Source organism: Pagrus pagrus, assembly GCF_965226575.1.
Source record: "Pagrus pagrus genome assembly, chromosome: 18".
NCBI lineage: Eukaryota > Metazoa > Chordata > Actinopteri > Spariformes > Sparidae > Pagrus > Pagrus pagrus.
In genome coordinates, this window is record NC_140202.1 from 27173267 (window position 1) to 27308460 (window position 135194).

Here is a 135194-nt window from a genome sequence, read left to right on the forward strand (position 1 = left end):
TCAATACTCAAGTGGTCCAAAATGAACATTGTTGTCAACTGTCTTGTCTTCCTATTCTCCTGTTTGTTGCTCAGAATTGCCTAAATTTGCCAAAAATAGCCCGGACCCGACCCATTGCTGCGCAGCAGCTATAATTAAAATAAGAAACTTCTCCTCACCTATCCTGTGTAACTTTACTTGGGGTTTCCAGCAGATATCCAGCATGACGCGCTGCCGGTCGATCTCTTCCTCGTACTGGACGATAGTTGTTTTAAAAACTCGGAATATTTCTTCAGCAGCAGCAGTTAGTCGCTCGTTGACAAACTCTCTCAAAGTCTCAACTGAATTCATTGTTCTTTAATTACTAATTCAATAACGAGCTGCGCTGTGACTCAGTACCGTCTTCCACTTCGTTCATCACACACAGGCAGCTAATGCTACTAGCTGCTGCTATTTACTTCTGCTGGGTGTCACGCTGTTAAGCTCCGACAGGGGAAGTGCGGAGGCTTTTAGTTCCGCTTCAGACTCGACACGTTTTATTCAGAACCTGTTTAAAACATATCTGACTACACTTTTAAACCTGAATAAATCATTTGGACAAAAATGTTGCCCAGTTGCGAAGCAAACTCCAAAATACTTTTATACATTTATTTATATTAATTTAATTAATTATATTTAACACCACTTTTATACTGTTTTTACACAGTGTGTTTACACTATGTCTGTTGTACTCCTTGTATTAAGGTGTAGATCTACTCTGCTTAATTCCACAAAGAAATGTGCCACTCTTTTCTAAACTGCTACTTTCAACTAACAGCTTATTTTTCGGTTACTTACATGGAAGCTACTGGAAAAACTACAAGTATTTAACATATAAATGTTTGTAGAAAATAATGACAGGAGGAGCGATAATAAGTGGGACAAATAGGACCGATTAGCTCGACTTTTTAATCATCATTTTCACAAATATGGGCAAATCAGCATGAAGATATTGACACATAAACATAGTGACATTTTCTCAAGGGGAAACTGTACACATTCAGCTTTCAGCTCATCATTTCTCCTGTGTATATTGAGCCTCTGAGGATTTTTTCATGTATATAATTTCAAGTTAAAGTTCTGCAATTGTGCATGAAACACTTGAACTGAATCACTTCCAACATGTTTTGCAAATACAAAGCTACTCGCCTGTACATGTCCTCAAATGTCTCTTCAAAGCAGACTGATCAGAGAAACTTTTCCTCCGGTTCTTGTGAAATTATGGCTTCTCACCTATGTGGGTTCTCATGTGGACTGTTAAGTTTGCACTTTGACTGAAAGCTTTTCCACATGTTTTGCAAGTATACGGCTTCTCACCAGTGTGGATTCTCATGTGACCTTTTAATTTACTGTTTTGCTTGAAAGTCTTTCCACATGTTTTGCAAGGGTACGGCTTCTCACCTGTGTGGGTTCTCATGTGGTCTGTTATGGACGTACTTCGGGTGAAAGTCTTCCCACATACTTGGCAAGAATAAGGCTTCTCACCAGTGTGGATTCTCATGTGGACTGTTAAGGACGTACTTTTGCTGAAAGCTTTCCCACATGTTTGGCAAGAATAAGGCTTCTCACCTGTGTGGGTTCTTAGGTGTGTATTCAATAGGGACTTGAACTTAAAAGCCTTTCCACATGTGTCACATATGAAAGACTTTTTACCTGGGTGAGTGTGATGGTGAATGTCTGATGAGGTAGAGTTTTTTGAATCATCACTGTGACTTTTGCTTCCGTGATGTCTTTTCTTTTGTTTTGGCTCTCCATCTCCAGCTGATCCTGAATCTCCATGTTTTCCTCCTTTCTGATCTTGGCTCTCAGCTACATGAGAGTTGTTAAAGAGGAGCTGGTGGTCACTTTTTGGTTCTGCTTCACTGTGGTCACTTTCCTCATAAGTTGGGGTCAACATGACGGTATCCGTCTCAACCTTCAGTACAAGCTGCTCTCCCTCCCGACTGGTGCAGAGTTCCTCCTGTTCCTCTTTAATCTCTGGAGGCTCTGGGTCCTCTTGGTCCAGACTGGAGTTCCTCTCCTGGTTACAGACCTGCTGGTCAGCGAGAACCTCCTCCCCCTTACAGACATGTTGCTGTGGGAGCTCTGGAGGGACAGAGAACAAAAGGCAGAGATTATTTAATCAACCAATCAACCTTTATTTGTAGTAACTTGTATTATGTAAACCTGAGCACATTTCAATTCATCCTCAAATATGCATGTTCTTCTTCAGGAACAGCAACTGAACAGCATGCTCAGAGGTGAGTGCACTTCTCTGAGTGGTGATTAGCACCGGGATGAGTCTCCTGCATCCCTCTTGTTTGTAGTATGTAGGAATGTGTTTCCCACTCGTTGTCAATAAAATGTACAGTCCTTGCTTCACGTAGGACTCTGTGGCCCGTGAAGTCCATCCATCGCAGGTGAGCACAATTCTCTCTGCAGACTGGAGCGATCCTCCACCTTTCCTCTCGTCTCATCATAAAGAGCTGGAATAGCTTTTTCTGTGAAATATTTTCTGCTCTGTATTTCATACCTTGGTTCCAGTGTTTGTACCATCTGACAAAAAACATCATTTTCCTTGTTATTAATATTCTGAATGTAAAATCTATATTTTTCCCAATAGTTTCAACTGACCAACTGACTCAAAATCAATGCCGACATGTCTTCATAATAGGTTCAATGAGACACACCTCTTTCTGTTGAGTTTTAGTGCTCCTCGTAGTTTTCTGAACGTTTTGTGTGTAAAATCAGCATTTTTTGAGTGGAGTTTCGCTGCGGTCTCCTATAGAACGGAGCCCAGCCGTGCAGCGGGCACTCAGAACCTCCGGAGTCCCGGAGTGGAATCAACCAAACGAGGGAAACACTCGTATGTTCGCTCCATGTGGTGAAACGTGGCTGCGATGCATATCTCCCCCTCTATGGCCACTCCAGGGCTCTGAACATTAGTGTTATTAAAATAAGAAACTTCTCCTCACCTATCCTGTGTAACTTTACTTGGGGTTTCCAGCAGATATCCAGCATGACGCGCTGCCGGTCGATCTCTTCCTCGTACTGGACGATAGTTGTTTTAAAAACTCGGAATATTTCTTCAGCAGCAGCAGTTAGTCGCTCGTTGACAAACTCTCTCAAAGTCTCAACTGAGCTCATTGTTCTTTAATTACTAATTCAATAACGAGCTGCGCTGTGACTCAGTACCGTCTTCCACTTCGTTCATTACACACAGGCAGCTAATGCTACTAGCTGCTGCTGTTTACTTCTGCTGGGTGTCACGCTGTTAAGCTCCGACAGGGGAAGTGCGGAGGCTTTTAGTTCCGCTTCAGACTCAACACGTTTTATTCAGAACTTGTTTAAAACATATCTGACTACACTTTTAAACCTGAATAAATAATTTGGACAAAATACTTTCATAACTTTATTTATATTATTTTAATTAACTTTATTTAACACCACTTTTATACTGTTATTACACACTGTGTTTACACTATGTCTGTTGTACTCCTTGTATTAAGGTGTAGATCTACTCTGCTTAATTCCACAATGAAACGTGCCACTCTTTTCTAAACTGCTACTTTCAACTAACAGCTTACTTTTTGGTTACTTACATGGAAGCTACTGGAAAAACTACAAGTATTTAACATATAAATGTTTATAGAAAAGCATGACACAAGGAGCGATAATAGGTGGGACACGAGACCGATTAGCTTGACTTTTTAATCATCATTTTCACAAATATGGGAAAGTCAGCATAAAGATATTGACACATATATTGTGACAACTTCTCAAGTGGAAATTGTACACATTCAGCTTTCAGCTCATCATTTCTCCTGTGTATACTGAACCTCTGAGGATTTTTCAAGTATATAATTTCAAATTACAGTTCTGCAATTATGCATGAAACACTAGAACTGAATCACCTCCAACATATTTCGCAAATACAAAGCTACTCGCCTGTACGTGTCCTCAAATGTCTCTTCAAAGCAGACTGATCAGAGAAACTTTTCCCCCAGGTCTTGCAAAATTATGGATTCTCACCTGTGTGGATTCTCATGTGGACTGTTAAGTGAGAACTTCGCTTGAAAGCTTTCCCACATGTTGTGCAAGAATACGGTTTCTCACCTGTGTGGGTACTCATGTGGACTTTTAAGTGAGCACATTGGCTGAAAGCTTTTCCACATGTTTTGCAAGAATAAGGCTTCTCACCTGTGTGGATTCTCATGTGCCGATTCAATTCAACACAAGTCATGAAAGCTTTCCCACATGTTTTGCAAGAATACGGTTTCTCACCTGTGTGGGTTCTCATGTGGACTGTTAAGTGAGCACTTCGGTTGAAAGCTTTCCCACATGTTTTGCAAGAATACGGTTTCTCACCTGTGTGGATTCTCATGTGGCCTGTTAAGTAAGCATTTCGAGTGAAAGCTTTCCCACATGTTTGGCAAGAATAAGGCTTCTCACCTGTGTGGGTTCTTAGGTGTGCATTCAATAGGGACTTAAACTTAAAAGCCTTTCCACATGTGTCACATTTGAAAGACTTTTTACCTGGGTGAGTGTTGTGGTGAATGTCTGATGAGGTAGAGTTTTTTGCATTATCACTGTGTCTTTTGCTTCCGTGATGTCTTTTCTTTTGTTTTGGCTCTCCATCTCCAGCTGATCCTGAATCTCCATGTTTTCCTCCTTTCTGATCTTGGCTCTCAGCTACATGAGAGTTGTTAGAGAGGAGCTGGTGGTCACTTTTTGGTTCTGCTTCACTGTGGTCAATTTCCTCATGAGTTGGAGTCAACATGACGGTATCCGTCTCAACCTTCAGTACAAGCTGCTCTCCCTCCCAACTGGTGCAGAGTCCCTCCTGTTCCTCTTTAATCTCTGGAGGCTCTGGGTCCTCTTGGTCCAGACTGGAGTTCCTCTCCTGGTTACAGACCTGCTGGTCAGCGAGAGCCTCCTCCTCCTTACAGACATGTTGCTGTGGGAGCTCTGGAGGGACAGAGAACAAAAGGCAGAGATTATTTAATCAACCAATCAACCTTTATTTGTAGTAACTTGTATTATGTAAACCTGAGCATATTTCAATTCATCCTCAAATATGCATGTTCTTCTTCAGGAACAGCAACTGAACAGCATGCTCAGAGGTGAGTGCACTTCTCTGAGTGGTGATTAGCACCGGTATGAGTCTCCTGCATCCCTCTTGTTTGTAGCATGTAGGAGTGTGTTTCCCACTCTTTATCAATAAAATGGGCAGTCCTTGGTTCACGTAGGACTCTGTGGCCGCGAAGGGTTACGGTCTTTTCAATCGTCTCATCATAAAGAGCTGGAACATTTATGTTTACATTTACATTGGGGGCATTTAGCAGACACTTTTGTCCAAAGCGACTTACAATGAGAACATTTGTCTCAAGAAAGAAACCACAACATATCACTGTTGATAAAGTAAAAAAGACAGAAATTTTCTGCTCTGTATTACATACCTTGGTTCCAGTGTTTGTAGAATTTGGCAAAAAACAATATTTAACTTGTTAGTAATGTTTTGAATGTCAAATCTATATTTTTCCCTAGTAGTCTCCAGATCATCTGACCCACTGACTCAAAGTCAATGCCGACATGTCTTCATAATAGGTTTATTGAGACACACCTCTTTCTGTTGAGTTTTAGTGCTCCTCATAGTTTTCTGAACGTTTTGTGTGTAAAATCAGCATTTTTTGAGTGGAGTTTCGCGAGTGACGCCGAGATCGAAAAGTGGCCAAAGTTATGTCGATTGCTGCTCAGCGGCTTATACCGATGCCTAGAGCCTTATGCCGTTCCTCGGAGAGGTGTGCCGCTGTTAAGCCGCTGATATTCCACTGACACATGGCGGTGTGTGTCGCTACAGACTGTTGTGCTTCTGAGAGACTGTTGGATCGGTACCGCCCCCTGATGGATATGCAAATATAATGCCACTGGGCTGGTTTTACGACAAGTGCTGCCGTAAATGTATACATTGTTGTAGTCTTTTTTGACAATGCTAACTTAACACATTGCCGCAAATAAAGGAACGTAGGCTATGTGTTTCTTTTGGATATTATGTTGGTGGGATGTAGGCATATAGACAGTAATTACACGTGGGATTCTTGCGATATGATAGCAAAGTAATATGTCTAAATTTGGGTCTATAAACTACTTAAAGCTAATGAAAGCGATAGCCTTAGCTAACATGGCTACTGTTAGCCCAGCCACTGTAGCCAGTCTGACTAACTGATAGCAGAAACTTTGAGCCAACCAACTATAGTTAAAACATATCTCAATGCATAGTGAACATGATACATAATATGCCACAATGGTTAATGTTCGACGAAGTAGATTTTATACGAAGTAATGTATTCTTGTGTTCTCCTAGTAAAGCAAACCTGTCAGTTAGTATTGTTTAGTTGGCTCAAAGTTTCTGCTATCGATTAGTCAGACTGGCTTCGGTGGCTGGGCTAACACAGTAGCCATGTTAGCTAAGGCTATCTCTTTCATTAGCTTTAAGTAGTTTATAGGCCCAAATTTAGACATATTACTTTGCTATCATATCGCAAGAATTGTTGAGATTTAATAGTTTTTCACCTTTTTAGTCATATGCTACTTTACATGTTCACTTAATAATGTCCCCATATAGAGCTGTACTTATCCTGTTGATTGATGAGGTTGACAGAAGCATTGACCCCATGTTATGAAGGGTTAAGACATTGGAGAAACAAGCCAGGATAAGAGAGAGAACACAGCTGCCTTTATCTCTGTAAAATGTTGCCTGCTCATGCATATGACCTTGTGGTGAGCGTTATCTGTCTGTGGAATGATAGCAAAGTGAAACTTAGAAGAACTCAAGAGTAGTGCAGAAGCAGTGCAGGATGAGACAGGAAGAGACCAGGAAGAGGGAGGTTCTTTCCACAGGGCGATGTCTTCACGGATTGGAGAAATCGTGTTGCCAAGAGGCTGGGACCAGCCTGTGCACCAACGAAAGGAGAGTCAAGTCCAAACCACGACCTCCTCACCTTTTTTGACCAATGACAAATTATAACACTTCAACAGCAAAAATATAACTGTGATTGTAATGCGAATATCTGCATCCTTTTTCTGGGCGACGGGTTACAGGGTAACAGCAATCCGCTGACTGTGATTTGTTTAACAAAACATTTGTCCATGATCACGCTTGCTTAATGATACAATTCTAAATAAACAGTTAACAGGAACTCATTACTGTCTCTATGCCTACATCCCACCAACATAATATCCAAAAGACACACATAGCCTACGTTCCTTTATTTACGGCGATGTGTTAAGTAAGCATTGTCAAAAAAGACTACAACAATGTATACATTTCCCATCCAACAGTCTCTCAGAAGCAAACAGTCTGTAGCGACACACACCGTCATGTGTCGGTGGAATATCAGCGGCTTAACAGCGGCACACCACTCCGAGGAACGGCATAAGAGTCTGGGGATCGGTAAAAGCCGCTGAGCAGCAATCGACATAACTTTGGCCACTTTTCGATCTCGGCGCTACTGAGTTTCGCTGCGGTCTCCTATAGAACGGAGCCCAGCCGTGCAGCGGGCACTCAGAACCTCCGGAGTCCCGGAGTGGAATGAACCAAACGAGGGAAACACTCGTATGTTCGCTCCATGTGGTGAAACGTGGCTGCGATGCATATCTCCCCTCTATGGCCACTCCAGGGCTCTGAACATTAGTGTTATTAGGGTCCGGGCAGCTAAGCTGCCAGGAACCTATTGTATTCCTAGGAATTCTTTCTTTCTTGCTTTCTTTCTTTCTTTCTTTCTTCTTCTTCCGAGGAAGTCATACTTCCCATGGGCGAAAACTCACCAAACTTTACAGAAATGTCCGGCCCCATGCCAGATTTACTTAATTCCAAGGACATGTCAATATTCCTCCTGGGGGGGGCACAATAAGCGTTTAAATTTAAAAACTTTAAAAATACCTACAAAATCAACAGTACATGCTACAGTTTTGAAACTTTCACCAAACTGTAGCCCCAATACTGCTGAAACTTTAGTCCACTTAAACTCATTACAAATTACGAAGTCCATCACTCAGTTTTTTTCAAAACCTGTAAAACTTATAAAACCTATCTCCTCCCACAATTTTTGCCCAATTGTCACCAAACTTGCTAGAGAGCATCTTCAGACCGTCCTCCACAAAACTTGTTTCTCGGATTTTTGATTTATCAAAAATTAAGCCTACAGTGCATCAAAATGTTTGACTGTAAACAGTACTGTAAACATATACTATCAAATTCTTGCTAAATACATTTTCAATCTTCCTGAAAAAAATTGAGAATATTTTGCAGTCATGGTTGATGGAGTTTGGCAAATATCAGAATTTTATCTCAAAAACTGAATTTTTGAGAACATTTTGAATTCTGCTCTCATGGGAACAGCTGGAGTCAATGGAAGAGTGGCATTTTTAAACATCAAATTTTCTCTTATGAAGCAAAACACTTCAAGTTAAAAACAAATCACCAACATTTCCATGCTGTCAAGATGCAATTTATGTATTATCAGATTTTTGTTCAGGTAACAGAACTTCTGACATTTTGACCATTTTTGAAATCTGCCTTGACAACAGCTGCCCGGACAGTGACTCCCTGAGTCGACAAATGAAGCTACACAGCAGGCCCCACTTCCAGCCAATTAGCTCAGTGAGTTCGGAGCTGCTGCTTGGTGTCAGGGGTTGTGGGTTCAAGACCCAGCAAGGATGATGATGATGACAGATCGAAATGTCAGATGTTCTCAACATAAAACACAAGCCCATTGTCCTGACGGTGGCATCACAGCAAGCCTTTAAATTAAATAAAAACAAATAGCTTGGACTGGACCATGGACGAAAGCTCACCAAATTTTGCACAAAGGTCCAGTCTCATGCCAGATTACCTCAGCTGTAAACCCAAGCCAATAGTCCTGATGGTGGTGCTACAGCAAGCGTCTAAAGTTCAAACCTTTGAAAATTCATAACAAATCAACCATACTTGCTACAGCTTCAGAACTTTCATCAAACTGTAGCCTCAATGTTGAAGAAACTTTTGTACATTTAAACCTATTAAAAATTATGAAGTACATCACTCAGTTTTTTTTCAAAAACTGTAAAACTTCTTAAACCTATTTCCTCTCTCCTCCTTTGATTTATCAAAAATTGACCCTCAAAAACGGAATTTTTCACAGCATTTAAAATTTTTCCTTCATGGGAACAACTGGAGTCAATGCAATAATGACATAGCTAAACACCAGTTATTCACTTATGGAGCAAATCAATCATTTTTACCAACATCTCCATGCTGCAATATGTGTATTTTCAGATTTTTGTCTTGATAACTGAATTTTTTACAGTGGTTTCAGAGCGATAGATGACAGTCTTTGGTTCCAGAAGTTGTGGGTTCAATACTCAAGTGGTCCAAAATGAACATTGTTGTCAACTGTCTTGTCTTCCTATTCTCCTGTTTGTTGCTCAGAATTGCCTAAATTTGCCAAAAATAGCCCGGACCCGACCCATTGCTGCGCAGCAGCTATAATTAAAATAAGAAACTTCTCCTCACCTATCCTGTGTAACTTTACTTGGGGTTTCCAGCAGATATCCAGCATGACGCGCTGCCGGTCGATCTCTTCCTCGTACTGGACGATAGTTGTTTTAAAAACTCGGAATATTTCTTCAGCAGCAGCAGTTAGTCGCTCGTTGACAAACTCTCTCAAAGTCTCAACTGAACTCATTGTTCTTTAATTACTAATTCAATAACGAGCTGCGCTGTGACTCAGTACCGTCTTCCACCTCGTTCATCACACACAGGCAGCTAATGCTACTAGCTGCTGCTGTTTACTTCTGCTGGGTGTCACGCTGTTAAGCTCCGACAGGGGAAGTGCGGAGGCTTTTAGTTCCGCTTCAGACTCAACACGTTTTATTCAGAACCTGTTTAAAACATATCTGACTACACTTTTAAACCTGAATAAATCATTTGGACAAAAATGTTGCCCAGTTGCGAAGCAAACTCCAAAATACTTTTATACATTTATTTATATTAATTTAATTAATTATATTTAACACCACTTTTATACTGTTTTTACACAGTGTGTTTACACTTTGTTGTACTCCTTGTATTAAGGTGTAGATCTACTCTGCTTAATTCCACAAAGAAATGTGCCACTCTTTTCTAAACTGCTACTTTCAACTAACAGCTTATTTTTCGGTTACTTACATGGAAGCTACTGGAAAAACTACAAGTATTTAACATATAAATGTTTGTAGAAAATAATGACAGGAGGAGCGATAATAAGTGGGACAAATAGGACCGATTAGCTCGACTTTTTAATCATCATTTTCACAAATATGGGCAAATCAGCATGAAGATATTGACACATAAACATAGTGACATTTTCTCAAGGGGAAACTGTACACATTCAGCTTTCAGCTCATCATTTCTCCTGTGTATATTGAGCCTCTGAGGATTTTTTCATGTATATAATTTCAAGTTAAAGTTCTGCAATTGTGCATGAAACACTTGAACTGAATCACTTCCAACATGTTTTGCAAATACAAAGCTACTCGCCTGTACATGTCCTCAAATGTCTCTTCAAAGCAGACTGATCAGAGAAACTTTTCCTCCGGTTCTTGTGAAATTATGGCTTCTCACCTATGTGGGTTCTCATGTGGACTGTTAAGTTTGCACTTTGACTGAAAGCTTTTCCACATGTTTTGCAAGAATACGGTTTCTCACCTGTGTGGGTTCTCATGTGGACTGGTAAGGATGCACTTTGACTGAAAGCTTTTCCACATGTTTTGCAAGAATACGGTTTCTCACCTGTGTGGGTTCTCATGTGGACTGGTAAGGATGCACTTTGGCTGAAAGCTTTCCCACATGTTTTGCAAGAATAAGGCTTCTCACCAGTGTGGATTCTCATGTGACCTTTTAATTCACTGTTTTGCTTGAAAGTCTTTCCACATGTTTTGCAAGGGTACGGCTTCTCACCTGTGTGGGTTCTCATGTGGTCTGTTATGGACGTACTTCGGGTGAAAGTCTTCCCACATACTTGGCAAGAATAAGGCTTCTCACCAGTGTGGGTTCTCAAGTGGACTGTTATGGACGTACTTCGGGTGAAAGTCTTCCCACATACTTGGCAAGAATAAGGCTTCTCACCAGTGTGGATTCTCATGTGGACTGTTAAGGACGTACTTTTGCTGAAAGCTTTCCCACATGTTTGGCAAGAATAAGGCTTCTCACCTGTGTGGGTTCTTAGGTGTGTATTCAATAGGGACTTGAACTTAAAAGCCTTTCCACATGTGTCACATTTGAAAGACTTTTTACCTGGGTGAGTGTGATGGTGAATGTCTGATGAGGTAGAGTTTTTTGCATTATCACTGTGACTTTTGCTTCTGTGATGTCTTTTCTTTTGTTTTGGCTCTCCATCTCCAGCTGATCCTGAATCTCCATGTTTTCCTCCTTTCTGATCTTGGCTCTCAGCTACATGAGAGTTGTTAGAGAGGAGCTGGTGGTCACTTTTTGGTTCTGCTTCACTGTGGTCACTTTCCTCATGAGTTGGAGTCAACATGACGGTATCTGTCTCAACCTTCAGTACAAGCAGCTCTCCCTCCCGACGGGTGCAGAGTTCCTCCTGTTCCTCTTTAATCTCTGGAGGCTCTGGGTCCTCTTGGTCCAGACTGGAGTTCCTCTCCTGGTTACAGACCTGCTGGTCAGCGAGAACCTCCTCCTCCTTACAGACATGTTGCTGTGGGAGCTCTGGAGGGACAGAGAACAAAAGGCAGAGATTATTTAATAAACAAATCAACCTTTATTTGTAGTAACTTGTATCATGTAAACCTGAGCACATTTCAATTCATCCTCAAATATGCATGTTCTTCTTCAGGAACAGCAACTGAACAGCATGCTCAGAGGTAAGTGCACTTCTCTGAGTGGTGATTAGCACCGGTATGAGTCTCCTGCATCCCTCTTGTTTGTAGCATGTAGGAGTGTGTTTCCCACTCGTTATCAATAAAATGTACAGTCCTTGCTTCACGTAGGACTCTGTGGCCCGTGAAGTCCATCCATCGCAGGTGAGCACAATTCTCTCTGCAGACTGGAGCGATCCTCCACCTTTCCTCTCGTCTCATCATAAAGAGCTGGAATAGCTTTTTCTGTGAAATATTTTCTGCTCTGTATTTCATACCTTGGTTCCAGTGTATATACTAATTGACAAAAAACATAATTTTCCTCAATATGAATGTTTTGAATATAAAATCTACATTTTCCCAATAGTTTCCAGCTCATCTGACCCACTGACGCAATATCAATGCCGACATGTCTTCATAATAGGTTCAATGAGACACACCTCTTTCTGTTGAGTTTAAGTGCTCCTCCTAGTTTTCTGAACGTTTTGTGTGTAAAATCAGCATTTTTTGAGTGGAGTTTCGCTGCGGTCTCCTATAGAACGGAGCCCAGCCGTGCAGCGGGCACTCAGAACCTCCGGAGTCCCGGAGTGGAATCAACCAAACGAGGGAAACACTCGTATGTTCGCTCCATGTGGTGAAACGTGGCTGCGATGCATATCTCCCCCTCTATGGCCACTCCAGGGCTCTGAACATTAGTGTTATTAAAATAAGAAACTTCTCCTCACCTATCCTGTGTAACTTTACTTGGGGTTTCCAGCAGATATCCAGCATGACGCGCTGCCGGTCGATCTCTTCCTCGTACTGGACGATAGTTGTTTTAAAAACTCGGAATATTTCTTCAGCAGCAGCAGTTAGTCGCTCGTTGACAAACTCTCTCAAAGTCTCAACTGAACTCATTGTTCTTTAATTACTAATTCAATAACGAGCTGCGCTGTGACTCAGTACCGTCTTCCACTTCGTTCATTACACACAGGCAGCTAATGCTACTAGCTGCTGCTGTTTACTTCTGCTGGGTGTCACGCTGTTAAGCTCCGACAGGGGAAGTGCGGAGGCTTTTAGTTCCGCTTCAGACTCAACACGTTTTATTCAGAACTTGTTTAAAACATATCTGACTACACTTTTAAACGTCAATAAGTAATTGGGACAAAAAATGTCGTACAGTTGTGAAGCAAACTCCTTTCATTTTCCATTTCTTACATTTATTTGTATTAATTTAATTAACTATATTTTACACCACTTTTATACTGTTTTTACACACTGTGTTTACACTGTGTTTGTTGTACTCCTTGTATTGAGGTGTAGATCTACTCTGCTTAATTCCAAAAAGAAATGTGCCACTCTTTTCTAAACTGCTACTTTAAACTAACAGCTTACTTTTTGGTTACTTACATGGAAGCTACTGGAAAAACTACAAGTATTTAACATATAAATGTTTGGAGAAAAGAGTGACACGAGGAGCGATAATAAGTGGGACACATGACACCGATTAACTCGACTTTTTAATCATTATTTTCACAAATATGGGCAAATCAGCATGAAGATATTGACACAAACATATTGTGACATCGTCTCAAAGGGAAATTGTACACATTCAGCTTTCAACTCATCATTTCTCCTGTGTATATTGAGCCTCTGAGGATTTTTCAACTATGCATGAAACACTAGAACTGAATCACCTGCGCGAGGCTAACCATGTACCCACCCATGCCAACATTGGTCAAGACAACCTCCTCACTGGGCATACGGTTTGAAGTCCCTTTGCAGCTGGTATCCTGGACTTCCCCTGCACATCTCATCTACAGCGCTGCCACTTCGCGGCCTTGAACGCTCCTCCACTGTGCTGCAGCCGTGAGACGTTTTTTTAACTCTCAGTCTCCTCCTTGATGTGTTCCCCTGCCCTACTGACTGCATTTCTTTTAAAGATAATAATAAAAGTGTGGTATATATTTAGTTACATGATTTCACTCTTACATTTGTGGTTATATTTCACTCCAAGTTAACACAATTCAGTAGTTTAATCATCAATTCGATCAATGGTTGCATGTTCAATCAACTAGTGCAGAGAAATACATGTTTTAACCATTCATTTATGATTCATTTACATTTTGATTAGATTCTTTAACATCTCAGTACTTGTTACCAGTTGTCATTAACCACTAACTACTTACTTATGGTTATATGGTTATATTACACTACACTTCGCCACATGATATGCAAGTATATGGCTTCGCACCAGTGTGAGTTCTCCTTTGACATGTTATGGCACTGCTGTCCTTGAAAGTCTTCCCACATGTTTTGCAAGAATATGGTGTCTCACCTGTGTGGGTTCTCATGTGAACTGTTAAGTGAGCACGAACCCCGAAATCCATCCCACAAATTTCACAGGTAAAAGGCTTCTCACCTGTGTGGGTTCTCATGTGGACTGTTAAGTTTGCACTTTGGCTGAAAGCTTTTCCACATGTTTCGCAAGTATACGGCTTCTCACCAGTGTGGCTTCTAATGTGTACTGTTAAGGCTGAATTTAGTCTGAAAGCTTTTCCACATGTTTCGCAAGTATACGGTCTCTCACCTGTGTGGGTTCTCATGTGGACTCTTAAGTGAGTACTTCGGCTGAAAGCTTTTCCACATACTTGGCAAGAATGAGGCTTCTCACCTGTGTGGGTTTTTAGGTGTGCATTCAATAGGGGCTTAATCTTAAAAGCCTTTCCACATGTGTCACATATGAAAGACTTTTTACCTGGGTGAGTGTGATGGTGAATGTCTGATGAGGTAGAGTTTTTTGCATTATCACTGTGACTTTTGCTTCCGTGATGTCTTTTCTTTTGTTTTGGCTCTCCATCTCCAGCTGATCCTGAATCTCCATGTTTTCCTCCTTTCTGATCTTGGCTCTCAGCTACATGAGAGTTGTTAGAGAGGAGCTGGTGGTCACTTTTTGGTTCTGCTTCACTGTGGTCACTTTCCTCATGAGTTGGAGTCAACATGACGGTATCCGTCTCAACCTTCAGTACAAGCTGCTCTCCCTCCCGACTGGTGCAGAGTTGCTCCTGTTCCTCTTTAATCTCTGGAGGCTCTGGGTCCTCTTGGTCCAGACTGGAGTTCCTCTCCTGGTTACAGACCTGCTGGTCAGCGAGAACCTCCTCCTCCTTACAGACATGTTGCTGTGGGAGCTCTGGAGGGACAGAGAACAAAAGGCAGAGATTATTTAATCAACCAATCAACCTTTATTTGTAGTAACTTGTATTATGTAAACCTGAGCACATTTCAATTCATCCTCAAATATGCATGTTCTTCAGGAACAGCAACTGAACAGCATGCTCAGAGGTGAGTGCACTTCTCTGAGTGGTGATTAGCACCGGGATGAGTCTCCTGCATCCCTCTTGTTTGTCTTATGTAGGAGTGTGTTTCCCGCTCGTTATCAATAAAATGTACAGTCCTTGCTTCACGTAGGACTCTGTGGCCCGTGAAGTCCATCCATCGCAGGTGAGCACAATTCTCTCTGCAGACTGGAGCGATCCTCCACCTTTCCTCTTGTCTATTCATAAAGAGCTGGAATATCATCTTCTGTGAAATATATTCTGCTCTGTATTTTATACCTTGGTTCCAGTGTTTGTAGCATTTGGCAAAAAAACATCATTTTCCTTGTTATTAATATTTTGAATGTAAAATCTAAATTTCTCCGAATAGTTTCCAGCTCATCTGACCCACTGACTCAAAATCAATGCCGACATGTCTTCATAATAGGTTTAATGAGACACACCTCTTTCTGTTGAGTTTAAGTGCTCCTCGTAGTTTTCTGAACGTTTTGTGTGTAAAATCAGCATTTTTTGAGTGGAGTTTCGCTGCGGTCTCCTATAGAACGGAGCCCAGCCGTGCAGCGGGCACTCAGAACCTCCGGAGTCCCGGAGTGGAATGAACCAAACGAGGGAAACACTCGTATGTTCGCTCCATGTAGTGAAACGTGGCTGCGATGCATATCTCCCCCTCTATGGCCACTCCAGGGCTCTGAACATTAGCGTTATTAAAATAAGAAACTTCTCCTCACCTATCCTGTGTAACTTTACTTGGGGTTTCCAGCAGATATCCAGCATGACGCGCTGCCGGTCGATCTCTTCCTCGTACTGGACGATAGTTGTTTTAAAAACTCGGAATATTTCTTCAGCAGCAGCAGTTAGTCGCTCGTTGACAAACTCTCTCAAAGTCTCAACTGAACTCATTGTTCTTTAATTACTAATTCAATAACGAGCTGCGCTGTGACTCAGTACCGTCTTCCACTTCGTTCATCACACACAGGCAGCTAATGCTACTAGCTGCTGCTGTTTACTTCTGCTGGGTGTCACGCTGTTAAGCTCCGACAGGGGAAGTGCGGAGGCTTTTAGTTCCGCTTCAGACTCAACACGTTTTATTCAGAACTTGTTTAAAACATATCTGACTACACTTTTAAACGTCAATAAGTAATTTAAAGGTTTTGCAAGTATACGGCTTTTCACCTGTGTGGGTTCTTAGGTGTATATTCAATTAGGACTTAAACTTAAAAGCCTTTCCACATGTGTCACATTTGAAAGACTGTTTACCTGGGTGAGTGTTATGGTGAATGTCTGATGAGGTAGAGTTTTTTGCATTATCACTGTGACTTTTGCTTCCGTGATGTCTTTTCTGTTGTTTTGGCTCTCCATCTCCAGCTGATCCTGAATCCCCATGTTTTCCTCCTTTCTGATCTTGGCTCTCAGCTACATGAGAGTTGTTAGAGAGGAGCTGGTGGTCACTTTTTGGTTCTGCTTCACTGTGGTCACTTTCCTCATGAGTTGGAGTCAACATGACGGTATCTGTCTCAACCTTCAGTACAAGCAGCTCTCCCTCCCGACTGGTGCAGAGTTCCTCCTGTTCCTCTTTAATCTCTGGAGGCTCTGGGTCCTCTTGGTCCAGACTGGAGTTCCTCTCCTGGTTACAGACCTGCTGGTCAGCGAGAACCTCCTCCTCCTTACTGACATGTTGCTGTGGGAGATCTGGAGGGACAGAGAACAAAAGGCAGAGATTATTTAATCAACCAATCAACCTTTATTTGTAGTAATTTGTATTATGTAAACCTGAGTACATTTCAATTCATCCTCAAATATGCATGTTCTTCTTCAGGAACAGCAACTGAACAGCATGCTCAGAGGTGAGTGCACTTCTCTGAGTGGTGATTAGCACCGGTATGAGTCTCCTGCATCCCTCTTGTTTGTAGCATGTAGGAGTGTGTTTTTCGCTGGTTATCAATAAAATGTACAGTCCTTGCTTCACGTAGGACTCTGTGGCCGTGAAGTCCATCCATCGCAGGTGAGCACAATTCTCTCTGCAGACTGGAGCGATCCTCCACCTTTCCTCTTGTCTCATCATAAAGAGCTGGAATATCTTCTTCTGTGAAATATATTCTGCTCTGTATTTTATGACTTGGTTCCAGTGTTTGTAGCATTTGGCAAAAAACATCATTTTCCTTGTTATTAATATTTTGAATGTAAAATCTATATTTTTCCCAATAGTTTCAACTGACCAACTGACTCAAAATCAATGCCGACATGTCTTCATAATAGGTTCAATGAGACACACCTCTTTCTGTTGAGTTTTAGTGCTCCTCGTAGTTTTCTGAACATTTTGTGTGTAAAATCAGCATTTTTTGAGTGGAGTTTCGCTGCGGTCTCCTATAGAACGGAGCCCAGCCGTGCAGCGGGCACTCAGAACCTCCGGAGTCCCGGAGTGGAATGAACCAAACGAGGGAAACACTCGTATGTTCGCTCCATGTAGTGAAACGTGGCTGCGATGCATATCTCCCCTCTATGGCCACTCCAGGGCTCTGAACATTAGTGTTATTAAAATAAGAAACTTCTCCTCACCTATCCTGTGTAACTTTACTTGGGGTTTCCAGCAGATATCCAGCATGACGCGCTGCCGGTCGATCTCTTCCTCGTACTGGACGATAGTTGTTTTAAAAACTCGGAATATTTCTTCAGCAGCAGCAGTTAGTCGCTCGTTGACAAACTCTCTCAAAGTCTCAACTGAACTCATTGTTCTTTAATTACTAATTCAATAACGAGCTGCGCTGTGACTCAGTACCGTCTTCCACTTCGTTCATCACACACAGGCAGCTAATGCTACTAGCTGCTGCTGTTTACTTCTGCTGGGTGTCACGCTGTTAAGCTCCGACAGGGGAAGTGCGGAGGCTTTTAGTTCCGCTTCAGACTCAACACATTTTCATTCAGAACCTGTTTAAAACATATCTGACTACACTTTTAAACCTGAATAAATCATTTGGACAAAATACTTTCATAACTTTATTTATATTAATTTAATTCACTTTATTTAACATAACTTTTATACTGTTATTACACAGTGTGTTTACACTATGTTTCAGAGGTGGGAATTGTGGAGTCGTCGAGTCATCTCCATGCCATGTATTTGGTCTGTTCATGCACTAAACCAGCTGAGTCCAATCAGCACAGCTCTTCAGCCAGGAAGGTGAGCTAATTAGTGAATGCACCTGGTTCAGTGACTGAGCAGAACAAATACATGGCATGGAGATGACTTGATGACTCCACAATCCCCACCTCTGCTATGTTTGTTGTACTCCTTGTATTAAGGTGTAGATCTACTCTGCTTAATTCCACAAAGAAACGTGCCACTCTTTTCTAAACTGCTACTTTGAACTAACAGCTTACTTTTTGGTTACTTGCATGGAAGCTACTGGGTACGGAAGCGTATTTACGGAAGCGTATTGCATTCACTTGAGTAATTTTTTTTTTTGGTTTGTTTTTCGGGGTAATTATTTCTGTTCTTCGGAGTAATTTTTTTTTGGTCTGTTTTTCGGAGTAATTTTTTTTTTGGTCTGTTTTTCGGGGTAATTTTTTTTTGGTCTGTTTTTCGGAGTAATTTTTTTTTTCTGTTTTTCAGAGTAATTTTTTTCTGAGTTTAGAGAGCATTTGAAACAATAGACGCATTCATTCCTTTATTGAAAGCTCGATAATGGAGACAAACATGACCGACTTGTTTAATTGAATCAAGTTTTACTTTGATCTGGGTTTAAGACACTGGGCGATAGTCCTGTCTTTAAGTCATATAGATGGTATTACCATTAGTTTGTCAACTTTACGCAGGCACCTGAGGACGGCGACAGGTCGCCACTCCGAAGGTTCACTTTCATGTTTCGGAATGCCGGCCCTTTTTTGAAAAAAGATCGCCACTCCGAACCTGAAACCCTAACCTTAACCGTAACCCGGTCGGAATGGGGCTTTGCGGTTGTTCAGAAGGAAAGCCCATTCAGATCTGCAGTAATGTGTCTCCAGAATCAGTTGGACAGATATGGCAGTTTGGAGGTTCTCGCGGGAGTTCGAAGTATCGCGATAATTCAGAAAAAAAATTACTCCGAAAAACAGAAAAAAATTACCACGAAAAACAGAAAATAAATTACTCTGAAAAACAGGAAAAATAATTAGTCAGAAAAACAGAAAAAAGAAACAAACCAAAAAAAAATTACTCAGAAAAACAGACCAAAAAAAAATTACTCAGAAAAACAGACCAAAAAAAAAAAAATTACTCAGAAAAACAGACCAAAAAATAAATTACTCAAGTGAATGCAATACGCTTCCGTACGTATTGCATTCACTTGAGTAATTTATTTTTTGGTCTGTTTTTCTGAGTAATTTTTTTTTTGGTCTGTTTTTCTGAGTAATTTTTTTTTGGTTTGTTTCTTTTTTCTGTTTTTCTGACTAATTATTTTTCCTGTTTTTCAGAGTAATTTATTTTCTGTTTTGCGTGGTAATTTTTTTCTGTTTTTCGTGGTAATTTTTTCCCCTGAATTATCGCGATACTTCGAACTCCCGCGAGAACCTCCAAACTGCCATATCTGTCCAACTGATCTGGAGTAATTACTATGTACTATGTATATGTCTATACATTTCTAGCAGATCTGAATGGGTTTTCCTTCTGAACAACCGCAAAAGTCCTCATTCAGGGGGGGCGACCCCAATTCCGACGGACCGCCATTCCGACCAGGTTATGGTTAAGGTTAGGGTTTCAGGTTCGGAATGGCGATCTTTTTTCAAAAAAGGGCCGGCATTCCGAAACATGAAAGTGAACGTTCGGAATGGCGACTTGTCACCATCCTCAGGTGCCTGCATAAAGTTGACAAACTAATGGTAATACCATCTATATGATTTAAAGACAGGACAATCTCCCAGTGTCTAAAACCCAGACCAAAGTAAAACTTGATTCAATTAAACAAGTCGGTCATGTTTGTCTCCATTATCGAGCTTTCAATAAAGGAATGAATGCGTCTATTGCTTCAAATGCTCTCTAAACTCAGAAAAAAATTACTCTGAAAAACAGAAAAAAAATTACTCCGAAAAACAGACCAAAAAAAAAATTACTCTGAAAAACAGACCAAAAAAAAATTACTCAAGTGAATGCAATACGCTTCCGTAACTGGGAAAACTACAAGTATTTAACATATAAATGTTTGTAGAAAAGCATGACACGAGGAGCGATAATAGGTGGGACACATGAGACAGATTAGCTTGACTTTTTAATCATCATTTTCACAAATATGGGAAAGTCAGCATAAAGATATTGACACATATATTGTGACATCTTCTCAAGTGGAAATTGTACACATTCAGCTTTCAGCTCATCATTTCTCTTGTGTATACTGAACCTCTGAGGATTTTTCAGGTATATAATTTCAAATTACAGTTCTGCAATTATGCATGAAACACTAGAACTGAATCACCTCCAACATATTTCGCAAATACAAAGCTACTCGCCTGTACGTGTCCTCAAATGTCTCTTCAAAGCAGACTGATCAGAGAAACTTTTCCCCCAGGTCTTGCAAAATGATGGCTTCTCACCTGTGTGGATTCTCATGTGACATTTTAAGTTACTGTTTTGCCTGAAAGTCTTCCCACATGTTTGGCAAGTATACGGCATCTCACCGTTGTGGGTTCTCATGTGGACTTTTAAGTGAGCACATTGGCTGAAAGCTTCCCCACATGTTTTGCAAGTATACGGCTTCTCACCAGTGTGAGTTCTCATGTGACGGGTTAAGTGAGCACGAAGCCCAAAAGCCTTCCCACAAATTTCACAGGTAAAAGGCTTCTCACCTGTGTGGATTCTCATGTGGACTGTTAAGTGAAAACTTCGCTTGAAAGCGTTCCCACAAGTTTTGCAAGTATACGGCGTCTCACCAGTGTGGTTTGTCATGTGCTGTCTCAATTCACCATGACTCTTGAAAGTCTTCCCACATGTTTTGCAAGGATACGGTTTCTCACCTGTGTGGATTCGCATGTGGACTGTTAAGTGAGAACTTCGGTTGAAAGCTTTCCCACATGTTTTGCAAGAATACGGTTTCTCACCTGTGTGGGTTCTCATGTGGACTGTTAAGTCAGCATTTTGAGTGAAAGCTTTCCCACATGTTTTGCAAGAATGAGGATTCTCACCTGTGTGGGTTCTCATGTGGACTGTTAAGTGAGAACTTCGGTTGAAAGCTTTCCCACATGTTTTGCAAGAATACGGTTTCTCACCAGTGTGGGTTCTCATGTGGACTGTTAAGTCAGCATTTTGAGTGAAAGCTTTCCCACATGTTTTGCAAGAATAAGGCTTCTCACCTGTGTGGGTTCTTAGGTGTGCATTCAATAGGGACTTGAACTTAAAAGCCTTTTCACATGTGTCACATTTTAAAGACTGTTTACCTGGGTGAGTGTGATGGTGAATGTCTGATGAGGTAGAGTTTTTTGCATTATCACTGTGACTTTTGCTTCTGTGATGTCTTTTCTGTTGTTTTGGCTCTCCATCTCCAGCTGATCCTGAATCTCCATGTTTTCCTCCTTTCTGATCTTGGCTCTCAGCTACATGAGAGTTGTTAGAGAGGAGCTGGTGGTCACTTTTTGGTTCTGCTTCACTGTGGTCAATTTCCTCATATGTTGGAGTCAACATGACGGTATCCGTCTCAACCTTCAGTACAAGCTGCTCTCCCTCCCGACTGGTGCAGAGTTCCTCCTGTTCCTCTTTAATCTCTGGAGGCTCTGGGTCCTCTTGGTCCAGACTGGAGTTCCTCTTCTGGTTACAGACCTGCTGGTCAGCGAGAACCTCCTCCCCCTTACAGACATGTTGCTGTGGGAGCTCTGGAGGGACAGAGAACAAAAGGCAGAGATTATTTAATAAACAAATCAACCTTTATTTGTAGTAACTTGTATCATGTAAACCTGAGCACATTTCAATTCATCCTCAAATATGCATGTTCTTCTTCAGGAACAGCAACTGAACAGCATGCTCAGAGGTAAGTGCACTTCTCTGAGTGGTGATTAGCACCGGTATGAGTCTCCTGCATCCCTCTTGTTTGTAGCATGTAGGAGTGTGTTTCCCACTCGTTATCAATAAAATGTACAGTCCTTGCTTCACGTAGGACTCTGTGGCCCGTGAAGTCCATCCATCGCAGGTGAGCACAATTCTCTCTGCAGACTGGAGCGATCCTCCACCTTTCCTCTCGTCTCATCATAAAGAGCTGGAATAGCTTTTTCTGTGAAATACTTTCTGCTCTGTATTTCATACCTTGGTTCCAGTGTATATACTAATTGACAAAAAACATAATTTTCCTCAATATGAATGTTTTGAATATAAAATCTACATTTTCCCAATAGTTTCCAGCTCATCTGACCCACTGACGCAATATCAATGCCGACATGTCTTCATAATAGGTTCAATGAGACACACCTCTTTCTGTTGAGTTTTAGTGCTCCTCACATTTTTCTGAACGTTTTGTGTGTAAAATCAGCATTTTTTGAGTGGAGTTTCGCTGCGGTCTCCTATAGAACGGAGCCCAGCCGTGCAGCGGGCACTCAGAACCTCCGGAGTCCCGGAGTGAAATGAACTAAACGAGGGAAACACTCGTATGTTCGCTCCATGTAGTGAAACGTGGCTGCGATGCATATCTCCCCTCTATGGCCACTCCAGGGCTCTGAACATTAGTGTTATTAAAATAAGAAACTTCTCCTCACCTATCCTGTGTAACTTTACTTGGGGTTTCCAGCAGATATCCAGCATGACGCGCTGCCGGTCGATCTCTTCCTCGTACTGGACGATAGTTGTTTTAAAAACTCGGAATATTTCTTCAGCAGCAGCAGTTAGTCGCTCGTTGACAAACTCTCTCAAAGTCTCAACTGAACTCATTGTTCTTTAATTACTAATTCAATAACGAGCTGCGCTGTGACTCAGTACCGTCTTCCACTTCGTTCATTACACACAGGCAGCTAATGCTACTAGCTGCTGCTGTTTACTTCTGCTGGGTGTCACGCTGTTAAGCTCCGACAGGGGAAGTGCGGAGGCTTTTAGTTCCGCTTCAGACTCAACACGTTTTATTCAGAACTTGTTTAAAACATATCTGACTACACTTTTAAACGTCAATAAGTAATTGGGACAAAAAATGTCGTACAGTTGTGGAGCAAACTCCTTTCATTTTCCATTTCTTACATTTATTTGTATTAATTTAATTAACTATATTTTACACCACTTTTATACTGTTTTTACACACTGTGTTTACACTATGTTTGTTGTACTCCTTGTATTGAGGTTTAGATCTACTCTGCTTAATTCCACAAAGAAATGTGCCACTCTTTTCTAAACTGCTACTTTCAACTAACAGCTTACTTTTTGGCTACTTGCATGGAAGCTACTGGAAAAACTACAAGTATTTAACATATAAATGTTTGGAGAAAAGAGTCACACGAGGAGCGATAATAAGTGGGACACATGAGACCAGTTAATTCGACTTTTTAATCATCATTTTCACAAATATGGGCAAATCAGCATGAAGATATTGACACATAAACATATTGTGACATCGTCTCAAAGGGAAATTGTACACATTCAGCTTTCAGCTCATCATTTCTCCTGTGTATATTGAGCCTCTGAGGATTTTTCAACTATGCATGAAACACTAGAACTGAATCACCTCCAACATATTTTGCAAATACAAAGCTACTCGCCTGTACATGTCCTCAAATGTCTCTTCAAAGCAGACTGATCAGAGAAACTTTTCCTCCAGGTCTCGCAAAATGATGGCTTCTCACCTGTGTGAGTTCTCATGTGGACTAAGTTTGCACTTCAGTTGAAAGCCTCAGTTGCGTCTCAATTTCTGATTTTTTGATTGTTAAAAAAGTTTTTTCATAATTTCAAAAAGTCCCCAATAAAAAGGAAATAATCTCCAGGAGTCCTCCAAAGCTGAGTGCAGGAATGTTCAATTGTCGACAATCAAAACATGAGATCTCACAGACAAAAGCTCATCAAAAAAGACCCAAATTCTCAACACAAAATACATTCCTTATACTCACTCAGATGGGGGTTGGACACCACAGTTTATCCAATCCTTACTCTATCCTCTATGTATCAAATTTAGCTGACTCTGGTATTTCCCTGCGCGAGGCTAAGCATGTACCCACCCATGCCAACATCGGTCAAGACAACCTCCTCACTGGGCATACGCTTTGAAGTCCCTTTGCAGCTGGTATCCTGGACTTCCCCTGCACATCACTTCTACAGCGCTGCCACTTCGCGGCCTTGAACGCTCCTCCACTGTGCTGCAGCCGTGAGACGTTTTTTTAACTCTGTCTCCTCCTTGATGTGTTCCCCTGCCCTACTGACTGCATTTCTTTCAAAGATAATAATAAAAGTGTGGTATATATTTAGTTACATGATTTCACTCGTACATTTGTGGTTATATTTCACTCCAAGTTAACACAATTCAGTAGTTTAATCATCAATTCGATCAATGGTTGCATGTTCAATCAACTAGTGCAGAGCAATACATGTTTTAACCATTCATTTATGATTCATTCACATTTTGATTAGATTCTTTAACATCTCAGTACTTGTTACCAGTTGTCATTAACCACTAACTACTTGCTTATGGTTATATGGTTATATTACACTACACTTCGCCACATGATATGCAAGTATATGGCTTCGCACCAGTGTGAGTTCTTCTTTGACATGTTATGTCACTGCTGTCCTTGAAAGTCTTCCCACGTTTTGCAATAATATGGTGTCTCACCTGTGTGCGTTCTCATGTGAACTGTTAAGTTTGTACTTTGGCTGAAAGCTTTTCCACATGTTTTGCAAGAATAAGGCTTCTCACCTGTGTGGGTTCTCATGTGGACTGTTAAGTGAAAACTTCGCTTGAAAGCGTTCCCACATGTTTTGCAAGAATACGGTTTCTCACCTGTGTGGGTTCTCATGTGCCGATTCAATTCAACACAAGTCATGAAAGCTTTCCCACATGTTTTGCAAGTATACGGCTTCTCACCAGTGTGGATTCTCATGTGAACTGTTAAATGAGCACGAACCCCGAAAGCCATCCCGCAAATTTTACAGGTAAAAGGCCTCTCACCTGTGTGGGTTCTCATGTGAACTGTTAAATGAGCACGAACCCCGAAAGCCATCCCGCAAATTTTACAGGTAAAAGGCCTCTCACCTGTGTGGGTTCTCATGTGAAATGTTAAATGAGCACGAACCCCGAAAGCCATCCCACAAATTTTACAGGTAAAAGGCTTCTCATCTGTGTGTGTTCTCACGTGATTTTTCATGACACGGTTGTCCTTGAAAGTTTTTCCACATATTTTGCAAGAATACGGTTTCTCACCTGTGTGGGTTCTCATGTGGACTGTTAAGGATGAATTTAGGCTGAAAGTCTTCCCACATGTTGTGCAAGAATATGGCTTCTCACCTGTGTGGGTTCTCATGTGGACTTTTAAGTTTGCACTTTGACTGAAAGCTTTTCCACATGTTTTGCAAGTATACGGCTTCTCACCAGTGTGGATTCTCATGTGCCGATTCAATGGAAGACAAGTCTTGAAAGCTTTTCCACATGTTTTGCAAGTATACGGCTTCTCACCAGTGTGGATTCTCATGTGATTTTTTATGGCAGTTCTGTCTCTGAAAGTCTTCCCACATGTTTTGCAAGAATACGGTTTCTCACCTGTGTGGGTTCTCATGTGGACTGTTAAGTCAGCATTTTGAGTGAAAGCTTTCCCACATGTTTTGCAAGAATAAGGCTTCTCACCTGTGTGGGTTCTCATGTGGACTGTTAAGTGAGCACTTTGGCTGAAAGCTTTTCCACATGTTTTGCAAGAATAAGGCTTCTCACCAGTGTGGGTTCTCATGTGTTGATTCAAGTCGCTAGTAGTCTTGAAAGCTTTTCCACATGTTTTGCAAGAAAACACTTTCTCACTTGTGTGGATTCTCATGTGGACTGTTAAGTCAGCATTTTGAGTGAAAGCTTTCCCACATGTTTTGCAAGAATAAGGCTTCTCACCTGTGTGGGTTCTTAGGTGTATATTCAATTGGGACTTGAACTTAAAAGCCTTTCCACATGTGTCACATTTGAAAGACTTTTTACCTGGGTGAGTGTGATGGTGAATGTCTGATGAGGTAGAGTTTTTTGCATTATCACTGTGACTTTTGCTTCCGTGATGTCTTTTCTGTTGTTTTGGCTCTTCATCTCCAGCTGATCCTGAATCTGCATGTTTTCCTCCTTTCTGATCTTGGCTCTCAGCCACATGAGAGTTGTTAGAGAGGAGCTGGTGGTCACTTTTTGGTTCTGCTTCACTGTGGTCAATTTCCTCATATGTTGGAGTCAACATGACGGTATCTGTCTCAACCTTCAGTACAAGCTGCTCTCCCTCCAGGCTGGTGCAGAGTTCCTCCTGTTCCTCTATAATCTCTGGAGGCTCTGGGTCCTCTTGGTCCAGACTGGAGTTCCTCTCCTGGTTACAGACCTGCTGGTCAGCGAGAACCTCCTCCTCCTTACTGACATGTTGCTGTGGGAGATCTGGAGGGACAGAGAACAAAAGGCAGAGATTATTTAATCAACCAATCAACCTTTATTTGTAGTAATTTGTATTATGTAAACCTGAGTACATTTCAATTCATCCTCAAATATGCATGTTCTTCTTCAGGAACAGCAACTGAACAGCATGCTCAGAGGTGAGTGCACTTCTCTGAGTGGTGATTAGCACCGGTATGAGTCTCCTGCATCCCTCTTGTTTGTCTTATGTAGGAGTGTGTTTTTCGCTGGTTATCAATAAAATGTACAGTCCTTGCTTCACGTAGGACTCTGTGGCCGTGAAGTCCATCCATCGCAGGTGAGCACAATTCTCTCTGCAGACTGGAGCGATCCTCCACCTTTCCTCTTGTCTCATCATAAAGAGCTGGAATATCTTCTTCTGTGAAATATATTCTGCTCTGTATTTTATGACTTGGTTCCAGTGTTTGTAGCATTTGGCAAAAAACATCATTTTCCTTGTTATTAATATTTTGAATGTAAAATCTATATTTTTCCCAATAGTTTCAACTGACCAACTGACTCAAAATCAATGCCGACATGTCTTCATAATAGGTTCAATGAGACACACCTCTTTCTGTTGAGTTTTAGTGCTCCTCGTAGTTTTCTGAACATTTTGTGTGTAAAATCAGCATTTTTTGAGTGGAGTTTCGCTGCGGTCTCCTATAGAACGGAGCCCAGCCGTGCAGCGGGCACTCAGAACCTCCGGAGTCCCGGAGTGGAATGAACCAAACGAGGGAAACACTCGTATGTTCGCTCCATGTAGTGAAACGTGGCTGCGATGCATATCTCCCCTCTATGGCCACTCCAGGGCTCTGAACATTAGTGTTATTAAAATAAGAAACTTCTCCTCACCTATCCTGTGTAACTTTACTTGGGGTTTCCAGCAGATATCCAGCATGACGCGCTGCCGGTCGATCTCTTCCTCGTACTGGACGATAGTTGTTTTAAAAACTCGGAATATTTCTTCAGCAGCAGCAGTTAGTCGCTCGTTGACAAACTCTCTCAAAGTCTCAACTGAACTCATTGTTCTTTAATTACTAATTCAATAACGAGCTGCGCTGTGACTCAGTACCGTCTTCCACTTCGTTCATCACACACAGGCAGCTAATGCTACTAGCTGCTGCTGTTTACTTCTGCTGGGTGTCACGCTGTTAAGCTCCGACAGGGGAAGTGCGGAGGCTTTTAGTTCCGCTTCAGACTCAACACATTTTCATTCAGAACCTGTTTAAAACATATCTGACTACACTTTTAAACCTGAATAAATAATTTGGACAAAATACTTTCATAACTTTATTTATATTAATTTAATTCACTTTATTTAACATAACTTTTATACTGTTATTACACAGTGTGTTTACACTATGTTTCAGAGGTGGGAATTGTGGAGTCGTCGAGTCATCTCCATGCCATGTATTTGGTCTGTTCATGCACTAAACCAGCTGAGTCCAATCAGCACAGCTCTTCAGCCAGGAAGGTGAGCTAATTAGTGAATGCACCTGGTTCAGTGACTGAGCAGAACAAATACATGGCATGGAGATGACTTGATGACTCCACAATCCCCACCTCTGCTATGTCTGTTGTACTCCTTGTATTAAGGTGTAGATCTACTCTGCTTAATTCCACAAAGAAACGTGCCACTCTTTTCTAAACTGCTACTTTGAACTAACAGCTTACTTTTTGGTTACTTGCATGGAAGCTACTGGGTACGGAAGCGTATTTACGGAAGCGTATTGCATTCACTTGAGTAATTTTTTTTTTTGGTTTGTTTTTCGGGGTAATTATTTCTGTTTTTCGGAGTAATTTTTTTTTGGTCTGTTTTTCGGAGTAATTTTTTTTTTGGTCTGTTTTTCGGGGTAATTTTTTTTTGGTCTGTTTTTCGGAGTAATTTTTTTTTCTGTTTTTCAGAGTAATTTTTTTCTGAGTTTAGAGAGCATTTGAAACAATAGACGCATTCATTCCTTTATTGAAAGCTCGATAATGGAGACAAACATGACCGACTTGTTTAATTGAATCAAGTTTTACTTTGATCTGGGTTTAAGACACTGGGCGATAGTCCTGTCTTTAAGTCATATAGATGGTATTACCATTAGTTTGTCAACTTTACGCAGGCACCTGAGGACGGCGACAGGTCGCCACTCCGAAGGTTCACTTTCATGTTTCGGAATGCCGGCCCTTTTTTGAAAAAAGATCGCCACTCCGAACCTGAAACCCTAACCTTAACCGTAACCCGGTCGGAATGGGGCTTTGCGGTTGTTCAGAAGGAAAGCCCATTCAGATCTGCAGTAATGTGTCTCCAGAATCAGTTGGACAGATATGGCAGTTTGGAGGTTCTCGCGGGAGTTCGAAGTATCGCGATAATTCAGAAAAAAAATTACTCCGAAAAACAGAAAAAAATTACCACGAAAAACAGAAAATAAATTACTCTGAAAAACAGGAAAAATAATTAGTCAGAAAAACAGAAAAAAGAAACAAACCAAAAAAAAATTACTCAGAAAAACAGACCAAAAAAAAAAAAATTACTCAGAAAAACAGACCAAAAAATAAATTACTCAAGTGAATGCAATACGCTTCCGTACGTATTGCATTCACTTGAGTAATTTATTTTTTGGTCTGTTTTTCTGAGTAATTTTTTTTTTGGTCTGTTTTTCTGAGTAATTTTTTTTTGGTTTGTTTCTTTTTTCTGTTTTTCTGACTAATTATTTTTCCTGTTTTTCAGAGTAATTTATTTTCTGTTTTGCGTGGTAATTTTTTTCTGTTTTTCGTGGTAATTTTTTCCCCTGAATTATCGCGATACTTCGAACTCCCGCGAGAACCTCCAAACTGCCATATCTGTCCAACTGATCTGGAGTAATTACTATGTACTATGTATATGTCTATACATTTCTAGCAGATCTGAATGGGTTTTCCTTCTGAACAACCGCAAAAGTCCTCATTCAGGGGGGGCGACCCCAATTCCGACGGACCGCCATTCCGACCAGGTTATGGTTAAGGTTAGGGTTTCAGGTTCGGAATGGCGATCTTTTTTCAAAAAAGGGCCGGCATTCCGAAACATGAAAGTGAACGTTCGGAATGGCGACTTGTCACCATCCTCAGGTGCCTGCATAAAGTTGACAAACTAATGGTAATACCATCTATATGATTTAAAGACAGGACAATCTCCCAGTGTCTAAAACCCAGACCAAAGTAAAACTTGATTCAATTAAACAAGTCGGTCATGTTTGTCTCCATTATCGAGCTTTCAATAAAGGAATGAATGCGTCTATTGCTTCAAATGCTCTCTAAACTCAGAAAAAAATTACTCTGAAAAACAGAAAAAAAATTACTCCGAAAAACAGACCAAAAAAAAAATTACTCTGAAAAACAGACCAAAAAAAAATTACTCAAGTGAATGCAATACGCTTCCGTAACTGGGAAAACTACAAGTATTTAACATATAAATGTTTGTAGAAAAGCATGACACGAGGAGCGATAATAGGTGGGACACATGAGACAGATTAGCTTGACTTTTTAATCATCATTTTCACAAATATGGGAAAGTCAGCATAAAGATATTGACACATATATTGTGACATCTTCTCAAGTGGAAATTGTACACATTCAGCTTTCAGCTCATCATTTCTCTTGTGTATACTGAACCTCTGAGGATTTTTCAGGTATATAATTTCAAATTACAGTTCTGCAATTATGCATGAAACACTAGAACTGAATCACCTCCAACATATTTCGCAAATACAAAGCTACTCGCCTGTACGTGTCCTCAAATGTCTCTTCAAAGCAGACTGATCAGAGAAACTTTTCCCCCAGGTCTTGCAAAATGATGGCTTCTCACCTGTGTGGATTCTCATGTGACATTTTAAGTTACTGTTTTGCCTGAAAGTCTTCCCACATGTTTGGCAAGTATACGGCATCTCACCGTTGTGGGTTCTCATGTGGACTTTTAAGTGAGCACATTGGCTGAAAGCTTCCCCACATGTTTTGCAAGTATACGGCTTCTCACCAGTGTGAGTTCTCATGTGACGGGTTAAGTGAGCACGAAGCCCAAAAGCCTTCCCACAAATTTCACAGGTAAAAGGCTTCTCACCTGTGTGGATTCTCATGTGGACTGTTAAGTGAAAACTTCGCTTGAAAGCGTTCCCACAAGTTTTGCAAGTATACGGCGTCTCACCAGTGTGGTTTGTCATGTGCTGTCTCAATTCACCATGACTCTTGAAAGTCTTCCCACATGTTTTGCAAGGATACGGTTTCTCACCTGTGTGGATTCGCATGTGGACTGTTAAGTGAGAACTTCGGTTGAAAGCTTTCCCACATGTTTTGCAAGAATACGGTTTCTCACCTGTGTGGGTTCTCATGTGGACTGTTAAGTCAGCATTTTGAGTGAAAGCTTTCCCACATGTTTTGCAAGAATGAGGATTCTCACCTGTGTGGGTTCTCATGTGGACTGTTAAGTGAGAACTTCGGTTGAAAGCTTTCCCACATGTTTTGCAAGAATACGGTTTCTCACCAGTGTGGGTTCTCATGTGGACTGTTAAGTCAGCATTTTGAGTGAAAGCTTTCCCACATGTTTTGCAAGAATAAGGCTTCTCACCTGTGTGGGTTCTTAGGTGTGCATTCAATAGGGACTTGAACTTAAAAGCCTTTTCACATGTGTCACATTTTAAAGACTGTTTACCTGGGTGAGTGTGATGGTGAATGTCTGATGAGGTAGAGTTTTTTGCATTATCACTGTGACTTTTGCTTCTGTGATGTCTTTTCTGTTGTTTTGGCTCTTCATCTCCAGCTGATCCTGAATCTCCATGTTTTCCTCCTTTCTGATCTTGGCTCTCAGCTACATGAGAGTTGTTAGAGAGGAGCTGGTGGTCACTTTTTGGTTCTGCTTCACTGTGGTCAATTTCCTCATATGTTGGAGTCAACATGACGGTATCCGTCTCAACCTTCAGTACAAGCTGCTCTCCCTCCCGACTGGTGCAGAGTTCCTCCTGTTCCTCTTTAATCTCTGGAGGCTCTGGGTCCTCTTGGTCCAGACTGGAGTTCCTCTTCTGGTTACAGACCTGCTGGTCAGCGAGAACCTCCTCCCCCTTACAGACATGTTGCTGTGGGAGCTCTGGAGGGACAGAGAACAAAAGGCAGAGATTATTTAATAAACAAATCAACCTTTATTTGTAGTAACTTGTATCATGTAAACCTGAGCACATTTCAATTCATCCTCAAATATGCATGTTCTTCTTCAGGAACAGCAACTGAACAGCATGCTCAGAGGTAAGTGCACTTCTCTGAGTGGTGATTAGCACCGGTATGAGTCTCCTGCATCCCTCTTGTTTGTAGCATGTAGGAGTGTGTTTCCCACTCGTTATCAATAAAATGTACAGTCCTTGCTTCACGTAGGACTCTGTGGCCCGTGAAGTCCATCCATCGCAGGTGAGCACAATTCTCTCTGCAGACTGGAGCGATCCTCCACCTTTCCTCTCGTCTCATCATAAAGAGCTGGAATAGCTTTTTCTGTGAAATACTTTCTGCTCTGTATTTCATACCTTGGTTCCAGTGTATATACTAATTGACAAAAAACATAATTTTCCTCAATATGAATGTTTTGAATATAAAATCTACATTTTCCCAATAGTTTCCAGCTCATCTGACCCACTGACGCAATATCAATGCCGACATGTCTTCATAATAGGTTCAATGAGACACACCTCTTTCTGTTGAGTTTTAGTGCTCCTCACATTTTTCTGAACGTTTTGTGTGTAAAATCAGCATTTTTTGAGTGGAGTTTCGCTGCGGTCTCCTATAGAACGGAGCCCAGCCGTGCAGCGGGCACTCAGAACCTCCGGAGTCCCGGAGTGAAATGAACTAAACGAGGGAAACACTCGTATGTTCGCTCCATGTAGTGAAACGTGGCTGCGATGCATATCTCCCCTCTATGGCCACTCCAGGGCTCTGAACATTAGTGTTATTAAAATAAGAAACTTCTCCTCACCTATCCTGTGTAACTTTACTTGGGGTTTCCAGCAGATATCCAGCATGACGCGCTGCCGGTCGATCTCTTCCTCGTACTGGACGATAGTTGTTTTAAAAACTCGGAATATTTCTTCAGCAGCAGCAGTTAGTCGCTCGTTGACAAACTCTCTCAAAGTCTCAACTGAACTCATTGTTCTTTAATTACTAATTCAATAACGAGCTGCGCTGTGACTCAGTACCGTTTTCCACTTCGTTCATTACACACAGGCAGCTAATGCTACTAGCTGCTACTGTTTACTTCTGCTGGGTGTCACGCTGTTAAGCTCCGACAGGGGAAGTGCGGAGGCTTTTAGTTCCGCTTCAGACTCAACACGTTTTATTCAGAACTTGTTTAAAACATATCTGACTACACTTTTAAACGTCAATAAGTAATTGGGACAAAAAATGTCGTACAGTTGTGAAGCAAACTCCTTTCATTTTCCATTTCTTACATTTATTTGTATTAATTTAATTAACTATATTTTACACCACTTTTATACTGTTTTTACACACTGTGTTTACACTATGTTTGTTGTACTCCTTGTATTGAGGTGTAGATCTACTCTGCTTAATTCCACAAAGAAATGTGCCACTCTTTTCTAAACTGCTACTTTAAACTAACAGCTTACTTTTTGGTTACTTGCATGGAAGCTACTGGAAAAACTACAAGTATTTAACATATAAATGTTTGGAGAAAAGAGTCACACGAGGAGCGATAATAAGTGGGACACATGAGACCAGTTAATTCGACTTTTTAATCATCATTTTCACAAATATGGGCAAATCAGCATGAAGATATTGACACATAAACATATTGTGACATCGTCTCAAAGGGAAATTGTACACATTCAGCTTTCAGCTCATCATTTCTCCTGTGTATATTGAGCCTCTGAGGATTTTTCAACTATGCATGAAACACTAGAACTGAATCACCTCCAACATATTTTGCAAATACAAAGCTACTCGCCTGTACATGTCCTCAAATGTCTCTTCAAAGCAGACTGATCAGAGAAACTTTTCCTCCAGGTCTCGCAAAATGATGGCTTCTCACCTGTGTGAGTTCTCATGTGGACTAAGTTTGCACTTCAGTTGAAAGCCTCAGTTGTGTCTCAATTTCTGATTTTTTGATTGTTAAAAAAGTTTTTTCATAATTTCAAAAAGTCCCCAATAAAAAGGAAATAATCTCCAGGAGTCCTCCAAAGCTGAGTGCAGGAATGTTCAATTGTCGACAATCAAAACATGAGATCTCACAGACAAAAGCTCATCAAAAAAGACCCAAATTCTCAACACAAAATACATTCCTTATACTCACTCAGATGGGGGTTGGACACCACAGTTTATCCAATCCTTACTCTATCCTCTATGTATCAAATTTAGCTGACTCTGGTATTTCCCTGCACGAGGCTAAGCATGTACCCACCCATGCCAACATCGGTCAAGACAACCTCCTCACTGGGCATACGCTTTGAAGTCCCTTTGCAGCTGGTATCCTGGACTTCCCCTGCACATCTTATCTACAGCGCTGCCACTTCGCGGCCTTGAACGCTCCTCCACTGTGCTGCAGCTGTGAGGCTTTTTTTTTTAACTCTCAGTCTCCTCCTTGATGTGTTCCCCTGCCCTACTGACTGCATTTCTTTTAAAGATAATAATAAAAGTGTGGTATATTTGGTTACATGATTTCACTCTTACATTTGTGGTTATATTTCACTCCAAGTTAACACAATTCAGTAGTTAAACCATTAATTCGATCAATAGTTGCATGTTCAATCAACTAGTGCAGAGCAATACATGTTTTAACCATTCATTTATGATTCATTCACATTTTGATTAGATTCTTTAACATCTCAGTACTTGTTACCAGTTGTCATTAACCACTAACTACTTGCTTATGGTTATATGGTTATATTACACTACACTTCGCCACATGATATGCAAGTATATGGCTTCTCATCTGTGTGAGTTCTCCTTTGACATGTTATGTCACTGCTGTCCTTGAAAGTCTTCCCACGTTTTGCAATAATATGGTGTCTCACCTGTGTGCGTTCTCATGTGAACTGTTAAGTTTGCACTTTGGCTGAAAGCTTTTCCACATGTTTTGCAAGTATACGGCTTCTCACCAGTGTGGATTCTCATGTGAACTGTTAAATGAGCACGAACCCCGAAAGCCATCCCGCAAATTTTACAGGTAAAAGGCCTCTCACCTGTGTGGGTTCTCATGTGAAATGTTAAATGAGCACGAACCCCGAAAGCCATCCCACAAATTTTACAGGTAAAAGGCCTCTCACCTGTGTGGGTTCTCATGTGAAATGTTAAATGAGCACGAACCCCGAAATCCATCCCACAAATTTTACAGGTAAAAGGCTTCTCACCTGTGTGTGTTCTCACGTGATTTTTCATGACACGGTTGTCCCTGAAAGTTTTTCCACATATTTTGCAAGAATACGGTTTCTCACCTGTGTGGGTTCTCATGTGGACTGTTAAGGATGAATTTAGGCTGAAAGTCTTCCCACATGTTGTGCAAGAATATGGTTTCTCACCTGTGTGGATTCTCATGTGAACTGTTAAGTGAGCACTTTGGCTGAAAACTTTCCCACATGTTTTGCAAGAATAAGGCTTCTCACCTGTGTGGGTTCTCATGTGGATTGTTAACTCAGCACTTCGAGTGAAAACTTTCCCACATGTTGTGCAAGAATACGGTTTCTCACCTGTGTGGGTTCTCATGTGGACTTTTAAGTGAGTACTTGTACTGAAAGCTTTTCCACATGTTTTGCAAGAATAAGGCTTCTCACCTGTGTGGGTTCTTAGGTGTACATTCAATAGGGACTCAAACTTAAAAGCCTTTCCACATGTGTCACATTTTAAAGACTTTTTACCTGGTTGAGTGTGATGGTGAATGTCTGATGAGGTAGAGTTTTTTGCATTATCACTGTGTCTTTTGCTCCTGTGTTGTCTTTTCTTTTGTTTTGGCTCTCCAACTCCAGCTGATCCTGAATCTCCATGTTTTCCTCCTTTCTGATCTTGGCTCTCAGCTACATGAGAGTTGTTAGAGAGGAGCTGGTGGTCATTTTTTGGTTCTGCTTCACTGTGGTCACTTTCCTCATGAGTTGGAGTCAACATGACGGTATCTGTCTCAACCTTCAGTACAAGCTGCTCTCCTTCTCGACTGGTGCAGAGTTCCTCCTGTTCCTCTTTAATCTCTGGAGGCTCTGGGTCCTCTTGGTCCAGACTGGAGTTCCTCTCCTGGTTACAGACCTGCTGGTCAGCGAGAACCTCCTCCTCCTTACAGACATGTTGCTGTGGGAGATCTGGAGGGACAGAGAACAAAAGGCAGAGATCATTTAATCAACCAATCAACCTTTATTTGTAGTAACTTGTATTATGTAAACCTGAGCACATTTCAATTCATCCTCAAATATGCATGTTCTTCTTCAGGAACAGCAACTGAACAGCATGCTCAGAGCTGAGTGCACTTCTCTGAGTGGTGATTAGCACCGGTATGAGTCTCCTGCATCCCTCTTGTTTGTAGCATGTAGGAGTGTGTTTCCCACTAGTTATCAATAAAATGGGCAGTCCTTGCTTCACGTAGGACTCTGTGGCCATGAAGGGTTAGGGTCTTTTCAATCGTCTCATCGTAAAGAGCTGGAACATTTACATTGGGGGCATTTAGCAGACACTTTTGTCCAAAGCGACTTACAATGAGTACATTTGTCACAAGAAAGAAACCACAACATATCACCGTTGATAAAGTAAAAAAAAAAAACAGAAACAATATTCATGCCCTCATCTGAGCAAAGTAGCTGGGGTTAGGGTTAATTCTTCTGGGAAATGTTTTCGGCTCTGTATTTCATACCTTGGTCGGCAAAAAACATCATTTTCCTTGTTAGTAATGTTTTGAATGTCAAATCTACATTTTTCCCAATAGTTTCCAGCTCATCTGACCCACTGACACAAAATCAATGCCGACTTGTCTTCATAATAGGTTCAATGAGACACACCTCTTTCTGTTGAGTTTAAGTGCTCCTCGTAGTTTTCTGAACGTTTTGTGTGTAAAATCAGCATTTTTTGAGTGGAGTTTCGCTGCGGTCTCCTATAGAACGGAGCCCAGCCGTGCAGCGGGCACTCAGAACCTCCGGAGTCCCGGAGTGGAATGAACCAAACGAGGGAAACACTCGTATGTTCGCTCCATGTAGTGAAACGTGGCTGCGATGCATATCTCCCCCTCTATGGCCACTCCAGGGCTCTGAACATTAGTGTTATTAAAATAAGAAACTTCTCCTCACCTATCCTGTGTAACTTTACTTGGGGTTTCCAGCAGATATCCAGCATGACGCGCTGCCGGTCGATCTCTTCCTCGTACTGGACGATAGTTGTTTGTTTTAAAAACTCGGAATATTTCTTCAGCAGCAGCAGTTAGTCGCTCGTTGACAAACTCTCTCAAAGTCTCAACTGAACTCATTGTTCTTTAATTACTAATTCAATAACGAGCTGCGCTGTGACTCAGTACCGTCTTCCACTTCGTTCATTACACACAGGCAGCTAATGCTACTAGCTGCTGCTGTTTACTTCTGCTGGGTGTCACGCTGTTAAGCTCCGACAGGGGAAGTGCGGAGGCTTTTAGTTCCGCTTCAGACTCGACACATTTTCATTCAGAACCTGTTTAAAACATATCTGACTACACTTTTAAACCTGAATAAATAATTTGGACAAAATACTTTCATAACTTTATTCATATTAATTTAATTAACTTTATTTAACACCACTTTTATACTGTTATTACACAGTGTTTACACTATGTTTGTTGTACTCCTTATATTAAGGTTTAGATCTACTCTGCTTAATTTCACAAAGAAATGTGCCACTCTTTTCTAAACTGCTGCTTTGAACTAACAGCTTACTTTTTGGTTACTTACATGGAAGCTACTGGGAAAAACTACAAGTATTTAACATATAAATGTTTGTAGGAAAGCATGACACCTGGGGTCCGTTTCACAAAGCAGGTTTAGTGAAAACTCTGAGTCTGTTAACCCTGTAATGAGGAAAACTCACAAAGGGAGGTAACTCAAAACAGAGAAATAGGGGTAACTCCAGCCTGTTTCACAGAGAGAGGTACCAATCTCGGTCAGTTACCATGGTAACATACTCTATGAACCTAACCTGGTCGGGACCAGGTTTTCCTCAACAAACCTCGAGTTTCTCTCTGTCTCCGCCCTCTTTCAGCCACACACGGTATTTGATTTCCTCATTCATTCAGTCAACAGGCGAGTTTTGGCGTAATATAGCTCTGCTGTCTGTTTTGTGAGAAAAGCATTGCAAAAATCAGTCAGTAGGCGACATTAGAAGTTATATTAGGTGGCGACTATTTTCACTACCATGGCGTGTCCTTTTGATAATGATCCCGTGGATGAAGGTGCAGCGTAAATACTCGTCGGGAGATGATCATCAGACCGCGCATAGATGTTCTTGCATTTCCAAACAATTATCTTTTTGAGCGGTACCGTTTCACGTCACAGTCCATCATTTACATACACAACCTAATCCGTCCTTACATTTCCAACATTACCAACCGAAGTCATGCTCTCACATCCCAGCAGATATTGTGTGTTGCGTTGCGTTTTTTTAGCAAATGGGAGTTTTTTATGCAACGTCGGAGATGGAGAGCACTTTACAAAAGTTAAAAAAAAAGTCATGAAAGGGAAATAAATATTTTTATGAATAGGCTTAAAATATATATATAGGTCTAGGCATATTACATTTTATAAAAGCACTCGCGTCTTGGGGGGTGAGTTCAGAGGATGAGCTCAGCCACTGGCCTTCCTAAATTCTGGCTTAGGGCTCTGGCTCTGGCTCTGTTAGAGGTGGCGGTGCTGGGCCACCACCCGTTTTACAGGCATCTTCTTTCTTTCTGTTGGCTGAGTAGAAGTCTCTGTTAGTTTAAATAGGCTTAATTATTTAACAGAACATGATATAGATGAGAAGACATTTATGCGTGTGAAAACAGCATTATGTTGGGAATAAAACTACTGTACAGTCAAACAGCCACTTAATATTTACTTTACAATGTAAAACATGATCAAAATGAGGTACCCCCATGAGATTATGCCGAGGTCTTACCTGTTTGAACAAAGTTTTTGTGTTTCATCTTAAGCTGCTTACACTTCCTTCTAAAAACGAGCTCAAACTCACCGTATGAGCGCATTAATAAAAAACACGTAGCCCTCCTCTTCCCCGTTGCCATGGTGACTCGTCGAATCGGGGCTCCATTGATGCTGTCTTTTTATACTTTTTTTTTATACTCAGAGTTTCCTATCTCAGAGCAGATCAACTTGGACTTCAAGGTTAGACTCAGAGTTTGTTGAACCTGCTTTGTGAAACGGACCCCAGGAGGGATAGTAAGTGGGACACATGAGACCAATTAACTGGATGTTTTAATTATCATTTTCACAAATATGGGCAAATCAGCATGAAGATGTTGACACATAAACATATTGTGACATCATCTCAAGTGGAAATTGTACACATTCAGCTTTCAGCTCATCATTTCTCCTGTGTATACTGAACCTCTGAGGATTTTTCAAGTATATAATTTCAAGTTACAGTTCTGCAATTATGCATGAAACACTAGAACTGAATCACCTCCAACATATTTCGCAAATACAAAGCTACTCGCCTGTACGTGTCCTCAAATGTCTCTTCAAAGCAGACTGATCAGAGAAACTTTTCCCCCAGGTCTTGCAAAATGATGGCTTCTCACCTGTGTGGATTCTCATGTGACATTTTAAGCTACCGTTTTGCCTGAAAGTCTTCCCACATGTTTGGCAAGTATACGGTTTCTCACCTGTGTGGATTCTCATGTGGACTGTTAAGTTTGCACTTTGGCTGAAAGCTTTCCCACATGTTTTGCAAGAATAAGGCTTCTCACCAGTGTGGATTCTCATGTGACCTTTTAATTTAATGTTTTGCTTGAAAGTCTTTCCACATGTTTTGCAAGAATACGGTTTCTCACCTGTGTGGGTTCTCATGTGGACTGTTAAGTGAGAACTTCGGTTGAAAGCTTTCCCACATGTTTTGCAAGAATACGGTTTCTCACCTGTGTGGGTTCTCATGTGGACTGTTAAGTGAGTACTTCGAGTGAAAGTCTTCCCACATGTTTTGCAAGAATACGGTTTCTCACCTGTGTGGATTCTCATGTGGTGTGTTAAGTCAACATTTCGAGTGAAAGCTTTCCCACATGTTTTGCAAGAATACGGTTTCTCACCTGTGTGGGTTCTCATGTGGTGTGTTAAGTCAACATTTCGAGTGAAAGCTTTCCCACATGTTTTGCAAGAATACGGTTTCTCACCTGTGTGGGTTCTCATGTGGACTGTTAAGTGAGAACTTCGGTTGAAAGCTTTCCCACATGTTTTGCAAGAATACAGTTTCTCACCTGTGTGGGTTCTTAGGTGTATATTCAATGGGTACTTGAACTTAAAAGCCTTTCCACATGTGTCACATTTGAAAGACTTTTTACCTGGGTGAGTGTGATGGTGAATGTCTGATGAGGTAGAGTTTTTTGCATTATCACTGTGACTTTTGCTTCTGTGATGTCTTTTCTTTTGTTTTGGCTCTCCATCTCCAGCTGATCCTGAATCTCCATGTTTTCCTCCTTTCTGATCTTGGCTCTCAGCTACATGAGAGTTGTTAGAGAGGAGCTGGTGGTCACTTTTTGGTTCTGCTTCACTGTGGTCACTTTCCTCATGAGTTGGAGTCAACATGACGGTATCTGTCTCAACCTTCAGTACAAGCAGCTCTCCCTCCCGACTGGTGCAGAGTTCCTCCTGTTCCTCTTTAATCTCTGGAGGCTCTAGGTCCTCTTGGTCCAGACTGGAGTTCCTCTCCTGGTTACAGACCTGCTGGTCAGCGAGAACCTCCTCCTCCTTACAGACATGTTGCTGTGGGAGCTCTGGAGGGACAGAGAACAAAAGGCAGAAATTATTTAATCAACCAATCAACCTTTATTTGTAGTAACTTGTATTATGTAAACCTGAGCACATTTCAATTCATCCTCAAATATGCATGTTCTTCTTCAGGAACAGCAACTGAACAGCATGCTCAGAGGTGAGTGCACTTCTCTGAGTGGTGATTAGCACCGGGATGAGTCTCCTGCATCCCTCTTGTTTGTAGCATGTAGGAGTGTGTTTCCCGCTCGTTATCAATAAAATGTACAGTCCTTGCTTCACGTAGGACTCTGTGGCCCATGAAGTCCATCCATCGCAGGTGAGCACAATTCTCTCTGCAGACTGGAGCGATCCTCCACCTTTCCTCTCGTCTCATCATAAAGAGCTGGAATAGCTTTTTCTGTGAAATATTTTCTGCTCTGTATTTCATACCTTGGTTCCAGTGTATATACTAATTGACAAAAAACATAATTTTCCTCAATATGAATGTTTTGAATATAAAATCTACATTTTCCCAATAGTTTCCAGCTCATCTGACCCACTGACGCAATATCAATGCCGACATGTCTTCATAATAGGTTCAATGAGACACACCTCTTTCTGTTGAGTTTAAGTGCTCCTCGTAGTTTTCTGAACGTTTTGTGTGTAAAATCAGCATTTTTTGAGTGGAGTTTCGCTGCGGTCTCCTATAGAACGGAGCCCAGCCGTGCAGCGGGCACTCAGAACCTCCGGAGTCCCGGAGTGGAATCAACCAAACGAGGGAAACACTCGTATGTTCGCTCCATGTGGTGAAACGTGGCTGCGATGCATATCTCCCCCTCTATGGCCACTCCAGGGCTCTGAACATTAGTGTTATTAAAATAAGAAACTTCTCCTCACCTATCCTGTGTAACTTTACTTGGGGTTTCCAGCAGATATCCAGCATGACGCGCTGCCGGTCGATCTCTTCCTCGTACTGGACGATAGTTGTTTTAAAAACTCGGAATATTTCTTCAGCAGCAGCAGTTAGTCGCTCGTTGACAAACTCTCTCAAAGTCTCAACTGAGCTCATTGTTCTTTAATTACTAATTCAATAACGAGCTGCGCTGTGACTCAGTACCGTCTTCCACTTCGTTCATTACACACAGGCAGCTAATGCTACTAGCTGCTGCTGTTTACTTCTGCTGAGTGTCACGCTGTTAAGCTCCGACAGGGGAAGTGCGGAGGCTTTTAGTTCCGCTTCAGACTCAACACATTTTATTCAGAACTTGTTTAAAACATATCTGACTACACTTTTAAACCTGAATAAATAATTTGGACAAAATACTTTCATAACTTTATTTATATTATTTTAATTAACTTTATTTAACACCACTTTTATACTGTTATTACACACTGTGTTTACACTATGTCTGTTGTACTCCTTGTATTAAGGTGTAGATCTACTCTGCTTAATTCCACAATGAAACGTGCCACTCTTTTCTAAACTGCTACTTTCAACTAACAGCTTACTTTTTGGTTACTTACATGGAAGCTACTGGAAAAACTACAAGTATTTAACATATAAATGTTTATAGAAAAGCATGACACAAGGAGCGATAATAGGTGGGACACGAGACCGATTAGCTTGACTTTTTAATCATCATTTTCACAAATATGGGAAAGTCAGCATAAAGATATTGACACATATATTGTGACAACTTCTCAAGTGGAAATTGTACACATTCAGCTTTCAGCTCATCATTTCTCCTGTGTATACTGAACCTCTGAGGATTTTTCAAGTATATAATTTCAAATTACAGTTCTGCAATTATGCATGAAACACTAGAACTGAATCACCTCCAACATATTTCGCAAATACAAAGCTACTCGCCTGTACGTGTCCTCAAATGTCTCTTCAAAGCAGACTGATCAGAGAAACTTTTCCCCCAGGTCTTGCAAAATTATGGATTCTCACCTGTGTGGATTCTCATGTGGACTGTTAAGTGAGAACTTCGCTTGAAAGCTTTCCCACATGTTGTGCAAGAATACGGTTTCTCACCTGTGTGGGTACTCATGTGGACTTTTAAGTGAGCACATTGGCTGAAAGCTTTTCCACATGTTTTGCAAGAATAAGGCTTCTCACCTGTGTGGATTCTCATGTGCCGATTCAATTCAACACAAGTCATGAAAGCTTTCCCACATGTTTTGCAAGAATACGGTTTCTCACCTGTGTGGGTTCTCATGTGGACTGTTAAGTGAGCACTTCGGTTGAAAGCTTTCCCACATGTTTTGCAAGAATACGGTTTCTCACCTGTGTGGATTCTCATGTGGCCTGTTAAGTAAGCATTTCGAGTGAAAGCTTTCCCACATGTTTGGCAAGAATAAGGCTTCTCACCTGTGTGGGTTCTTAGGTGTGCATTCAATAGGGACTTAAACTTAAAAGCCTTTCCACATGTGTCACATTTGAAAGACTTTTTACCTGGGTGAGTGTTGTGGTGAATGTCTGATGAGGTAGAGTTTTTTGCATTATCACTGTGTCTTTTGCTTCCGTGATGTCTTTTCTTTTGTTTTGGCTCTCCATCTCCAGCTGATCCTGAATCTCCATGTTTTCCTCCTTTCTGATCTTGGCTCTCAGCTACATGAGAGTTGTTAGAGAGGAGCTGGTGGTCACTTTTTGGTTCTGCTTCACTGTGGTCAATTTCCTCATGAGTTGGAGTCAACATGACGGTATCCGTCTCAACCTTCAGTACAAGCTGCTCTCCCTCCCAACTGGTGCAGAGTCCCTCCTGTTCCTCTTTAATCTCTGGAGGCTCTGGGTCCTCTTGGTCCAGACTGGAGTTCCTCTCCTGGTTACAGACCTGCTGGTCAGCGAGAGCCTCCTCCTCCTTACAGACATGTTGCTGTGGGAGCTCTGGAGGGACAGAGAACAAAAGGCAGAGATTATTTAATCAACCAATCAACCTTTATTTGTAGTAACTTGTATTATGTAAACCTGAGCATATTTCAATTCATCCTCAAATATGCATGTTCTTCTTCAGGAACAGCAACTGAACAGCATGCTCAGAGGTGAGTGCACTTCTCTGAGTGGTGATTAGCACCGGTATGAGTCTCCTGCATCCCTCTTGTTTGTAGCATGTAGGAGTGTGTTTCCCACTCTTTATCAATAAAATGGGCAGTCCTTGGTTCACGTAGGACTCTGTGGCCGCGAAGGGTTACGGTCTTTTCAATCGTCTCATCATAAAGAGCTGGAACATTTATGTTTACATTTACATTGGGGGCATTTAGCAGACACTTTTGTCCAAAGCGACTTACAATGAGAACATTTGTCTCAAGAAAGAAACCACAACATATCACTGTTGATAAAGTAAAAAAGACAGAAATTTTCTGCTCTGTATTTCATACCTTGGTTCCAGTGTTTGTAGAATTTGGCAAAAAACAATATTTAACTTGTTAGTAATGTTTTGAATGTCAAATCTATATTTTTCCCTAGTAGTCTCCAGATCATCTGACCCACTGACTCAAAGTCAATGCCGACATGTCTTCATAATAGGTTTATTGAGACACACCTCTTTCTGTTGAGTTTTAGTGCTCCTCATAGTTTTCTGAACGTTTTGTGTGTAAAATCAGCATTTTTTGAGTGGAGTTTCGCGAGTGACGCCGAGATCGAAAAGTGGCCAAAGTTATGTCGATTGCTGCTCAGCGGCTTATACCGATGCCTAGAGCCTTATGCCGTTCCTCGGAGAGGTGTGCCGCTGTTAAGCCGCTGATATTCCACTGACACATGGCGGTGTGTGTCGCTACAGACTGTTGTGCTTCTGAGAGACTGTTGGATCGGTACCGCCCCCTGATGGATATGCAAATATAATGCCACTGGGCTGGTTTTACGACAAGTGCTGCCGTAAATGTATACATTGTTGTAGTCTTTTTTGACAATGCTAACTTAACACATTGCCGCAAATAAAGGAACGTAGGCTATGTGTTTCTTTTGGATATTATGTTGGTGGGATGTAGGCATATAGACAGCAATTACACGTGGGATTCTTGCGATATGATAGCAAAGTAATATGTCTAAATTTGGGTCTATAAACTACTTAAAGCTAATGAAAGCGATAGCCTTAGCTAACATGGCTACTGTTAGCCCAGCCACTGTAGCCAGTCTGACTAACTGATAGCAGAAACTTTGAGCCAACCAACTATAGTTAAAACATATCTCAATGTACAGTGAACATGATACATAATAAATGCATAGTGAACATGATACATAATATGCCACAATGGTTAATGTTCGACGAAGTAGATTTTATACGAAGTAATGTATTCTTGTGTTCTCCTAGTAAAGCAAACCTGTCAGTTAGTATTGTTTAGTTGGCTCAAAGTTTCTGCTATCGATTAGTCAGACTGGCTTCGGTGGCTGGGCTAACACAGTAGCCATGTTAGCTAAGGCTATCTCTTTCATTAGCTTTAAGTAGTTTATAGGCCCAAATTTAGACATATTACTTTGCTATCATATCGCAAGAATTGTTGAGATTTAATAGTTTTTCACCTTTTTAGTCATATGCTACTTTACATGTTCACTTAATAATGTCCCCATATAGAGCTGTACTTATCCTGTTGATTGATGAGGTTGACAGAAGCATTGACCCCATGTTATGAAGGGTTAAGACATTGGAGAAACAAGCCAGGATAAGAGAGAGAACACAGCTGCCTTTATCTCTGTAAAATGTTGCCTGCTCATGCATATGACCTTGTGGTGAGCGTTATCTGTCTGTGGAATGATAGCAAAGTGAAACTTAGAAGAACTCAAAAGTAGTGCAGAAGCAGTGCAGGATGAGACAGGAAGAGACCAGGAAGAGGGAGGTTCTTTCCACAGGGCAATGTCTTCACGGATTGGAGAAATCGTGTTGCCAAGAGGCTGGGACCAGCCTGTGCACCAACGAAAGGAGAGTCAAGTCCAAACCACGACCTCCTCACCTTTTTTGACCAATGACAAATTATAACACTTCAACAGCAAAAATATAACTGTGATTGTAATGCGAATATCTGCATCCTTTTTCTGGGCGACGGGTTACAGGGTAACAGCAATCCGCTGACTGTGATTTGTTTAACAAAACATTTGTCCATGATCACGCTTGCTTAATGATACAATTCTAAATAAACAGTTAACAGGAACTCATTACTGTCTCTATGCCTACATCCCACCAACATAATATCCAAAAGACACACATAGCCTACGTTCCTTTATTTACGGCGATGTGTTAAGTAAGCATTGTCAAAAAAGACTACAACAATGTATACATTTCCCATCCAACAGTCTCTCAGAAGCAAACAGTCTGTAGCGACACACACCGTCATGTGTCGGTGGAATATCAGCGGCTTAACAGCGGCACACCACTCCGAGGAACGGCATAAGAGTCTGGGGATCGGTAAAAGCCGCTGAGCAGCAATCGACATAACTTTGGCCACTTTTCGATCTCGGCGCTACTGAGTTTCGCTGCGGTCTCCTATAGAACGGAGCCCAGCCGTGCAGCGGGCACTCAGAACCTCCGGAGTCCCGGAGTGGAATGAACCAAACGAGGGAAACACTCGTATGTTCGCTCCATGTGGTGAAACGTGGCTGCGATGCATATCTCCCCTCTATGGCCACTCCAGGGCTCTGAACATTAGTGTTATTAGGGTCCGGGCAGCTAAGCTGCCAGGAACCTATTGTATTCCTAGGAATTCTTTCTTTCTTTCTTTCTTTCTTTCTTTCTTCTTCTTCCGAGGAAGTCATACTTCCCATGGGCGAAAACTCACCAAACTTTACAGAAATGTCCGGCCCCATGCCAGATTTACTTAATTCCAAGGACATGTCAATATTCCTCCTGGGGGGGGCACAATAAGCGTTTAAATTTAAAAACTTTAAAAATACCTACAAAATCAACAGTACATGCTACAGTTTTGAAACTTTCACCAAACTGTAGCCCCAATACTGCTGAAACTTTAGTCCACTTAAACTCATTACAAATTACGAAGTCCATCACTCAGTTTTTTTCAAAACCTGTAAAACTTATAAAACCTATCTCCTCCCACAATTTTTGCCCAATTGTCACCAAACTTGCTAGAGAGCATCTTCAGACCGTCCTCCACAAAACTTGTTTCTCGGATTTTTGATTTATCAAAAATTAAGCCTACAGTGCATCAAAATGTTTGACTGTAAACAGTACTGTAAACATATACTATCAAATTCTTGCTAAATACATTTTCAATCTTCCTGAAAAAAATTGAGAATATTTTGCAGTCATGGTTGATGGAGTTTGGCAAATATCAGAATTTTATCTCAAAAACTGAATTTTTGAGAACATTTTGAATTCTGCTCTCATGGGAACAACTGGAGTCAATGGAAGAGTGGCATTTTTAAACATCAAATTTTCTCTTATGAAGCAAAACACTTCAAGTTAAAAACAAATCACCAACATTTCCATGCTGTCAAGATGCAATTTATGTATTATCAGATTTTTGTTCAGGTAACAGAACTTCTGACATTTTGACCATTTTTGAAATCTGCCTTGACAACAGCTGCCCGGACAGTGACTCCCTGAGTCGACAAATGAAGCTACACAGCAGGCCCCACTTCCAGCCAATTAGCTCAGTGAGTTCGGAGCTGCTGCTTGGTGTCAGGGGTTGTGGGTTCAAGACCCAGCAAGGATGATGATGATGACAGCTCGAAATGTCAGATGTTCTCAACATAAAACACAAGCCCATTGTCCTGACGGTGGCATCACAGCAAGCCTTTAAATTAAATAAAAACAAATAGCTTGGACTGGACCATGGACGAAAGCTCACCAAATTTTGCACAAAGGTCCAGTCTCATGCCAGATTACCTCAGCTGTAAACCCAAGCCAATAGTCCTGATGGTGGTGCTACAGCAAGCGTCTAAAGTTCAAACCTTTGAAAATTCATAACAAATCAACCATACTTGCTACAGCTTCAGAACTTTCATCAAACTGTAGCCTCAATGTTGAAGAAACTTTTGTACATTTAAACCTATTAAAAATTATGAAGTACATCACTCAGTTTTTTTTCAAAAACTGTAAAACTTCTTAAACCTATTTCCTCTCTCCTCCTTTGATTTATCAAAAATTGACCCTCAAAAACGGAATTTTTCACAGCATTTAAAATTTTTCCTTCATGGGAACAACTGGAGTCAATGCAATAATGACATAGCTAAACACCAGTTATTCACTTATGGAGCAAATCAATCATTTTTACCAACATCTCCATGCTGCAATATGTGTATTTTCAGATTTTTGTCTTGATAACTGAATTTTTTACAGTGGTTTCAGAGCGATAGATGACAGTCTTTGGTTCCAGAAGTTGTGGGTTCAATACTCAAGTGGTCCAAAATGAACATTGTTGTCAACTGTCTTGTCTTCCTATTCTCCTGTTTGTTGCTCAGAATTGCCTAAATTTGCCAAAAATAGCCCGGACCCGACCCATTGCTGCGCAGCAGCTATAATTAAAATAAGAAACTTCTCCTCACCTATCCTGTGTAACTTTACTTGGGGTTTCCAGCAGATATCCAGCATGACGCGCTGCCGGTCGATCTCTTCCTCGTACTGGACGATAGTTGTTTTAAAAACTCGGAATATTTCTTCAGCAGCAGCAGTTAGTCGCTCGTTGACAAACTCTCTCAAAGTCTCAACTGAACTCATTGTTCTTTAATTACTAATTCAATAATGAGCTGCGCTGTGACTCAGTACCGTCTTCCACTTCGTTCATCACACACAGGCAGCTAATGCTACTAGCTGCTGCTGTTTACTTCTGCTGGGTGTCACGCTGTTAAGCTCCGACAGGGGAAGTGCGGAGGCTTTTAGTTCCGCTTCAGACTCAACACGTTTTATTCAGAACCTGTTTAAAACATATCTGACTACACTTTTAAACCTGAATAAATCATTTGGACAAAAATGTTGCCCAGTTGCGAAGCAAACTCCAAAATACTTTTATACATTTATTTATATTAATTTAATTAATTATATTTAACACCACTTTTATACTGTTTTTACACAGTGTGTTTACACTTTGTTGTACTCCTTGTATTAAGGTGTAGATCTACTCTGCTTAATTCCACAAAGAAATGTGCCACTCTTTTCTAAACTGCTACTTTCAACTAACAGCTTATTTTTCGGTTACTTACATGGAAGCTACTGGAAAAACTACAAGTATTTAACATATAAATGTTTGTAGAAAATAATGACAGGAGGAGCGATAATAAGTGGGACAAATAGGACCGATTAGCTCGACTTTTTAATCATCATTTTCACAAATATGGGCAAATCAGCATGAAGATATTGACACATAAACATAGTGACATTTTCTCAAGGGGAAACTGTACACATTCAGCTTTCAGCTCATCATTTCTCCTGTGTATATTGAGCCTCTGAGGATTTTTTCATGTATATAATTTCAAGTTAAAGTTCTGCAATTGTGCATGAAACACTTGAACTGAATCACTTCCAACATGTTTTGCAAATACAAAGCTACTCGCCTGTACATGTCCTCAAATGTCTCTTCAAAGCAGACTGATCAGAGAAACTTTTCCTCCGGTTCTTGTGAAATTATGGCTTCTCACCTATGTGGGTTCTCATGTGGACTGTTAAGTTTGCACTTTGACTGAAAGCTTTTCCACATGTTTTGCAAGAATACGGTTTCTCACCTGTGTGGGTTCTCATGTGGACTGGTAAGGATGCACTTTGACTGAAAGCTTTTCCACATGTTTTGCAAGAATACGGTTTCTCACCTGTGTGGGTTCTCATGTGGACTGGTAAGGATGCACTTTGGCTGAAAGCTTTCCCACATGTTTTGCAAGAATAAGGCTTCTCACCAGTGTGGATTCTCATGTGACCTTTTAATTCACTGTTTTGCTTGAAAGTCTTTCCACATGTTTTGCAAGGGTACGGCTTCTCACCTGTGTGGGTTCTCATGTGGTCTGTTATGGACGTACTTCGGGTGAAAGTCTTCCCACATACTTGGCAAGAATAAGGCTTCTCACCAGTGTGGGTTCTCAAGTGGACTGTTATGGACGTACTTCGGGTGAAAGTCTTCCCACATACTTGGCAAGAATAAGGCTTCTCACCAGTGTGGATTCTCATGTGGACTGTTAACTCAGCACTTCGAGTGAAAACTTTCCCACATGTTGTGCAAGAATACGGTTTCTCACCTGTGTGGGTTCTCATGTGGACTTTTAAGTGAGTACTTGTACTGAAAGCTTTTCCACATGTTTTGCAAGAATAAGGCTTCTCACCTGTGTGGGTTCTTAGGTGTACATTCAATAGGGACTCAAACTTAAAAGCCTTTCCACATGTGTCACATTTTAAAGACTTTTTACCTGGTTGAGTGTGATGGTGAATGTCTGATGAGGTAGAGTTTTTTGCATTATCACTGTGTCTTTTGCTCCTGTGTTGTCTTTTCTTTTGTTTTGGCTCTCCAACTCCAGCTGATCCTGAATCTCCATGTTTTCCTCCTTTCTGATCTTGGCTCTCAGCTACATGAGAGTTGTTAGAGAGGAGCTGGTGGTCATTTTTTGGTTCTGCTTCACTGTGGTCACTTTCCTCATGAGTTGGAGTCAACATGACGGTATCTGTCTCAACCTTCAGTACAAGCTGCTCTCCTTCTCGACTGGTGCAGAGTTCCTCCTGTTCCTCTTTAATCTCTGGAGGCTCTGGGTCCTCTTGGTCCAGACTGGAGTTCCTCTCCTGGTTACAGACCTGCTGGTCAGCGAGAACCTCCTCCTCCTTACAGACATGTTGCTGTGGGAGATCTGGAGGGACAGAGAACAAAAGGCAGAGATCATTTAATCAACCAATCAACCTTTATTTGTAGTAACTTGTATTATGTAAACCTGAGCACATTTCAATTCATCCTCAAATATGCATGTTCTTCTTCAGGAACAGCAACTGAACAGCATGCTCAGAGGTGAGTGCACTTCTCTGAGTGGTGATTAGCACCGGTATGAGTCTCCTGCATCCCTCTTGTTTGTAGCATGTAGGAGTGTGTTTCCCACTAGTTATCAATAAAATGGGCAGTCCTTGCTTCACGTAGGACTCTGTGGCCATGAAGGGTTAGGGTCTTTTCAATCGTCTCATCGTAAAGAGCTGGAACATTTACATTGGGGGCATTTAGCAGACACTTTTGTCCAAAGCGACTTACAATGAGTACATTTGTCACAAGAAAGAAACCACAACATATCACCGTTGATAAAGTAAAAAAAAAAAACAGAAACAATATTCATGCCCTCATCTGAGCAAAGTAGCTGGGGTTAGGGTTAATTCTTCTGGGAAATGTTTTCGGCTCTGTATTTCATACCTTGGTCGGCAAAAAACATCATTTTCCTTGTTAGTAATGTTTTGAATGTCAAATCTACATTTTTCCCAATAGTTTCCAGCTCATCTGACCCACTGACACAAAATCAATGCCGACTTGTCTTCATAATAGGTTCAATGAGACACACCTCTTTCTGTTGAGTTTAAGTGCTCCTCGTAGTTTTCTGAACGTTTTGTGTGTAAAATCAGCATTTTTTGAGTGGAGTTTCGCTGCGGTCTCCTATAGAACGGAGCCCAGCCGTGCAGCGGGCACTCAGAACCTCCGGAGTCCCGGAGTGGAATGAACCAAACGAGGGAAACACTCGTATGTTCGCTCCATGTAGTAAAACGTGGCTGCGATGCATATCTCCCCCTCTATGGCCACTCCAGGGCTCTGAACATTAGTGTTATTAAAATAAGAAACTTCTCCTCACCTATCCTGTGTAACTTTACTTGGGGTTTCCAGCAGATATCCAGCATGACGCGCTGCCGGTCGATCTCTTCCTCGTACTGGACGATAGTTGTTTTAAAAACTCGGAATATTTCTTCAGCAGCAGCAGTTAGTCGCTCGTTGACAAACTCTCTCAAAGTCTCAACTGAACTCATTGTTCTTTAATTACTAATTCAATAACGAGCTGCGCTGTGACTCAGTACCGTCTTCCACCTCGTTCATTAAACACAGGCAGCTAATGCTACTAGCTGCTGCTGTTTACTTCTGCTGGGTGTCACGCTGTTAAGCTCCGACAGGGGAAGTGCGGAGGCTTTTAGTTCCGCTTCAGACTCGACACATTTTCATTCAGAACCTGTTTAAAACATATCTGACTACACTTTTAAACCTGAATAAATAATTTGGACAAAATACTTTCATAACTTTATTTATATTAATTTAATTAACTTTATTTAACACCACTTTTATACTGTTATTACACAGTGTTTACACTATGTTTGTTGTACTCCTTATATTAAGGTTTAGATCTACTCTGCTTAATTTCACAAAGAAATGTGCCACTCTTTTCTAAACTGCTGCTTTGAACTAACAGCTTACTTTTTGGTTACTTACATGGAAGCTACTGGAAAAACTACAAGTATTTAACATATAAATGTTTGTAGGAAAGCATGACACCTGGGGTCCGTTTCACAAAGCAGGTTTAGTGAAAACTCTGAGTCTGTTAACCCTGTAATGAGGAAAACTCACAAAGGGAGGTAACTCAAAACAGAGAAATAGGGGTAACTCCAGCCTGTTTCACAGAGAGAGGTACCAATCTCGGTCAGTTACCATGGTAACATACTCTATGAACCTAACCTGGTCGGGACCAGGTTTTCCTCAACAAACCTCGAGTTTCTCTCTGTCTCCGCCTCTTTCAGCCACACACGGTATTTGATTTCCTCATTCATTCAGTCAACAGGCGAGTTTTGGCGTAATATAGCTCTGCTGTCTGTTTTGTGAGAAAAGCATTGCAAAAATCAGTCAGTAGGCGACATTAGAAGTTATATTAGGTGGCGACTATTTTCACTACCATGGCGTGTCCTTTTGATAATGATCCCGTGGATGAAGGTGCAGCGTAAATACTCGTCGGGAGATGATCATCAGACCGCGCATAGATGTTCTTGCATTTCCAGACAATTATCTTTTTGAGCGGTACCGTTTCACGTCACAGTCCATCATTTACATACACAACCTAATCCGTCCTTACATTTCCAACATTACCAACCGAAGTCATGCTCTCACATCCCAGCAGATATTGTGTGTTGCGTTGCGTTTTTTTAGCAAATGGGAGTTTTTTATACAACGTCGGAGATGGAGAGCACTTTACAAAAGTTAAAAAAAAAGTCATGAAAGGGAAATAAATATTTTTATGAATAGGCTTAAAATATATATATAGGTCTAGGCATATTACATTTTATAAAAGCACTCGCGTCTTGGGGGGTGAGTTCAGAGGATGAGCTCAGCCACTGGCCTTCCTAAATTCTGGCTTAGGGCTCTGGCTCTGGCTCTGTTAGAGGTGGCGGTGCTGGGCCACCACCCGTTTTACAGGCATCTTCTTTCTTTCTGTTGGCTGAGTAGAAGTCTCTGTTAGTTTAAATAGGCTTAATTATTTAACAGAACATGATATAGATGAGAAGACATTTATGCGTGTGAAAACAGCATTATGTTGGGAATAAAACTACTGTACAGTCAAACAGCCACTTAATATTTACTTTACAATGTAAAACATGATCAAAATGAGGTACCCCCATGAGATTATGCCGAGGTCTTACCTGTTTGAACAAAGTTTTTGTGTTTCATCTTAAGCTGCTTACACTTCCTTCTAAAAACGAGCTCAAACTCACCGTATGAGCGCATTAATAAAAAACACGTAGCCCTCCTCTTCCCCGTTGCCATGGTGACTCGTCGAATCGGGGCTCCATTGATGCTGTCTTTTTATACTTTTTTTTTATACTCAGAGTTTCCTATCTCAGAGCAGATCAACTTGGAGTTCAAGGTTAGACTCAGAGTTTGTTGAACCTGCTTTGTGAAACGGACCCCAGGAGGGATAGTAAGTGGGACACATGAGACCAATTAACTGGATGTTTTAATTATCATTTTCACAAATATGGGCAAATCAGCATGAAGATGTTGACACATAAACATATTGTGACATCATCTCAAGTGGAAATTGTACACATTCAGCTTTCAGCTCATCATTTCTCCTGTGTATACTGAACCTCTGAGGATTTTTCAGGTATATAATTTCAAATTACAGTTCTGCAATTATGCATGAAACACTAGAACTGAATCACCTCCAACATATTTCGCAAATACAAAGCTACTCGCCTGTACGTGTCCTCAAATGTCTCTTCAAAGCAGACTGATCAGAGAAACTTTTCCCCCAGGTCTTGCAAAATGATGGCTTCTCACCTGTGTGGATTCTCATGTGACATTTTAAGCTACCGTTTTGCCTGAAAGTCTTCCCACATGTTTGGCAAGTATACGGTTTCTCACCTGTGTGGATTCTCATGTGGACTGTTAAGTTTGCACTTTGGCTGAAAGCTTTCCCACATGTTTTGCAAGAATAAGGCTTCTCACCAGTGTGGATTCTCATGTGACCTTTTAATTTAATGTTTTGCTTGAAAGTCTTTCCACATGTTTTGCAAGAATACGGTTTCTCACCTGTGTGGGTTCTCATGTGGACTGTTAAGTGAGAACTTCGGTTGAAAGCTTTCCCACATGTTTTGCAAGAATACGGTTTCTCACCTGTGTGGGTTCTCATGTGGACTGTTAAGTGAGTACTTCGAGTGAAAGTCTTCCCACATGTTTTGCAAGAATACGGTTTCTCACCTGTGTGGATTCTCATGTGGTGTGTTAAGTCAACATTTCGAGTGAAAGCTTTCCCACATGTTTTGCAAGAATACGGTTTCTCACCTGTGTGGGTTCTCATGTGGTGTGTTAAGTCAACATTTCGAGTGAAAGCTTTCCCACATGTTTTGCAAGAATACGGTTTCTCACCTGTGTGGGTTCTCATGTGGACTGTTAAGTGAGAACTTCGGTTGAAAGCTTTCCCACATGTTTTGCAAGAATACAGTTTCTCACCTGTGTGGGTTCTTAGGTGTATATTCAATGGGTACTTGAACTTAAAAGCCTTTCCACATGTGTCACATTTGAAAGACTTTTTACCTGGGTGAGTGTGATGGTGAATGTCTGATGAGGTAGAGTTTGTTGCATTATCACTGTGACTTTTGCTTCTGTGATGTCTTTTCTTTTGTTTTGGCTCTCCATCTCCAGCTGATCCTGAATCTCCATGTTTTCCTCCTTTCTGATCTTGGCTCTCAGCTACATGAGAGTTGTTAGAGAGGAGCTGGTGGTCACTTTTTGGTTCTGCTTCACTGTGGTCACTTTCCTCATGAGTTGGAGTCAACATGACGGTATCTGTCTCAACCTTCAGTACAAGCAGCTCTCCCTCCCGACTGGTGCAGAGTTCCTCCTGTTCCTCTTTAATCTCTGGAGGCTCTGGGTCCTCTTGGTCCAGACTGGAGTTCCTCTCCTGGTTACAGACCTGCTGGTCAGCGAGAACCTCCTCCTCCTTACAGACATGTTGCTGTGGGAGCTCTGGAGGGACAGAGAACAAAAGGCAGAGATTATTTAATCAACCAATCAACCTTTATTTGTAGTAACTTGTATTATGTAAACCTGAGCACATTTCAATTCATCCTCAAATATGCATGTTCTTCTTCAGGAACAGCAACTGAACAGCATGCTCAGAGGTGAGTGCACTTCTCTGAGTGGTGATTAGCACCGGGATGAGTCTCCTGCATCCCTCTTGTTTGTAGCATGTAGGAGTGTGTTTCCCACTCGTTGTCAATAAAATGTACAGTCCTTGCTTCACGTAGGACTCTGTGGCCCATGAAGTCCATCCATCGCAGGTGAGCACAATTCTCTCTGCAGACTGGAGCGATCCTCCACCTTTCCTCTCGTCTCATCATAAAGAGCTGGAATAGCTTTTTCTGTGAAATATTTTCTGCTCTGTATTTCATACCTTGGTTCCAGTGTATATACTAATTGACAAAAAACATAATTTTCCTCAATATGAATGTTTTGAATATAAAATCTACATTTTCCCAATAGTTTCCAGCTCATCTGACCCACTGACGCAATATCAATGCCGACATGTCTTCATAATAGGTTCAATGAGACACACCTCTTTCTGTTGAGTTTAAGTGCTCCTCGTAGTTTTCTGAACGTTTTGTGTGTAAAATCAGCATTTTTTGAGTGGAGTTTCGCTGCGGTCTCCTATAGAACGGAGCCCAGCCGTGCAGCGGGCACTCAGAACCTCCGGAGTCCCGGAGTGGAATCAACCAAACGAGGGAAACACTCGTATGTTCGCTCCATGTGGTGAAACGTGGCTGCGATGCATATCTCCCCCTCTATGGCCACTCCAGGGCTCTGAACATTAGTGTTATTAAAATAAGAAACTTCTCCTCACCTATCCTGTGTAACTTTACTTGGGGTTTCCAGCAGATATCCAGCATGACGCGCTGCCGGTCGATCTCTTCCTCGTACTGGACGATAGTTGTTTTAAAAACTCGGAATATTTCTTCAGCAGCAGCAGTTAGTCGCTCGTTGACAAACTCTCTCAAAGTCTCAACTGAACTCATTGTTCTTTAATTACTAATTCAATAACGAGCTGCGCTGTGACTCAGTACCGTCTTCCACTTCGTTCATTACACACAGGCAGCTAATGCTACTAGCTGCTGCTGTTTACTTCTGCTGGGTGTCACGCTGTTAAGCTCCGACAGGGGAAGTGCGGAGGCTTTTAGTTCCGCTTCAGACTCAACACGTTTTATTCAGAACTTGTTTAAAACATATCTGACTACACTTTTAAACGTCAATAAGTAATTGGGACAAAAAATGTCGTACAGTTGTGAAGCAAACTCCTTTCATTTTCCATTTCTTACATTTATTTGTATTAATTTAATTAACTATATTTTACACCACTTTTATACTGTTTTTACACACTGTGTTTACACTATGTTTGTTGTACTCCTTGTATTAAGGTGTAGATCTACTCTGCTTAATTCCAAAAAGAAATGTGCCACTCTTTTCTAAACTGCTACTTTAAACTAACAGCTTACTTTTTGGTTACTTACATGGAAGCTACTGGAAAAACTACAAGTATTTCACATATAAATGTTTGGAGAAAAGAGTGACACGAGGAGCGATAATAAGTGGGACACATGACACCGATTAACTCGACTTTTTAATCATTATTTTCACAAATATGGGCAAATCAGCATGAAGATATTGACACAAACATATTGTGACATCGTCTCAAAGGGAAATTGTACACATTCAGCTTTCAACTCATCATTTCTCCTGTGTATATTGAGCCTCTGAGGATTTTTCAACTATTCATGAAACACTAGAACTGAATCACCTGCGCGAGGCTAACCATGTACCCACCCATGCCAACATTGGTCAAGACAACCTCCTCACTGGGCATACGGTTTGAAGTCCCTTTGCAGCTGGTATCCTGGACTTCCCCTGCACATCTCATCTACAGCGCTGCCACTTCGCGGCCTTGAACGCTCCTCCACTGTGCTGCAGCCGTGAGACGTTTTTTTAACTCTCAGTCTCCTCCTTGATGTGTTCCCCTGCCCTACTGACTGCATTTCTTTTAAAGATAATAATAAAAGTGTGGTATATATTTAGTTACATGATTTCACTCTTACATTTGTGGTTATATTTCACTCCAAGTTAACACAATTCAGTAGTTTAATCATCAATTCGATCAATGGTTGCATGTTCAATCAACTAGTGCAGAGAAATACATGTTTTAACCATTCATTTATGATTCATTTACATTTTGATTAGATTCTTTAACATCTCAGTACTTGTTACCAGTTGTCATTAACCACTAACTACTTACTTATGGTTATATGGTTATATTACACTACACTTCGCCACATGATATGCAAGTATATGGCTTCGCACCAGTGTGAGTTCTCCTTTGACATGTTATGGCACTGCTGTCCTTGAAAGTCTTCCCACATGTTTTGCAAGAATATGGTGTCTCACCTGTGTGGGTTCTCATGTGAACTGTTAAGTGAGCACGAACCCCGAAATCCATCCCACAAATTTCACAGGTAAAAGGCTTCTCACCTGTGTGGGTTCTCATGTGGACTGTTAAGTTTGCACTTTGGCTGAAAGCTTTTCCACATGTTTCGCAAGTATACGGCTTCTCACCAGTGTGGCTTCTAATGTGTACTGTTAAGGCTGAATTTAGTCTGAAAGCTTTTCCACATGTTTCGCAAGTATACGGTCTCTCACCTGTGTGGGTTCTCATGTGGACTCTTAAGTGAGTACTTCGGCTGAAAGCTTTTCCACATACTTGGCAAGAATGAGGCTTCTCACCTGTGTGGGTTTTTAGGTGTGCATTCAATAGGGGCTTAATCTTAAAAGCCTTTCCACATGTGTCACATATGAAAGACTTTTTACCTGGGTGAGTGTGATGGTGAATGTCTGATGAGGTAGAGTTTTTTGCATTATCACTGTGACTTTTGCTTCCGTGATGTCTTTTCTTTTGTTTTGGCTCTCCATCTCCAGCTGATCCTGAATCTCCATGTTTTCCTCCTTTCTGATCTTGGCTCTCAGCTACATGAGAGTTGTTAGAGAGGAGCTGGTGGTCACTTTTTGGTTCTGCTTCACTGTGGTCACTTTCCTCATGAGTTGGAGTCAACATGACGGTATCCGTCTCAACCTTCAGTACAAGCTGCTCTCCCTCCCGACTGGTGCAGAGTTCCTCCTGTTCCTCTTTAATCTCTGGAGGCTCTGGGTCCTCTTGGTCCAGACTGGAGTTCCTCTCCTGGTTACAGACCTGCTGGTCAGCGAGAACCTCCTCCTCCTTACAGACATGTTGCTGTGGGAGCTCTGGAGGGACAGAGAACAAAAGGCAGAGATTATTTAATCAACCAATCAACCTTTATTTGTAGTAACTTGTATTATGTAAACCTGAGCACATTTCAATTCATCCTCAAATATGCATGTTCTTCAGGAACAGCAACTGAACAGCATGCTCAGAGGTGAGTGCACTTCTCTGAGTGGTGATTAGCACCGGGATGAGTCTCCTGCATCCCTCTTGTTTGTCTTATGTAGGAGTGTGTTTCCCACTCGTTATCAATAAAATGTACAGTCCTTGCTTCACGTAGGACTCTGTGGCCCGTGAAGTCCATCCATCACAGGTGAGCACAATTCTCTCTGCAGACTGGAGCGATCCTCCACCTTTCCTCTTGTCTATTCATAAAGAGCTGGAATAGCTTCTTCTGTGAAATATATTCTGCTCTGTATTTTATACCTTGGTTCCAGTGTTTGTAGCATTTGGCAAAAAAACATCATTTTCCTTGTTATTAATATTTTGAATGTAAAATCTAAATTTCTCCGAATAGTTTCCAGCTCATCTGACCCACTGACTCAAAATCAATGCCGACATGTCTTCATAATAGGTTTAATGAGACACACCTCTTTCTGTTGAGTTTAAGTGCTCCTCGTAGTTTTCTGAACATTTTGTGTGTAAAATCAGCATTTTTTGAGTGGAGTTTCGCTGCGGTCTTCTATAGAACGGAGCCCAGCCGTGCAGCGGGCACTCAGAACCTCCGGAGTCCCGGAGTGGAATGAACCAAACGAGGGAAACACTCGTATGTTCGCTCCATGTGGTGAAACGTGGCTGCGATGCATATCTCCCCCTCTATGGCCACTCCAGGGCTCTGAACATTAGCGTTATTAAAATAAGAAACTTCTCCTCACCTATCCTGTGTAACTTTACTTGGGGTTTCCAGCAGATATCCAGCATGACGCGCTGCCGGTCGATCTCTTCCTCGTACTGGACGATAGTTGTTTTAAAAACTCGGAATATTTCTTCAGCAGCAGCAGTTAGTCGCTCGTTGACAAACTCTCTCAAAGTCTCAACTGAACTCATTGTTCTTTAATTACTAATTCAATAACGAGCTGCGCTGTGACTCAGTACCGTCTTCCACTTCGTTCATCACACACAGGCAGCTAATGCTACTAGCTGCTGCTGTTTACTTCTGCTGGGTGTCACGCTGTTAAGCTCCGACAGGGGAAGTGCGGAGGCTTTTAGTTCCGCTTCAGACTCAACACGTTTTATTCAGAACTTGTTTAAAACATATCTGACTACACTTTTAAACGTCAATAAGTAATTTAAAGGTTTTGCAAGTATACGGCTTTTCACCTGTGTGGGTTCTTAGGTGTATATTCAATTAGGACTTAAACTTAAAAGCCTTTCCACATGTGTCACATTTGAAAGACTGTTTACCTGGGTGAGTGTTATGGTGAATGTCTGATGAGGTAGAGTTTTTTGCATTATCACTGTGACTTTTGCTTCCGTGATGTCTTTTCTGTTGTTTTGGCTCTCCATCTCCAGCTGATCCTGAATCCCCATGTTTTCCTCCTTTCTGATCTTGGCTCTCAGCTACATGAGAGTTGTTAGAGAGGAGCTGGTGGTCACTTTTTGGTTCTGCTTCACTGTGGTCACTTTCCTCATGAGTTGGAGTCAACATGACGGTATCTGTCTCAACCTTCAGTACAAGCAGCTCTCCCTCCCGACTGGTGCAGAGTTCCTCCTGTTCCTCTTTAATCTCTGGAGGCTCTGGGTCCTCTTGGTCCAGACTGGAGTTCCTCTCCTGGTTACAGACCTGCTGGTCAGCGAGAACCTCCTCCTCCTTACTGACATGTTGCTGTGGGAGATCTGGAGGGACAGAGAACAAAAGGCAGAGATTATTTAATCAACCAATCAACCTTTATTTGTAGTAATTTGTATTATGTAAACCTGAGTACATTTCAATTCATCCTCAAATATGCATGTTCTTCTTCAGGAACAGCAACTGAACAGCATGCTCAGAGGTGAGTGCACTTCTCTGAGTGGTGATTAGCACCGGTATGAGTCTCCTGCATCCCTCTTGTTTGTAGCATGTAGGAGTGTGTTTTTCGCTGGTTATCAATAAAATGTACAGTCCTTGCTTCACGTAGGACTCTGTGGCCGTGAAGTCCATCCATCGCAGGTGAGCACAATTCTCTCTGCAGACTGGAGCGATCCTCCACCTTTCCTCTTGTCTCATCATAAAGAGCTGGAATATCTTCTTCTGTGAAATATATTCTGCTCTGTATTTTATGACTTGGTTCCAGTGTTTGTAGCATTTGGCAAAAAACATCATTTTCCTTGTTATTAATATTTTGAATGTAAAATCTATATTTTTCCCAATAGTTTCAACTGACCAACTGACTCAAAATCAATGCCGACATGTCTTCATAATAGGTTCAATGAGACACACCTCTTTCTGTTGAGTTTTAGTGCTCCTCGTAGTTTTCTGAACATTTTGTGTGTAAAATCAGCATTTTTTGAGTGGAGTTTCGCTGCGGTCTCCTATAGAACGGAGCCCAGCCGTGCAGCGGGCACTCAGAACCTCCGGAGTCCCGGAGTGGAATGAACCAAACGAGGGAAACACTCGTATGTTCGCTCCATGTAGTGAAACGTGGCTGCGATGCATATCTCCCCTCTATGGCCACTCCAGGGCTCTGAACATTAGTGTTATTAAAATAAGAAACTTCTCCTCACCTATCCTGTGTAACTTTACTTGGGGTTTCCAGCAGATATCCAGCATGACGCGCTGCCGGTCGATCTCTTCCTCGTACTGGACGATAGTTGTTTTAAAAACTCGGAATATTTCTTCAGCAGCAGCAGTTAGTCGCTCGTTGACAAACTCTCTCAAAGTCTCAACTGAACTCATTGTTCTTTAATTACTAATTCAATAACGAGCTGCGCTGTGACTCAGTACCGTCTTCCACTTCGTTCATCACACACAGGCAGCTAATGCTACTAGCTGCTGCTGTTTACTTCTGCTGGGTGTCACGCTGTTAAGCTCCGACAGGGGAAGTGCGGAGGCTTTTAGTTCCGCTTCAGACTCAACACATTTTCATTCAGAACCTGTTTAAAACATATCTGACTACACTTTTAAACCTGAATAAATAATTTGGACAAAATACTTTCATAACTTTATTTATATTAATTTAATTCACTTTATTTAACATAACTTTTATACTGTTATTACACAGTGTGTTTACACTATGTTTCAGAGGTGGGAATTGTGGAGTCGTCGAGTCATCTCCATGCCATGTATTTGGTCTGTTCATGCACTAAACCAGCTGAGTCCAATCAGCACAGCTCTTCAGCCAGGAAGGTGAGCTAATTAGTGAATGCACCTGGTTCAGTGACTGAGCAGAACAAATACATGGCATGGAGATGACTTGATGACTCCACAATCCCCACCTCTGCTATGTTTGTTGTACTCCTTGTATTAAGGTGTAGATCTACTCTGCTTAATTCCACAAAGAAACGTGCCACTCTTTTCTAAACTGCTACTTTGAACTAACAGCTTACTTTTTGGTTACTTGCATGGAAGCTACTGGGTACGGAAGCGTATTTACGGAAGCGTATTGCATTCACTTGAGTAATTTTTTTTTTTGGTTTGTTTTTCGGGGTAATTATTTCTGTTTTTCGGAGTAATTTTTTTTTGGTCTGTTTTTCGGAGTAATTTTTTTTTTGGTCTGTTTTTCGGGGTAATTTTTTTTTGGTCTGTTTTTCGGAGTAATTTTTTTTTCTGTTTTTCAGAGTAATTTTTTTCTGAGTTTAGAGAGCATTTGAAACAATAGACGCATTCATTCCTTTATTGAAAGCTCGATAATGGAGACAAACATGACCGACTTGTTTAATTGAATCAAGTTTTACTTTGATCTGGGTTTAAGACACTGGGCGATAGTCCTGTCTTTAAGTCATATAGATGGTATTACCATTAGTTTGTCAACTTTACGCAGGCACCTGAGGACGGCGACAGGTCGCCACTCCGAAGGTTCACTTTCATGTTTCGGAATGCCGGCCCTTTTTTGAAAAAAGATCGCCACTCCGAACCTGAAACCCTAACCTTAACCGTAACCCGGTCGGAATGGGGCTTTGCGGTTGTTCAGAAGGAAAGCCCATTCAGATCTGCAGTAATGTGTCTCCAGAATCAGTTGGACAGATATGGCAGTTTGGAGGTTCTCGCGGGAGTTCGAAGTATCGCGATAATTCAGAAAAAAAATTACTCCGAAAAACAGAAAAAAATTACCACGAAAAACAGAAAATAAATTACTCTGAAAAACAGGAAAAATAATTAGTCAGAAAAACAGAAAAAAGAAACAAACCAAAAAAAAATTACTCAGAAAAACAGACCAAAAAAAAATTACTCAGAAAAACAGACCAAAAAAAAAAAAATTACTCAGAAAAACAGACCAAAAAATAAACTACTCAAGTGAATGCAATACGCTTCCGTACGTATTGCATTCACTTGAGTAATTTATTTTTTGGTCTGTTTTTCTGAGTAATTTTTTTTTGGTCTGTTTTTCTGAGTAATTTTTTTTTGGTTTGTTTCTTTTTTCTGTTTTTCTGACTAATTATTTTTCCTGTTTTTCAGAGTAATTTATTTTCTGTTTTGCGTGGTAATTTTTTTCTGTTTTGCGTGGTAATTTTTTTCTGTTTTTCGTGGTAATTTTTTTCTGTTTTTCGTGGTAATTTTTTCCCCTGAATTATCGCGATACTTCGAACTCCCGCGAGAACCTCCAAACTGCCATATCTGTCCAACTGATCTGGAGTAATGTACTATGTACATTACTATGTACTATGTATATGTCTATACATTTCTAGCAGATCTGAATGGGTTTTCCTTCTGAACAACCGCAAAAGTCCTCATTCAGGGGGGGCGACCCCAATTCCGACGGACCGCCATTCCGACCAGGTTATGGTTAAGGTTAGGGTTTCAGGTTCGGAATGGCGATCTTTTTTCAAAAAAGGGCCGGCATTCCGAAACATGAAAGTGAACGTTCGGAATGGCGACTTGTCACCATCCTCAGGTGCCTGCATAAAGTTGACAAACTAATGGTAATACCATCTATATGATTTAAAGACAGGACAATCTCCCAGTGTCTAAAACCCAGACCAAAGTAAAACTTGATTCAATTAAACAAGTCGGTCATGTTTGTCTCCATTATCGAGCTTTCAATAAAGGAATGAATGCGTCTATTGCTTCAAATGCTCTCTAAACTCAGAAAAAAATTACTCTGAAAAACAGAAAAAAAATTACTCCGAAAAACAGACCAAAAAAAAAATTACTCTGAAAAACAGACCAAAAAAAAAATTACTCTGAAAAACAGACCAAAAAAAAATTACTCAAGTGAATGCAATACGCTTCCGTAACTGGGAAAACTACAAGTATTTAACATATAAATGTTTGTAGAAAAGCATGACACGAGGAGCGATAATAGGTGGGACACATGAGACAGATTAGCTTGACTTTTTAATCATCATTTTCACAAATATGGGAAAGTCAGCATAAAGATATTGACACATATATTGTGACATCTTCTCAAGTGGAAATTGTACACATTCAGCTTTCAGCTCATCATTTCTCTTGTGTATACTGAACCTCTGAGGATTTTTCAGGTATATAATTTCAAATTACAGTTCTGCAATTATGCATGAAACACTAGAACTGAATCACCTCCAACATATTTCGCAAATACAAAGCTACTCGCCTGTACGTGTCCTCAAATGTCTCTTCAAAGCAGACTGATCAGAGAAACTTTTCCCCCAGGTCTTGCAAAATGATGGCTTCTCACCTGTGTGGATTCTCATGTGACATTTTAAGTTACTGTTTTGCCTGAAAGTCTTCCCACATGTTTGGCAAGTATACGGCATCTCACCGTTGTGGGTTCTCATGTGGACTTTTAAGTGAGCACATTGGCTGAAAGCTTCCCCACATGTTTTGCAAGTATACGGCTTCTCACCAGTGTGAGTTCTCATGTGACGGGTTAAGTGAGCACGAAGCCCAAAAGCCTTCCCACAAATTTCACAGGTAAAAGGCTTCTCACCTGTGTGGATTCTCATGTGGACTGTTAAGTGAAAACTTCGCTTGAAAGCGTTCCCACAAGTTTTGCAAGTATACGGCGTCTCACCAGTGTGGTTTGTCATGTGCTGTCTCAATTCACCATGACTCTTGAAAGTCTTCCCACATGTTTTGCAAGAATACGGTTTCTCACCTGTGTGGATTCGCATGTGGACTGTTAAGTGAGAACTTCGGTTGAAAGCTTTCCCACATGTTTTGCAAGAATGAGGCTTCTCACCTGTGTGGGTTCTCATGTGGACTGTTAAGTCAGCATTTTGAGTGAAAGCTTTCCCACATGTTTTGCAAGAATGAGGATTCTCACCTGTGTGGGTTCTCATGTGGACTGTTAAGTCAGCATTTTGAGTGAAAGCTTTCCCACATGTTTTGCAAGAATAAGGCTTCTCACCTGTGTGGGTTCTTAGGTGTGCATTCAATAGGGACTTGAACTTAAAAGCCTTTTCACATGTGTCACATTTTAAAGACTGTTTACCTGGGTGAGTGTGATGGTGAATGTCTGATGAGGTAGAGTTTTTTGCATTATCACTGTGACTTTTGCTTCTGTGATGTCTTTTCTGTTGTTTTGGCTCTCCATCTCCAGCTGATCCTGAATCTCCATGTTTTCCTCCTTTCTGATCTTGGCTCTCAGCTACATGAGAGTTGTTAGAGAGGAGCTGGTGGTCACTTTTTGGTTCTGCTTCACTGTGGTCAATTTCCTCATATGTTGGAGTCAACATGACGGTATCCGTCTCAACCTTCAGTACAAGCTGCTCTCCCTCCCGACTGGTGCAGAGTTCCTCCTGTTCCTCTTTAATCTCTGGAGGCTCTGGGTCCTCTTGGTCCAGACTGGAGTTCCTCTTCTGGTTACAGACCTGCTGGTCAGCGAGAACCTCCTCCCCCTTACAGACATGTTGCTGTGGGAGCTCTGGAGGGACAGAGAACAAAAGGCAGAGATCATTTAATCAACCAATCAAACTTTATTTGTAGTAACTTGTATTATGTAAACCTGAGCACGTTTCAATTCATAATGAAATATGCACGTTCTTCTTCAGGAACAGCAACTGAACAGCATGCTCAGAGGTGAGTGCACTTCTCTGAGTGGTGATTAGCACCGGTATGAGTCTCCTGCATCCCTCTTGTTTGTAGCATGTAGGAGTGTGTTTCCCACTCGTTATCAATAAAATGTACAGTCCTTGCTTCACGTAGGACTCTGTGGCCCGTGAAGTCCATCCATCGCAGGTGAGCACAATTCTCTCTGCAGACTGGAGCGATCCTCCACCTTTCCTCTCGTCTCATCATAAAGAGCTGGAATAGCTTTTTCTGTGAAATATTTTCTGCTCTGTATTTCATACCTTGGTTCCAGTGTATATACTAATTGACAAAAAACATAATTTTCCTCAATATGAATGTTTTGAATATAAAATCTACATTTTCCCAATAGTTTCCAGCTCATCTGACCCACTGACGCAATATCAATGCCGACATGTCTTCATAATAGGTTCAATGAGACACACCTCTTTCTGTTGAGTTTAAGTGCTCCTCGTAGTTTTCTGAACATTTTGTGTGTAAAATCAGCATTTTTTGAGTGGAGTTTCGCTGCGGTCTCCTATAGAACGGAGCCCAGCCGTGCAGCGGGCACTCAGAACCTCCGGAGTCCCGGAGTGGAATCAACCAAACGAGGGAAACACTCGTATGTTCGCTCCATGTAGTGAAACGTGGCTGCGATGCATATCTCCCCTCTATGGCCACTCCAGGGCTCTGAACATTAGCGTTATTAAAATAAGAAACTTCTCCTCACCTATCCTGTGTAACTTTACTTGGGGTTTCCAGCAGATATCCAGCATGACGCGCTGCCGGTCGATCTCTTCCTCGTACTGGACGATAGTTGTTTTAAAAACTCGGAATATTTCTTCAGCAGCAGCAGTTAGTCGCTCGTTGACAAACTCTCTCAAAGTCTCAACTGAACTCATTGTTCTTTAATTACTAATTCAATAACGAGCTGCGCTGTGACTCAGTACCGTCTTCCACCTCGTTCATCACACACAGGCAGCTAATGCTACTAGCTGCTGCTGTTTACTTCTGCTGGGTGTCACGCTGTTAAGCTCCGACAGGGGAAGTGCGGAGGCTTTTAGTTCCGCTTCAGACTCAACACGTTTTATTCAGAACTTGTTTAAAACATATCTGACTACACTTTTAAACGTCAATAAGTAATTGGGACAAAAAATGTCGTACAGTTGTGAAGCAAACTCCTTTCATTTTCCATTTCTTACATTTATTTGTATTAATTTAATTAACTATATTTTACACCACTTTTATACTGTTTTTACACACTGTGTTTACACTATGTTTGTTGTACTCCTTGTATTAAGGTTTAGATCTACTCTGCTTAATTCCACAAAGAAATGTGCCACTCTTTTCTAAACTGCTACTTTCAACTAACAGCTTACTTTTTGGTTACTTGCATGGAAGCTACTGGAAAAACTACAAGTATTTAACATATAAATGTTTGGAGAAAAGAGTCACACGAGGAGCGATAATAAGTGGGACACATGAGACCAGTTAATTCGACTTTTTAATCATCATTTTCACAAATATGGGCAAATCAGCATGAAGATATTGACACATAAACATATTGTGACATCGTCTCAAAGGGAAATTGTACACATTCAGCTTTCAGCTCATCATTTCTCCTGTGTATATTGAGCCTCTGAGGATTTTTCAACTATGCATGAAACACTAGAACTGAATCACCTCCAACATATTTTGCAAATACAAAGCTACTCGCCTGTACATGTCCTCAAATGTCTCTTCAAAGCAGACTGATCAGAGAAACTTTTCCTCCAGGTCTCGCAAAATGATGGCTTCTCACCTGTGTGAGTTCTCATGTGGACTAAGTTTGCACTTCAGTTGAAAGCCTCAGTTGTGTCTCAATTTCTGATTTTTTGATTGTTAAAAAAGTTTTTTCATAATTTCAAAAAGTCCCCAATAAAAAGGAAATAATCTCCAGGAGTCCTCCAAAGCTGAGTGCAGGAATGTTCAATTGTCGACAATCAAAACATGAGATCTCACAGACAAAAGCTCATCAAAAAAGACCCAAATTCTCAACACAAAATACATTCCTTATACTCACTCAGATGGGGGTTGGACACCACAGTTTATCCAATCCTTACTCTATCCTCTATGTATCAAATTTAGCTGACTCTGGTATTTCCCTGCGCGAGGCTAAGCATGTACCCACACATGCCAACATCGGTCAAGACAACCTCCTCACTGGGCATACGCTTTGAAGTCCCTTTGCAGCTGGTATCCTGGACTTCCCCTGCACATCACTTCTACAGCGCTGCCACTTCGCGGCCTTGAACGCTCCTCCACTGTGCTGCAGCCGTGAGACGTTTTTTTAACTCTGTCTCCTCCTTGATGTGTTCCCCTGCCCTACTGACTGCATTTCTTTCAAAGATAATAATAAAAGTGTGGTGTAGGAGATACACTGTATTAAAGGCAATGTATTAATCACTGAAGATTAATAAAACACTCGTTAATGGGGCACCACCTCCGATGTTTTGTCTATTTGAATAATCCGGAGGTAATTAATCAAATCCGACCAAACAAGGTTAACTTGTATCAATTTAAATCAATTTAGTTAGTCTCATAGCTGAATTAGTGACTTCTTTATACAGTTTCCTCGATTCTCCACATCAAAGCAAGTAAGCACAGACAACGACGTACGGTTAAATATGTTTATTTACTAAATAAATCAAGGTGGATAAATGAAATGATGATTCAGACAACAATAAAACAAACAGAAATGTGAAGACTATATGGTTAAAGTGACAGGATTATTTAAGGTGGATGAGCGATGGTAAAGTCGTGAGTCTGGGCAGCATTCAAATGTTACGAGAGTAATTTTGATACTAACGAGACCCTAACCGGACTTGTCTTGTGAAAAGATTATTATGAATTAGGAATTAAAAGAACACCAACTCATGAACGTTTAGTGAAACGTGTGCAAGATGCTTAGCCTACTTTGTCTGAAGAGTGGAGAAGCCTTTCGCTTCGATCTTTCTGCCGGATTTCGTCTGAGGGATTGCTGGCTCGCGGTAGCTGCGGGTCCCGACGAAGGAGGGAAGATGCGGTCGATCCGACTTCACAGCAGGCGGCTCTCTCTCGTCCAGGTGTCGGAGAGAGATCAGCTGGTCCAGCGCTCAGCAGAGGATGGTCCGGTTCGCTGCCCAGCGGGATGGTACCGCTCGTGAGCGTAGAGGGCAGCGTAACTTCAGCTTGGCACAAAGTCGTTGCAAACCGTGGTCCTAGGTTTGTGGAAACAGGCAGTGACACTGCACGTTTTGCTTGGCGTTTTAGTCTTAAAAAAGACTGTTGTTTATCTTCACACTCTGAGTGGCGACTTTTAACTCTAATTCAACTGATATTTAACTTTCCTGACGAGGATAACGAAAGGATAACGCTGGCCTGGCGCTTCCTCAGTTATTTCTCAATACAAGAATAATTAAACTGAATTCTGTTCCACTGAATAAAATAGTGATACTTAACAAAAATAATAAGGACGGAACTTACTTCTATTAACGTCTAACAAAATAAAAGCTCTTAAAGATTATCGCACGTGGTCGATTGTACGGAGATTTTTATACCTAGGAGCTTGTTACAAAAAGAAGCAAAGTAAAGTGTTGAAAAATTTAGCAAAGAAGAGAAAAGAGGAGAGGAGAGGAGAGAGCGAGGGAGTTCTGTCCCTTGGCTTTAGTAGTCCCGGCTTGCAGGCGGACCAAAAGGGGCGTACTAACCACACTCCTAGTGTGGTTGTTTTAATTCCACACCTTTAAACTTGATTAATTCCAACTATCAAGTTAACGCTTCGAAATCGCGCTTAGCCTTTCTCAGAACTTTACCATGGCAAAAGTAGATGGACTTTTGTGAAACAATAAGACAATATGATCTGATTAAAATCATTGAACACTTAAATGAAATCAACACTGGATCAGAACATAAGAATACACTTGAAAACAACGTAGGACTGATGAAACTGGTCGCTTATACATGTTCCTTCTAGTGTTAGCTTAAGGCTTGTGAAGAAAAACATTTTACAGACTTTTAAATTGTAGTTTATAAACACGCTAGAAAACTAAAAAGATCTCCGACAGTCTAATCCAGTTAACCATAACTTACCACTAGATGGCACTGTGACTCCACCAAACACCAGACACCAGTGAGCATTAAGCAGGATCTCAGTCCATGTTCATCACAGAAACTTAGGAATTGGTTCAGTTTGATGAGCTTATTTTACTGGATTTCAAATTGTAAGAATTAAACAGGTGAGACTCTGATTTAATGGTTAATTAGAAATGCTTCTGAAGTCTAGAGGAAACTCTGACCATTTGTTTGGAATGTACCAAAGATAAGACTGAGCCAGATGTGTCGTTAATCTCTTCAAAGAGAGGAGGTAGAGAAAGGGGGTTTTCCACCGTCCTTTTCTCTAGTGTGTGTATTGGAAAGTAGGGAGAAGAAGAACACGTTTGAGGGACAGATAGCACGATCGGTCCATCAGACGTGTTACCTAATTACAATTAGAAAGACATTATATCACAAACAATTTTATCACAAACAATCCCGGTTCCTTTGGTTGAGGTTTTAAAGGAGAAGTAGCTTCATATGTTTCCTTCGTTTGACCTGTGTGAAAGGAATGTCCCTGTTTGTTAGGTCAAAAAGAGTTCGTACAGGGGGTTACCATCGTAAATTAATTCAAACTGATTCCCTCTGGTGGTTTTATGAGAGAGAGTGTTGTTCTCCCTCCTAAGAGATGACACGGGGAGACATCCCGGCGTCTCCATCCTGATAACGTCCTCATACAGATGGAAAGTGTTAATAATGAAAAAACAACAGGGCCTCAGCAGGTCAAAGGTCCACATGAGAGCATTAGGCATGTTTCCCTACAGTGGTATATATTTAGTTACATGATTTCACTCTTACATTTGTGGTTATATTTCACTCCAAGTTAACACAATTCAGTAGTTTAATCATCAATTCGATCAATGGTTGCATGTTCAATCAACTAGTGCAGAGCAATACATGTTTTAACCATTCATTTATGATTCATTCACATTTTGATTAGATTCTTTAACATCTCAGTACTTGTTACCAGTTGTCATTAACCACTAACTACTTGCTTATGGTTATATGGTTATATTACACTACACTTCGCCACATGATATGCAAGTATATGGCTTCGCACCAGTGTGAGTTCTTCTTTGACATGTTATGTCACTGCTGTCCTTGAAAGTCTTCCCACGTTTTGCAATAATATGGTGTCTCACCTGTGTGCGTTCTCATGTGAACTGTTAAGTTTGTACTTTGGCTGAAAGCTTTTCCACATGTTTTGCAAGAATAAGGCTTCTCACCTGTGTGGGTTCTCATGTGGACTGTTAAGTGAAAACTTCGCTTGAAAGCGTTCCCACATGTTTTGCAAGAATACGGTTTCTCACCTGTGTGGGTTCTCATGTGCCGATTCAATTCAACACAAGTCATGAAAGCTTTCCCACATGTTTTGCAAGTATACGGCTTCTCACCAGTGTGGATTCTCATGTGAACTGTTAAATGAGCACGAACCCCGAAAGCCATCCCGCAAATTTTACAGGTAAAAGGCCTCTCACCTGTGTGGGTTCTCATGTGAAATGTTAAATGAGCACGAACCCCGAAAGCCATCCCACAAATTTTACAGGGAAAAGGCTTCTCACCTGTGTGTGTTCTCACGTGATTTTTCATGACACGGTTGTCCTTGAAAGTTTTTCCACATATTTTGCAAGAATACGGTTTCTCACCTGTGTGGGTTCTCATGTGGACTGTTAAGGATGAATTTAGGCTGAAAGTCTTCCCACATGTTGTGCAAGAATATGGCTTCTCACCTGTGTGGGTTCTCATGTGGACTTTTAAGTTTGCACTTTGACTGAAAGCTTTTCCACATGTTTTGCAAGTATACGGCTTCTCACCAGTGTGGATTCTCATGTGCCGATTCAATGGAAGACAAGTCTTGAAAGCTTTTCCACATGTTTTGCAAGTATACGGCTTCTCACCAGTGTGGATTCTCATGTGATTTTTTATGGCAGTTCTGTCTCTGAAAGTCTTCCCACATGTTTTGCAAGAATACGGTTTCTCACCTGTGTGGGTTCTCATGTGGACTGTTAAGTCAGCACTTCGAGTGAAAACTTTCCCACATGTTGTGCAAGAATACGGTTTCTCACCTGTGTGGGTTCTCATGTGGACTTTTAAGTGAGTACTTGTACTGAAAGCTTTTCCACATGTTTTGCAAGAATAAGGCTTCTCACCTGTGTGGGTTCTTAGGTGTACATTCAATAGGGACTCAAACTTAAAAGCCTTTCCACATGTGTCACATTTTAAAGACTTTTTACCTGGTTGAGTGTGATGGTGAATGTCTGATGAGGTAGAGTTTTTTGCATTATCACTGTGTCTTTTGCTCCTGTGTTGTCTTTTCTTTTGTTTTGGCTCTCCAACTCCAGCTGATCCTGAATCTCCATGTTTTCCTCCTTTCTGATCTTGGCTCTCAGCTACATGAGAGTTGTTAGAGAGGAGCTGGTGGTCATTTTTTGGTTCTGCTTCACTGTGGTCACTTTCCTCATGAGTTGGAGTCAACATGACGGTATCTGTCTCAACCTTCAGTACAAGCTGCTCTCCTTCTCGACTGGTGCAGAGTTCCTCCTGTTCCTCTTTAATCTCTGGAGGCTCTGGGTCCTCTTGGTCCAGACTGGAGTTCCTCTCCTGGTTACAGACCTGCTGGTCAGCGAGAACCTCCTCCTCCTTACAGACATGTTGCTGTGGGAGATCTGGAGGGACAGAGAACAAAAGGCAGAGATCATTTAATCAACCAATCAACCTTTATTTGTAGTAACTTGTATTATGTAAACCTGAGCACATTTCAATTCATCCTCAAATATGCATGTTCTTCTTCAGGAACAGCAACTGAACAGCATGCTCAGAGGTGAGTGCACTTCTCTGAGTGGTGATTAGCACCGGTATGAGTCTCCTGCATCCCTCTTGTTTGTAGCATGTAGGAGTGTGTTTCCCACTAGTTATCAATAAAATGGGCAGTCCTTGCTTCACGTAGGACTCTGTGGCCATGAAGGGTTAGGGTCTTTTCAATCGTCTCATCGTAAAGAGCTGGAACATTTACATTGGGGGCATTTAGCAGACACTTTTGTCCAAAGCGACTTACAATGAGTACATTTGTCACAAGAAAGAAACCACAACATATCACCGTTGATAAAGTAAAAAAAAAAAACAGAAACAATATTCATGCCCTCATCTGAGCAAAGTAGCTGGGGTTAGGGTTAATTCTTCTGGGAAATGTTTTCGGCTCTGTATTTCATACCTTGGTCGGCAAAAAACATCATTTTCCTTGTTAGTAATGTTTTGAATGTCAAATCTACATTTTTCCCAATAGTTTCCAGCTCATCTGACCCACTGACACAAAATCAATGCCGACTTGTCTTCATAATAGGTTCAATGAGACACACCTCTTTCTGTTGAGTTTAAGTGCTCCTCGTAGTTTTCTGAACGTTTTGTGTGTAAAATCAGCATTTTTTGAGTGGAGTTTCGCTGCGGTCTCCTATAGAACGGAGCCCAGCCGTGCAGCGGGCACTCAGAACCTCCGGAGTCCCGGAGTGGAATGAACCAAACGAGGGAAACACTCGTATGTTCGCTCCATGTAGTAAAACGTGGCTGCGATGCATATCTCCCCCTCTATGGCCACTCCAGGGCTCTGAACATTAGTGTTATTAAAATAAGAAACTTCTCCTCACCTATCCTGTGTAACTTTACTTGGGGTTTCCAGCAGATATCCAGCATGACGCGCTGCCGGTCGATCTCTTCCTCGTACTGGACGATAGTTGTTTTAAAAACTCGGAATATTTCTTCAGCAGCAGCAGTTAGTCGCTCGTTGACAAACTCTCTCAAAGTCTCAACTGAACTCATTGTTCTTTAATTACTAATTCAATAACGAGCTGCGCTGTGACTCAGTACCGTCTTCCACCTCGTTCATTAAACACAGGCAGCTAATGCTACTAGCTGCTGCTGTTTACTTCTGCTGGGTGTCACGCTGTTAAGCTCCGACAGGGGAAGTGCGGAGGCTTTTAGTTCCGCTTCAGACTCGACACATTTTCATTCAGAACCTGTTTAAAACATATCTGACTACACTTTTAAACCTGAATAAATAATTTGGACAAAATACTTTCATAACTTTATTTATATTAATTTAATTAACTTTATTTAACACCACTTTTATACTGTTATTACACAGTGTTTACACTATGTTTGTTGTACTCCTTATATTAAGGTTTAGATCTACTCTGCTTAATTTCACAAAGAAATGTGCCACTCTTTTCTAAACTGCTGCTTTGAACTAACAGCTTACTTTTTGGTTACTTACATGGAAGCTACTGGAAAAACTACAAGTATTTAACATATAAATGTTTGTAGGAAAGCATGACACCTGGGGTCCGTTTCACAAAGCAGGTTTAGTGAAAACTCTGAGTCTGTTAACCCTGTAATGAGGAAAACTCACAAAGGGAGGTAACTCAAAACAGAGAAATAGGGGTAACTCCAGCCTGTTTCACAGAGAGAGGTACCAATCTCGGTCAGTTACCATGGTAACATACTCTATGAACCTAACCTGGTCGGGACCAGGTTTTCCTCAACAAACCTCGAGTTTCTCTCTGTCTCCGCCTCTTTCAGCCACACACGGTATTTGATTTCCTCATTCATTCAGTCAACAGGCGAGTTTTGGCGTAATATAGCTCTGCTGTCTGTTTTGTGAGAAAAGCATTGCAAAAATCAGTCAGTAGGCGACATTAGAAGTTATATTAGGTGGCGACTATTTTCACTACCATGGCGTGTCCTTTTGATAATGATCCCGTGGATGAAGGTGCAGCGTAAATACTCGTCGGGAGATGATCATCAGACCGCGCATAGATGTTCTTGCATTTCCAGACAATTATCTTTTTGAGCGGTACCGTTTCACGTCACAGTCCATCATTTACATACACAACCTAATCCGTCCTTACATTTCCAACATTACCAACCGAAGTCATGCTCTCACATCCCAGCAGATATTGTGTGTTGCGTTGCGTTTTTTTAGCAAATGGGAGTTTTTTATACAACGTCGGAGATGGAGAGCACTTTACAAAAGTTAAAAAAAAAGTCATGAAAGGGAAATAAATATTTTTATGAATAGGCTTAAAATATATATATAGGTCTAGGCATATTACATTTTATAAAAGCACTCGCGTCTTGGGGGGTGAGTTCAGAGGATGAGCTCAGCCACTGGCCTTCCTAAATTCTGGCTTAGGGCTCTGGCTCTGGCTCTGTTAGAGGTGGCGGTGCTGGGCCACCACCCGTTTTACAGGCATCTTCTTTCTTTCTGTTGGCTGAGTAGAAGTCTCTGTTAGTTTAAATAGGCTTAATTATTTAACAGAACATGATATAGATGAGAAGACATTTATGCGTGTGAAAACAGCATTATGTTGGGAATAAAACTACTGTACAGTCAAACAGCCACTTAATATTTACTTTACAATGTAAAACATGATCAAAATGAGGTACCCCCATGAGATTATGCCGAGGTCTTACCTGTTTGAACAAAGTTTTTGTGTTTCATCTTAAGCTGCTTACACTTCCTTCTAAAAACGAGCTCAAACTCACCGTATGAGCGCATTAATAAAAAACACGTAGCCCTCCTCTTCCCCGTTGCCATGGTGACTCGTCGAATCGGGGCTCCATTGATGCTGTCTTTTTATACTTTTTTTTTATACTCAGAGTTTCCTATCTCAGAGCAGATCAACTTGGAGTTCAAGGTTAGACTCAGAGTTTGTTGAACCTGCTTTGTGAAACGGACCCCAGGAGGGATAGTAAGTGGGACACATGAGACCAATTAACTGGATGTTTTAATTATCATTTTCACAAATATGGGCAAATCAGCATGAAGATGTTGACACATAAACATATTGTGACATCATCTCAAGTGGAAATTGTACACATTCAGCTTTCAGCTCATCATTTCTCCTGTGTATACTGAACCTCTGAGGATTTTTCAGGTATATAATTTCAAATTACAGTTCTGCAATTATGCATGAAACACTAGAACTGAATCACCTCCAACATATTTCGCAAATACAAAGCTACTCGCCTGTACGTGTCCTCAAATGTCTCTTCAAAGCAGACTGATCAGAGAAACTTTTCCCCCAGGTCTTGCAAAATGATGGCTTCTCACCTGTGTGGATTCTCATGTGACATTTTAAGCTACCGTTTTGCCTGAAAGTCTTCCCACATGTTTGGCAAGTATACGGTTTCTCACCTGTGTGGATTCTCATGTGGACTGTTAAGTTTGCACTTTGGCTGAAAGCTTTCCCACATGTTTTGCAAGAATAAGGCTTCTCACCAGTGTGGATTCTCATGTGACCTTTTAATTTAATGTTTTGCTTGAAAGTCTTTCCACATGTTTTGCAAGAATACGGTTTCTCACCTGTGTGGGTTCTCATGTGGACTGTTAAGTGAGAACTTCGGTTGAAAGCTTTCCCACATGTTTTGCAAGAATACGGTTTCTCACCTGTGTGGGTTCTCATGTGGACTGTTAAGTGAGTACTTCGAGTGAAAGTCTTCCCACATGTTTTGCAAGAATACGGTTTCTCACCTGTGTGGATTCTCATGTGGTGTGTTAAGTCAACATTTCGAGTGAAAGCTTTCCCACATGTTTTGCAAGAATACGGTTTCTCACCTGTGTGGGTTCTCATGTGGTGTGTTAAGTCAACATTTCGAGTGAAAGCTTTCCCACATGTTTTGCAAGAATACGGTTTCTCACCTGTGTGGGTTCTCATGTGGACTGTTAAGTGAGAACTTCGGTTGAAAGCTTTCCCACATGTTTTGCAAGAATACAGTTTCTCACCTGTGTGGGTTCTTAGGTGTATATTCAATGGGTACTTGAACTTAAAAGCCTTTCCACATGTGTCACATTTGAAAGACTTTTTACCTGGGTGAGTGTGATGGTGAATGTCTGATGAGGTAGAGTTTGTTGCATTATCACTGTGACTTTTGCTTCTGTGATGTCTTTTCTTTTGTTTTGGCTCTCCATCTCCAGCTGATCCTGAATCTCCATGTTTTCCTCCTTTCTGATCTTGGCTCTCAGCTACATGAGAGTTGTTAGAGAGGAGCTGGTGGTCACTTTTTGGTTCTGCTTCACTGTGGTCACTTTCCTCATGAGTTGGAGTCAACATGACGGTATCTGTCTCAACCTTCAGTACAAGCAGCTCTCCCTCCCGACTGGTGCAGAGTTCCTCCTGTTCCTCTTTAATCTCTGGAGGCTCTGGGTCCTCTTGGTCCAGACTGGAGTTCCTCTCCTGGTTACAGACCTGCTGGTCAGCGAGAACCTCCTCCTCCTTACAGACATGTTGCTGTGGGAGCTCTGGAGGGACAGAGAACAAAAGGCAGAGATTATTTAATCAACCAATCAACCTTTATTTGTAGTAACTTGTATTATGTAAACCTGAGCACATTTCAATTCATCCTCAAATATGCATGTTCTTCTTCAGGAACAGCAACTGAACAGCATGCTCAGAGGTGAGTGCACTTCTCTGAGTGGTGATTAGCACCGGGATGAGTCTCCTGCATCCCTCTTGTTTGTAGCATGTAGGAGTGTGTTTCCCACTCGTTGTCAATAAAATGTACAGTCCTTGCTTCACGTAGGACTCTGTGGCCCATGAAGTCCATCCATCGCAGGTGAGCACAATTCTCTCTGCAGACTGGAGCGATCCTCCACCTTTCCTCTCGTCTCATCATAAAGAGCTGGAATAGCTTTTTCTGTGAAATATTTTCTGCTCTGTATTTCATACCTTGGTTCCAGTGTATATACTAATTGACAAAAAACATAATTTTCCTCAATATGAATGTTTTGAATATAAAATCTACATTTTCCCAATAGTTTCCAGCTCATCTGACCCACTGACGCAATATCAATGCCGACATGTCTTCATAATAGGTTCAATGAGACACACCTCTTTCTGTTGAGTTTAAGTGCTCCTCGTAGTTTTCTGAACGTTTTGTGTGTAAAATCAGCATTTTTTGAGTGGAGTTTCGCTGCGGTCTCCTATAGAACGGAGCCCAGCCGTGCAGCGGGCACTCAGAACCTCCGGAGTCCCGGAGTGGAATCAACCAAACGAGGGAAACACTCGTATGTTCGCTCCATGTGGTGAAACGTGGCTGCGATGCATATCTCCCCCTCTATGGCCACTCCAGGGCTCTGAACATTAGTGTTATTAAAATAAGAAACTTCTCCTCACCTATCCTGTGTAACTTTACTTGGGGTTTCCAGCAGATATCCAGCATGACGCGCTGCCGGTCGATCTCTTCCTCGTACTGGACGATAGTTGTTTTAAAAACTCGGAATATTTCTTCAGCAGCAGCAGTTAGTCGCTCGTTGACAAACTCTCTCAAAGTCTCAACTGAACTCATTGTTCTTTAATTACTAATTCAATAACGAGCTGCGCTGTGACTCAGTACCGTCTTCCACTTCGTTCATTACACACAGGCAGCTAATGCTACTAGCTGCTGCTGTTTACTTCTGCTGGGTGTCACGCTGTTAAGCTCCGACAGGGGAAGTGCGGAGGCTTTTAGTTCCGCTTCAGACTCAACACGTTTTATTCAGAACTTGTTTAAAACATATCTGACTACACTTTTAAACGTCAATAAGTAATTGGGACAAAAAATGTCGTACAGTTGTGAAGCAAACTCCTTTCATTTTCCATTTCTTACATTTATTTGTATTAATTTAATTAACTATATTTTACACCACTTTTATACTGTTTTTACACACTGTGTTTACACTATGTTTGTTGTACTCCTTGTATTAAGGTGTAGATCTACTCTGCTTAATTCCAAAAAGAAATGTGCCACTCTTTTCTAAACTGCTACTTTAAACTAACAGCTTACTTTTTGGTTACTTACATGGAAGCTACTGGAAAAACTACAAGTATTTCACATATAAATGTTTGGAGAAAAGAGTGACACGAGGAGCGATAATAAGTGGGACACATGACACCGATTAACTCGACTTTTTAATCATTATTTTCACAAATATGGGCAAATCAGCATGAAGATATTGACACAAACATATTGTGACATCGTCTCAAAGGGAAATTGTACACATTCAGCTTTCAACTCATCATTTCTCCTGTGTATATTGAGCCTCTGAGGATTTTTCAACTATTCATGAAACACTAGAACTGAATCACCTGCGCGAGGCTAACCATGTACCCACCCATGCCAACATTGGTCAAGACAACCTCCTCACTGGGCATACGGTTTGAAGTCCCTTTGCAGCTGGTATCCTGGACTTCCCCTGCACATCTCATCTACAGCGCTGCCACTTCGCGGCCTTGAACGCTCCTCCACTGTGCTGCAGCCGTGAGACGTTTTTTTAACTCTCAGTCTCCTCCTTGATGTGTTCCCCTGCCCTACTGACTGCATTTCTTTTAAAGATAATAATAAAAGTGTGGTATATATTTAGTTACATGATTTCACTCTTACATTTGTGGTTATATTTCACTCCAAGTTAACACAATTCAGTAGTTTAATCATCAATTCGATCAATGGTTGCATGTTCAATCAACTAGTGCAGAGAAATACATGTTTTAACCATTCATTTATGATTCATTTACATTTTGATTAGATTCTTTAACATCTCAGTACTTGTTACCAGTTGTCATTAACCACTAACTACTTACTTATGGTTATATGGTTATATTACACTACACTTCGCCACATGATATGCAAGTATATGGCTTCGCACCAGTGTGAGTTCTCCTTTGACATGTTATGGCACTGCTGTCCTTGAAAGTCTTCCCACATGTTTTGCAAGAATATGGTGTCTCACCTGTGTGGGTTCTCATGTGAACTGTTAAGTGAGCACGAACCCCGAAATCCATCCCACAAATTTCACAGGTAAAAGGCTTCTCACCTGTGTGGGTTCTCATGTGGACTGTTAAGTTTGCACTTTGGCTGAAAGCTTTTCCACATGTTTCGCAAGTATACGGCTTCTCACCAGTGTGGCTTCTAATGTGTACTGTTAAGGCTGAATTTAGTCTGAAAGCTTTTCCACATGTTTCGCAAGTATACGGTCTCTCACCTGTGTGGGTTCTCATGTGGACTCTTAAGTGAGTACTTCGGCTGAAAGCTTTTCCACATACTTGGCAAGAATGAGGCTTCTCACCTGTGTGGGTTTTTAGGTGTGCATTCAATAGGGGCTTAATCTTAAAAGCCTTTCCACATGTGTCACATATGAAAGACTTTTTACCTGGGTGAGTGTGATGGTGAATGTCTGATGAGGTAGAGTTTTTTGCATTATCACTGTGACTTTTGCTTCCGTGATGTCTTTTCTTTTGTTTTGGCTCTCCATCTCCAGCTGATCCTGAATCTCCATGTTTTCCTCCTTTCTGATCTTGGCTCTCAGCTACATGAGAGTTGTTAGAGAGGAGCTGGTGGTCACTTTTTGGTTCTGCTTCACTGTGGTCACTTTCCTCATGAGTTGGAGTCAACATGACGGTATCCGTCTCAACCTTCAGTACAAGCTGCTCTCCCTCCCGACTGGTGCAGAGTTCCTCCTGTTCCTCTTTAATCTCTGGAGGCTCTGGGTCCTCTTGGTCCAGACTGGAGTTCCTCTCCTGGTTACAGACCTGCTGGTCAGCGAGAACCTCCTCCTCCTTACAGACATGTTGCTGTGGGAGCTCTGGAGGGACAGAGAACAAAAGGCAGAGATTATTTAATCAACCAATCAACCTTTATTTGTAGTAACTTGTATTATGTAAACCTGAGCACATTTCAATTCATCCTCAAATATGCATGTTCTTCAGGAACAGCAACTGAACAGCATGCTCAGAGGTGAGTGCACTTCTCTGAGTGGTGATTAGCACCGGGATGAGTCTCCTGCATCCCTCTTGTTTGTCTTATGTAGGAGTGTGTTTCCCACTCGTTATCAATAAAATGTACAGTCCTTGCTTCACGTAGGACTCTGTGGCCCGTGAAGTCCATCCATCACAGGTGAGCACAATTCTCTCTGCAGACTGGAGCGATCCTCCACCTTTCCTCTTGTCTATTCATAAAGAGCTGGAATAGCTTCTTCTGTGAAATATATTCTGCTCTGTATTTTATACCTTGGTTCCAGTGTTTGTAGCATTTGGCAAAAAAACATCATTTTCCTTGTTATTAATATTTTGAATGTAAAATCTAAATTTCTCCGAATAGTTTCCAGCTCATCTGACCCACTGACTCAAAATCAATGCCGACATGTCTTCATAATAGGTTTAATGAGACACACCTCTTTCTGTTGAGTTTAAGTGCTCCTCGTAGTTTTCTGAACATTTTGTGTGTAAAATCAGCATTTTTTGAGTGGAGTTTCGCTGCGGTCTTCTATAGAACGGAGCCCAGCCGTGCAGCGGGCACTCAGAACCTCCGGAGTCCCGGAGTGGAATGAACCAAACGAGGGAAACACTCGTATGTTCGCTCCATGTGGTGAAACGTGGCTGCGATGCATATCTCCCCCTCTATGGCCACTCCAGGGCTCTGAACATTAGCGTTATTAAAATAAGAAACTTCTCCTCACCTATCCTGTGTAACTTTACTTGGGGTTTCCAGCAGATATCCAGCATGACGCGCTGCCGGTCGATCTCTTCCTCGTACTGGACGATAGTTGTTTTAAAAACTCGGAATATTTCTTCAGCAGCAGCAGTTAGTCGCTCGTTGACAAACTCTCTCAAAGTCTCAACTGAACTCATTGTTCTTTAATTACTAATTCAATAACGAGCTGCGCTGTGACTCAGTACCGTCTTCCACTTCGTTCATCACACACAGGCAGCTAATGCTACTAGCTGCTGCTGTTTACTTCTGCTGGGTGTCACGCTGTTAAGCTCCGACAGGGGAAGTGCGGAGGCTTTTAGTTCCGCTTCAGACTCAACACGTTTTATTCAGAACTTGTTTAAAACATATCTGACTACACTTTTAAACGTCAATAAGTAATTTAAAGGTTTTGCAAGTATACGGCTTTTCACCTGTGTGGGTTCTTAGGTGTATATTCAATTAGGACTTAAACTTAAAAGCCTTTCCACATGTGTCACATTTGAAAGACTGTTTACCTGGGTGAGTGTTATGGTGAATGTCTGATGAGGTAGAGTTTTTTGCATTATCACTGTGACTTTTGCTTCCGTGATGTCTTTTCTGTTGTTTTGGCTCTCCATCTCCAGCTGATCCTGAATCCCCATGTTTTCCTCCTTTCTGATCTTGGCTCTCAGCTACATGAGAGTTGTTAGAGAGGAGCTGGTGGTCACTTTTTGGTTCTGCTTCACTGTGGTCACTTTCCTCATGAGTTGGAGTCAACATGACGGTATCTGTCTCAACCTTCAGTACAAGCAGCTCTCCCTCCCGACTGGTGCAGAGTTCCTCCTGTTCCTCTTTAATCTCTGGAGGCTCTGGGTCCTCTTGGTCCAGACTGGAGTTCCTCTCCTGGTTACAGACCTGCTGGTCAGCGAGAACCTCCTCCTCCTTACTGACATGTTGCTGTGGGAGATCTGGAGGGACAGAGAACAAAAGGCAGAGATTATTTAATCAACCAATCAACCTTTATTTGTAGTAATTTGTATTATGTAAACCTGAGTACATTTCAATTCATCCTCAAATATGCATGTTCTTCTTCAGGAACAGCAACTGAACAGCATGCTCAGAGGTGAGTGCACTTCTCTGAGTGGTGATTAGCACCGGTATGAGTCTCCTGCATCCCTCTTGTTTGTAGCATGTAGGAGTGTGTTTTTCGCTGGTTATCAATAAAATGTACAGTCCTTGCTTCACGTAGGACTCTGTGGCCGTGAAGTCCATCCATCGCAGGTGAGCACAATTCTCTCTGCAGACTGGAGCGATCCTCCACCTTTCCTCTTGTCTCATCATAAAGAGCTGGAATATCTTCTTCTGTGAAATATATTCTGCTCTGTATTTTATGACTTGGTTCCAGTGTTTGTAGCATTTGGCAAAAAACATCATTTTCCTTGTTATTAATATTTTGAATGTAAAATCTATATTTTTCCCAATAGTTTCAACTGACCAACTGACTCAAAATCAATGCCGACATGTCTTCATAATAGGTTCAATGAGACACACCTCTTTCTGTTGAGTTTTAGTGCTCCTCGTAGTTTTCTGAACATTTTGTGTGTAAAATCAGCATTTTTTGAGTGGAGTTTCGCTGCGGTCTCCTATAGAACGGAGCCCAGCCGTGCAGCGGGCACTCAGAACCTCCGGAGTCCCGGAGTGGAATGAACCAAACGAGGGAAACACTCGTATGTTCGCTCCATGTAGTGAAACGTGGCTGCGATGCATATCTCCCCTCTATGGCCACTCCAGGGCTCTGAACATTAGTGTTATTAAAATAAGAAACTTCTCCTCACCTATCCTGTGTAACTTTACTTGGGGTTTCCAGCAGATATCCAGCATGACGCGCTGCCGGTCGATCTCTTCCTCGTACTGGACGATAGTTGTTTTAAAAACTCGGAATATTTCTTCAGCAGCAGCAGTTAGTCGCTCGTTGACAAACTCTCTCAAAGTCTCAACTGAACTCATTGTTCTTTAATTACTAATTCAATAACGAGCTGCGCTGTGACTCAGTACCGTCTTCCACTTCGTTCATCACACACAGGCAGCTAATGCTACTAGCTGCTGCTGTTTACTTCTGCTGGGTGTCACGCTGTTAAGCTCCGACAGGGGAAGTGCGGAGGCTTTTAGTTCCGCTTCAGACTCAACACATTTTCATTCAGAACCTGTTTAAAACATATCTGACTACACTTTTAAACCTGAATAAATAATTTGGACAAAATACTTTCATAACTTTATTTATATTAATTTAATTCACTTTATTTAACATAACTTTTATACTGTTATTACACAGTGTGTTTACACTATGTTTCAGAGGTGGGAATTGTGGAGTCGTCGAGTCATCTCCATGCCATGTATTTGGTCTGTTCATGCACTAAACCAGCTGAGTCCAATCAGCACAGCTCTTCAGCCAGGAAGGTGAGCTAATTAGTGAATGCACCTGGTTCAGTGACTGAGCAGAACAAATACATGGCATGGAGATGACTTGATGACTCCACAATCCCCACCTCTGCTATGTTTGTTGTACTCCTTGTATTAAGGTGTAGATCTACTCTGCTTAATTCCACAAAGAAACGTGCCACTCTTTTCTAAACTGCTACTTTGAACTAACAGCTTACTTTTTGGTTACTTGCATGGAAGCTACTGGGTACGGAAGCGTATTTACGGAAGCGTATTGCATTCACTTGAGTAATTTTTTTTTTTGGTTTGTTTTTCGGGGTAATTATTTCTGTTTTTCGGAGTAATTTTTTTTTGGTCTGTTTTTCGGAGTAATTTTTTTTTTGGTCTGTTTTTCGGGGTAATTTTTTTTTGGTCTGTTTTTCGGAGTAATTTTTTTTTCTGTTTTTCAGAGTAATTTTTTTCTGAGTTTAGAGAGCATTTGAAACAATAGACGCATTCATTCCTTTATTGAAAGCTCGATAATGGAGACAAACATGACCGACTTGTTTAATTGAATCAAGTTTTACTTTGATCTGGGTTTAAGACACTGGGCGATAGTCCTGTCTTTAAGTCATATAGATGGTATTACCATTAGTTTGTCAACTTTACGCAGGCACCTGAGGACGGCGACAGGTCGCCACTCCGAAGGTTCACTTTCATGTTTCGGAATGCCGGCCCTTTTTTGAAAAAAGATCGCCACTCCGAACCTGAAACCCTAACCTTAACCGTAACCCGGTCGGAATGGGGCTTTGCGGTTGTTCAGAAGGAAAGCCCATTCAGATCTGCAGTAATGTGTCTCCAGAATCAGTTGGACAGATATGGCAGTTTGGAGGTTCTCGCGGGAGTTCGAAGTATCGCGATAATTCAGAAAAAAAATTACTCCGAAAAACAGAAAAAAATTACCACGAAAAACAGAAAATAAATTACTCTGAAAAACAGGAAAAATAATTAGTCAGAAAAACAGAAAAAAGAAACAAACCAAAAAAAAATTACTCAGAAAAACAGACCAAAAAAAAATTACTCAGAAAAACAGACCAAAAAAAAAAAAATTACTCAGAAAAACAGACCAAAAAATAAACTACTCAAGTGAATGCAATACGCTTCCGTACGTATTGCATTCACTTGAGTAATTTATTTTTTGGTCTGTTTTTCTGAGTAATTTTTTTTTGGTCTGTTTTTCTGAGTAATTTTTTTTTGGTTTGTTTCTTTTTTCTGTTTTTCTGACTAATTATTTTTCCTGTTTTTCAGAGTAATTTATTTTCTGTTTTGCGTGGTAATTTTTTTCTGTTTTGCGTGGTAATTTTTTTCTGTTTTTCGTGGTAATTTTTTTCTGTTTTTCGTGGTAATTTTTTCCCCTGAATTATCGCGATACTTCGAACTCCCGCGAGAACCTCCAAACTGCCATATCTGTCCAACTGATCTGGAGTAATGTACTATGTACATTACTATGTACTATGTATATGTCTATACATTTCTAGCAGATCTGAATGGGTTTTCCTTCTGAACAACCGCAAAAGTCCTCATTCAGGGGGGGCGACCCCAATTCCGACGGACCGCCATTCCGACCAGGTTATGGTTAAGGTTAGGGTTTCAGGTTCGGAATGGCGATCTTTTTTCAAAAAAGGGCCGGCATTCCGAAACATGAAAGTGAACGTTCGGAATGGCGACTTGTCACCATCCTCAGGTGCCTGCATAAAGTTGACAAACTAATGGTAATACCATCTATATGATTTAAAGACAGGACAATCTCCCAGTGTCTAAAACCCAGACCAAAGTAAAACTTGATTCAATTAAACAAGTCGGTCATGTTTGTCTCCATTATCGAGCTTTCAATAAAGGAATGAATGCGTCTATTGCTTCAAATGCTCTCTAAACTCAGAAAAAAATTACTCTGAAAAACAGAAAAAAAATTACTCCGAAAAACAGACCAAAAAAAAAATTACTCTGAAAAACAGACCAAAAAAAAAATTACTCTGAAAAACAGACCAAAAAAAAATTACTCAAGTGAATGCAATACGCTTCCGTAACTGGGAAAACTACAAGTATTTAACATATAAATGTTTGTAGAAAAGCATGACACGAGGAGCGATAATAGGTGGGACACATGAGACAGATTAGCTTGACTTTTTAATCATCATTTTCACAAATATGGGAAAGTCAGCATAAAGATATTGACACATATATTGTGACATCTTCTCAAGTGGAAATTGTACACATTCAGCTTTCAGCTCATCATTTCTCTTGTGTATACTGAACCTCTGAGGATTTTTCAGGTATATAATTTCAAATTACAGTTCTGCAATTATGCATGAAACACTAGAACTGAATCACCTCCAACATATTTCGCAAATACAAAGCTACTCGCCTGTACGTGTCCTCAAATGTCTCTTCAAAGCAGACTGATCAGAGAAACTTTTCCCCCAGGTCTTGCAAAATGATGGCTTCTCACCTGTGTGGATTCTCATGTGACATTTTAAGTTACTGTTTTGCCTGAAAGTCTTCCCACATGTTTGGCAAGTATACGGCATCTCACCGTTGTGGGTTCTCATGTGGACTTTTAAGTGAGCACATTGGCTGAAAGCTTCCCCACATGTTTTGCAAGTATACGGCTTCTCACCAGTGTGAGTTCTCATGTGACGGGTTAAGTGAGCACGAAGCCCAAAAGCCTTCCCACAAATTTCACAGGTAAAAGGCTTCTCACCTGTGTGGATTCTCATGTGGACTGTTAAGTGAAAACTTCGCTTGAAAGCGTTCCCACAAGTTTTGCAAGTATACGGCGTCTCACCAGTGTGGTTTGTCATGTGCTGTCTCAATTCACCATGACTCTTGAAAGTCTTCCCACATGTTTTGCAAGAATACGGTTTCTCACCTGTGTGGATTCGCATGTGGACTGTTAAGTGAGAACTTCGGTTGAAAGCTTTCCCACATGTTTTGCAAGAATGAGGCTTCTCACCTGTGTGGGTTCTCATGTGGACTGTTAAGTCAGCATTTTGAGTGAAAGCTTTCCCACATGTTTTGCAAGAATGAGGATTCTCACCTGTGTGGGTTCTCATGTGGACTGTTAAGTCAGCATTTTGAGTGAAAGCTTTCCCACATGTTTTGCAAGAATAAGGCTTCTCACCTGTGTGGGTTCTTAGGTGTGCATTCAATAGGGACTTGAACTTAAAAGCCTTTTCACATGTGTCACATTTTAAAGACTGTTTACCTGGGTGAGTGTGATGGTGAATGTCTGATGAGGTAGAGTTTTTTGCATTATCACTGTGACTTTTGCTTCTGTGATGTCTTTTCTGTTGTTTTGGCTCTCCATCTCCAGCTGATCCTGAATCTCCATGTTTTCCTCCTTTCTGATCTTGGCTCTCAGCTACATGAGAGTTGTTAGAGAGGAGCTGGTGGTCACTTTTTGGTTCTGCTTCACTGTGGTCAATTTCCTCATATGTTGGAGTCAACATGACGGTATCCGTCTCAACCTTCAGTACAAGCTGCTCTCCCTCCCGACTGGTGCAGAGTTCCTCCTGTTCCTCTTTAATCTCTGGAGGCTCTGGGTCCTCTTGGTCCAGACTGGAGTTCCTCTTCTGGTTACAGACCTGCTGGTCAGCGAGAACCTCCTCCCCCTTACAGACATGTTGCTGTGGGAGCTCTGGAGGGACAGAGAACAAAAGGCAGAGATCATTTAATCAACCAATCAAACTTTATTTGTAGTAACTTGTATTATGTAAACCTGAGCACGTTTCAATTCATAATGAAATATGCACGTTCTTCTTCAGGAACAGCAACTGAACAGCATGCTCAGAGGTGAGTGCACTTCTCTGAGTGGTGATTAGCACCGGTATGAGTCTCCTGCATCCCTCTTGTTTGTAGCATGTAGGAGTGTGTTTCCCACTCGTTATCAATAAAATGTACAGTCCTTGCTTCACGTAGGACTCTGTGGCCCGTGAAGTCCATCCATCGCAGGTGAGCACAATTCTCTCTGCAGACTGGAGCGATCCTCCACCTTTCCTCTCGTCTCATCATAAAGAGCTGGAATAGCTTTTTCTGTGAAATATTTTCTGCTCTGTATTTCATACCTTGGTTCCAGTGTATATACTAATTGACAAAAAACATAATTTTCCTCAATATGAATGTTTTGAATATAAAATCTACATTTTCCCAATAGTTTCCAGCTCATCTGACCCACTGACGCAATATCAATGCCGACATGTCTTCATAATAGGTTCAATGAGACACACCTCTTTCTGTTGAGTTTAAGTGCTCCTCGTAGTTTTCTGAACATTTTGTGTGTAAAATCAGCATTTTTTGAGTGGAGTTTCGCTGCGGTCTCCTATAGAACGGAGCCCAGCCGTGCAGCGGGCACTCAGAACCTCCGGAGTCCCGGAGTGGAATCAACCAAACGAGGGAAACACTCGTATGTTCGCTCCATGTAGTGAAACGTGGCTGCGATGCATATCTCCCCTCTATGGCCACTCCAGGGCTCTGAACATTAGCGTTATTAAAATAAGAAACTTCTCCTCACCTATCCTGTGTAACTTTACTTGGGGTTTCCAGCAGATATCCAGCATGACGCGCTGCCGGTCGATCTCTTCCTCGTACTGGACGATAGTTGTTTTAAAAACTCGGAATATTTCTTCAGCAGCAGCAGTTAGTCGCTCGTTGACAAACTCTCTCAAAGTCTCAACTGAACTCATTGTTCTTTAATTACTAATTCAATAACGAGCTGCGCTGTGACTCAGTACCGTCTTCCACCTCGTTCATCACACACAGGCAGCTAATGCTACTAGCTGCTGCTGTTTACTTCTGCTGGGTGTCACGCTGTTAAGCTCCGACAGGGGAAGTGCGGAGGCTTTTAGTTCCGCTTCAGACTCAACACGTTTTATTCAGAACTTGTTTAAAACATATCTGACTACACTTTTAAACGTCAATAAGTAATTGGGACAAAAAATGTCGTACAGTTGTGAAGCAAACTCCTTTCATTTTCCATTTCTTACATTTATTTGTATTAATTTAATTAACTATATTTTACACCACTTTTATACTGTTTTTACACACTGTGTTTACACTATGTTTGTTGTACTCCTTGTATTAAGGTTTAGATCTACTCTGCTTAATTCCACAAAGAAATGTGCCACTCTTTTCTAAACTGCTACTTTCAACTAACAGCTTACTTTTTGGTTACTTGCATGGAAGCTACTGGAAAAACTACAAGTATTTAACATATAAATGTTTGGAGAAAAGAGTCACACGAGGAGCGATAATAAGTGGGACACATGAGACCAGTTAATTCGACTTTTTAATCATCATTTTCACAAATATGGGCAAATCAGCATGAAGATATTGACACATAAACATATTGTGACATCGTCTCAAAGGGAAATTGTACACATTCAGCTTTCAGCTCATCATTTCTCCTGTGTATATTGAGCCTCTGAGGATTTTTCAACTATGCATGAAACACTAGAACTGAATCACCTCCAACATATTTTGCAAATACAAAGCTACTCGCCTGTACATGTCCTCAAATGTCTCTTCAAAGCAGACTGATCAGAGAAACTTTTCCTCCAGGTCTCGCAAAATGATGGCTTCTCACCTGTGTGAGTTCTCATGTGGACTAAGTTTGCACTTCAGTTGAAAGCCTCAGTTGTGTCTCAATTTCTGATTTTTTGATTGTTAAAAAAGTTTTTTCATAATTTCAAAAAGTCCCCAATAAAAAGGAAATAATCTCCAGGAGTCCTCCAAAGCTGAGTGCAGGAATGTTCAATTGTCGACAATCAAAACATGAGATCTCACAGACAAAAGCTCATCAAAAAAGACCCAAATTCTCAACACAAAATACATTCCTTATACTCACTCAGATGGGGGTTGGACACCACAGTTTATCCAATCCTTACTCTATCCTCTATGTATCAAATTTAGCTGACTCTGGTATTTCCCTGCGCGAGGCTAAGCATGTACCCACACATGCCAACATCGGTCAAGACAACCTCCTCACTGGGCATACGCTTTGAAGTCCCTTTGCAGCTGGTATCCTGGACTTCCCCTGCACATCACTTCTACAGCGCTGCCACTTCGCGGCCTTGAACGCTCCTCCACTGTGCTGCAGCCGTGAGACGTTTTTTTAACTCTGTCTCCTCCTTGATGTGTTCCCCTGCCCTACTGACTGCATTTCTTTCAAAGATAATAATAAAAGTGTGGTGTAGGAGATACACTGTATTAAAGGCAATGTATTAATCACTGAAGATTAATAAAACACTCGTTAATGGGGCACCACCTCCGATGTTTTGTCTATTTGAATAATCCGGAGGTAATTAATCAAATCCGACCAAACAAGGTTAACTTGTATCAATTTAAATCAATTTAGTTAGTCTCATAGCTGAATTAGTGACTTCTTTATACAGTTTCCTCGATTCTCCACATCAAAGCAAGTAAGCACAGACAACGACGTACGGTTAAATATGTTTATTTACTAAATAAATCAAGGTGGATAAATGAAATGATGATTCAGACAACAATAAAACAAACAGAAATGTGAAGACTATATGGTTAAAGTGACAGGATTATTTAAGGTGGATGAGCGATGGTAAAGTCGTGAGTCTGGGCAGCATTCAAATGTTACGAGAGTAATTTTGATACTAACGAGACCCTAACCGGACTTGTCTTGTGAAAAGATTATTATGAATTAGGAATTAAAAGAACACCAACTCATGAACGTTTAGTGAAACGTGTGCAAGATGCTTAGCCTACTTTGTCTGAAGAGTGGAGAAGCCTTTCGCTTCGATCTTTCTGCCGGATTTCGTCTGAGGGATTGCTGGCTCGCGGTAGCTGCGGGTCCCGACGAAGGAGGGAAGATGCGGTCGATCCGACTTCACAGCAGGCGGCTCTCTCTCGTCCAGGTGTCGGAGAGAGATCAGCTGGTCCAGCGCTCAGCAGAGGATGGTCCGGTTCGCTGCCCAGCGGGATGGTACCGCTCGTGAGCGTAGAGGGCAGCGTAACTTCAGCTTGGCACAAAGTCGTTGCAAACCGTGGTCCTAGGTTTGTGGAAACAGGCAGTGACACTGCACGTTTTGCTTGGCGTTTTAGTCTTAAAAAAGACTGTTGTTTATCTTCACACTCTGAGTGGCGACTTTTAACTCTAATTCAACTGATATTTAACTTTCCTGACGAGGATAACGAAAGGATAACGCTGGCCTGGCGCTTCCTCAGTTATTTCTCAATACAAGAATAATTAAACTGAATTCTGTTCCACTGAATAAAATAGTGATACTTAACAAAAATAATAAGGACGGAACTTACTTCTATTAACGTCTAACAAAATAAAAGCTCTTAAAGATTATCGCACGTGGTCGATTGTACGGAGATTTTTATACCTAGGAGCTTGTTACAAAAAGAAGCAAAGTAAAGTGTTGAAAAATTTAGCAAAGAAGAGAAAAGAGGAGAGGAGAGGAGAGAGCGAGGGAGTTCTGTCCCTTGGCTTTAGTAGTCCCGGCTTGCAGGCGGACCAAAAGGGGCGTACTAACCACACTCCTAGTGTGGTTGTTTTAATTCCACACCTTTAAACTTGATTAATTCCAACTATCAAGTTAACGCTTCGAAATCGCGCTTAGCCTTTCTCAGAACTTTACCATGGCAAAAGTAGATGGACTTTTGTGAAACAATAAGACAATATGATCTGATTAAAATCATTGAACACTTAAATGAAATCAACACTGGATCAGAACATAAGAATACACTTGAAAACAACGTAGGACTGATGAAACTGGTCGCTTATACATGTTCCTTCTAGTGTTAGCTTAAGGCTTGTGAAGAAAAACATTTTACAGACTTTTAAATTGTAGTTTATAAACACGCTAGAAAACTAAAAAGATCTCCGACAGTCTAATCCAGTTAACCATAACTTACCACTAGATGGCACTGTGACTCCACCAAACACCAGACACCAGTGAGCATTAAGCAGGATCTCAGTCCATGTTCATCACAGAAACTTAGGAATTGGTTCAGTTTGATGAGCTTATTTTACTGGATTTCAAATTGTAAGAATTAAACAGGTGAGACTCTGATTTAATGGTTAATTAGAAATGCTTCTGAAGTCTAGAGGAAACTCTGACCATTTGTTTGGAATGTACCAAAGATAAGACTGAGCCAGATGTGTCGTTAATCTCTTCAAAGAGAGGAGGTAGAGAAAGGGGGTTTTCCACCGTCCTTTTCTCTAGTGTGTGTATTGGAAAGTAGGGAGAAGAAGAACACGTTTGAGGGACAGATAGCACGATCGGTCCATCAGACGTGTTACCTAATTACAATTAGAAAGACATTATATCACAAACAATTTTATCACAAACAATCCCGGTTCCTTTGGTTGAGGTTTTAAAGGAGAAGTAGCTTCATATGTTTCCTTCGTTTGACCTGTGTGAAAGGAATGTCCCTGTTTGTTAGGTCAAAAAGAGTTCGTACAGGGGGTTACCATCGTAAATTAATTCAAACTGATTCCCTCTGGTGGTTTTATGAGAGAGAGTGTTGTTCTCCCTCCTAAGAGATGACACGGGGAGACATCCCGGCGTCTCCATCCTGATAACGTCCTCATACAGATGGAAAGTGTTAATAATGAAAAAACAACAGGGCCTCAGCAGGTCAAAGGTCCACATGAGAGCATTAGGCATGTTTCCCTACAGTGGTATATATTTAGTTACATGATTTCACTCTTACATTTGTGGTTATATTTCACTCCAAGTTAACACAATTCAGTAGTTTAATCATCAATTCGATCAATGGTTGCATGTTCAATCAACTAGTGCAGAGCAATACATGTTTTAACCATTCATTTATGATTCATTCACATTTTGATTAGATTCTTTAACATCTCAGTACTTGTTACCAGTTGTCATTAACCACTAACTACTTGCTTATGGTTATATGGTTATATTACACTACACTTCGCCACATGATATGCAAGTATATGGCTTCGCACCAGTGTGAGTTCTTCTTTGACATGTTATGTCACTGCTGTCCTTGAAAGTCTTCCCACGTTTTGCAATAATATGGTGTCTCACCTGTGTGCGTTCTCATGTGAACTGTTAAGTTTGTACTTTGGCTGAAAGCTTTTCCACATGTTTTGCAAGAATAAGGCTTCTCACCTGTGTGGGTTCTCATGTGGACTGTTAAGTGAAAACTTCGCTTGAAAGCGTTCCCACATGTTTTGCAAGAATACGGTTTCTCACCTGTGTGGGTTCTCATGTGCCGATTCAATTCAACACAAGTCATGAAAGCTTTCCCACATGTTTTGCAAGTATACGGCTTCTCACCAGTGTGGATTCTCATGTGAACTGTTAAATGAGCACGAACCCCGAAAGCCATCCCGCAAATTTTACAGGTAAAAGGCCTCTCACCTGTGTGGGTTCTCATGTGAAATGTTAAATGAGCACGAACCCCGAAAGCCATCCCACAAATTTTACAGGGAAAAGGCTTCTCACCTGTGTGTGTTCTCACGTGATTTTTCATGACACGGTTGTCCTTGAAAGTTTTTCCACATATTTTGCAAGAATACGGTTTCTCACCTGTGTGGGTTCTCATGTGGACTGTTAAGGATGAATTTAGGCTGAAAGTCTTCCCACATGTTGTGCAAGAATATGGCTTCTCACCTGTGTGGGTTCTCATGTGGACTTTTAAGTTTGCACTTTGACTGAAAGCTTTTCCACATGTTTTGCAAGTATACGGCTTCTCACCAGTGTGGATTCTCATGTGCCGATTCAATGGAAGACAAGTCTTGAAAGCTTTTCCACATGTTTTGCAAGTATACGGCTTCTCACCAGTGTGGATTCTCATGTGATTTTTTATGGCAGTTCTGTCTCTGAAAGTCTTCCCACATGTTTTGCAAGAATACGGTTTCTCACCTGTGTGGGTTCTCATGTGGACTGTTAAGTCAGCATTTTGAGTGAAAGCTTTCCCACATGTTTTGCAAGAATAAGGCTTCTCACCTGTGTGGGTTCTCATGTGGACTGTTAAGTGAGCACTTTGGCTGAAAGCTTTTCCACATGTTTTGCAAGAATAAGGCTTCTCACCAGTGTGGGTTCTCATGTGCTGATTCAAGTCGCTAGTAGTCTTGAAAGCTTTTCCACATGTTTTGCAAGAAAACACTTTCTCACTTGTGTGGATTCTCATGTGGACTGTTAAGTCAGCATTTTGAGTGAAAGCTTTCCCACATGTTTTGCAAGAATAAGGCTTCTCACCTGTGTGGGTTCTTAGGTGTATATTCAATTGGGACTTGAACTTAAAAGCCTTTCCACATGTGTCACATTTGAAAGACTTTTTACCTGGGTGAGTGTGATGGTGAATGTCTGATGAGGTAGAGTTTTTTGCATTATCACTGTGACTTTTGCTTCCGTGATGTCTTTTCTGTTGTTTTGGCTCTCCATCTCCAGCTGATCCTGAATCTGCATGTTTTCCTCCTTTCTGATCTTGGCTCTCAGCCACATGAGAGTTGTTAGAGAGGAGCTGGTGGTCACTTTTTGGTTCTGCTTCACTGTGGTCACTTTCCTCATATGTTGGAGTCAACATGACGGTATCCGTCTCAACCTTCAGTACAAGCTGCTCTCCCTCCCGACTGGTGCAGAGTCCCTCCTGTTCCTCTTTAATCTCTGGAGGCTCTGGGTCCTCTTGGTCCAGACTGGAGTTCCTCTCCTGGTTACAGACCTGCTGGTCAGCCAGAACCTCCTCCTCCTTAAAGACATGTTGCTGTGGGAGCTCTGGAGGGACAGAGAACAAAAGGCAGAAATTATTTAACCAACCAATCAACCTTTATTTGTAGTAACTTGTATTATGTAAACCTGAGCACATTTCAATTCATCCTCAAATATGCATGTTCTTCTTCAGGAACAGCAACTGAACAGCATGCTCAGAGGTGAGTGCACTTCTCTGAGTGGTGATTAGCACCGGTATGAGTCTCCTGCATCCCTCTTGTTTGTAGCATGTAGGAGTGTGTTTTTCGCTGGTTATCAATAAAATGTACAGTCCTTGCTTCACGTAGGACTCTGTGGCCGTGAAGTCCATCCATCGCAGGTGAGCACAATTCTCTCTGCAGACTGGAGCGATCCTCCACCTTTCCTCTCGTCTCATCATAAAGAGCTGGAATATCTTCTTCTGTGAAATATATTCTGCTCTGTATTTTATGACTTGGTTCCAGTGTTTGTAGCATTTGGCAAAAAACATCATTTTCCTTGTTATTAATATTTTGAATGTAAAATCTATATTTTTCCCAATAGTTTCAACTGACCAACTGACTCAAAATCAATGCCGACATGTCTTCATAATAGGTTCAATGAGACACACCTCTTTCTGTTGAGTTTTAGTGCTCCTCGTAGTTTTCTGAACATTTTGTGTGTAAAATCAGCATTTTTTGAGTGGAGTTTCGCTGCGGTCTCCTATAGAACGGAGCCCAGCCGTGCAGCGGGCACTCAGAACCTCCGGAGTCCCGGAGTGGAATCAACCAAACGAGGGAAACACTCGTATGTTCGCTCCATGTAGTGAAACGTGGCTGCGATGCATATCTCCCCCTCTATGGCCACTCCAGGGCTCTGAACATTAGTGTTATTAAAATAAGAAACTTCTCCTCACCTATCCTGTGTAACTTTACTTGGGGTTTCCAGCAGATATCCAGCATGACGCGCTGCCGGTCGATCTCTTCCTCGTACTGGACGATAGTTGTTTTAAAAACTCGGAATATTTCTTCAGCAGCAGCAGTTAGTCGCTCGTTGACAAACTCTCTCAAAGTCTCAACTGAACTCATTGTTCTTTAATTACTAATTCAATAACGAGCTGCGCTGTGACTCAGTACCGTCTTCCACCTCGTTCATCACACACAGGCAGCTAATGCTACTAGCTGCTGCTGTTTACTTCTGCTGGGTGTCACGCTGTTAAGCTCCGACAGGGGAAGTGCGGAGGCTTTTAGTTCCGCTTCAGACTCGACACGTTTTATTCAGAACTTGTTTAAAACATATCTGACTACACTTTTAAACGTCAATAAGTAATTGGGACAAAAAATGTCGTACAGTTGTGAAGCAAACTCCTTTCATTTTCCATTTCTTACATTTATTTGTATTAATTTAATTAACTTTATTTAACACCACTTTTATACTGTTTTTACACACTGTGTTTACACTATGTTTGTTGTACTCCTTGTATTGAGGTGTAGATCTACTCTGCTTAATTCCACAAAGAAATGTGCCACTCTTTTCTAAACTGCTACTTTAAACTAACAGCTTACTTTTTGGCTACTTGCATGGAAGCTACTGGAAAAACTACAAGTATTTAACATATAAATGTTTGGAGAAAAGAGTCACACGAGGAGCGATAATAAGTGGGACACATGAGACCAGTTAATTCGACTTTTTAATCATCATTTTCACAAATATGGGCAAATCAGCATGAAGATATTGACACATAAACATATTGTGACATCGTCTCAAAGGGAAATTGTACACATTCAGCTTTCAGCTCATCATTTCTCCTGTGTATATTGAGCCTCTGAGGATTTTTCAACTATGCATGAAACACTAGAACTGAATCACCTCCAACATATTTTGCAAATACAAAGCTACTCGCCTGTACATGTCCTCAAATGTCTCTTCAAAGCAGACTGATCAGAGAAACTTTTCCTCCAGGTCTCGCAAAATGATGGCTTCTCACCTGTGTGAGTTCTCATGTGGACTAAGTTTGCACTTCAGTTGAAAGCCTCAGTTGTGTCTCAATTTCTGATTTTTTGATTGTTAAAAAAGTTTTTTCATAATTTCAAAAAGTCCCCAATAAAAAGGAAATAATCTCCAGGAGTCCTCCAAAGCTGAGTGCAGGAATGTTCAATTGTCGACAATCAAAACATGAGATCTCACAGACAAAAGCTCATCAAAAAAGACCCAAATTCTCAACACAAAATACATTCCTTATACTCACTCAGATGGGGGTTGGACACCACAGTTTATCCAATCCTTACTCTATCCTCTATGTATCAAATTTAGCTGACTCTGGTATTTCCCTGCGCGAGGCTAAGCATGTACCCACCCATGCCAACATCGGTCAAGACAACCTCCTCACTGGGCATACGCTTTGAAGTCCCTTTGCAGCTGGTATCCTGGACTTCCCCTGCACATCTCATCTACAGCGCTGCCACTTCGCGGCCTTGAACGCTCCTCCACTGTGCTGCAGCCGTGAGACGTTTTTTTAACTCTGTCTCCTCCTTGATGTGTTCCCCTGCCCTACTGACTGCATTTCTTTTAAAGATAATAATAAAAGTGTGGTATATATTTAGTTACATGATTTCACTCTTACATTTGTGGTTATATTTCACTCCAAGTTAACACAATTCAGTAGTTTAATCATCAATTCGATCAATGGTTGCATGTTCAATCAACTAGTGCAGAGCAATACATGTTTTAACCATTCATTTATGATTCATTCACATTTTGATTAGATTCTTTAACATCTCGGCACTTGTTACCAGTTGTCATTAACCACTAACTACTTACTTATGGTTATATGGTTATATTACACTACACTTCGCCACATGATTTGCAAGTATATGGCTTCTCATCTGTGTGAGTTCTCCTTTGACATGTTATGTCACTGCTGTCCTTGAAAGTCTTCCCACGTGTTTAGCAAGAATATGGTGTCTCACCTGTGTGGGTTCTCATGTGAACTGTTAAGTGAGCACGAACCCCGAAATCCATCCCACAAATTTTACAGGTAAAAGGCTTCTCACCTGTGTGGGTTCTCATGTGGACTGTAAAGTTTGCACTTTGGCTGAAAGCTTTTCCACATGTTTCGCAAGTATACGGCTTCTCACCTGTGTGGGTTCTCATGTGCAGCTTCAATTCAATACGAGTATTGAAAGCTTTCCCACATGTTTTGCAAGAATAAGGCTTCTCACCTGTGTGGGTTCTCATGTGATTTTTGAAGGCAGTGTTGTCCCCATAAGTCTTCCCGCATGTTTTGCAAGAATACGGTCTCTCACCTGTGTGGGTTCTCATGTGGACTGTTAAGGATGGACCTCGGCTGAAAGCCTTCCCACATACTTGGCAAGTATACGGCTTCTCACCAGTGTGGATTCTCATGTGTACTGTTAAGGCTGAATTTAGTCTGAAAGCCTTTCCACATGTTTCGCATGTATACGGTCTCTCATCTGTGTGGGTTCTCATGTGGACACTTAACTGAGTACTTCGGCTGAAAGCTTTTCCACATACTTGGCAAGAATAAGGCTTCTCACCTGTGTGGGTTCTCATGTGGATTTTTAAGGATGAATTTAGGCTGAAAGCTTTTCCACATGTTTCGCATGTATACGGCTTCTCACCTGTGTGGATTCTCATGTGGACTCTTAAGTGAGCACTTCGGCTGAAAGCTTTTCCACATGTTTGGCAAGAATGAGGCTTCTCACCTGTGTGGGTTTTTAGGTGTGCATTCAACAGGGGCTTAATCTTAAAAGCCTTTCCACATGTGTCACATATGAAAGACTTTTTACCTGGGTGAGTGTGATGGTGAATGTCTGATGAGGTAGAGTTTTTTGCATTATCACTGTGACTTTTGCTTCCATGATGTCTTTTCTTTTGTTTTGGCTCTCCATCTCCAGCTGATCCTGAATCTCCATGTTTTCCTCCTTTCTGATCTTGGCTCTCAGCTACATGAGAGTTGTTGGAGAGGAGCTGGTGGTCACTTTTTGGTTCTGCTTCACTGTGGTCACTTTCCTCATAAGTTGGAGTCAACATGACGGTATCCGTCTCAACCTTCAGTACAAGCTGCTCTCCCTCCCAACTGGTGCAGAGTTCCTCCTGTTCCTCTTTAATCTCTGGAGGCTCTGGGTCCTCTTGGTCCAGACTGGAGTTCCTCTCCTGGTTACAGACCTGCTGGTCAGCGAGAACCTCCTCCTCCTTACAGACATGTTGCTGTGGGAGCTCTGGAGGGACAGAGAACAAAAGGCAGAGATTATTTAATCAACCAATCAACCTTTATTTGTAGTAACTTGTATTATGTAAACCTGAGCACATTTAAATTCATCCTCAAATATGCATGTTCTTCAGGAACAGCAACTGAACAGCATGCTCAGAGGTGAGTGCACTTCTCTGAGTGGTGATTAGCACCGGTATGAATCTCCTGCATCGCTCTTGTTTGTCTTATGTAGGAGTGTGTTTCCCACTCGTAATCAATAAAATGTACAGTCCTTGCTTCACGTAGGACTCTGTGGCCCGTGAAGTCCATCCATCGCAGGTGAGCACAATTCTCTCTGCAGACTGGAGCGATCCTCCACCTTTCCTCTTGTCTATTCAAAAAGAGCTGGAATATCTTCTTCTGTGAAATATATTCTGCTCTGTATTTTATACCTTGGTTCCAGTGTTTGTAGCATTTGGCAAAAAACATCATTTTCCTTGTTATTAATATTTTGAATGTAAAATCTGTATTTTTCCCAATAGTTTCAACTGACCAACTGACTCAAAATCAATGCCGACATGTCTTCAAAATAGGTTCAATGAGACACACCTCTTTCTGTTGAGTTTTAGTGCTCCTCACAGTTTTCTGAACGTTTTGTGTGTAAAATCAGCATTTTTTGAGTGGAGTTTCGCTGCGGTCTCCTATAGAACGGAGCCCAGCCGTGCAGCGGGCACTCAGAACCTCCGGAGTCCCGGAGTGGAATCAACCAAACGAGGGAAACACTCGTATGTTCGCTCCATGTAGTGAAACGTGGCTGCGATGCACATCTCCCCCTCTATGGCCACTCCAGGGCTCTGAACATTAGTGTTATTAAAATAAGAAACTTCTCCTCACCTATCCTGTGTAACTTTACTTGGGGTTTCCAGCAGATATCCAGCATGACGCGCTGCCGGTCGATCTCTTCCTCGTACTGGACGATAGTTGTTTTAAAAACTCGGAATATTTCTTCAGCAGCAGCAGTTAGTCGCTCGTTGACAAACTCTCTCAAAGTCTCAACTGAAGTCATTGTTCTTTAATTACTAATTCAATAACGAGCTGCGCTGTGACTCAGTACCGTCTTCCACTTCGTTCATCACACACAGGCAGCTAATGCTACTAGCTGCTGCTGTTTACTTCTGCTGGGTGTCACGCTGTTAAGCTCCGACAGGGGAAGTGCGGAGGCTTTTAGTTCCGCTTCAGACTCAACACATTTTATTCAGAACTTGTTTAAAACATATCTGACTACACTTTTAAACTTCAATAAATACTTTAAAAGTTTTGCAAGTATACAGCTTTTCACCTGTGTGGGTTCTTAGGTGTGCATTCAATTAGGACTTAAACTTAAAAGCCTTTCCACATGTGTCACATTTGAAAGACTTTTTACCTGGGTGAGTGTGATGGTGAATGTCTGATGAGGTAGAGTTTTTTGCATTATCACTGTGACTTTTGCTCCTGTGATGTCTTTTCTTTTGTTTTGGCTCTCCATCTCCAGCTGATCCTGAATCTCCATGTTTTCCTCCTATCTGATCTTGGCTCTCAGCTACATGAGAGTTGTTAGAGAGGAGCTGGTGGTCACTTTTTGGTTCTGCTTCACTGTGGTCACTTTCCTCATAAGTTGGAGTCAACATGACGGTATCCGTCTCAACCTTCAGTACAAGCTGCTCTCCCTCCCGACTGGTGCAGAGTTGCTCCTGTTCCTCTTTAATCTCTGGAGGCTCTGGGTCCTCTTGGTCCAGACTGGAGTTCCTCTCCTGGTTACAGACCTGCTGGTCAGCCAGAACCTCCTCCTCCTTACAGACATGTTGCTGTGGGAGCTCTGGAGGGACAGAGAACAAAAGGTAGAGATTATTTAATCAACCAATCAACCTTTATTTGTAGTAACTTGTATTATGTAAACCTGAGCACATTTCAATTCATCCTCAAATATGCATGTTCTTCTTCAGGAACAGCAACTGAACAGCATGCTCAGAGGTGAGTGCACTTCTCTGGGTGGCTATTAGCACCAGTATGAGTCTCCTGCATCCCTCTTGTTTGTAGCATGTAGGAGTGTGTTTCCCACTCGTCATCAATAAAATGTACAGTCCTTGCTTCACGTAGGACTCTGTGGCCCGTGAAGTCCATCCATCGCAGGTGAGCACAATTCTCTCTGCAGACTGGAGCGATCCTCCACCTTTCCTCTTGTCTCATTTTGCTTTAAACACTGCAATCACCGCTGCAGGTTGACTTACAATGTTAGCATTAGCCACTTTCTCAACGAGATCAGGGTGGTGGAGTTGCAATGGGCTTCGTATGTTTGTGATTTTTCACGCGTACTTTAACCAGACAGTTCTTGCCTATCAAGTAATCTTTATCAATTTTATTTGTCCTATTAAAAGGTGACTGGGGCATCTCTTAACGTAACTTTTTTCACATTGCTGTTTTTGCAATTATCCTACTGTAAACTTCCTCTTCAGCCAATTAACTTCCATAATAACCTAAGACCGCTCACAGAACAATCCACCTCTCCAGTCAACATGGCACTTTTTAATGTTCGCTCTCTTTTAAATAGAACTTTTTTAATGAATGATGTGATTTTAGATAATAAGTTAGACTGTCTTCTTTTAACTGAGATATGGCTTGGCACTGACGCACCCGCTGTTCTCACCGAGGCTTCCCCACCAAATTTTAATTTTTTATTTTCTACTAGAGAGGGTAGAAGAGGAGGCGGGACGGCATCCATCATAAATAATTCCCTAACCTGTGTTTTTTAACAGTTACATATCATTTGAGCACCATGCCTTTACTTTTAGCAGCCCTCCGATTCTCTGCATTACTGTATATAGACCACCCCATCACTCTAGTTCTTTTATCAGTGAATTTTCTGAACTTTTATCAATTATTCACACCTCTTATAGCAGGATTTTAATAACTGGTGATTTTAATCTACATGTTGATGTTACCTCGGATCCGATTTCCAGAGAGTTTTTAAATCTTTTAAATTGTCTTGATTTTAAGCAGCACGTCACGCAGCCAAATCACAACAGAGGACACACCCTGGACCTGGTCATAACCCATGGCCTGTCCATCGGTGTGTCCTCTGTTGTCGACCTGGCTGTGTCTGACCACTACTGTGTATTTTTTAACATCACCAGTTTTAACCAAGAGGAGGCCCCGGTGAGAACAGTGAGGAGGCGCTATCTAACTTCTGAAGTGGCTGCAAATTTTATAGAGATTTTACAGAGCACTCCTGCAGAAATTTTACCTGCACCCTGTGATTTTATCGTTGATAATTTTAACAGTAGACTGAAGTTAACTCTGGACTCAGTAGCTCCACTTTTAACAAAAACAATAAAAAGAATACCTACACCCCCATGGAGAAAAAACGATGAAATCAATGAACTGAAAAGAAAATGCAGGAGTGCTGATAGAAGATGGAGAAAAAGTAAATTGACACTTCACTACGTGATTTTACGTCAACAACTCAAAACCTACAATAATGCAGTCAAAAAGGCACGAATTTCCCATTTCTCACAACTCATCACCAACCATAAAAACAACCCCTGGTTCCTCTTCTCCACCTTTGATATTTTAACATGCTCTAATTTTAATAATGTTTTTAAGACACCCACAAATGATCTCTGCGAGAACTTTGCAGACCACTTCAGAACCAAAATCAAGGACATCAGATCCTGCCACTTATCCCATCAAGTTTTATCTGTTAACACACCTGAACTGTTGTCCTTGCCTGAGGAAACACTGGAGAGTTTTGCCCTGGTTGATGCAAGGACACTTGGTCGAGTTTTCTCCAAAGTAAACCAAACAACCTGCCTTTTAGATCCAATTCCCACATCACTCTTAAAATCGTTTTATGGATTCTTTGAGGAACAGTTTTTAAACATCATGAATTGCTCTCTGCAGGCAATTTAGACCCCAACGTTTTTAATAACTACCGACCTGTATCCAACTTACCGTTTTTAACCAACTTAATGACTTTTTAAACAGAAATAACATCTAAGAGAAACATCAGTCTGGTTTAAGGAGAAACCACAGTACCGAGACAGCACTTTTTTTGTTTGTGTTTGTATGTGTATGTGTGTGTGTGTGTGTGTGTGTGTGTGTGTGTGTGTGTGTGTGTGTAGTATGGAGGGCGGGAGGGAGGGGCTTTCTTTGAAATTGTTTTGTCTTTGTCTTATATGTAAAGCACTTTGTGATGCACAGCCGTGTATGAAAAGTGCTACATAAATAAAGTTTGATTGATATAAGTTTCCCTCATTCATGTGATAAGCGCCACTGGGCAGAGCCATGAAGTAGCGACGTGGGGGAGTCAAATTGGCAGGGAAATTTGTTTAGAGCGCCTTTTTTAAAAATCAAAATATACATATATTTGGCGCCAGTGTATCGGGTGTCGCACGAGGAAGGACGACAATATATTGCCACATCGATATTTTGTCACACCCCTAGTCCTGTTTGACTGTGTTTATATGTGCATGATAGAAAGAGATAAGTGATGCAAAATATACTGTGTGTGTTTGTCTGTGTATATGGTTTAAGACGAGATTTTGAGAATATGTTAGCGCTCCTTCTGTTGCATACACACTAATGTAGATCTCTCAGAATGGCTGAAAATGTCATGACGTGTGTTTGTAAATCAGAATCAGCTTTATTGGCCAAGTATGTGTACACGAACAAGGAATCTGACTCCAGGTAAGTTTGCCCTCAATGTGCAGGGAACAGTTTTTAAACATTAAATCCAAAAAATATATATACATTTTGAAACATTAAGACTAATATGTACAAAATAGTGCAACTGTAATGAGTGCAGAACTTCCAGCAGTATTTACATAATATTGGGACCCTCACCACACAGTTCTGACGATAGAGCGCCCGGCGTGTAGACCAAATTACTAACAAAGCCCGGTAAGCAAAGGAAAGTGCACCGACCCTAATGTAGGTGTTCAGTAGGTGTCGCCCGATTGTAACAGTTCCCCAAGGTTTGAAAACACGTATCTCCCATTGTCTGTGAGCCAACCTGAACGCACCGTCCATTCTGCAGCAACTTGATACACGGAGAAGATAAAAACAGCTACATGCCCATTTAATAGCAGTCTCATCGTAACGTGTTGCAGGAAGCATCAGCTCTACTGAAAGGGAGCACACAAACGTTTGGATTTTACCCGCCTAGGCCGCGGTCTTTAACCTCGCTGGATGAGGCAAAACTGCCCCGTTTACCGAGCATTAGCTCTTTTGTCTTTGTCTCTCTCTCTCTCTCTCTCTCCACTAACCCACACGTACACACACATGTTCAGAGTAACACATACACGTAATTAGGGGTGTCAACGTTTCCAATTTTTTCTACACGTGTACACTGGGCTTCTAACCGACGTGTAACCGGTTACATGTCGGAGACTTAAGATCTCTTTCTATTGCAGTTGCGCTACATAACCACTAGAGGGTTCTGTCTCCATTCAACCGCCTCCTAATCCCATTAAAGTCTCATAGTAAAAGTAATCTGGAATTGGCGATAGAAAGAAACTAAAAAAGAAGCCAAAGTATGCTGAAGTGAGAGGAAAAAACTTCACCTTTATATCCACAAAGCTAAAAAAGTGGAGGGGAATCTCACAATTATTCACTAAAACTGTCGGGAAAAAAATGTTTTTTTCCTCTTCTTTAGACGCGAGGATATGTGATCAGGTCGTAAAAAGCCGACACAGAACACCAACCAACAATATAATGTACAACAACACGTAACAATAAAGGCTAATACAACAAGCCATTAACAGTTTTTGTTTTCAGCAGGACGACATTTGCGCATGGAGGAGATGATGAGCGCCGCGCTCTTCTCAAATCCTCCAGCCTATTCACACAGCAGCTGTCTTGCCTTTAAGTGGTCTCGCTGGTCTGAAAAACACAAATTGCTGTGGCCGCAGGTTTTTTTATATATCAAAGTAACATTGTGCCCCATGCATCTATTATATATGCGGATAACTGCATATATAATAGATGCATGGCAACATCATCATCCCTAAAAATACTATAGGCCTATATATTGGTGAGAAATAAACGAGGAGGAGGAAAAATGACGTGTAAACGGTTATTGATTTTTCTTAATGGTTATGATTTATTATCCGTGTACCCGTTTACACGTGTAGGTGTTGACACCCCTACACGTAATCTTATGAGCGACTTGTTGGAAACTTTTGGTTGATGGCCTCGCTATAACATTAAATACGTGTGTCCCGAAGTATCACCACTACCTTTTTGGAACGGAGTCTTGTGTGTTTTCAAAAGAGCATGCGAGAAAACGGCGTCGCTGTTTGAACACTCCGTGACGTCATCTTCCAAGAGATTACGTCGGCCATCTTGACTCTCGTCTCTCCGCCATCTTGGCTCTCTTTCTCTAAGCCCGCCATCTTGGCTCTCTTTCTTTGTCTCTCTGACACACACACACACACACACCTGCCTGTTTGTTGCTTGAGTTTGTCACAGTGTTTTAGTTTCATAGTTTAGCTGCTGTAGTTGAATGATGGATATTTGTTGATTGGAGTATTACTGATTTGTTCAATTTGCTAACATTAATGAATTCTGTTGTATTGTACAGAGCAGTTTTCTGTGATTTTTTGTGGTAGTGGCTGATTGTGATGGTCAGTGCTCAGATTCATTTCCTTCACTGTTCCTTCACAATAAGAACAAAAAAACATGTGTAAAGGTGCATGGAGATCAGGGGTTATTGCAAAGTGGTTTTCTCACACTGTCTGTGAAGCGTTCATCAGAGTGACGGCCTGGGGAAAGAAACCATCTCTGTGTTAGTCGTACGAGTCCTGTATGTAGGGCAGGTCGGCGATGGTGGTAAATGGTGAGGGGTGTGAAGGTTCCTTTCAAACCTGGTGCAGAAGGTTTTATGATCATCTACCAGTCGGGGGTTTTCCATAGGGTCGGGGGATGGTCTCCTGTAGTTGGTAGTGTATTCCAGGCCTCTTCGAACTGATGCAGGGTCGTTGGCTGAGAAGCTGTTTCTTAGCTTCTCAGTGTAGCTCCTCTTAGCTACCCTGATCTCCTTTGTCAGTGAGTTTCTGGCCTGCTGGTACAGGGCCCGGCCCACACTACTGTAGGCAGAAGTTGGGACCAGAAGGCTCCAAAGTTTGAATGGAGTTTCTATGTGAATGTATGGAAGACTGGGAAGAGTTTGAAAATAAGTGGGTTGGAGGAGATTTCTAATTGATTTCCATTATAACTACACTTAAAAGAAAGTTGAATATTATTAAAAGTTTTAGTGGGATTTGAAAGATAAATGATACCTTAAATGGAGATAAGATGTGAAACATTTCAAAGTCTGAATGGAGTTTTGTAGCTGAAAGCATGAATGAGCAGTAAAGTTGTGAAAAAGCTTGAAAAAGTGTAAAAATGTGGGATTTTTTAACGTTCAGTCCTTCATTTTAAATGGGGAAATATTTTGCAGAAAACGTTGAAAACTTCGTTAGGTATCAAAGATGTAAAAATTCCAAATACATGCACGTGTCGTAATTGAGCTGAATATTTTGATGTTGGAATTAATTTACTACCCTGAAAAGTGTGGAAGGAGTTAGGTGCCAAAGAAAGTGTCAGTAAACATTTGTAGAAGAGCGTATGTTGTGAATGCAGACTCAGCAAAAGCAGAAGAAGAAACACAGACAAACTGTTGTCTGAAGAGGTTCAAATAACCAGTGTCTGATTGTAAGAGCCACTTGAGCACACATTGTGTTTTCTAATATATTATGATGTTATTCATAAAATCATAGTGGCCTCATGTAGAAACTGGTGAAATGGCCACAAAACTGATTACAAGATATGACAAAATTTAAGTCTCAAGTGCTTTTCAGATGTAATTTTTTGAGTGGAGTTTCGCTGCGGTCTCCTATAGAACGGAGCCCAGCCGTGCAGCGGGCACTCAGAACCTCCGGAGTCCCGGAGTGGAATGAACCAAACGAGGGAAACACTCGTATGTTCGCTCCATGTGGTGAAACGTGGCTGCGATGCATATCTCCCCCTCTATGGCCACTCCAGGGCTCTGAACATTAGTGTTATTAAAATAAGAAACTTCTCCTCACCTATCCTGTGTAACTTTACTTGGGGTTTCCAGCAGATATCCAGCATGACGCGCTGCCGGTCGATCTCTTCCTCGTACTGGACGATAGTTGTTTTAAAAACTCGGAATATTTCTTCAGCAGCAGCAGTTAGTCGCTCGTTGACAAACTCTCTCAAAGTCTCAACTGAACTCATTGTTCTTTAATTACTAATTCAATAACGAGCTGCGCTGTGACTCAGTACCGTCTTCCACTTCGTTCATCACACACAGGCAGCTAATGCTACTAGCTGCTGCTGTTTACTTCTGCTGGGTGTCACGCTGTTAAGCTCCGACAGGGGAAGTGCGGAGGCTTTTAGTTCCGCTTCAGACTCAACACATTTTATTCAGAATTGTTTAAAACATATCTGACTACACTTTTAAATCTGAATAAATAATTTGGACAAAAAATTTTGTCCAGTTGCGAAGCAAACTCCAAAATGCTTTTATACATTTATTTATATTAATTTAATTAACTTTATTTAACACCACTTTTATACTGTTATTACACAGTGTGTTTACACTTTGTTTGTTGTACTCCTTGTATTAAGGTGTAGATCTACTCTGCTTAATTCCACAAAGAAATGTGCCACTCTTTTCTAAACTGCTACTTTGAACTAACAGCTTACTTTTTGGTTACTTACATGGAAGCTACTGGAAAAACTACAAGTATTTAACATATAAATGTTCATAGAAAAGCATGACACAAGGAGCGATAATAAGTGGGACACATGAGACCGATTAGCTCGACTTTTTAATCATCATTTTCACAAATATGGGCAAATCAGCATGACGATATTGACACATAAACATATTGTGACATCTTCTCAAGTGGAAATTGTACACATTCAGCTTTCAGCTCATCATTTCTCCTGTGTATATTGAGCCTCTGAGGACTTTTCAGGTATATAATTTCAAGTTGAAGTTCTGCAATTATGCATGAAACACTAGAACTGAATCACCTCCAACATATTTCACAAATACAAAGCTACTCGCCTGTACGTGTCCTCAAATGTCTCTTCAAAGCAGACTGATCAGAGAAACTTTTCCCCAAGGTCTTGCAATATTGTGGCTTCTCACCTGTGTGGGTTCTCATGTGACCTGTTAGGTGAGAATTTTGGTTGAAAGCTTCCCCACATGTTTTGCAAGTATACGGCTTCTCACCAGTGTGAGTTCTCATGTGACGGGTTAAGTTAACACTTCGGTTGAAAGCTTTCCCACATGTTTTGCAAGTATACGGCTTCTCACCAGTATGGATTCTCATGTGAAGTGTTAAGTGAGCACGAAGCCCAAAAGACTTCCCACAAATTTCACAGGTAAAAGGCTTCTCACCTGTGTGGATTCTCATGTGACGAGTTAAATTAACACTTCGTCTGAAAGCGTTCCCACAAGTTTTGCAAGTATACGGCGTCTCACCAGTGTGGTTTGTCATGTGCTGTCTCAATTCACCATGACTCTTGAAAGTCTTCCCACATGTTTTGCAAGAATACGGCTTCTCACCTGTGTGGGTTCTCACGTGGACTGTTAAGGATGAATTTAGGCCGAAAGCTTTCCCACATGTTTTGCAAGTATACGGCTTCTCACCAGTATGGATTCTCATGTGACCTGTTAGGTGAGAATTTTGGTTGAAACCTTCCCCACATGTTTTGCAAGTATACGGCTTCTCACCAGTGTGAGTTCTCATGTGACGGGTTAAATTAACACTTCGTCTGAAAGCTTTCCCACAAGTTTTGCAAGTATACGGCGTCTCACCAGTGTGGTTTGTCATGTGCTGTCTCAATTCACCATGACTCTTGAAAGTCTTCCCACATGTTTTGCAAGAATACGGCTTCTCACCTGTGTGGGTTCTCACGTGGACTGTTAAGGATGAATTTAGGCCGAAAGCTTTCCCACATGTTTTGCAAGAATACGGTTTCTCACCAGTGTGGATTCTCATGTGGACTACTAAGTTTTCACTTCGTCTGAAAGTCTTCCCACATGTTTGGCAAGAATGCGGCTTCTCACCTGTGTGGGTTGTCATGTGCAAATTCAATTTACTACAAGTCTTGAAAGCTTTCCCACATGTTTTGCAAGAATACGGCTTCTCACCAGTGTGGATTCTCATGTGGACTGTTAAGCTTTCACTTTGGCCGAAAGTCTTCCCACATGTTTTGCAAGTATAAGGCTTCTCACCTGTGTGGGTTCTTAGGTGTGCAATCAATCGAGACTTAAACTGAAAAGCCTTTCCACATGTGTCACATTTGAAAGACTTTTTACCTGGGTGAGTGTGATGGTGAATGTCTGATGAGGTAGAGTTTTTTGAATTATCACTGTGACTTTTGCTCCTGTGATGTCTTTTCTTTTGTTTTGGCTCTTCATCTCCAGCTGATCCTGAATCTCCATGTTTTCCTCCTTCCTGGTCTTGGCTCTCAGCTACATGAGAGTTGTTAGAGAGGAGCTGGTGGTCACTTTTTGGTTCTGCTTCACTGTGGTCACTTTCCTCATAAGTTGGAGTCAACATGACGGTATCCGTCTCAACCTTCAGTACAAGCTGCTCTCCCTCCAGACTGGTGCAGACTTCCTCCTGTTCCTCTTTAATCTCTGGAGGCTCTGGGTCCTCTTGGTCCAGACTGGAGTTCCTCTCCTGGTTACAGACCTGCTGGTCAGTGAGAACCTCCTCCTCCTTACAGACATGTTGCTGTGGGAGCTCTGGAGGGACAGAGAACAAAAGGCAGAGATTATTTAATAAACAAATCAACCTTTATTTGTAGTAACTTGTATTATGTAAACCTGAGCACATTTCAATTCATCCTCAAATATGCATGTTCTTCTTCAGGAACAGCAACTGAACAGCATGCTCAGAGGTGAGTGCACTTCTCTGAGTGGTGATTAGCACCGGTATGAGTCTCCTGCATCCCTCTTGTTTGTAGCATGTAGGAGTGTGTCTCCCACTCGTTATCAATAAAATGTACAGTCCTTGCTTCACGTAGGACGCTGTGGCCCGTGAAGTCCATCCATCGCAGGTGAGCACAATTCTCTCTGCAGACTGGAGCGATCCTCCACCTTTCCCCTCGTCTCATCATAAAGAGCTGGAATAGCTTCTTCTGTGAAATATTTTCTGCTCTGTATTTCATAACTTGGTTCCAGTGTTTGTACAATTTGGCAAAAAACATCATTTTCCTTGTTATTAATGTTTTGAATGTAAAATCTACATTTTCCCAATAGTTTCCGGCTCATCTGACCCACTGACACAAAATCAATGCCGACATGTCTTCATAATAGGTTCAATGAGACACACCTCTTTCTGTTGAGTTTAAGTGCTCCTCATAGTTTTCTGAACGTTTTGTGTGTAAACTCAGCATTTTTTGAGTGGAGTTTCGCTGCGGTCTCCTATAGAACGGAGCCCAGCCGTGCAGCGGGCACTCAGAACCTCCGGAGTCCCGGAGTGGAATGAACCAAACGAGGGAAACACTCGTATGTTCGCTCCATGTGGTGAAACGTGGCTGCGATGCATATCTCCCCTCTATGGCCACTCCAGGGCTCTGAACATTAGTGTTATTAAAATAAGAAACTTCTCCTCACCTATCCTGTGTAACTTTACTTGGGGTTTCCAGCAGATATCCAGCATGACGCGCTGCCGGTCGATCTCTTCCTCGTACTGGACGATAGTTGTTTTAAAAACTCGGAATATTTCTTCAGCAGCAGCAGTTAGTCGCTCGTTGACAAACTCTCTCAAAGTCTCAACTGAACTCATTGTTCTTTAATTACTAATTCAATAACGAGCTGCGCTGTGACTCAGTACCGTCTTCCACTTCGTTCATTACACACAGGCAGCTAATGCTACTAGCTGCTGCTGTTTACTTCTGCTGGGTGTCACGCTGTTAAGCTCCGACAGGGGAAGTGCGGAGGCTTTTAGTTCCGCTTCAGACTCAACACCTTTTATTCAGCACTTGTTTAAAACATATCTGACTACACTTTTAAATCTGAATAAATCATTTGGACAAAAAATGTTGTCCAGTTGCGAAGCAAACTCCTTTCATTTTCAATTTCTTACATTTATTTATATTAATTTAATTAACTATATTTAACACCATTTTTATAATGTTTTTACACAGTGTTTACACTGTTTGTTGTACTCCTTGTATTAAGGTGTAGATCTACTCTGCTTAAATGCACAAAGAAATGTGCCACTCTTTTCTAAACTGCTACTTTCAACTAACAGCTTACTTTTTGGTTACTTACATGGAAGCTACTGGAAAAACTACAAGTATTTAACATATAAATGTTCATAGAAAAGCAAGACAAGAGGAGCGATAATAAGCGGGACACATGAGACCGATTAACTCGACCATTTAATCATCATTTTCACAAATATGGACAAATCAGCATGAAGACATTGAAACATAAACATATTGTGACATTTTCTCAAGTGGAAGTTGTACACATTCAGCTTTCAGCTCATCATTTCTCCTGTGTATATTGAGCCTCTGAGGATTTTTCAAGTATATAATTTCAAGTTACAGTTCTGAAATTATGCATGAAACACTAGAACTGAATCACCTCTGACACACAGTGGCGGATTTAAGAAATTTGGGGCCCAAGGCAAAGGCAGGCATGGGGTCCTCTGAAATGAGAAGACAACACACAAAACAACAGGTCAATTATACAGATACATACATTTTAACAGGATACACATGTATTATGTGTTTTACCTTTTGTCCCTCTCTTCCTGTCCCTTTTTCACGTTGTCTCTCTCCCTCATTCTGAAAACAAACAGACACAAAACACAGTATCAGGCTCTGACCCAGTGGTGAAGTGTAAGTATATTTACTCAAGTGCTGACTAGACATATTAGGATTTCATGCAACTTCCGCTGTATCTCAGAGGCAAATACTGCACTTTCTACTCCACTACTGTACATCATTTACGTTGCTGGTTACATAATTCAAACCCTTCCTGCCCCGTGAAAACCATGTACCCTCAAAATGATGATTTAATGCTAATATTTGTGATAGTCTTCCTTTGTGGGGCGACTTCTTCAGCCAAAACTCTTTAAAAAATCGTCTTGGGCCAGCTGGAAAATACATCATGACAAGACTTCAGTGAAGTCGCAGCCACTCCAACATTTCAAGTGCCCCCGTATTGCAGACTTTACAGTAAACACACGGAGAAGACGGCTACAGCGTGTACCGACTTCCTGTTTTCAAAATAATAATGTGGGATATTTAAAGCAGAGATACTGTGTTTAAAGCTATTGAGAAGCTATTGAGCTAAGATGCTAATATTTACATATAGCCTAAAAATTAATAAAAAATTATGAACAGATGTAAAATGTAAAAACAAGGGGTGTATCTCATTCAGCCAGTGTAGTTACATGATCCCACACTGATTTTGAGTCAATTCATCGAATGACCGGGAAGCTATTTAGCAAAAATGCTAATATTTGCTAAAAACGCTAATATTTGCTAATAAAAATTAATAAAAAATATTTAGAGATGTAAAACGTAAAAACAAGAGGCGTATCTCATGCAGCCAGTGTAGTTACATGATCCCGCACTGATTTTAAATCAATTGATCACATGACCTGGAAGCTATTGAGCTAAAATGCTAATATTTACACATAAAAATGAATAAAAATAAATAAAAAATATTTACAGATGTAAAATGTAAAAACAAGAGGTGTATCTCATTCAGCCAGTGTAGTTACATGCTCCCACACTGATTTTGAGTCAATTGATCACATGACCTGGAAGCTATTGAGCTAAAAATGCTAATATTTGCTAAAAATGCTAATATTTGCTAATAAAAATTAATAAAAAATATTTTGAGATGTAAAACGTGAAAACAAGAGGCGTATCTCATGCATCCAGTGTAGTTACATGATTCCAATATGATTTTGAGTCAATTGATCACATGGCCTGGGAGCTATTGAGCTAAAATGCTAATATTTACACATAAAAATTAATAAAAAATATTTACAGATGTAAAATGTAAAAACAAGAGGCGTATCTCATGCAGCCAGTGTAGTTACATGATCCCAATATGATTTTGAGTCAATTGATCACATGGCCTGGGAGCTATTGAGCTCACATGCTAATATTTAAAAAATAATTAAAAAGATAATAGAAATTAATAAAAAATATTTAGAGATGTAAAATGTAAAAACAAGAGGCGTATCTCATGCAGCCAGTGTAGGTACATGATCCCAACATGATTTTGAGTCAATTCATCACATGACCTGGGAGCTATTGAGCTATAATGCTAATATTTACACATAAAAATTAATAAAAAATATGAACAGATGTAAAATGTAAAAACAAGAGGTGTATCTCATGCAGCCAGTGGAATAACATGATGCAACACTAGTTGGGCTCCAATGATTTTATTATAACATAAACATGTCCCTTGTTTCTATTGGCATAAGGGACATTTCAAGGTTTTGTCCATGGACAGACATGAGCCATGGAACCACTGGTCGCAGTCATCACATTGGATCTGTTTAATTGAAAACAAATTATTTATTATTATTTGACACCTAAACATTATTATATTTTTTTCATGGCTATATAACAATTCAACATGTCTTTAACTGTTTTTCAATTACTCACCCATTGTACAATGGCAGTTCCTGGTCCTGGTGGCTTGAAGGTGGCACACATAGCACAGCAATTTTGATCATCAAAGACTAAAAAAAACAACATTTATTTAATTATATATACCTCCTATCTATCTTGTTTTTGATTTGTATGCTTAATTAGCCTTTACCTGAGGCCTCCAGGATGTGAAGAGCCAGATCTCTCCTCTCCTCCATTTCTTTTTTTAGATGTGCTGAAGTTCATGTCAGGGACGGCTGGGAAAGCCTTTATCAGGGCTTTACCATCTAAACAAGATCAAATGCAGGTACAACAAAAATGGGGGGCATATAATAAACTACATACACTCATGATCGCTATTAAAAAAATTGTTATCTATAATTTGTACATTTGCCGATATTGGTTCACATCAATTCATCTTTCCCAAGAAAAGTTCCTACCTCACATATCATGAAAACAATAGTTTTGGGCTCACCTTTACAACAACGACACCACAGCTGCTTCATCTTGTTGGAGTGAATGGGACATAACGCCCCCTTTCCACTTGACATCCACCCATTCATCTTTCCATGACATGTGCGCCTCATCATGAAGTACTCCCTGAATAAAGTTTATATTCATCATTCTCTTTAAATTCAGGTCCCTCGTGTCCAGAGATTATCACACACATTTGCAACAACCCAATGAATAACCAATGTTTTCATTAATTACAAATACGCATTCATCATCACCATTTTCAGATCAACCCCCAAGATGGAGATACACTGTTCAATTTTAGGAACCGTTTTCAAATCTAAATGAAATTAAAATGAACTTGTTAAGGATACAGTGCAACATCCATGCAGGATACAATGATTGCATCCTGCATGGATTTCAGCTAGTCACACTAGCGGAAACAGGAAGACACAGACAGTTACGTCAACACCGAGCAAGATAGAAAAAGTTTCCTCTCTGTTAGCTCTTACTACAAAACATGTATTCAGGGACACGCATCAAATTGATAACATTTTGAACTGACATTGCTGCAGATGTAAAAAATGTACCGTGGGTCATTTTTATAATCTATTTTACAAGTGAAGTCCCAGCAGCTGAGTCAGAGCTTTAAGGTCTGAACATTGAATGCAGTTGTATAAATCACTGGCTTTACATCTTTGGTCAAGATTTTGACCCATATCATTTTAGAAATGTCATATTTTACCTTTTAGAATTATCTGTCCCAGCTATTGATCATTAAAAGAGCCTTGGCATGTGGCCCATTGAAACACTGTATCCTTAACAAGTTAATTTTAATTTCATTTAGATTTGAATACAGTTCCTAAAAGTGAACAGTGTATCTCCATCTTGGGGGAAGTATTTGTTAATTAACTTCCTTAAGTTACATAGTTTCTGATGTTTTCTCAGCCTCCGTAGCAAATAGAAACGAAATTCAAAGCTTACTTCAAAATGACTGATACGCTTCAGCCTTCAAGGAATACTTATCGATATAGAGGGGAAAAATCACCCCTTGGACAGTTTTGATACTCACTAGTTCATCTCTACACGACGGACCCTCCCCAACAGGTGTCGAGGTCGTCGTTGTTGTACCTGCCGGGTGTGGGTTGCTAGCCGCAGTGAAGACAGTCATCACTTTCTGTAACTTGGACATCAGCTTTCTGTTTTCCTCCTTCTCTCTCCTCTTGTCAGCTCGGCTGGGGCAGCTTCTTCTCATCTGTCTCTTTTCTTTACTTTTCTCTTCTCTACTCTCCTCTTCTTCTCTCGCCACTTCGCGCCGTTTGTTTTCGTTTTGCTGCTGTCTTCCTGGATCCGTTCTGCACATGCGCAGTAAGATGGACTGATCCAATGTAGTGGCGACTGAAGGGGGGGGCCCGACACACACATAATACGATTAGCATTCTGCTGGCATTTCAGCGAGAGGATTTTAATCAAAAACATAATTAATGTGCGCAAATAAGTAATAACTGTATTAACCATAAGTGTATGAGGATTTTTATGGGGGCCCTCAGGAACTTGGGGCCCTAGGCAACCGCCTAGTTTTGCCTAATGGTAAGTCCGCCCCTGCTGACACATTTCGCAAATACAAAGTTACTCGCCTGTACATGTCACAATAGATTTAATGAGACACACCTCTTTCTGTTCAGTTTTCGTGCTCCTCATATTTTTCTGAACGTTTTGTGTGTAAAATCAGCATTTTTTTGAGTGGAGTTTCGCTGCGGTCTTCTATAGAACGGAGCCCAGCCGTGCAGCGACTGCAGTCCAGCCCGCCTCCACTCCGAAAACCCCGGTCAAACTAGCCCCCAGTTATTTTATGGTGCCTGGTAATGCAGTGTAAGAACAGTATTCAAAATAAAAGCACTGGCCTATGAACGCAATTTGCAATTTCACATCAATTCTGTCAGTCAGTCTGTTCATTAATTGTTGAATTAATTGAACGATAAATTAATTAATTAACTGAGCATTTAAGGAATTAATTCATTGATTATTTATGTAAATCATTTTACCAGCCTAATTCTGATCAAATTGAAGCCTTAGAAGATGGAGGTCATGGCATTTCATCTGTGTGAATAATTAGTCCAACGTAAAAATAAACATAATGTAGTGTCCCTAAATGAGAAGCTACGCGACATTCAGCTTGGGTTTCTTTTTCTTTTTTTATCACTTGAACACAGGCTACTGTGGGCCGTAACCAACGCCAAAACAATAACATTTGCTGCCTCAACAGTGCACACACACGCTAACATCGCTCCTTCCTGCATTCACCAGCAGGCTTCACAGTTTCTGAACTGGGAACATGTTCAACGACATTAAGGAAAAATCAGTAACTGCCTTAACATTACCTTGGTTTAACACACAGTATCACACAGTGACCTACACATCACTTTATCAACCCAGTCAGTTACAATAATATCAGGAGCTTCTGATGAATACTTGACTTAATAGTCAAATATTTTCGAAATTTCCCTCAAGTTCAGATTTACGTTTAAGTAAAACTTTTTTTCCAAAAAGTTTCCACAGACTAATTTGACTACAGAATGATAGTACTCCACCTCAGAGTTTCACTCAGTTCTGATGTGGAATTTCAAAATGAAAGCCTTCTAAAATGTCAAATATATTCAATATTTCCCTTTAAATTCAGATTGATTTTTCAAGGAAACTACCTGCTTCCACAGATTTATTTCATTTCAGACTTATCACTGCATGAAAAGTGGGATTTTCGTCCCCGGAAACGCCTGGAAATCTGTCTAATTTTCGGCAGTTAACGACAATTTACAGCCTGTGAATGTCACGTTCGTCTGTGCCACATATTGACGGTAACAAACCGAGGATGTGTGGCCTGGCTTGAATTTCCTCACTCAGTATTGGATGAAACCTCTACTTTTAAACACAAAAATCGCTCGTGATTGGTTGGCAGATCTGTCACTACTGGTCACACCTATTTTTTATTGATTTTTTAAAATCTATTTTAAATGTATTTATTTATTCATTCATATTCATATGATATGCTATGGACTACACTATTATTACCATCAAGGACATGAATTAATTAATTGAGGAAAGGAAATTTTGCCAGGAACGTGCTTATTCAAGACAGAGCTTTATTAGCAGAAACACAAACACACAACTATGTACAAATCTGCCCACACAACAAACGGGAAGCTCAGGAGAAGGCCAAAATCCTACAGCACCATGAAGTGTTGGTCTGCCGCCTCGGAGCTGGAAGTAACTGGCGGCATGCTGTCCGAATTTGGTCCATTTTGCAGACGTCTGTGGTGCGTTGCCCTGTACTTGGGAATTGCCTCTAATCTCGACTGCAACGAGGCACAGAGCTCGGTGAGCTCCTGGCTACGAATGATTGGAGGTCGCACAATCCATCCAGACACCCCGCCAACGATGCCGTCTTCCTCATCAGACATTAGGTCTATGGTGGCGCTCTTCCAAAGCTCCACCTCATTGGCGGCAAGCACACTCTGTCTCGCTTCCAGCAGCTGTAAAAACAATCAATAAAGACAATCAGTACTGCGCGATGCACTGTGTATGGACACAATGCAGCTGAAAAATAGTCACATTGACCAAAAAACTGATCTAATCTAATAAGTCTTACCCTCTTTCTTCTCGATCGACTCCGAGCTGAACTCTTAACAGCTTCCGCCTGCGATACGAGATCTGGCTGTCTGTACCTGAAGCTCCTGCGTAGTGTCTCATAGTACGTCTTACAGGCAGCTGGAAAACAATTAAATGAGAGTGGTATTAATAAAAAAAACGTAAGTCACAGTAAAATTAAACAAGGAAGGAACAGGAACAAAACAGTAAAAGTTACTTACACACAATGGCGTCACTATCAGCGTCATGTAAATCTGGACTTGCGGACATAGCTCTGAGCAAATAGGAGGTCACGGCCTCGTTATGAGGCGAGGTTAGTCTGTGAAAACAAAATGAACGGTTAAGATCGGTATCTATCTCGTATCTCTTATACAGCAGAAGGAAAGCATATTCTTTAAATCTTACCCTTGCTCCGGTTCGTAGCGCCTACAATTTGTCTCTGAGTTGTGAAGACGGCGTACTGCTTCCTGTAAATTACAAGACCAAAAACATACACTTTTATAAAACAACTTACACTGGTTCTGCTCACTTGTTCTTTTACAAGGCTACTAGGCTACTAGGCTACTTTTAGCTTAGCTAGCAGTCATCGAACATATTCTTACCGAAATCTTGGGACTGTGCACCCGTCTTCTCTTCTTAAAGTTAGTCTCTTCCACACAATTTTTCGACTCCAAAGCAGCCAACCTATCCTCTATGGACAGCAACCTGGAGTTTACTACGGTGAACTGCTCATTCACATCGGCAGCAAGCAGAGTAAGCTGACGAGACAGCCCACTGATAGCATTCAGCAGTATCTTCTCGCAGGTCTGCGGACTGGCTGAAAGGGGTTAAAGCAGTTAAAACACAGGAAATGGAGGAAAAGGTCTGAGTACAGGATGTGCATTTGTATAGCTCTTCAATTTTGAAATTCCACATCAGAACTTCATGATATTATATGAGTGACTCTCTGAGGTGGAGTACTATCATTCTGAACTGAAATTACTCTGTGGAAACAGGCAGTTTCCTTCCAATACCAATCTGAATTTAAAAGGGAAATATTGAAAATATTTGACACATTTTAGAGGGCTTTAACGTTGAAATTCCACATCAGAACCTCCTGATATTATATGAGTGAGTCCCTGGGGTGGAGTTCTATTACACAGGACAGGCAGCTAATGCTACTAGCTGCTACTGTTTACTTCTGCTGGGTGTCACGCTGTTAAGCTCCGACAGGGGAAGTGCGGAGGCTTTTAGTTCCGCTTCAGACTCAACACATTTATTCAGAACTTTAAAAGATATCTGACTACACTTTTAAATAAACATGAAAAATGATTTAAAAGTTTTGCAAGTATATAACCTGTGTGGAAATTGAACTTTAAAGCCTTTCCACATGTGTCACATTCGAAACACTTTTTACCTGGGTGAGTGTGATGGTGAATGTCTGATGAGGTAGAGTTTTCCGCATTATCACTGTGACTTTTGCTTCCGTGATGTCTTTTCTTTCGTTTTGGCTCTTCATCTCCAGCTGATCCTGAATCTCCATGTTTTCCTCCTTTCTGATCTTGGCTCTCAGCTACATGAGAGTTGTTAGAGAGGAGCTGGTGGTCACTTTTTGGTTCTGCTTCACTGTGGTCACTTTCCTCATAAGTTGGAGTCAACATGACGGTATCCGTCTCAACCTTCAGTACAAGCTGCTCTCCCTCCAGACTGGTGCAGACTTCCTCCTGTTCCTCTTTAATCTCTGGAGGCTCTGGGTCCTCTTGGTCCAGACTGGAGTTCCTCTCCTGCTTACAGACCTGCTGGTAAGCAAGAACCTCCTCCTCCTTACAGACATGTTGCTGTGGGAGCTCTGGAGGGACAGAGAACAAAAGGCAGATATTATTTAATAAACAAATCAACCTTTATTTGTAGTAACTTGTATTATGTAAACCTGAGCACAATTCAATTCATCCTCAAATATGCATGTTCTTCTACAGGAACAGCAACTGAACAGCATGCTCAGAGGTGAGTGCACTTCTCTGAGTGGTGATTAGCACCGGTATGAGTCTCCTGCATTGCATGTGTCGCAATTCTCTCTGCAGACTGGAGCAATCCTCCACCTTTCCTCTTGTCTATTCATAAAGAGCTGGAATATCTTCTTCTGTGAAATATTTCATACCTTGGTTCCAGTGTTTGTAGCATTTGGCAAAAAACATCATTTTCCTTGTTATTAATATTTTGAATGTAAAATCTATATTTTTCCCAATAGTTTCAACTGACCAACTGACTCAAAATCAATGCCGACATGTCTTCATCATAGGTTCAATGAGACACACCTCTTTCTGTTGAGTTTTAGTGCTCCTCGTAGTTTTCTGAACGTTTTGTGTGTAAAATCAGCATTTTTTGAGTGGAGTTTCGCTGCGGTCTCCTATAGAACGGAGCCCAGCCGTGCAGCGGGCACTCAGAACCTCCGGAGTCCCGGAGTGGAATGAACCAAACGAGGGAAACACTCGTATGTTCGCTCCATGTAGTAAAACGTGGCTGCGATGCATATCTCCCCTCTATGGCCACTCCAGGGCTCTGAACATTAGTGTTATTAAAATAAGAAACTTCTCCTCACCTATCCTGTGTAACTTTACTTGGGGTTTCCAGCAGATATCCAGCATGACGCGCTGCCGGTCGATCTCTTCCTCGTACTGGACGATAGTTGTTTTAAGAACTCGGAATATTTCTTCAGCAGCAGCAGTTAGTCGCTCGTTGACAAACTCTCTCAAAGTCTCAACTGAACTCATTGTTCTTTAATTACTAATTCAATAACGAGCTGCGCTGTGACTCAGTACCGTCTTCCACCTCGTTCATTAAACACAGGCAGCTAATGCTACTAGCTGCTGCTGTTTACTTCTGCTGGGTGTCACGCTGTTAAGCTCCGACAGGTGAAGTGCGGAGGCTTTTAGTTCCGCTTCAGACTCAACACGTTTTATTCACTTCTTCTTCTTCTTCTTCTGCTTCTTCTTCTTCAACAACTTTTAGGTGCGCAGTACCGCCACCTTCTGGTCTGGAGTGTGGATCAAAAAGGAATACTACGACTACTGGTAGAGGATCAAAATAATAATAATAATAATAATAATAACAATAATGATAATAATAATAATAATAATAAATAAACAAGGAAAATAATAATAATAAAATAATATGTATATTCTGTTAATAAGTCCGGCCTTTTCTAAAACAATAAATATTGCCTTGTACCACACGTGCCCTGAGTTCAGTTATAATATTTCTGTAATACTAAATATGATTTGCTCCCTACTGAGTCTGTCTTTTAGAATCCTCCTTTGCCGCTGATACTTAGGACAATTTATAATGTTCAACTGTTTCTTGATAATTACACTGTTCACACATACCAGTTTCATGTTTCCCAATTACTTTCATAGTCCAGTGTGCCCAAATCTCAGTCTTGATATTATATCTTTCTATTTACATTTCTTTATTTTCTCTCATCCTTCCTACCTCCCTTTGGATACTGTAGAACACTCTACCTTTATTTTCCTTGTTCCAACCCTCCTGCCAGTTCTTTTTAATTTCTACTTTGATATGCTTTTAACTTCCACCTTACTATAGTTAACTGTCATATTTACTTCTACTTTTTTGTTACGTCTTTTGCATATTTGTCTGCCATTTCCTTTCCGTCTACACCTATATGGGCTGGAATCCGAGTGAACTTCACATTTACTCCTGCTTTGGTAATTCTATACACAGTTTGAGCTTTTTCCTCCAGAATATCTTGTCTTGTTTCTGATTGCATGTTTTTGAGACTGGTTGATGAACTGCTTGAATCTGATCCTGTTAGTACTTTGTTTGGTTTATTTCTTTCCACCCACTCAAGTACTAAAAGAATAGCTATCATTTCTCCCGTAAATACTAATAGTTTGTTACTGATTCTTTTATTTTACATAATATTTAAATCTGGGATGGTGAACGCAACTCCTACTCTGTTGTTAGTTGTCTTTGATGCATCAGTATATACTTTAGTAAATGTTGAATAATGTTCCTCTATATATCTATCAACCTGATTCCTATATATACTTTTCCCTTTCTTCCTTTCTAACAGATGTATGTCTACCTCTATCTCTCTTAATAGCCAGGGTGGGACAGTGGAGGACGGTACAGTGGGGCTTAACACTAAATCCCCTATCCCTATTTCTTTTACTGCATCCCCCATCATCCAACCAAAGCTCTTCAACGGTCTTCTTTCCTTCTCTTGACACATCTGTAACACCTTCTGATGGGGTGACTCTCCTTATGTCCCTTTAGGTTTGCCCAGTATGTTAGTGAGATCTGATTTCTTCTTATTTCTAATGGCATTTCATTCATCTCCACTTGTAAGGCTGACACTGGGGTTGTTTCAGTAACACCACAGCAGAGTCTCAAGGCCTGATATCTAAGTGTATCCAATTTCTTTAGTAAAGTTTTTGAAGCAGACTGGTAAATTGTGCAGCCATAGTCAAGAACTGCCCTGATTAGCCCAATGTAAACAGCTTCCCACTCGTTACCCCTCAAACATCAACAACATTCAGTACTTTTTTTACATTTTCCCTATATGAATTTTCCAAGTAAGATTCTTGTCGAACCAGATACCTAGATATTTGAAACATGCTTCTCCTTCTAAATGTTCTCCAAACATTTTAAATTGAATCTTATCCTGAATTTTCCTTTTTGTGAAACAGACTACCTTTGTGCGTTGGTGGGCAGAGCCGGTCTGGCTTGTCAAAGAGTCTGTCTTTAGTTGGAAACCGCTTGCAAGGTTTCTGAAACAGCCCGTTACTGAAACGTCTTTATCGATGATGATGATCTTAATAAAGATGATGGTCTTCTTCGTCTCATGGTCGTAAACTACTGAGTATCAAGGGGGGCCCAGAGTACTTTTACTCTGGGGCGTGTATGTGTTAATTAGATGAGGAGAGAACACAGAACATCAGCCGTCGTTGGTCTCATTTACAATTGCAAAGACATCCCTCTATAACAAATGATTGTCACAGTTCTCTGTTCCTCTTGATGCCTGGAAAGTGGATTGATTTGATGATGAACCTCGATTAACCTGAAGAGAAAGGAATGTGGCTGTCTCTGAGGGATAAAGATGATAAAGATGATGGTCTTCTTCGTCGCTTTGAGTGGTGGTTCTTAGGCTCTGACTTGTAAACTCATTGAACTTCTTGACTAAAATAACTGAAGGATCATATGGCGGCCGGACAAAATTACCTTGGTCACTTAATACAAGCAAGCTTAATAAAAGTTCACTTACTCTAAATCAGCTTACAATACTTAACAATATAAAACAAATCAAAGAAGAACTTTGTTCTGTCAGAAACTTAACAAAAGTTGAAGCACTTAAAGGAAGTGAATCAATACGGCAAAATTATGAAAATGAGAAGAATCAACACGTGAGCAGTTCTGCGGAGGTCGCTGTCTTGAAGCTAGTGTGACGCAAAAGTAAGTAAACCAAACCATCGTTTTAATGTTTCTAGATCGTGTATCACCTTTCCCAAAATTTCACCATGGCTTAATATGTGGACTGTTTAACACAAAATCATATGACATCATTAAAATTGCTTAACAGTCAAAAAGGAATTAAAACTTAATCAAAACGTCTAAACACACTTGATTATTGTAGAACTAATCACTTACATATTTCTTTTAGTTTTAGCCTAATACTTATTAAACAGGGCATGTCAGAGACATTTACTGGTAATAGAAAGATGAGGTATTTAAACAACAGATCTCCTGAAAGTCTGTCCCAATCGTACCAGGACTCACCATCAAGAGTTGCTGTGGTTCCACCAAACACAGGACATTTACACACAGAAAACTTTATCTCAGACAAACCTCATCGCAGAGAAACGCGGGAAAAATCAGTTTTATGAACTTCTTTTCCTGTTTACTAATTTGTTGAAATTAAGAGGATGAGATTCTAGCTTATTGGTTATTTAAAACTTGGTTGAAATCTGGATGAGTGCAGAAACCTCCACAGATAAGAGAAAAACATGGTCGTAAACTACTGAGTATCAAGAGGGGGCCAGAGTACTTTTACTCTGGGGCGTGTATGTGTTAATTAGATCAGGAGAGAACATCAGCCGTTGTTAGTCTCATTTACAATTGCAAAGACATCCCTTTATAACACATGATTGTCACAGTTCTCTGTTCCTCATGATACCTGGAAAGTGGATTGATTTGATGATGAACCTCGATTAACCTGAAAAGAAAGGAATGTGGCTGTCTCCGGGCGATGGAGGACAGACGATGTTAGATAGTTGTAAATAACCGTAGGGGGTCTCCTGGGAAACGCTTATCTGACGGCTTTATTGTAAAGAAAACAATGTCCTCCTTTCCAGGTGAAGAGGAGAGACTGCAAGGCAAAGTCAGCTCATATCTGTAAAGGAATGTTTGCCTTCCACTTAGAACAAGGCCTCAATTAATAGCAGAGACGAGGGACATGTGTTCCTACACATTACTCTTTCCTATTTCAAGACATTCGACATACTCGGTCTAATGGTGTAGTTCTTCCTAGTGAATCACAATATACTTCCTCCAAAAGTTCCTTTAAACTTCCTTTATTGTCTTTCTAATACTGCCTTCTTCCTTTTATATTCAATAAAATTCTGAAAATTGTGTTTTTTTCAAGACTTTAAACACCTTATTTCTATTTTTAATTTCTTTAGTGCTTTCTTGCGTCCACCATGAAACTATCCTTTTCCTTTCATTCCCACTTCTTCTTGGTGTTGACTCCTTTGCTGCTCCTAGAATAATACAGCTTATTTCAGCACTGAGATCTTCAATTGTCTGGTTTATATTGATCTCTTTTAATTTTCCTTCAGCTAATACTCTATACTTGTTCCAGTTTGCTTCTTCAAATTTCCATCTTCCTTCTCTCTCGTCCTGTTTCATCTCCCTTTCAACTCCAACGCATATGAATATCAGATAGTGACCACTCCCTATAGTGCTTCCTTTGAATACTTCCCAATTACTCTTCCCGACCAGTGACTGTGATACCAAAGTTAGGTCTACTGCTGACTCTGTACCCTCCCCCAAATTAACCCTTGTGCCTACTCCATCATTTAAACACACCAATTCCTTCTCATCTATTAGCTCCTCTAAAATCTCGCCATTTAAATCTTCTTTTTCCCCCCACACTGTGCTATGTGCATTAAAATCCCCACACCAGATGATATTACCTCTCCAGTGTTCCAATATTAACTCTAGTTTTATTTTTTCTAACCTTTTGCATGGATTATAAAAAAAATCCTATTTTCATACTACCATTCTTACTCCATATTTCAAAAACTATTACCTCTAACTCTTGTATTGTATCTAACTGTCTACAATGTATACCTCCTTAATAAAGATTGCACATCCCCCTCCATTACCATTGTTTCTATCTTTGCAGATAGCAGTAGACCCCTTAATAATGAAATCCAGAGTTGTTTTGAGCCATGTTTCCTGAATGCATAGGCAAGGCAAGTTTATTTGTATAGCACAATTCAGACACAAGGCAACTCAAAGTGCTCTACAGGCGCATACAATTACAGTAAAAGCATTTAAAATACATTAAAACAAATCATTAAAACAAGTTAAGAGACAGACATTTAAACGAAACATTAAAACAAGTTAAGAAATAGGAAAGTAGGCTAAAATATAATAGGTTTCTTACACCAGCTTCCTGGTTTTTTGCTGGATTTACCTCCCATTGTTCTACTTGTCACTCGTCCCAGTGCACTTTATCCTTAAGACCTGGTCGTCACCGTGAATTCAGTTTGTTTACGCTACAAATTCTGAAAAAGCAGCCAACCAGCGGTGATAACCTCAAGAGACCCCTTGTCTCCACTTGGTTCCACTCGGCCCTGAGTTGGCCCCAATCCAGCGGTAAAACAGCTTAATAGGAAAAAACACCTTTTCTTCCTATTAGCTCCGGCATTCACAGAACCCGGTATTACTCTGCCCTGAATTGGTCCGAGTCACCCAACTATCACAATGATCAACAGAAATCCAGCAAAAATTACTATGCACAATAATAGAAAACAAAAGTCACAGAGAAAAAATAAAAGTCACAGTGCAGTTCAAAGTCTTAAAATTGCTTCAGTGAAAGGCCGTGGCAAACAGAAAGGTCTTCAGCCTTGATTTAAAAGAGGTGAGAGTCGGAGCAGACCTGCAGTTTTCTGGGAGTTTGTTCCAGATGTGTGGCGCATAATAACTGAACGCTGCTTCTCCATGTCTACTTTTGACTCTAGGGACTGAAAGCAGACCTGAGCCTGATGACCATATGATGTCTGGTTTCCTTTCTAAATGATCAATATATCCTTTAAACTCCTGTCCATTCGCTATCAGACTCCTGGTGTTCCACTGAAGTATCAACACTATGTTATGATTTGCGAAGCTGCCTTCGAGGTCCCTTCTCTGTGGCTAAGGTCAGTCTGTATCTTTTCCCGTGATAAATCTTTCATGTGAAGGAATTTAGCTGCTGCCTTAACTATGATTTTGATTTTCTCTGTCTTGGTTTTTGCTTGCTCTGAACAGTTGATGACAAAAGCTAAGAATAGCACTAATCTGTCCATTGGCACTCCTGTATTGTCCTTTTGTGCCTGCCCTGAAGCCACACTTGTTTCATGTTTGCTTTGGTTGACTCCTTCTTCTTTTCTTTCATTGTTACATATCTGCACAGCCTCTGCATGTCACTTTCCACTCTGATTTTACTCAGATCCTCATCCTCGGACAGTCTACTACAACTTCCCATTCTGATCCAGTCACGACTCAGATTATGCCAAAACAAAACTGCTTAATTCGAAAAAACACCCGAATGACCCGCTCTCCGCCTTCCGGGTCCCCTCACTCAGGCTTTTGGTTCTGCTTCAGACTGAACACATTTTATTCAGAACTTGTTTAAAACATATCTGACTACACTTTTAAACCTGAATAAATAATTTGGACAAAAAATGTTCAAACTCCAAAATACTTATTATTCTTTATCTTTCACCATTTCTGACATTTATTTAATTTAATTAACTATATTTAACACCATTTTTATACTGTTTTTACAGTGTGTTTACACTATGTTTGTTGCACTCCTTGTATTAAGGTGTAGATCTACTCTGTTTAATTGCACAAAGAAATGTGCCACTCTTTTCTAAACTGCTACTTTGAACTACCAGCTTACTTTTTGTTACCTACATGGAAGCTACTGAAAAAACTACAAGTATTTAACATACAAATGTTCATAGAAAAGCATGACACGAGGAGCGATAATAAGTGGGACACATGAGGCTGATTAACTCGACCATTTAATCATCATTTTCACAAATATGGGCAAATCAGCATGAAGATATTGACACGTGATGTGATGGCACTTCTTTAGGTCACTACTTTTAAATGAAGAGTTCAATAATATAAAATAAAATGAGATAAAATAAAACAAATTGATATAAAATAAACCACTTGCTTGTTTGATGGTGTTTATTGTGTTGTTGTGCAACTACAAGTGGAATATAATAAAGTATATTCACTTAAGTACTGAACTTTACTTGTGTATTTCAAATTTTAGGGTACTTAACATACTTTTACTAATTTATATCTTTTTACATTAATACAAAATATAAATCAACTAATAAAGTATGCATTTCATAGGTTAAACTCCACAGCAGTATATTAAGTACTTTCAAGATAATTATCTCCACCTTTACCAGCTGCAACATTAGTGACACTCAGAATTTCATGCATCGTTTGTCTTTTTTTTTTCGCGGTAATAATTCCTCCCATTCATACTCAACATTTAAGATCTCTTCTTCATGAGGAGTAACATCTGGGAACTGTCGACTTATTCTCATGCTAATGTAGGAGAAACACTACGTATAAATTAATTTATTAATCACTTGAGATTAATAAAGCACTCGTGAATAGGAGCACCGCCTCCGTTCTTTTATCTCTTTGACTAATCCAGAATCCAGAAACCTAAATCAATATCAATTTATTCAAATCAATTTCAAATCAATTTATTTAATCTCATTGCTGAAGTAGATGCTTCTAAACACAGTTACCATTGGCTCTCCACAGTAAAACAAATTTCAAGACAACAACATATGGTTAAATACATTTATTTTCATTTAAATAAATGAGGTGGCAAATAAACAAATGACATGATTAACAGGTAACAGAAAGATGTTGAATCTGTAATGAGTTTATGAATGAAATATGGGCGGATGGTGAAATTGCGGGTAGGGTGAAAGCAGTTAAATATTAAAGAGAAAAGTTTAATGCAAACAGAGCCCTAACCAGCCTATCATACGCTCTGCTGAGAAGGTGATTGGCTGCAACCTTCCATCCCTCAGGACCTGCACAGCCCCAGGGCTCTGAGGTATGCAGGTGGGATTGTCGCTGACCCCTCCCATCCTGGTCACAGACTTTTTGACACTCTCCCCTCTGGCAGGAGGCTGCGGTCCATCAGCACCAAAACCTCCCGCCACATGAACAGTTTCTTCCCCTCTGCAGTTGGGACCCTTAATAAGTCCCGGGACCGCCACCCCCACTGACACTGACACTGACTCTTGCACTCTGGCACTCAAACCCACCACCGCCCTTGAAATCTTTGCATTACATGAATGCAGACTTTGTACATCTTTTATTTTTTATATTTATTATAGTCACTGTTTGTTTATTGTTTATTGTATTCAATGTATTCACCTTATTCACCTACACAAATTCCTTATTGGTGTAAAATCCTTCTTGGCAATAAATCTGTTTCTGATTCTGACCAAATTTCTCCTGAACTTAAAGAATCTTCTTTCGTTGGAAATCACTCACACGGTTTCGTAAACAGCCTGTCGCTGTAACGTCTTTGTTAATGATGATGGAGATGATGAAGAGGATGACGATGATGATGGTCTTCAGTCGCTCCGAGTGGTGATTCTTAAGCTCTGACTGATGAACTCCTTTAACTTATTATTATGAGAATCCAAGTCTAGAACTCACAGAAACTAACTAAAACTAAACATTTTAATGTTTCAAATCGTGTTTCACCTTTCCCAGAATGTCACCATGGCTTAATGTGGACTGTCTTGAACACAAATCACATGAATCATTAAAACATTAAGTTTACGGCTTCTCACCTGTGTGGACCCTCATGTGACGAGTTAAGTGAGAACGAAGCACGAAAGCCTTCCCGCAAATATCACAGGTAAAAGGCTTCTCATCTGTGTGGAATCTCATGTGTCGATTTAATTCAGTACAAGATTTGAAAGTCTTCCCACACACGTTGCAAGTATATGGCTTCTCACCTGTGTGGATTCGCATGTGGAATGATAAGTGAGCACTTCGGGTGAAAGCTTTCCCACATGTTTGGCAAGTATATGGCTTGTCACCTGTGTGGGTTCTCATGTGAACTGTTAAGTTACTGCTGTCCTTGAAAGTCTTCCCACATGTTTTGCAAGAATACGGTTTCTCACCTGTGTGGGTTCTCATGTGGACTGTTAAGTGAGTACTTCGAGTGAAAGTCTTCCCACATGTTTTGCAAGAATACGGCTTGTCACCTGTGTGGGTTCTCATGTGAACTGTTAAGTTACTGTTTTGACTGAAAGTCTTCCCACATGTTTGGCAAGAATATGGTGTCTCACTTGTGTGGGTTCTCATGTGGACTGTTAAGTAAGTACTTCGGCTGAATGCTTTCCCGCATGTCTTGCAAGAATAAGGCTTCTCACCTGTGTGGGTTCGCATGTGAACTCTCAAGTGAGCAGGACACTTGAAAGCTTTCCCACATGTTTGGCAAGAATAAGGCTTCTCACCTCTGTGGGTTCTTAGGTGTACATTCAATAGGGACTTAAACTTAAAAGCCTTTCCACATGTGTCACATATGAAAGACTTTTTACCTGGGTGAGTGTTATGGTGAATGTCTGATGAGGTAGAGTTTTTTGCATCATCACTGTGACTTTTGCTTCCGTGATGTCTTTTCTTTTGTTTTGGCTCTCCATCTCCAGCTGATCCTGAATCTCCATGTTTTCCTCCTTTCTGATCTTGGCTCTCAGCTACATGAGAGTTGTTAGAGAGGAGCTGGTGGTCACTTTTTGGTTCTGCTTCACTGTGGTCACTTTCCTCATAAGTTGGAGTCAACATGACAGTATCCGTCTCAACCTTCAGTACAAGCAGCTCTCCCTCCAGACTGGTGCAGAGTTCCTCCTGTTCCTCTTTAATCTCTGGAGGCTCTGGGTCCTCTTGGTCCAGACTGGAGTTCCTCTCCTGGTTACAGACCTGCTGGTCAGCGAGAACCTCCTCCTCCTTACAGACATGTTGCTGTGGGAGCTCTGGAGGGACAGAGAACAAAAGGCAGAGATTATTTAATAAACAAATCAACCTTTATTTGTAGTAACTTGTATTATGTAAACCTGAGCACATTTCAATTCATCCTCAAATATGCATGTTCTTCTTCAGGAACAGCAACTGAACAACATGCTCAGAGGTGAGTGCACTTCTCTGAGTGGTGATTAGCACCGGTATGAGTCTCCTGCATCCCTCTTGTTTGTAGTATGTAGGAGTGCGTTTCCCACTCGTTATTAATGAAATGTACAGTCCTTGCTTCACGTAGGACTCTGTGGCCCGTGAAGTCCATCCATCGCAGGTGAGCACAATTCTCTCTGCAGACTGGAGCGATCCTCCACCTTTCCTCTCGTCTCATCACAAAGAGCTGGAATATCTTCTTCTGTGAAATGTTTTCGGCTCTGTATTTCATACCTTGGTCGGCAAAAAACCTTATTTTCCTTGTTAGTAATGTTTTGAATGTCAAATCTACATTTTCCCAATAGTTTCCAGCTCATCTGACCCACCGACTCAAAATCAATGCCGACATGTCTTCATAATAGGTTCAATGAGACACACCTCTTTCTGTTGAGTTTTAGTGCTCCTCATAGTTTTCTGAACGTTTTGTGTGTAAAATCAGCATTTTTTGAGTGGAGTTTCGCTGCGGTCTTCTATAGAACGGAGCCCAGCCGTGCAGCGGGCACTCAGAACCTCCGGAGTCCCGGAGTGGAATGAACCAAACGAGGGAAACACTCGTATGTTCGCTCCATGTGGTGAAACGTGGCTGCGATGCATATCTCCCCCTCTATGGCCACTCCAGGGCTCTGAACATTAGTGTTATTAACATAAGAAACTTCTCCTCACCTATCCTGTGTAACTTTACTTGGGGTTTCCAGCAGATATCCAGCATGACGCGCTGCCGGTCGATCTCTTCCTCGCACTGGACGATAGTTGTTTTAAAAACTCGGAATATTTCTTCAGCAGCAGCAGTTAGTCGCTCGTTGACAAACTCTCTCAAAGTCTCAACTGAACTCATTGTTCTTTAATTACTAATTCAATAACGAGCTGCGCTGTGACTCAGTACCGTCTTCCACTTCGTTCATTACACACAGGCAGCTAATGCTACTAGCTGCTGCTGTTTACTTCTGCTGGGTGTCACGCTGTTCAGCTCCGACAGGGGAAGTGCGGAGGCTTTTAGTTCCGCTTCAGACTCAACACAGCGTGTAAAAACAGTATAAAAATTGTGTTAAATATAGTTAATTAAATTAATATGAATGTATGAAAGTATTTTGGAGTTTGCTTAGCAACTGGGCAACATTTTTGTCCCACTTATTATCGCTCCTCGTGTCATGCTTTTCTACAAACATTTATATGTTAAATACTTGTAGTTTTTCCAGTAGCTTCAATGTAAGTAGCCAAAAAGTAAGCTGTTAGTTCAAAGTAGCAGTTTAGAAAAGAGTGGCACATTTCTTTGTGGAATTAAGCAGAGTAGATCTACACCTTAATACAAGGAGTACAACAAACATAGTGTAAACACAGTGTAAAAATGGTGTTAAATATAGTTAATTAAATTCATATGAATAAATGTAAGAAATGGAAAAAGATAAAGAATAAAATCAAAGCATTTTGGAGTTTGCTTCGCAACTGGACGATATTTTTTATCCAAATGATTTATTCAGGTTTAAAAGTGTAGTCAGATATGTTTTAAACAAGTTCTGAATAAAATGTGTCGAGTCTGAAGCGGAACTAAAAGCCTCCGCACTTCCCCTGTCGGAGCTTAACAGTGTGACACCCAGCAGAAGTAAACAGCAGCAGCTAGTAGCATTAGCTGCCTGTGTGTGATGAACGAAGTGGAAGACGGTACTGAGTCACAGCGCAGCTCGTTATTGAATTAGTAATTAAAGAACAATGACTTCAGTTGAGACTTTGAGAGAGTTTGTCAACGAGCGACTAACTGCTGCTGCTGAAGAAATATTCCGAGTTTTTAAAACAACTATCGTCCAGTACGAGGAAGAGATCGACCGGCAGCGCGTCATGCTGGATATCTGCTGGAAACCCCAAGTAAAGTTACACAGGATAGGTGAGGAGAAGTTTCTTATTTTAATAACGCTAATGTTCAGAGCCCTGGAGTGGCCATAGAGGGGAGATATGCATCGCAGCCACGTTTCACCACATGGAGCGAACATACGAGTGTTTCCCTCGTTTGGTTCATTCCACTCCGGGACTCCGGAGGTTCTGAGTGCCCGCTGCACGGCTGGGCTCCGTTCTATAGAAGACCGCAGCGAAACTCCACTCAAAAAATGCTGATTTTACACACAAAACGTTCAGAACAATACGAGGAGCACTTAAACTCAACAGAAAGAGGTGTGTCTCATTGAACCTATTATGAAGACATGTCGGCATTGATTTTGTGTCAGTGGGTCAGATGAGCTGGAAACTATTGGGAAAATGTAGATTTTACATCAAAACTTTCATAACAAGGAAAATCATGTTTTTTGGCAAATGGTACAAAAAAGAGGGATGCAGGAGACTCATACCGGTGCTAATCACCACTCAGAGAAGTGCACTCATCTCTGAGCATGCTGTTCAGTTGCTGTTCCTGAAGAAGAACGTGCATATTTCATTATGAATTGAAATGTGCTCAGGTTTACATAATACAAGTTACTACAAATAAAGTTTGATTGGTTGATTAAATGATCTCTGCCTTTTGTTCTCTGTCCCTCCAGAGCTCCCACAGCAACATGTCTGTAAGGGGGAGGAGGTTCTCGCTGACCAGCAGGTCTGTAACCAGGAGAGGAACTCCAGTCTGGACCAAGAGGACCCAGAGCCTCCAGAGATTAAAGAGGAACAGGAGCAACTCTGCACCAGTCTGGAGGGAGAGCTGCTTGTACTGAAGGTTGAGACGGATACCGTCATGTTGACTCCAACTCATGAGGAAAGTGACCACAGTGAAGCAGAACCAAAAAGTGACCACCAGCTCCTCTCTAACAACTCTCATGTAGCTGAGAGCCAAGACCAGAAAGGAGGAAAACACGGAGATTCAGGATCAGCTGGAGATGGAGAGCCAAAACAACAGAAAAGACACAGTGATAATGCAAACAACTCAGACATTCACCATAACACTCACCCAGGTAAAAAGTCTTTCAAATGTGACACATGTGGAAAGGCTTTTAAGTTAAAGTCCGTATTGAGTGCACACGTAAGAATCCACATAGGTGCGAAGCCGTATTCTTGCCAAACATGTGGAAAAGCTTTCAGCCAAAGTGCTCACTTAGCAGTCCACATGAGAACCCACACAAGTGAGAAGCCGTATACTTGCAAAACATGTGGGAAAGCTTTCAACAAAAGTGATTACTTAAAAGTCCACATGAGAATCCACACTGGTGAGAAACCGTATTCTTGCAAAACATGTGGGAAAGCTTTCAACCGAAGTGATTACTTAAAAGTCCACATGAGAATCCACACTGATGAGAAACCATATTCTTGCAACACATGTGGGAAAGCTTTCAGGCAACGTGCTAACTTAATGTGTCACATGACAACCCACACAGGTGAGAAGCCTTATTCTTTCCAAACATGCGGGAAGACTTTCAGCCGAAATGAAAAAATAGCAGTCCACATGAGAACCCACACAGGTAAGAAACCATATTCTTGTAAAACATGTGGGAAAGATTTCAGGGGTCCTTCTCACTTAACAGCTCACATGAGAACCCACACAGGTGAGAAGCCGTATACTTGCAAAACATGTGGGAAAGCTTTCAACCGAAGTGATCACTTAAAAGTCCACATGAGAATCCACACTGGTGAGAAACCGTATTCTTGCAAAACATGTGGGAAAGATTTCAGCCTAAATTCATCCTTAACAGTCCACATGAGAACCCACACTGATGAGAAACCATATTCTTGCAACACATGTGGGAAAGCTTTCAGGCAACGTGCTAACTTAATGTGTCACATGAGAACCCACACAGGTGAGAAGCCATCATTTTGAAATACCCGGGGGACAAGTTTCTCTGATCAGTCTGCTTTGAAGAGACATTTGAGGACACGTACAGGCGAGTATGTTTGTATTTGCGAAATATGTTGAAGGTGATTCAGTTCTAGTGTTTCATGCATAATTGCAGAACTTCAACTTGAAATAATATACCTGAAAAATCCTCAGAGGTTCAGTATACACAGGAGAAATGATGAGCTGAAAGCTGAATGTGTACAACTTCCCATTGAGAAAAAGTCACAATATGTTTGTGTCAATATCTTCATGCTGATTTGCCCATATTTGTGAAAATGATGATTAAAAAGTGAGTCGAGTTAATCGGTCTCATGTGTCCCACTTATTATCGCTCCTCTTGTCATGATTTTCTATGAACATTTATATGTTAAATACTTGTAGTTTTTCCAGTAGTTTCCATGTGAGTAACCAAAAAGTAAGCTGTTAGTTTAAAGTAGCAGTTTAGAAAAGAGTGGCACGTTTCTTTGTGGAATTAAGCAGAGTAGATCTACAACTTAATACAAGGAGTACAACAGACATAGTGTGAACGAACTGTGTAAAAACATTATAAAAATGGTGTTAAATATAGTTAATTAAATGAATTATAAATAAATGTAAGAAATGGAAAAAGAAAGAATAAAATAAAAGTATTTTGGAGTTTGCTTAGCAACTGGACAACATCTTTTGTCCAAATTATTGAAGTTTAAAAGTGTAGTCAGATATGTGAAACAAGTTCTGAATAAAATGTCGGCGCTCGTCATGCAGCGTCAGTTTGGAGTCGCGGACAAGGAGCCGCAACGAGGAGGAGAGAAGGCGTCGACATCAGCAGGACGAGGATGTCAAAATCGGCAAGATGCAGGAAATTCAAATCGAGATAGAAATAATCCCGTACTTGCGGTTGGGCACGACTGCTCTGTGAATGGATCAGAGGTAGGCAGTTGGCCAGAAATTAAATGTTATGAAGGGAGGGAAGAAGAGAATAAGGGGGAGATATGGAGACGGATGGATGGAAGTTGAGGCAAGCCAGAAAAAGGGAATAAAAGAGCAAGAGATGATAATGATGAGAAATCTGAAAGTGAGGGAGAAGGGCAGGAGCAAGCTGACAAGAACAAACCTGAGAAATGCATTGTAATAATAAGGTTTAATGAAATGTACGAATGAAGGGTAGCTTGAGAATGCACTCAAGATAAAAGAACTAGAAAAAAATAAGGCAGCAAACACAGAAAGGATGGGAGCACAAAATGGTGGTGGGTGTAAAGGAGTGATTACGGGAGTGCCAATAAGTGTAGGTATGGAGGAACTAATGAGGAATATCAAGGGGGGGGGGGGATAGTGAATGCACAGAGAATAAAAACCACCAAGGAGGGAGTGAGGAGGGACACTGAAACAGTGCTGACTGTCTTTGAAGGAGAGAATGAGCCAAAGAGGGTATTCCTGGTGTTTATGAGTTACCCTGTGAGAGTGTATGTGCCAAAGCCACTAAGGTGCTTCACCTGTCAAAAGTTCGAACACATAGCCAGAAACTGTCGAGAGCAAAGGAGATGTGCTAGATGTGGGGGTGATCATGAGTATGGAAAATGTGGGGCAGGAGTGAAGCCAAAATGCTGCAACTGTGGGGGTGACCATAATGTGGCATACAGTGGATGTGAAATGATGAGGCA

General features: G+C 41.0%; 17 protein-coding genes across 21 annotated transcripts; all 17 read right to left on the bottom strand.

Moving 5' to 3' along the window:
- Nucleotides 1-908: 908 nt before the first annotated feature.
- Nucleotides 909-3144, bottom strand: LOC311273428 (uncharacterized protein; the record flags this gene model as incomplete). Its single annotated transcript, XM_084380504.1, has 2 exons — nucleotides 909-2103; nucleotides 2973-3144. The coding sequence occupies 2 exons, from the start codon at nucleotides 3142-3144 to the stop codon at nucleotides 1238-1240; spliced, it is 1038 nt and encodes a 345-aa protein (XP_084236630.1). The 3' UTR covers nucleotides 909-1237.
- Nucleotides 3145-13623: 10479 nt separating this feature from the next.
- Nucleotides 13624-16106, bottom strand: LOC311274087 (uncharacterized protein; the record flags this gene model as incomplete). Its single annotated transcript, XM_084381503.1, has 3 exons — nucleotides 13624-13732; nucleotides 14872-15061; nucleotides 15935-16106. 3 exons carry the CDS (start codon nucleotides 16104-16106, stop codon nucleotides 13624-13626), a joined length of 471 nt encoding a protein of 156 aa, XP_084237629.1.
- A 4327-nt stretch (nucleotides 16107-20433) lies between these two features.
- LOC311274088 (uncharacterized protein) lies at nucleotides 20434-24000 on the bottom strand (the record flags this gene model as incomplete). Its single annotated transcript, XM_084381504.1, has 2 exons — nucleotides 20434-22040; nucleotides 23985-24000. 2 exons carry the CDS (start codon nucleotides 23998-24000, stop codon nucleotides 20677-20679), a joined length of 1380 nt encoding a protein of 459 aa, XP_084237630.1. The 3' UTR covers nucleotides 20434-20676.
- Nucleotides 23675-27779, bottom strand: LOC311274089 (uncharacterized protein; the record flags this gene model as incomplete). The annotated part of the gene is made up of 2 exons (XM_084381505.1): nucleotides 23675-26273; nucleotides 27717-27779. 2 exons carry the CDS (start codon nucleotides 27777-27779, stop codon nucleotides 24912-24914), a joined length of 1425 nt encoding a protein of 474 aa, XP_084237631.1. The 3' UTR covers nucleotides 23675-24911.
- Nucleotides 27780-30249: 2470 nt separating this feature from the next.
- Nucleotides 30250-33816, bottom strand: LOC311274090 (uncharacterized protein; the record flags this gene model as incomplete). Its single annotated transcript, XM_084381506.1, has 2 exons — nucleotides 30250-31856; nucleotides 33801-33816. The coding sequence occupies 2 exons, from the start codon at nucleotides 33814-33816 to the stop codon at nucleotides 30493-30495; spliced, it is 1380 nt and encodes a 459-aa protein (XP_084237632.1). The 3' UTR covers nucleotides 30250-30492.
- On the bottom strand, nucleotides 33491-36621 carry LOC311274091 (uncharacterized protein; the record flags this gene model as incomplete). The annotated part of the gene is made up of 2 exons (XM_084381507.1): nucleotides 33491-36054; nucleotides 36600-36621. The coding sequence occupies 2 exons, from the start codon at nucleotides 36619-36621 to the stop codon at nucleotides 34730-34732; spliced, it is 1347 nt and encodes a 448-aa protein (XP_084237633.1). The 3' UTR covers nucleotides 33491-34729.
- A 3786-nt stretch (nucleotides 36622-40407) lies between these two features.
- Nucleotides 40408-41734, bottom strand: LOC311274092 (uncharacterized protein; the record flags this gene model as incomplete). The annotated part of the gene is made up of 2 exons (XM_084381508.1): nucleotides 40408-40688; nucleotides 41563-41734. Coding segments are annotated over 2 exons (453 nt in total), but the record flags the coding sequence as incomplete, so codon positions are not given.
- Nucleotides 41735-42284: 550 nt separating this feature from the next.
- On the bottom strand, nucleotides 42285-48335 carry LOC311273714 (uncharacterized protein; the record flags this gene model as incomplete). The annotated part of the gene is made up of 2 exons (XM_084380923.1): nucleotides 42285-43555; nucleotides 48164-48335. The coding sequence occupies 2 exons, from the start codon at nucleotides 48333-48335 to the stop codon at nucleotides 42606-42608; spliced, it is 1122 nt and encodes a 373-aa protein (XP_084237049.1). The 3' UTR covers nucleotides 42285-42605.
- A 6557-nt stretch (nucleotides 48336-54892) lies between these two features.
- LOC311274093 (uncharacterized protein) lies at nucleotides 54893-56114 on the bottom strand (the record flags this gene model as incomplete). The annotated part of the gene is made up of 2 exons (XM_084381509.1): nucleotides 54893-55068; nucleotides 55943-56114. Coding segments are annotated over 2 exons (348 nt in total), but the record flags the coding sequence as incomplete, so codon positions are not given.
- An 834-nt stretch (nucleotides 56115-56948) lies between these two features.
- Nucleotides 56949-59431, bottom strand: LOC311274094 (uncharacterized protein; the record flags this gene model as incomplete). The annotated part of the gene is made up of 3 exons (XM_084381510.1): nucleotides 56949-57057; nucleotides 58197-58386; nucleotides 59260-59431. 3 exons carry the CDS (start codon nucleotides 59429-59431, stop codon nucleotides 56949-56951), a joined length of 471 nt encoding a protein of 156 aa, XP_084237636.1.
- A 17242-nt stretch (nucleotides 59432-76673) lies between these two features.
- LOC311274095 (uncharacterized protein) lies at nucleotides 76674-77963 on the bottom strand (the record flags this gene model as incomplete). Its single annotated transcript, XM_084381511.1, has 3 exons — nucleotides 76674-76686; nucleotides 76728-76917; nucleotides 77792-77963. The coding sequence occupies 3 exons, from the start codon at nucleotides 77961-77963 to the stop codon at nucleotides 76674-76676; spliced, it is 375 nt and encodes a 124-aa protein (XP_084237637.1).
- Nucleotides 77964-92295: 14332 nt separating this feature from the next.
- Nucleotides 92296-93834, bottom strand: LOC311273647 (uncharacterized protein). Its single transcript, XM_084380783.1, has one exon. It carries the CDS (start codon nucleotides 93720-93722, stop codon nucleotides 92562-92564), a length of 1161 nt encoding a protein of 386 aa, XP_084236909.1. The 5' UTR covers nucleotides 93723-93834; the 3' UTR covers nucleotides 92296-92561.
- On the bottom strand, nucleotides 93787-95346 carry LOC311274096 (uncharacterized protein; the record flags this gene model as incomplete). Its single annotated transcript, XM_084381512.1, has 3 exons — nucleotides 93787-93790; nucleotides 94117-94306; nucleotides 95175-95346. The coding sequence occupies 3 exons, from the start codon at nucleotides 95344-95346 to the stop codon at nucleotides 93787-93789; spliced, it is 366 nt and encodes a 121-aa protein (XP_084237638.1).
- A 589-nt stretch (nucleotides 95347-95935) lies between these two features.
- LOC311274097 (uncharacterized protein) lies at nucleotides 95936-98963 on the bottom strand (the record flags this gene model as incomplete). Its single annotated transcript, XM_084381513.1, has 2 exons — nucleotides 95936-98499; nucleotides 98924-98963. 2 exons carry the CDS (start codon nucleotides 98961-98963, stop codon nucleotides 97205-97207), a joined length of 1335 nt encoding a protein of 444 aa, XP_084237639.1. The 3' UTR covers nucleotides 95936-97204.
- Nucleotides 98964-107328: 8365 nt separating this feature from the next.
- Nucleotides 107329-110320, bottom strand: LOC311274098 (uncharacterized protein; the record flags this gene model as incomplete). Its single annotated transcript, XM_084381514.1, has 2 exons — nucleotides 107329-109201; nucleotides 110249-110320. 2 exons carry the CDS (start codon nucleotides 110318-110320, stop codon nucleotides 107576-107578), a joined length of 1698 nt encoding a protein of 565 aa, XP_084237640.1. The 3' UTR covers nucleotides 107329-107575.
- A 622-nt stretch (nucleotides 110321-110942) lies between these two features.
- On the bottom strand, nucleotides 110943-115021 carry LOC311273529 (uncharacterized protein). 5 transcript variants are annotated; one of them, XR_014624678.1, is made up of 6 exons: nucleotides 114685-115021; nucleotides 113635-113759; nucleotides 113332-113446; nucleotides 113175-113251; nucleotides 111279-111329; nucleotides 110943-111190 (listed from the first exon to the last, which is right to left on the bottom strand). XR_014624678.1 is itself a non-coding variant. In XM_084380630.1 (6 exons), the coding sequence occupies exons 2-6, from the start codon at nucleotides 113747-113749 to the stop codon at nucleotides 111148-111150; spliced, it is 357 nt and encodes a 118-aa protein (XP_084236756.1). In that variant the 5' UTR covers nucleotides 113750-113759; nucleotides 114685-115021; the 3' UTR covers nucleotides 110943-111147. The 5 variants fall into 5 exon arrangements, 1 of the variants encoding a protein (XP_084236756.1); XM_084380630.1 differs by having other exon boundaries at nucleotides 113175-113207; XR_014624680.1 differs by lacking the exons at nucleotides 110943-111190; nucleotides 111279-111329 and adding an exon at nucleotides 112850-113061 and having other exon boundaries at nucleotides 113175-113207.
- Nucleotides 115022-116741: 1720 nt separating this feature from the next.
- LOC311273528 (uncharacterized protein) lies at nucleotides 116742-120007 on the bottom strand (the record flags this gene model as incomplete). The annotated part of the gene is made up of 7 exons (XM_084380629.1): nucleotides 116742-117142; nucleotides 117259-117377; nucleotides 117479-117576; nucleotides 117663-117724; nucleotides 117860-118074; nucleotides 118654-119085; nucleotides 119836-120007. 7 exons carry the CDS (start codon nucleotides 120005-120007, stop codon nucleotides 116834-116836), a joined length of 1407 nt encoding a protein of 468 aa, XP_084236755.1. The 3' UTR covers nucleotides 116742-116833.
- Between the last annotated feature and the right edge of the window lie 15187 nt (nucleotides 120008-135194).

Bases quoted from the DNA above. Each gene is read 5' to 3' on its own strand.
- LOC311273647 (XM_084380783.1), bottom strand. From the start codon at position 93,722: ATGAGAATCCACACAAGTGAGAAAGTGTTTTCTTGCAAAACATGTGGA.
- LOC311273529 (XM_084380630.1), bottom strand. From the start codon at position 113,749: ATGATGAGGCGCACATGTCATGGAAAGATGAATGGGTGGATGTCAAGT. The intron at 111,330-113,174 runs GTGAGTAATTGA...GTTTGTTTTCAG, and splicing joins GAACTGCCATTGTACAATGG to AATGAGGGAGAGAGACAACG. The intron at 111,191-111,278 runs GTAAAACACATA...TTCTCATTTCAG, and splicing joins CAGGAAGAGAGGGACAAAAG to AGGACCCCATGCCTGCCTTT.